Here is a 144179-nt window from a genome sequence, read left to right as displayed (position 1 = left end):
ACGCGAGCCGACACTGCTTAAAGTGATTGCATTACTACTTAAATTACAACTACTGTAGTTTAATTTTGTTACGTGTAATAATGGAATAGCAGGAATAGGGAAAACTATTATACAAAAACATCATTGACCAAACAGAGTAGGACTGATTAAGAGAGAGAAACATACACTTAAATCAGATACTAGTAGTAACCCACCGGGTTGGTCTAGTGATGAACGAATCTTCTCAAATCAGCTGATTTCGAAGTCGAGTTTTAAGGTTCAAATCCTATTAAAGGTACTTTTAAACGGATTTGAATACTAGATCGTGGATACTGGTGTTCTTTGGTGGTTGGGTTTCAATTAACCACACATCTCAGGAATGGTCGAACTGAGACTGTACAAGATTACATTTCATTTACATGCATATCATCCTCATTCATCCTCTGAAGTAATATCTTATGTGGTTTCGGAGGCTAAAGAGAAAAAGAAAGACACTAGTAGTAATAAATGAAAACATTTATCTTCCACATTAAGTTTAAATTAAAGCAGGTTTGATGAAATATTTTGGTAAAGCAACTAATCGTAATGATGTTGTATTCCTGTTGTTTTAAAGGAAACAACTTTGTTCCAAAATAAGTTATTACAAAAAGAAAGGCATATTTTTTAATCGTAAGCAAAAAAAAAAAATGAATGAATAATTATATATTTTAAGGAAGTCTGAATGAAGTAGAATTTTATACATGGAAACTGTTTCAAAATGTTTAAAAGAACTTCCTTGGAAACTATAAAGTAAATAATTATAAGGAACTTGTAAGTGAGATCCTTAAAAACTATACAGAACCTGGATCTAACGTGTTTTTCAAAATTAATTTAATATTTGTACATTCGAATTTAATTTTTTTTCACAATATTTTATATTTCCGCTACGATTATCATAAATGATTTAAGTGTTCTACCCTTCCTAGCAATATCACTAACATTCGTAGTTGACAGATTTTGGAGTATTTCCATTCTCAAAATGTGCTGAAAGTAGTTTGTGGATGGAAATAGTCCGAAACGCGTTAACTACGAATGTAGGACTAACAGTGCTAGGAAGGGCAGAAAATATCACTGAGATCAATTTGAATTTTTCTCCTACAGTCTTGTAAAAGTTGAATGACAAAACTAGATTGCTTTTGTTCAGGAAATATAGACATTCGAAAAATACACTACCATCGAAAATGGAAATCAAAAATGTTAGTTGATTACTGCTGAAATACAATGGAAGATTTATTTCAAGAAAGTTATAATAGAAAAAATAATAAATTTCAGGAAAGTAGTGCGTGTAATGTACTATTGCGATACACTTCTTTCTGGTTGCAATAAATATTGTTAATAAAAAAACCTATGCTTAATAGAAACAAATCGGTTAATGTTTTTTGAATTATTACAAAAAATTACAAATTAGTTATTACTTTCATTAATAAGATTAATTAATAAATACGAGTACAAACAAATTTGCCGACTATTTTTTTTGTAATATGTTGATAGGATCTAACTAACTTTCTTAATAGCTGATAAAACAAACATATTGTGTGGATTTTAAATCTAACACTAAAGAATTTTTCGCTATAAATTAATAACATGGTGCTGACAACGCACAGACGGCTTTATAATCTGACGATTCTTTTTGACTAAATTTTATTCTTTTTAAAATAAATATTTTCTACTGATAAAATGTTAACACCACGTCCTTTAAATAAAAATTTGCTTACCTCTATTTAATTTCTTACTTACTAATAATATTAATGCTAAATTTCTCTCAGTATTTCTTTAAAGTATGAGTACATGAAAACAGCATCTTCCCAAATGTTTAATAACGTTACAGCAACCATTTGTCCGCGTTTTATACCTAATACACAATTGTCAACATTGTAATACTTTTTTGTTTGAAAAACTTTTATATATAATTTTAAAAAACAGCTTATAAAATTCCAGTTTAATTTCCGCGAGCGCTTTCGGCTACTCTGCTATCTTCAACAGGAATATAATTATGAATAAAGTTTTAAAACTACCATAATTGAATTATATATGTAACAATTGATCGTCATTTTATTATTTAACAAAGGTTAAAGTTTAAATCTAAGTGACTACATCTGTATTGTAATAGTTTTTCAGTTGTTATCTTAGATGAATTGTTATATATATATATATATATATATATATATATATATATAATTCAATTATGGTAATTATGTAATTTTAATCATAATTATATTCCTCTTGAAAATGGCAGAATAGCCGAAAGCGGTCGAGGAAATTAAACTGGAATTTGGTAAGCTGTTTTTAAAAATCATATATAATAATTATTATACCCGAACGGTGCCATGTTCGAAAAACTAAATTGGAATGCTTTTTGCTTCAATTTTCAGTTTCCTCTCCGTTGTTTATGCTACTATGTTTGTTTCAAAGTTCACTTTTTTAATGTTATCCAGTGTCAGTACCAGACATTGGACTAAACAAAGGGATATTTTAGTCAAAAATAAATACCGATAAATCATTAATAAATAACATGTTAATAATATCCTGAAGATATTATGATCAAACTAAAATTTAATTATTAAAACTTTAACTTAAAGTAACTAAAATTAAAGTTTCACATAAAATCAAGCAAAAGCAAAATTAAATAAATAGCGTTTCAATTATATTTAGAACCTTATTTAATAAACCTTAGGTAACCAATCTGTTAAAATAGTTAGTATGTGAATACATACGTGATATAGATTCAACAAGTAATAGTTTTAAACGATGCTAGTTAAAGTATTCCACTCCAACTGGTCATCATATAGAGTAGCAGAAAAGTGAAAATTTAATGATATCGGTAAACGAAATGTTTCCAGAGTTCTGCAACAATGTGGTTTGACATCTGGTGCAATTGACGCTATATAATACGTTAGGTGAACGTTTTTATTTAAAGTAATGTTCAGAATTTAAATGAAATTGAATATCAATCAAACTTTCTTCTATTTTAGATAGATCATTAAACTTGATCAATTACATGCAATGAATATTATTTGTAAAAACTACGTTTTAAATTATAAAATCTTCTTAAAGAGGATTTTGTAGGTGTTTGAATATGTTGATTGAAACATAATCTGTTTTATTTTCTTGTCATAATATATTTAAAATTGAGAACCATAATCTCCTTCCAAAGAAGATTTCCAACATATGACAAATAGAGTAATAACTATATCAATTCACATAACTATTAAATGTTTTTATTTAATATTTTTACGACTGCCCAAAAAGAACTGTAATGTACAAATTTCTAACCGAAAACCGTCTTAAGCCGTACGAAAGCTGAAGTAATATAAAAGTTCTATGAAAAAGAGAAATACATTTCTATTGGAACAGCTGTATTTAGGGTATATGTATGTAAGCTATATATATATATATATATATATAAAAATATACAAATATTTACACGACTGCCCAAAAAGGAGTGTAAAGTATTTAAGGTGTATGTATGTATATTAGTTTCACCGTAGCATCTCAACGGCTGAACCGATTTACACTATGATGCCGCATTGGAATCATTTCGTTACCGCAGTGTCATAGACTACAAAAATATGTAAGTACATATATAAGAAATAATACATATATAAGAAATAAATAAATAAATAATAATACATATATAAGAAATAGTACATATTTAAGAAAATTATACTTTATACAAAATTATCACCCGCACACTCTTTAATTATCCTATATTAGTTATATCCTATATAGTTATATCCTGTTTTTTAACTTTTGATATTTATCTCTTGTAAATATGTTAAATATTTACAAAAAAAAAAAAACAAAAACTGCAGTCTTTTTTAAATTTTTAATTAATAATAAAATACAACATTTCTATATATAAGGAGTTTATTTTAATAAACTGGAAATTGATTAGAGGAATAATTTTTAATTCTATTTACTACGTCAGAAAAGTTTTTACAATCATACGTTTTATTTATAGATATTTACTTATGAAATAACAGTACATACTCTGTGAAATAGTATAAAATCTGCTAGAATTGTCATTATCATTTCTCTTATAATATAAAGAAAGAAAATTCAAAAAGAAAGTGAGTGAAAAAAAAAGAGGAATTTGACAAAAACAACAGCTGCCATACCCTGGTTAAAATAACGAAACTTTTCAAGCTATGTGATAACATGAGGCTGTATGAAATAAATGAACATTTTTTTCTGTAAATGTTATGTTTTCTATATACTGTTTTGTATTGTGTGTGTGTGAGTGCGCGCGCGCGGGTGCGTGTATTATGTGCTCTTCTGCATTTGTGTGTTGCATGTGTTTGCACAGTACATATTTATAAATGTGTACGAAAATGGTAGTAGCTATACTGTACAGGAGTATTGCTGTGCAGGGAGGTGGGCTAGATGGATAAGCTTGCATAACATGTATTCATACATAAATATTACATATGTCTGTCTGCTTCCACTCTAGTCGTATCCCAGAGGGAGTTGAAACGTTATTGTGACAGCAATATGTATCGCTGGTCACTATATAGACTACATTACAAGCTTAGATACGGTATTATACATCAAAATATAAATAAATAATAATAAATTACCGTATTATGTAATTTATTATTAAAATAAATAATTGGGTATTGTTGTAAAATAATCATAAATAAATTATTTCGGTAGAGTTAATTCCAATTTAAAGAGATTATAAATTTTTTAATTTCATTTGAGTTGTACAATGAAAGAGCAACTCTTTAAAATCACGATAAAATGACTGTTGCAGATATCCTGTACAGGAATTTTTTTAATATCATTATAATTTTTACATTTTATTTTAAAATCTTATTTAAATATTTTTAAGTAGAAAGGTTTTAAGTTAAGAATTTTCTGTATAAAATTTTATGCAGAAACAGAAATAATAACAGATTATATAGTAGAATACATATACCGCAGTTTGAAAATCTACTAATTTAAAAAAAATTAAATTTCAGATTAGAACTCGTTAACTTTAGTAATGCTACTTATTTTACTTTAATAAAATGGAACATTTATAACCAGCATGGCTAAGTATGAAAATAAAATATTTATAAAGGGGAAGAGGCAAAAATTATCATCAACATTTGTTTTAATAAATACATTAGTTTAGAGGCGCTTTAAAAAAAAAATAAATAAAACGTTATAACAAAAAAAAAGTGAAAAACTAAGTATAAAACCGCACCAAAACCTTCAAAATCATAAATAGGAGAAATATAAAACATAAATTAATTTAAAAAAACTCATAGTAAAATAATAAAACAAAACGAACTACAAAAGAAGGCCTAGAAGATTGAATAATTAACCTAAATAAAGCTATAAATAGTGTATTAAACACAAATTTTTATACTAAAGAATGCTTTTTCAAAAATGAAAAATAAAGGCATTATAACACCATGTTAAAACCAGAAGTTTAATATGCCTTTAAACGCTTATCTCTCCATAATAAAGTTTAATAGAAAAAATACGAAAGAAGAAACTTGGGGAAAATTTTCCCACTTACAAAAATCTAAGAAGGGTAGAAAGTATAACCCAATAAAAAACTATAAGAATGAAGTGAATAATTCTATAACTAAAAAAGACTCCAATTTTACGGCTTCTTTTGTAGATTAAAGTATAATAGATTAAACAAAATATTCGACCAGTTTCCAAAAAAAAAAAACTGATATTAAAATGGTTTGTATAAACCTATAGATTTAAAGGAAAAACAAATAACCATAGAAAATTCTAAAAGTAGTAAAAAATTATCAGAATCATGAAAGGATTTCAGAACAAATCACCAAACAAAAAAGGAGAAGCAAAATGAAAAGAAGTAAAAAGAGTAAAAATACTCAAAAATGATCAAAAGCTGAATGAAAACATTAAAAGAGAAAAAAAGATCATAAAACAATTATATGTGGTCCTTTAGCTGACCAAAATCGGAATAAAAATTAGATACCAAAACATTGTGAAGAAAATAACTTATTATTTTTCAATACGTAACCCTTTTATAGGTTTTGTATCCTAAGTTTGAATCTAGAGATAGACCAAATCAAATATCAGTTAAAGGTAATACACTAATCTGAAGCCTTAACACACAGATAAACAGATTGACATGTGTATATGTAGTGTTTCATTTTAATCTTCCCAAGCGATTTTCACGTAAACTACGCGCAATACAGAGAAAAATTACCTAAACAAAAGTTACTCAGATTAGATAGGGACACCTCATTGTGACTTTTTATTTGACCTTGAACGTGACCTTCGATTTATTTTATGGTTAAAACAATTTTTTCAAATAGAATGACCTATTTTTGACCCCAGCAATAAAAAGAGCAGAAAATTTTACATTAGAATAAGTAGTCGCACATATGACGTTGGTCCTTTTTTGAAAGTAATACAGCTAACTAAGATAGTGTTATACGATAGCGCAAAGTCATTTATATGCTCTTTCCCATAGTTTACTAAATGTCCTAGAATATAAATATTCCAGGAATATTGTATGATCTTCAAAGACGTTTTACTCGTATAAATCTATCTCCGTAAAACATTATCATCCATAAAACACTATCTCTGATGGTTAGTCGTATGACCTTCAAAAAAGGTCCAAGTCCGTATGTGTGACTGTATATTCCAAGTAATATTTTCTGCTCTTTTAATTGGTGGTGTCAAAAATAGATCATTCCCTTTTTATAAAAACGTGTTAACCTTAAAACTAGGCCAAGTTCAAGATTAAATTCAAGGTCATCAAAATGTCTCCCCCCTTCCGATCTGAGAAGCTTCTATTTATGTTATTTTTATTGTGCGCAGTTCAATTTACGACTAAAATGAAACACCCTACATAATTCTATATATTCATATAAATAGTGTGTGAAAGAGAGAGAGTGGCTTTTATTTTTCAACTCAAAGTTATAAAATATTTATTTTGATTATATGTACTTTACTATCATCGATTGAATAAGCAATCACTATCAGATTGCTGGTTCTGATCGTCTAAATTTGATATTAATAGATTGTTAAGTCAATAAATATATAAAACAAAAATTTTCTTTTGTGCGAGTAAATTGTATAGTTCTAAATTAATAATTCAGTTAAATATTTTATATTATAACATCGTGTTATTTTACATATTAATGAGTACCTATTTAAAAAGGAAGAAGAAAAATAAACAACTGTTATTAAATAAATTTACCAATTGGTAGTGGGAGTTATAGCAATGACGAAAATACAATTTTTTCGACAAGTTTCTACTTTAATAAGTACATACTATAGTCTATGACTGGCTGTACAAGAAACTTGATCGTGCGCAACCCATATTCCTGATGTAACTGTGATAATAGATAGCAAATACTATTAAAAATAGTTCCTTTTAAATTTATTTTATCATAATTATTATAACACATACTGTGTAATACTTTATTACAATATATTATTAAATGAAAATAATAAAACTAACAAATAAACTGAAGGTATAGATAATTTTACAGAAAGAATTGGTAATTATTTAGTAAGAGTATATTCTAATAAATTCTAATAACGAGTAATTATGAAAAATCTTTGAAGCAACTTATCTGTAACATTTGTAAATGATTTTGATAGGTGAAAATATTACACCTCATCTTACTGAGTATTACTAATTAGTAAATAAATATCATTAATGATAATAATTTCACTACATGAATTAAATTATTGAATGGTTATAAAATATTGCCTTACAGTTCTAATGAAGCATAGCTCTCAAACAGAGAGTAGAAAGTAGGCTACCTTATCCTAGTGACAAGGGTTGTAATTTCGAACGGAACTGTAAAGTTAATTGACACGACAACGGAACAGCAGCACTACTCTTAATTCTGTTATACTGACCGAAGTGATTCTCTCTTTTCACTATTACAACTACCTCTCCATCTTCCCCATTGTGCTCTCGCTTTCCATTTCATCTAACTCTTTATTAAAATTTTCTCCTTATAGTTACTTCTAGCAGCGCTGTTCATTCTCTTCAGATCACTTTCTACAATCACAACTTTAGATTCTATCTTTAAATATACTTATGGTCCAATTTGATTTATAATAAGAATATATATTAGTTTAGTGAAAAGAAATATTTTTTTTCAAAAAATGGACTCGTTAGGTGGTGCTGGTGTCGAGATGTTTCGAAAAATTGTATTTACGGTCCTATTTGCTCATATTCAGAATATGTGCTACTTACATGGAAATAACAGAATTTTACCCAGCAACGCTTCGCTATTCATATATTTGAGTATATATATAGATTAAATGAACACAAATGAAAATTTGATAAAAAAATAAAAGACTGAACATTACGGAACTTCATAAAATGTAACTTTTCACTTTATAAAAAATCAGAATATAATAAATCCAATTGGCAAAACAACCACACTACCTATCGGATTTAATTCAAACCACTCTCTAAACACAGTAGTCGGTGGAAAATAACTTTTTAACGAAAATAGATATGGCTGCAAAATCATCACAATTAATACTGAAAATTAAGAAACCATCAAAACATTAGGAACTTCAGAAAATTTATCCTTTCACTTTATAAAAGTCAGAATGTAAATAAACCCAGTTGTCAAAACAGCACTATCATTCAGATTTAATTCAAACTACTCTCTAAATACAATATTCGAGATGCCCCTAATGTTGTACTAATGAAATCGAGGATTTCAATAGCTTTAAACCTTCTCCGGACAACGCGGACCATTTTTCAAAAAGCCGCGCGTAGTTTTTTAGTCTACAGCAGACATATATTGGCTTTTAAATGTATAGAAGAAGAATCGGTTTGTATATTTGTTTATTTGTTTCGTAAATATCTCAACACTGTCTCCATCTAGCGGGTATAGTTTTTACAAAAATATTTCTTTTCAAGTAACTAATATATATTCTGAGTATGAGCCAAATCAGACCATAAATACAATTTTTCAAAATATCTCGACCCTAGCGCCACCTAGCAAGTCCATTTGTCGCGAAAATAATTTTTTTCATTTCACTAATATATATTCTGAATATGAGCCAAATGGGACTATAAATACAATTTTTCGAAATATCTCCACTCCAGCGCCACCTAGTTAGTTAGTTAGTCTAAACTAATTCAGAAACCTTCGCGGGTGTGTGCACAACTTGCCAAAGTTTCATCGCAATCGGATGAATTACATAGGAACGCATACGGGACACACAAACATTTATTTTTATGTATATAGAAGATGTGGCAGCGCTGTTCACTCTCTTCAGATCACTTCCTATAAACACATCCTTTTAGATTCTATCTTTCAATATACATTGTTATATCAAACATTTTTATTTATTTGAATTAGTATGATTGTTTGTTAACATGATAAACATTGCAAGAAAATTTGAAAACTATATAAAGTGAAAATTTTTTCGTTTGGTACTATGAAAACTTGATATAATATCCTGAGATATATATATATCAGAAGATTCTGGATAAAATAAAAATAAAAAACTGATAGCAAAGTTTTAATACTTTACTGGCATTGTTAGCCTTTATTTATTATTATATAGCAGAAAAATAATTAAACGAAAAAAGTTATATAAATTTATTTTCTGGGTGTGGTGAATTTTAATGAAAAGAATATCGATATACCTTTAAATAAACCTCAAAAGATTTTAAAAAAAAGTCTGTATGTTTTATTCTGTTTGCTCCCTCAATTCCAAAATCGCCATCCAGGACAATTTTTTGATTTTTTTATGTTTACTTTATTAAACTGAAGAAACTAAAAAAAATACACAAAAATGTACAACCTATATAAAATGATATAAGTCTATTTTTGGTGGTGGGAGGTGAATTATGAAGAAATTTTATTGTAATAGTATTTAGTAAAAGTTTATTTACAAGTTTAAATAAACCAAAAAAGTTTATCGATATTTAAAAATCTTATCGCCTCCCAACCTCCAGTACTGCCTCCAAAATATTTTTTTTTTGGATCATTTGCACTACTATTATGCCTAGAAAAACATTAAATAAAAACTTGGTTAAAAAATACACATTAAATAATTAAATTCATTTTTTCGATTTTTCTAAAAGCGGAAACATTTCGGTACTAATTATTTTAAAACGTGTTAAAATATAAGCATGCACACATGTTTTGAGCTTAATATAAAATGGGATTATTTTTACAAAATTTTGAGAAAATGACCTGCAATAAATGACTCCCCCCCACCAACAACTACTCTTATTGGAAATATTAACCACAAAATTTAAACGTTGCCTCAACACGTCTCTGTACAATATTTCATGAAAATCGGTTTATCCACACGCCAACGTACGTAGATACGTACGTACGAACATTACCCTCTACTATATTTCTGTTCTTTGGAGTTCCTGGGTCATGAATTGACGAAAACCGAAAAAGAAAAATCCATACCCCATTTTTTGACTGATTACCTTACTTTTCTTCTTGCTGCATGGGTCTAGAGCTATGATTCCAACAAATTAAAAAAATTAATAGCCGGGAAGTTGTATACATCAACAGTACATAAGAAGTGAAAAGCGAAATGTTGGAAATAGTTTAACTATTTATCCAACGAAGAATGGGATTTATTTTGTTATTATTAGATTATGCCCAGAAGAGAATAAATTTTTTTCCGTTTTACAGTGGTAAATGCATATGCAGAAATGTATATGATCATAGCAAGATTTTCTGTATTTGTATTTTGTAATCTAAAAAAAGGTCTTTGCAATCTACAATTTATATTTTGTTTTGAAAATATAAATAGTGTTTTTGCAATCTATCATCATCAAAAGCGTATGAAAAAACAAATTATATTTATTTACTTTTATAAAATTTAGTCTACCTATTTATATACTCGTAGTTAACAATATCACTCGATTCAGAACGAATAGTAAAATTTTTACGAATAAATTTGTTATTCGTATCTTGAAACTTTTAAAAATTAAATCAGAAAAATTTTTAATATTAAAATTTTTTGATTTTTACATTAAATCAAACATCATTAACTTAAAGCACATAGATCACAATATAAAAGCATAATGTATTAACAATTTTTTATCAATTGATACCAAATAATTTATGCTTTTCTCTTACGAATGAAATTTTTTAAACAATGCAAATTAAAAGAATGGCTTCTAACTATGTGAACTTGTTGGATGTGCTTCCATATATAAACATTAAGAAAATAATTTAAAACAAGGAAGCTCCCTTGTTCGTATTTTTTACCTCTTAATGTTGACTGACTGATTCGTATAGGGTTTGAAAAAATTTTAAATACTTGAAAAGCACCGATTTATTTTATATACAAAATTTCAAATTTCTTGTAACTATTTTAAGAATAATAACTCCAAAAATAATAAAAGAAAATAAATAAACAAACGATGAAAGAAAACGTGGAAGACAAAAAAACATCCAAAATCACAGAGCTAACTAATAAATACAATATTAAAAGTTAAATTCTAAAGACATATAAGCGCTTCCTTCGACATTAAAACAGGATTAAGAATATCTCTTCTGCTTTTCAATTTCTACCTTTATTGAAGCGATTCAACATGTAGATGATCTAAAACGGGTGGCTGAGAGAGCAGGCCTAGAGATATCCTTAAAAAATTAGAAATAATGTCCAGTATCAAAAACTACCACAAAAAAAAATTAGTAGAAAATACGTAAATATTAAAATGCCACCTGGTTTCAAATATCTAGCGGAAACAATAAAATATAAAAGTGTGGATAGAGTACCTGTATAAAAAAGAAGAAAAAAGTGATTTAATTCTCCTGGCCAAAAATATCAATAACAAAAAAGAACTTGTCATTAGGGGCCAAATTCAAACAAAATACACCACAGTGGTGTGACGAGTGTTATTATACGGAAATGAAACGTTACACCTTAACAATCTGCAAAAATTAAAGAAAATAGAGAGAAGAATTCTATGAACAATTTATGCCCCAAGAAGACAACAGACGTATACGACTGAAATCCAACCAAGAGATATTATGTTGGAATAAAGGATATCGATATATTCCTGGACCATGAATTTTTAATATCATGTCAAACTGAATAACCATTTCATAACCCCGAATTAAAAAACAGTCTCGCCGAAACACAAATGTAATCGATGTTCCAGAGACGATATCTATGTACCTGAAAACAACCAAGATAACTTCAGTTGTTAGCGGGAAAGACTTGTGCATGGAAATGTAATATAACAAGATTATTACATGTAAAAATACTAAGACATATCAGAATCTGCAACTTTTCAAATGGAAGGCGTGATGTGCTTGCAGTTCACATGGGAATCAACTGTGTTCTCTGATACGGAATTTTTACTTATTTACCACGTGTTAAATTCAATGTAAAAAAAAATCTGATGTGGACACCACATGACTTCCTTATACGCCTACAAAAAGAGTTTGCGGTTAATTCCCTAGAGATAATTCCAAGTCCTTTTTATTAACCTTGACTTAAACGATTTGAAACTCTCCTGAAAACTTAGTAATAATTTAACTTAGAATTATAATTCATAGAAATATTGAATTACAGATCATTTTAATTAGTTTTTATCATCATATTATTATTATCAGTTTTTTAAATAATTTTTCGAATAATGCATGAAATAAAATCTAACTTAGTTTTCCGAATCAAGTACACAATTACCCTACAATGTGTCATGAATTTAAAGTATATGCCACTAACAGATTTAGTATGAACATTCCTGACGCAGAAGAATATGCACATTCAAATGAGAAAGATAATTAAAAATACCTGCTTTTAATTTTATTTTAAATCTACATCCATTTCCGTTGAAATCTGAAAACCGAAATTTTTCGTAATTGCAATACTTCCTTTACTTCGTACAAGGAAGTAAAAATTAATTTGATATTCTACATGCTATAACTAATTTTTTTTTTACTTGTTAGCATTAATACATACATTATAAATAACAATATAGTAACTGACAAACATTGAATCCCAACGATATAAAGTTGTGTAAAATTCCTAATAATTATATTCAGCTACTGAATACCCATATAATACCTTTATACCAATTATTTTCTTTTCACTAATTGGCAGATGAATGAAAGATAATTTTTATAAGAGAATTATGAAATTAAAATATAATTATTTTATACCAGTATATTATCATATTATAATGTGACGATAATTAAAAAAAAAGTATCCATCAGTAATAGCGTATAAGGTATTAGAACCCAATAAAAATGGATTTAAAAATAAAATAATTAACAAAAACTGATAAAAAAGATAATAACACAAAATTGAATAATAAAAATGGTTTTGATGAATACGTATAGTTTATATTGAAACAAAACTACTATGCCTTCAGCGTCAAAATGCAGGGCGAATAGTTAACAAATGTATCAAACATGGTAATTTATGCATTGTTGCTTCCTATGCAGATTGGTCAGTATTAAACATTCAAATGTACAACATCACACAATAGCATACTGTTATAGTATTACCCTACTATGAGCTGCCGCTTCTATATTATAGGCAACCGTACCGAAACAGAAATTCGTGTTGATTGACCCGAGAAGTCTTAACGATCCCTACCTCACGTATTAACTTAATTATTTACAATAGTTTACTCGTTTTCGTAATTAATATGAATTTAAATTTTAACATTTATGAGAAATATACTACTAATAAAACAATTGATAACTAATTAATAAATTAATACTGAAATTATAATTATTATTTTAACAGTTATTTTTGTTCTTTTACTCTATTTTTAACAAATCACAAATAAATAGATAAATAAATAAAATCACAAAAAACAATTTTATTCTTTAACATGATATATTTTTGTAACCAAAATCAAATTCAAAAAGAAAGAAGTTAAACATTAAAAAAAAACTCTTGCGCAGTCCTATGGAAAATAACTGACTTTTCGTTTTCATCGCCCTAATTATTTCGCAGTTAGATTTTCAGAGTACAACGCACTACAAAGGTTCGATTGTATTAATCAACGTTTTTCAATATGTCTTACTTCAACACATTGCAATAAACTTTACCCGAATTTTAAGGAAGTAGTACTCAATCAGGATGTACCGTTATTTTTAAACCTACTTTTCACTAAATATACCGATTTCATTGAAATTAAAATTAAATGGTCATAAACAAATAAACAATCGATCGAAAAAATTAATAAACCACCAATGCGTTATGTACGAGTAAAATCTTCTCTCTTGCGTTACAACTAAACACTGGTATTTTAAGATACAAGTGGAAAAGAAGCTGGATTTAAATCACTATTTTTTTAGGAATTTTCTCTTGAAGTACCTACCCGAGTAAATGTAGCATGTTTAATGCTGGTTGGTTAATGAACCAATTAAGGGCTTATATTCCGGTTAGATACTTGCATATCTAAGCGAATATGCGTGTTCGAATGAATGAATGTGGAAAAAACCAATTTATTTCTAAAAATATAACTTCAGTTTGATAGAGCAAACTTATTTACTGGGATTAAGTTACCGAGTTTTACATTCTTGAGAGGTTGTTGATTAATGGTAATCAACTTTAAAGACGTATAAAAGCATCCCTTGGCTGCGGTTACATACTGTTTTTATTCTTTGAGAAATCTTTTTCCAGTATCTACTTATCTAAATGATTTGTTTCTAAGTTTGTATTCCATTATTGTAAATAAAGTATAAAGTAAATAAGTATGTTAGGATATGGAATCTACGTTATGTTTTTAGTATGTATGATTGGCAGAACTGACAGTTTTCTCGAGATTCTATTAGTTTGTGATGGGTCAAGTAACTTGTGTCAATATTTGCTATGATGTGACGAATAATGTATGGTGACATACTTAGGGCACTCTAGGCCAGTTTAAGCGGTCTGCATTGGTTACCCTAGACCACATTAGTGTAAAAATATTGTTGCCAATTAAGTGTCGTATTGTAATTGTTTAATATCTCATATGATAATTGTTACTGTACTTCTTTCTTGCTAATTGTATCAATATTTGTATAATGTGGATCTCAATGTACAGAGTTCTGCTTCGGCTACTCTAGACCATATTTAGTTGTAAGAGTATATTGTCAAATTAATGCTGTATTGTAGTTGTGTAATATCCAATATGATAATTGTTACTGTGCTAATTCCTGCTGATGTGGCAATATCTGTGTAATGCACAAACTAATGTATAGAGGGCTACCTGGTCACCTTAGAACATTATTAACTGCAAGGGTAAGGTTACCAAATGATTGCTGTACCATAGGCTGTGTCATATACAAACATGAATGTTAATGTATTCATCCTTGTTCATTGTGCCAATAATTTGTGAAATACAGAACTTAATGTATAGACACCTATCTGGTCCCCCTAGACCTGGTTTAGTTATAAGAATAATGTAGTCGAACCAGTTGCTGTACTGCAGTCTGTGCAATATGGAGCGAGCTACTATAAATATAAATATAGATGTATTAGTTATAGATAATTGTGTTGAAATTGTGTTACAATGGGAAATTAAATACTGTTGAGTCTATTTTAATTACTTCGGTAATCTTTAGTGGCACGATGATGGTGTATCGACTTAATTGTATCGCGCTAAGCGTTGGTTATACGAGATGGTGGCTGACGAAAGGAGTCTAAGACAGGAGTACTCAAGATACTACTGGAGCAAGCCGAGTGAAAACGCGCGGAAGGACTGTGCTGACAACAGGGGCGGGGGGGGGACGGAGTTAAATTTGCTCGCAGAAAAAAAAAAAAAAGGGTGCGAAGCATGGTCGCCGTGCAGGGCCATGGAGGCAGCCCGGATGCCTAGAAGGATGCATTGGTCCGTACACACGCAAGAGTGGACGGATCGGGGCACTTCCGATGATAGCATCCGGGACCCTCAAGGTATGAGAGGGTGGGACGCGGCGGTTCGCCGGCTGCGAGCAAGGCGTAGCCGACAACCTAGAGTAGGGCCGGGGAAAGCCTCTCAGCGGAGGGGTGTAGTGGTCGTCCAGAAGGGAGGGCTACTGCACCTCGATGAAACTGGGAGGACCCCGTCGGGAGGCCAAGGAATGGCGAGACAAGGGGGCAGTCGACTGCCACGGCACTGCGGGCTGACTGAGTTTTGCTTAACGGCGAGGACCAGTTGCCCTGGGGTGCTTAATAAAAAAAAAAGACTGAATTGGTACGAGTCTTGACCGTACTTCCTAAACCGGCTTCCTAATTAGCCTTAAAATAAGTAATCGTATAATGAAGCGTATTTATCATGTTTCACCTTTCTACTACAGCGTAAAATTTTCTTTTTATCTCCTGCGAAAAGAATACAAAATAATGAAAAGCAAAAGATCGATAACTGGATTGATTTTAATAAAATTACTGTTTGTATTTACTTACTCATTGAATTTCATTACTCAATTAAATGCATTGTTACTTAAAAATGCATTTATTTATTTCAAAATGAATGTATTAATATACATTTTAAATAATGTTTTATTCTGGAATAATTTTAGAAATACCTTATTAAATAATGTTAAATGTCTTATTAATGTTCCTATTATTTAAATTAAAGGCAATTAGGAATATTATTTTATTTCAGGGCTTGAGAAAGATGATTTTTTCTAGTATGGACACATCAGAGGAGCTCGACTTTTATATTGCTAATGATATTCGATAAAAAACCATAGACTTTAAAATATTGAATTATAAAATAAAATGTGGTGCAATACGTCAAACGCAGTCACACTCAACTTCAAGCCAATATCCTCATATTTATATAATAATTCAAAATGAATTATGAGGGAGAAAAATTTGACCTATTGACAGATATATTAAACAATAATAAATGTACTTAATGAAGAGTAATATTTAATAACAGAATATTTATAAAATATAAAAGATAATTAATTATTAAATATAAAAAATGATTAAATATTCTGTTATTACTCTTGCTGATTTGAGTCTGATTATCCTCTTGCAGTTCAGCTCTTTTATCACGAATTATTTTTCATCATTTGATATTACAGTATCCTTCAAAATGACCGCTTATGTAGTAGTAATTGACAATAACCTTAAATAAATATCTATTGATTCCTTAAGAAATATCTCAAAAGTAAATATATAGAAAATTAAAATTATTATTTTTTAATCTGTCTCCATTCTTGAATTTTTAAAATGATATGGAACTATTTCTTACTAGCGGCGTCGGGGCTATTAGTATAGAGACGGGAGGACAGTCCCAGAGGTAAGGGCTGGCAAATCCAGGTGTGCCAGTGCCAATGATCCTCTGGGGACTCCACGGGTTGGTAGGCATAGTAAAAGAGAAAAGACCCGGCGCTGTGTTTTGGGCAGATACCTCTGGACACTAAGTCAAGAAAGGGCACAATAAAGACTCCTCAAAAGCGCTGACCGGTTAGCTACCATGTCGGATATACAGCCGATTTGTGGGAAGGCTCGTTAAAGTAATCAGACACTCCTCCGAATGGAGTTATACCCATCAGTACGGACCGACCTAGAGTAGAGGAAAAAATGTTTTTATAGGGTCAACCCACCGGATTGGTCTAATGGTGAACGCGTTTTCCCAGATCAGCTGATTTGGAAGTCGAGAGTTCCATCGTTCAAGTCCTAGTAAAGGTAGTCACTTTTATACGGATTTGAATACTGGATCGGGTATACCGGTATTCTTTGGTGGTTGGTTTTAATTAACCACACATCTCAGGAATTGTCGAACTGAGACTGTTCAAGACTATACTTCATTTACATTCATACATATCATCCTCATTCATCCTCTGAAGTAATACCTGAACTGTAATTCCCGTAGGCTAAACAGGAAAAAAAGAAAGTTTTTAAAGGGTCTTCAAGTAGATTTTTAGATTTAATTAATGTTTTATTAAAAGTAAAATTTAAACACATATATCCCTTTGATTCGATTATAATTAATGATAACAACTTTGTTGATATGTCCCAGAGATTCTAGGTTTGTTACTGCCCACAAAAACTTTTAACTAAAAATTTTCATGAAATATATGTTACTCAAATATATTTTCTATTTAGATTTATACGCAATAAATACCAGATTTTAATGAGATCCACACTATATATCTAGTAAAAATAATATATTAAAGATTTTAAATTATTTTCTTCTGAATATTTACGTTATTGTAATTACATCAAATTAATTATTATATAATTTTAAATGAGAGAATAAAATTAAGTATAAAATTACGTTCATCTATTACACTGGCACATAATATGATACGTACAAACTGTCTGCTTTATGTTACATTTGTCTGTGGTTACCTTTATTTAGCTTTTTATCTGAATACAATGTAAAATTATTTTAATTCCAAAAAAATGATTTTTTTATTATACTCTACTATAAATTTAAATAATAACTTAATTGTAGTAAAATTGAAGATTCAAAATTAACATTTATTCAAAGAAATCAGGTTAAATTTTTTAATAAAATAATTATCATTTTTCATCAAGATTATTGAATATATTTATTTATGTTTACTAATAATTCATTTGAGTTCGTAAAGATTTAGCACTTAAGCTAGGTAGATTATCAGATACAGTTATTTACATAGGAAAGCAGTTACATACATATATAAATTCATTTTTTTATATACGTAAATCTATTATAATTAAATTTAACGTAGCTTCTTACCAGCTGAAAAAAGGATTATTAAAAAACATCGATGGTTAGATTTGAGAAGAAGGCTGCAAGGATGACAGCCGGAAATGTTATCAAGATCAATCAATTCTCCAGACAGAAAAACAAATTAATTGAGATATTTATTATTCCTCAAAAACTTCCCCAACACACCCACCCCCACCCTCCCACACACACACACACACACACACACACATACACACACACACTCACATATCTGATAATAAAACCAACTATTTTATAAATCCTTGTATGGACGAAATTAGTCTGCAATGGGTACGTGCCAAATATTTCTGAAATACCACGTGGAGATTGTAAAAACCTTAATCTGATAAATCCTGTGATAAAATTTGACCTTACATCAATTACGAACATTTTTACACGTTTACTCATACAGAACAAAGATTGTTTATAACTTGACTATAAGTAATGTATTTTGTAACAATATCATAGCATTTTTTTTTCTGATTCATAAGTAAAGTATAATTAGGACAGTGTTTATTTTTGTACTGATGAATTAATTCAACACAGAAACTTACAAAAAAGCTCTGTACGCTAAGAATATTGGCCTTTTAAAATAGGTTTTCTGTTATTTACTTATTTTTGAAGATTAAAAAAAGATTGGCATTTCTTTTTAATGTATTAATTCCCTTTGTAAGAAGACTATAAGATTGGAATGGACAGTATAGGTTAGATGAAACGTTTATCACAGTGTGAAGGAATTGCAATGGAGCAACTGGCCAGGACAGGTAGGTTTTCATCAGCATCAGGTCCTCTCTTGGTTTCACCTCATCATTCTCTCTTTCCCTTTATCACGCTCTCTCTTTCTCTTTATTTGTCATCCCTTTGTGCGAGAGTGATGAAGAGAACCTGAGTGGCAACAGCAAAGAGGAATACAGAGGCGTCAACACGCTCAGGACAGGTCACCGCACACCATTAGACTCTCCAATGTATCTCTTACCCTTTCTACAACCAAACTGTACCTCTCTATCTTCTTTACTCCTCTAAACCCCCTCCCCCCTTCAACCATCAACTCCTTTATAAGATTACATTGCCCACCCCAACGTCGGTCGGTTGGACTCTCTTCCGTAATCTCGTTTCGAATAATAAGTAGAGAACCGACCGACATCATATTATATGCAGTAGCGTCGCAAACGATAAAGTGGCGCCACAAGACTCAGACATTTTTACACACATACACACACGCACGCGCGCGTTAGAATTATTTCTTAAAAAAGTAAATAATACACAAAGAGGAATTTCGAAGATAAATTTTATAAACTGATAGTTGTTTATTAGTGCACTTTATTATATATTTGTATTAACTTACGTTAATACAAACTCAAATTACATTTATAATTGTATTTCTTCATACAGGAAAAAAAATTGAATTACTATCTTGTACACCATACAAAAAATATTTCTTAGATGGTCGAAAACACAATGAAACATCAACAAAAAATTGTACTATTACGTATTATTTTTTGCTTTATAGTGTAGAGACTCCACAACGGTAGTATAGAGAGTGCACAATAATGTTGCACCAGATACTCCGGAGACTTCCGGAATAAGAAAAAAAATATTATGGAGTTATTCAACAAAGCACCGTTTCAAGATTTCAGTATTTATAAAATTAAAACTTCCGATAGTATTATTTTTTGATCGATGATGTTCTATTTTCCCGGCGAATATAGCTAGAATAGCTGTATTCTAAAAAGCCCTTGTAATCCTTGTGGAGCCATTCGAAGGACTTTTAAATTCCGATTAAATGGGTGAGTATGGTGATCTTGTCAAAAATGGTGTATCGGTTTTCCTTTTGCAAATATTTACGTCTTAGGGTTCAATTCATTCATCATTTCTTTATTTTTCCTGTTTAGTCTCTGGCAATTACCGTTCAGATAATATTTCAGAGGTTAAATGAGGATGATATGTATGAGTGTAAATGAAGTGTATTCTTATACAGTCTCATTTCGACCATTCCTGAGATGTGTGGTTAATTGAAACCCAACCATCAAAGAACATCGGTATCCATGATCAAGTATTCAAATCCGTGCAAAAATAACTGACTTTACTAGAACTTGAACACTGGAATTCTCGACTTCCAAATCAGCTGATCTGGGAAGTTCATCACTACACCAATCTGGTGGGTACAAACTCGTTCATCTAGACCGAAAAAAAGAAACACATGTATGGGTATGTGCGTACGTATGTGCGTATATGTGTCACACTGCTTTTGGCTTATACTTCAGGATTTAGCGAACAAATTTTCTTCAGATTTGGCTCAAATATTGTTGTATATAAGGCAATATTGCTACATAGGAGGCATTAATCGTGTAATTTCTTTCTTATAATTCAACAAAGAGGTGGGGGATATCATGAAAAAAAAATTCTATCTTCTTCAGAGACTTTTTTAGAGAAAAATTTATTAAAGCAAATTTTTTATCTATGATGCATACATAAATAATTTATAAACTATTTTTTTTTTCAAAAAACCTACCCCCATCTCTTAAAACTGAAATATATGTTTTTTATTCGTTCACTCTATCTCCCTTAAATATCTTTAAACATTTTCTTAAAAGTTTATACTTCTTACATAACGCTATCAAAAAATGTCCCCGGACCCTAGACCAAAAATGGAGAGAAATTTTTCTGAAAATTACCTTTTTTTCTTATTTTAGATTTTATTAATGGAGGTGGTAGATTTACTTTATTTAAGCAAGTTTTTTTAAGTTTAATCAATATATGAATATTTTTAGAAAAATATTTCTTAAAATTACTTCTCCACCGCTAAAATATAAATATAATTTTTTTTTTGTTTATTGGCTCTAACTCTTTCAGTTTATATTATTAATAGCCGGGAAAGTCATTCAACATTTTGCTATCTTACTTTACAATGTTTAATTTTAGATAATAAAAGTGAATATTTTTATCTATAATAAAGTTACTTTCTGCTGGATCTAACAAATTGTAGTTCATGCAAAATTAATACTTTACGAAATATTAGTAATCAGATAAATTTAATTTTTTCTTAACAAACAATATTTTATGGTCATGAAAATAAAATACATTACGAAAAAAATATTTTTTGTATATTTGCAATCTATTTTTTGAATTACTTGATAGTAACCCAAAATTAAACTCACATATTTTTTTTTTATCATTCAAACATTGATCAAATTTTAAGATGATGAAACGACAGGAAGATTTACTGTACTAATCTGTAATCTTTATAATACTACTTTGGATGTAACTATCTCTCAATCAAATTTCTTTACTTTCTCATGCATCATATATTGTATGTAATCGCAAAGATCTGTCTAGATAAAATGAAAAACAAGTGTATAAGCTAGTATAGTGTAATATTACAGTATTTATCCAATGAATTTATTCATTCATAAATGTGGATTGTACCTAGCAGTATATATGCCTATACAACTAAATAATAAATCTTATGAATAAAAGGGGACGAAAGAAACGTATATGCAATACTTTTATTATTAAATTATTAAAATCATACATGAAGACTAATTTTAATTATTTTTAAAATATAATTTATAAACTCAAATTTTATTACTTTTTTATTGATTAAATTAGTGCTATAATAAAACAGTGCATTATATATAAATGGAATAAACTAACCTATTATATAATAAATAATAAACTATGAAAAGAATGTAAATTAAAAAAAAAAAAACATCTTTACCTTGAAACCAAAATGAAAATTTTGGTTTCCTCATTTCTTCGTGACCTTGCTATGAAGTGCAGACTACTTCTATTAAACGCAAATCATGGTACGGTTGCTACACCTAAATGCAGAATTAAAATTTTTATCTCAGTAAAATGTAAGGTTTTGGTTTATAGTCTTAGAATTTTTAATCATAAAATATTCTTCAAAATAATTAAAAAAAGATTACTATGAATGATTTGTAACTTTCACTGGATAATTTGGAATTAGATATGACACTTCTTTTAAACACCAGTTATATTACAACCACATTTGGTTTTGGTTTTTATTTTAAAACCTATCAGTTAGTTATATTTTCCAATCTGCAACAAAACAACTGGAACTTTTGGGTTATCGAAAAACTAGATTTGTGAATTACAAAAAAAAAATCATTTTGCGAGTATATTCACTACTCTATATAAATTTTTTGCAACCGATTTTGATATCTATTCCTTTGAATTGACTATTATAATCGAAATTCTACTTTTATTCGATATGAAATATCTGCAAAAAATATTTATAAAATGGCTGATAACAGGGCTAGTATCTTAAATTGACGAAAATAATCTATTTTTTTAAAGGTTATTAAGATATAAAAAGATATTTTAAGACAAACTGGTACTGGCAGTAAAATCTTGTAAAAAGATAAATTTAGTAAGATATTATACATAAGGTACCCAGGATCAATGAATTTGATTCTAGAAGGAATTATAGAGGGTAAAAAAAATAATGACCAAAAATTAGAATATACTCGTATAATGGAAATAAATGAAGGTGTAATACAAAAGTATTTTGACTTTGTCATATAATACAAAAAAATATTTTAAATAATAATAATAATGATTTTTTTTATGATCACTACACCTCCCCTTTTAGTCATCAACAATAAATTAAATTTTGAATTAAAAAAAAATAAATAAATACAAACTAATTAAATCTTTGCAAATCCTATAAAAAGTATATCTCGGATTATTTTTTCCCAATATGTTTATTTACAAATATAAAATTATATTTTATATATAATATAAAATTATACGCACTGGACGCACGGGATGCACTGGATCATGGGTGAGGAATGACAGAGAAAAGGCCGCCCTCTTTGCTTCACCCTTAGAAGTAACATTCCAATCTCATGATGACGAGGGTCGTAATGATGAAGATAGACTTTTTAGAGAGCTCAATGCCAGTACGTTTTCCGATTAGATCGATCTCAACAAAAGCATTACTGATATTAATCAACCAGGGAAGGCGACTGAAGAAAGCCCCGGGGTTCGATTTAGTGACGTACAAAATGCTTGTCATGCTAACCCTTAAAGCATCACGTACATTAAAGATCTCTTTAACGCTGTTCTGCGGACGTCTTACTTCCCAGCGGAATGGATGGTATCACAGGTGGTAATGATCTTAAAACCAGGGAAGCCTGAATGGGAGGTTTCTTCTTACAGGCCAATTAGCCTCTTACCAGTCTTATCTAAATTGTTTGAGAAGCTGTTACTTCGCAGGCTTAGGCCAGTTTTGGTGGGCAAGGGGATAATTCCGCACCACCAATTTTGGTTCAGTTGCGGCTACTCCACCATCGAACAATCCTATAGAGTCGTCAAGGTCATCAGTGGATGTCTGGAAAAAAGGAAATCCTGTTCAGCGGTGTTCTTGCACATCCAAAGGCCTTTCATAAGATATGGTTGCCTGGTTTGCTCTATAAACTGAAATTGTAACTTTCTCAACCTTACTACCTAGTCTTAGTAAATCATCTTGACGGGGTTACTCTCAGGTGAAATGATGGTGATTCTTTGAGATTAGGTCAGGTGTTTCACATGGCTCTGTACTAGGTCCTGTGTTATATTCCATATTCACTGAGGACCTTCCATCCCTGAAAGATTGCATCGGTCGCTACATTTGCCAATAACACTGCTATCCTTGTCGTTAACGAAGACCCTAGCCTAGCCTCTCGGGAGCTACAAATTGCACTAGACCTTGTCTGTGGATGGCAGAAAAAATTGAGGATTAAGGATAATCAGAATAAATCAAAGCGTGTCACATTCGCCATCCGAAAGAGCGACTGTCCCAGTGTGTACTTGGATGGTGTCTTGATCCCACAAACAGAGGGTGGGATCCTAGGTGTGCGGTACCTAGGATTTCACCTAGATCGGCATTTGACCTGGAAGTGTCACGTGAGGATGAAGAGAAAACAACTAAACGCTTTATCCAATAAAGGACTGATTTATAAGGTTATCCTTCAGCTAACCTGGATGTACGGTGGGAAAGAGCAAGTAATAGTGACAGAGAAGTCATACAACGCTTCCAAAATAAATTAACGAGGGAAATTGTAGAGGCATCATGGTTCACACGGATTGATGAAATTACGACCTTCCGACGTAAGGTTGCACTGCAGCGCAGTGCTAAATACCAGCAACGGCTTGAAAATTAAGTCAATCACTTTGCTATCAAACTGCTCGATAACAGCAGAGATGTCTGAAGGTTGAAACATCTTAATGTCCTCGACTTAGGAGCTACTGCATGACGGTTTGATATTTGACAATGCCAAATGTAGTGGTATTGGCTTTTATTTGTTTGTGTTTTTTATCATTTTTTTTATTTATTAATGTTTGGTTTTTTTTTAACAATAAATTGTTGACAGAATAGTTTTTAAAATTTAATATAGGACTTTAAGTTTACTTATAACTATTATTATGAATTGCTTATTTTGAGAGTTTCTTTTGAACCCCTTGGTTCCTGTCAAGCGTATTACTTATGGCTCCACTAAGGGAACCGATTGTAAATATACTGGTTGATGAACAAAAAAAAAAAATAATCAATAGACTTTTTTTTATAAGAATTTTCAATGATACAACTTAAGCTTATTTTTTGTATATAGCTTTAATAATATTATTAAGATTAACTAGCTGAGACGCGTCCTCTTTTGGAGAAACCCTTTGTACGAACAGAAAAATAAATAAAAGAAAGGCTTACAATTATAAGTATATAAATATTTTCCTTTGTAACTAAACTATTCATGAAATACTGTATAATATAAAATATATAAAACATATCGTTACTGATCAAAGCTTAAATAAATCTAATGCATGTCATCGAGTTAAGTTGACTATACAGTTATATTTATGAGTGCATAAAAATATAGTCCAATACATTCATAATATGATCCATGCAATGCGCCCGGGTCGGTGCAAATACACATGCACACACACACATATATATATATATATATTATTGCACATATACGGTTGGTTCCTGTTAATTTAGGTAACAAACTTTACTCGAACAAAGTATAATTCATATGTACTCTACTGGAAGGTTGAAAAATTGTAATCAATGTAAGGTCTTTTATAAATAATATTTTTATACAAAAACTTGGGAAATATATAAAGTACTAAAGTATAAGAAATAATATATTTATTTACTAGCTTTTTATTTAAATTTCATTTTGCACAATATAACAGCTATTTAAGGCTTGGTATATTGTACATTTAACACAAACAACACAAAATATTTATGTACATATAACGTTAACATATATACATAAATAACAATAATCGTAAATAACATGAATCTACGCACAATATAATAAAATTAATAATAATACCTAATTTGACTGTGGGCGGCCATCCTTAGGGGTCGGGCGGCAGGACTCCTCGGAGTCGTCGTTCGCCTATGATTCCCTGGAGACGTCGCTCTGGCTATTCTAATTCGGTAAAAAGAGCGCCCGGTTGATTGCGCAGGAACTGCGTATATACCATGTGTATTAAGTCTAGCCCCTGTGTTATTAGAGGGGAAGGTTTTTTAGCGGGTGAGAGCCCCGCACTTGCCGCCAGAGCAAGCCTGGCCGAGGCTGGAAGAACTCTTTTCTCCCCCTACGCAAAAAAAAAACATACGTTATGGGGGCTCAGTGCTCCGAGATCAGCCTCTAGTGTTCGTCGATCTGCCGCCCACTGAGTACATTTGAAAAAGAAGCGCTCGTTCCATACACCAGGACTACACGGTGCTACACGGAGATTTCCGTGTAGCATGGAGATCACCGCTGAAGTACCCGTGACTAGTTAAAAACTGGGTCACGTTTTGCTCCACCTCTCCAAGTCACTGCTATATTTTCGGTCTGACAAGAGGGATAAGCCTTGCGATCCATATTCATCTGGTCTCGTGGTTCCAGATCTTTTGCCATGCGAGAAACTTGGAATCCGTTCCTCTCGGCAATGGTCTCCCAGTCTTCCAGTGTCCGTCGCTTCCTGATGGCTGCCTGGCGCTCCCTTGCCAGAGGAGCAATGGGTATAATGCCAGCGACCACCAGTATGGCAGACTCGGAAACCGTCTGAGATAATAATAATAATAGTTCAAAAAATAACAAATATAATTTTTTCAGATTATTATATGATCTCCAAGAATAAATATTAACAATGTATTAAATAAATCTCTGACTATAATTTGAAAAAAAAGATAAAAAATGCAACCATTAGATAAGGGCATTTATTATTTTTTTTATCATTATGGAAATTGACACAAATTTAAATTATATTTTTAAAAAGTAAATAAATTAATAATAATTATAATTAGCTTTATTTTGTTTCAACTAACTGATCTAAAACTCAAAGAGAAATATTACTAACAAAAATTATTCATTAATTACTGACTGCGAAAAATTATGGAGTAATTTTGACCTCCACTTGAAAAATAAGAACACAAACAACATTATTATTAGAGACCGGATTATATGCATTTGCATATTTGCATATGTACTTGCATATTACGTCCACTCTCACCGGTTATTGCATATTTTCCTTAAAATCTAGTGATGATGCATATTTTCGCTATATTTACAATATTTTTTGGTAGGGTGCCTAGTTAATAAATGAAATCTTACGTTGTAGCCGGCCAACCTATTAGCTTTACGGCTCTTAGAGAGCACTTAGCAGCCGCGGAACAGTACCTCTGAGTGCATATGTTTACAAAAGTAATAAAATGTTAAATAATTGTTAATTATCGAATGTATAGATATGTTATTGAACTACTTACTAACTCTATGCTCATTTTAAAATTAAAAAAACTAAAAATTCCTTTTTATTCCTTTTTATTTTTAAAAGTTGCATATTTTGATACTTTTCAAGCATATTTTAAGCATTTTTCATGCATATTTTAATCTTTTCATGTTGCTTATAATCCGGTCTCTAATTATTATAATAAATATCAGTGATTACATTGTACTACTTGATTATTTAACATCAAAAGTGTAATGAATGAACTAGAAGTTAGCAAAAAATTTAATACTTTTGATGTTTTATATAAACATTTCTTAAAAAAGATTTGCGTATTAATCACTATAAATTTTTTATAATAAACAACAAAATAAATATTTATATAAATCTATTATTTCACGTGTACTTTATATGATAACAAATCTGTGTAAATTACATTTTCATCGTGACATTTTAAAGCAAGATTATTTTAGTATACTGTAATAATTCATAAAACTGTCACAACTGCAGGTATTATTTTTAACAGTTATAAGCAAGAATTTTTTTAAACAACTATTCTGTCTCAATTTTCCATATCTTTTTATAAAGATAGTTTAATAAAAGATTTTAAATTAGGTTTTTTTTTTAATTATAAAAATCATCTAAATGAGGAATAATATAACAACGAGCTAATTTCCGCATCACATCAAAAGGATCTTCTTGTACTTAAGTTCAATGAAACCAAAAAAGTCAGTTGTAATTTTGAGTTACACAATATATATAATAATAATAAGATATGTAATATATATATTATTGTACAAGATATATAAAAATAATATAAGGATATATTAAAAGCTAATTTACTTTTTCTTTTCAGAAGTTACAAAACATCAAATATTTTAATTTTTGTTTAAAATGTTAGGTAATATTTTTATAGAATAAATCGCCTAAAGGTTAATTTAACCCAACATCTTTTAAACATTTAAAATGGTTACATTAATAAATTACGCTTTTAAAATCTGAAATTACCATAAATAAATAATTTTCATAACCATTATTGGCAAAGATTAATATAATTATGAAAATAAAGTGGATTTCTTCAGTAACCTTTTTGTGCCTCACTTTTACGAAAAATAAATAGTTATATGAAAAAAAAAAAACAGCTTAGAAACAACTATCTTTAAGATTTTATTCAAATGAAAATCTCTTAGAATAGCAAAAATAAGAAGATTAAAAAATAACGGTATCACATTTTTTACTTATAGTGTAAAAAATTTCGTGATGGCTTACCCATTACATAAAAGTGTTTGTGGGTGAAAGATGGTTAACATTAAAGATGGATTATGTAATAGTTTAAATTCATTCGTATTATGTTTATTATTAGTACTAGCAGACCCGGCAATGTTTCGCTATTGCTAGATTTGAGTATATATTTTAAATGAACACAATTGAGTCTGGTAAAATATTAACAAAATGAACATTACGGAACTTTACAAAATTTAACCTTTCCCTTTTACGCCTTTCTCCCTTTTCCCCTTTCCATGTCTCTTTTTCCCTTTCCACATTTTCTTAGATACGTTTTTTTTTAGAGACTTAGAACACAGTTGTAGTCTCTTTTATTAACGACTACTATTTGGGGATTTTCAGTATCCCAAATTCGACAATTGTTTCTTTAATTTTCCCGAGTGTATGCTAACCACTAAATAACAACGTATCAAGATAATTATCATTGTTTTTGACATGGTGTACTACTTCTGCAGCAAATTGATATCGTAGACTGCGATCATTCGGTTTAATGTAATGAAGGAGTTGTAGCATGTACTCTCACAAACGGAGTCGCGTATAAACGATGTCATGTACAGTGGAATGAGGAATTTGCAGTTCGTAACTAGCCAATCTAATTGACTTTCCAGGACAGTCAGTGAGTGCGTCGCTTACAGGATCCACCATTTCGTCACTAATTGAATCTTTCGGATGATTTCCATTTTGTGAAACCAAGCTTTCAGACTCTCTTAAAGCGTATCCTATTGACTTCGTCAATGGAGGAAGATCAATATTCCATTCAGTTCATAATGCCGTTGAACAATCTGATTGAAACTCCACTAACTGAAGCACACACTGAACCATCTGTTGTGGGGTTCATATCTCGACTGACTACAACTGCATTGTGAGTCGGTTTGCGCATGCGTATTCAGCTTACTTTAGGAGTATTTCTGTTGACATAAAAAGAAAAAAAATATTGGAGATATTTCTGTTGATTGAGTCTACGTTTAAGAAATTACGATGACTGGTTTTCTAAATATAGGTCATTACTTTTGGGTTCCTTTATCCAGGACATTGTGTAATAAAAACAATAACAACTAAAATAGATGTAAACTACAGAGGAATTTTTCCTCTTTCCTCTGACGTATAAAATCCTCTTAAAAGCACGTTAAAATAAAATAGAAAGAATCGTTGACAAAGAACTGCGGTAGAATTCAGAAAAAGATGATCATGTGTAGAACAAATATGGAACCTTAAAACAGTAGTTACAGATAGAATGACAAAGCATAAAAAACATGTACTCGTCTTTGTAGATTTCAAAAATGTATACAACTTAGTTGATAGAATTTTCTTATTTAACAACTTAAAAGAATTCGGTTAAAAACGATTAAAATTACTGAACATACTCTTAGCAACACAAAATCCAAAGTAAAATTAATCGGAAAATCTCAGAAAAAATTAAAATTAAAACAGATGTACAGGAAAAGAAAACACCCAGAAGAGAAATTAATGCAAAATTCACGTTGTTCTCAGACGGCCATACTAAAAAAAAGGGTCGATTTATAAAAAATAACACAATCAATTTTCATTTTAAAAAAACAAATATAATGATATTAAAAAATAATATACATTTTTTGGATACTAAAATTAAAAGTTTAGCTTATCTACAATTAAAACCGCTTTAACACTCTACACGGATTATCTACCACGCCCTTTTCTACATATTTGTAGCATAAAAAATATATTTATCTCAAAAAGGTAATTGCGAATATTCAACTGTGAAAAAATTTAGATGAGTTAAATTTTTAGATGTTTCTTAACTAAAGCCCCTTCTTAAATTTATCGTTCCTATATCTAGAAGTTTTTCCTCAAATGGATATTAATCTTCTTAGTACGATTAAAGAAAAAAATAAATAAATAATTTAAAAGAATACTTAGTGTTGAATGAAATTTTAATGTTACTTTTCAACTTACATTTGTAATAATAATAATACTACAGTTTTAATCGGGATAAAAAATAAAATAAATGTAACTTTTTATGGACCATTAACTTTTAATGTTATGTCCATAAAATGAAAAATTAACTGTTTATTTACTGATAAAAATATACATAATTTACGGATGATTTACTTATCAGAAGTAAACTTATGAATGGAAAATATTGTTATTTCTAAATAAATTTACATAATGTTTTTTTCATTAATATATTATGATACTCACACAATAAATAAATTATTATACATATTATTTATTTTTACTAATTGCATTTAAGTTTCAAAATGAATAAACATACTCCTGCATTGTATTTTAATAAAAATAAAATAAACATTGACGTCAAAAGGAAACAAACTCAAACTGGCAATCTATCTTATATATATAAATTAATGTTTGTTTGTTTGTCCCGCATGTGTTCTTATACCATTCATCCTATTGCAATGGAACTTTGGTGAGTTATTGTGCGCACGCCCGCAAAGATTTCTCAATTAGTTTGGACCCGCCAGGTGGCGCTGGGGTATCGAAAACGTTTATTTATGGTCCGATTTGGCTCATATTCAGAATGTATATTAGTTACGTGAAAAAAAATATTTTTGCGAAAAATGGACCCGCTATTTGGCACTGGGTTTTATATATAAATATAAATATATATATATATGTGTATAGGAATACTATTTATGTACCAAGTGCCGGACTAGCTAACAGGTTCTGCAAGATGTTATTGAGTTCGTATGTGTGCCTGCGCCATACCGACTAAACGTCCACCTCTGATAGTCCTTCCCCTTTGTGGAAACTGCTGTATAGCATTACTTCAGAAGTGGGGAGCTTACTTTCGTGCACCGGCCATCAGAGTAACCGCGGGTTCACCACATCCAGGTGACTCTCACATGGCCGGGAGGCCCCCTAGACACTCGCCTGTCCATGACTGCCATGGAATACTTGGCCGCAGCAAGCCAGTTCTCTTCTTTTGCCAGCATGAAGTCCATAAGTCCTTTAGGCGGGACCGTCTTACCCAGGAGTTCAAGCATTTTGCTTCTCTTCATTGCGAAGCGGAAACACTCAAAGAAAACATTCTGCGCCGTTTCTTCCGTCCCGCAATCATGGCAGGTTTCCGCGCAGTCTAGTCCAAAAGATATAAATACGCCCTGAAGCCCCCGTGACCCGTCAGCATCGGAGTGAGGTAAACATCCAACGAGGTGGGGCTGGGATTAGATATTTAGAAAAATTTAATCACATAAAAATTGTCTGAGGAAGTCGATACTGACGTATACAAGATCGAAGCAGAAAATGACAATCCATAAAGACGATATCTTTATCCATAAAGATGATTTTAATTTTTTATGAGTTATAGCTTTTTTTTATGATTTCAATGAATACAGGAGGTCCGAGGGTGCACAGCCCCTGATTAGACAGGAAGGGCAAGTGAAGCGAGCCTTGAATGGCTGAACATCCCTGATCACGACACCCAAGTAACCATATAGCGCGGGCGAAGCCGCTACAGATCTACTAGTATTTTTATAATCTAATTTATTTTAATGTAAAATTTCTATTACTACAATAAAGACAACTTTTTCATTTAAAAAAAATAATGTAGCAAAGAACATTACAAATTCTTCAATGTTAGGAAGATGACGGATATGAAAAATTGTGAAGATATTAGAAAAAAGTCTTTATTAAATTCCATGCCATTAATACACTTAAGAAAATAGTAATGAAGAAATCTTTTAGTGCAATTCAGTTCTGACGGAATTTAAAAAAAAAATTGTGATGGAATTGCAATTTGAAATTAATTAAAGAAAAAAACGATTTACGAAAATACTAAAAAATATTGTTTTCAGCGTTTACATTATTTTTAATCGAATTCATTATTTATTAACAATTTTTTTTTATGACCAAATTAACAAAAACATATAAACCTTTCAAACTTATAAAATTTGAAACTAGAAAACGTTTTTTTAAAAATCAGACAAAATTCATCGTGTAATAAGATAGTACTAGTGTAGTGTATCATAAAATAATTAGTGTATCATGAAAAAATAGATGCACAGTTTTTAATTATACACACACAACTAGCTTTTTTTATGAAACCGTAAATCTACATTAAAACTTTACTGTCCAAAAGTTACTTCTGCCATATCCAATTTTTTTTTTTAATTGAACTTTTAATGATGTTTTAATGAATAAGTGGCAGATAAGAAAACGATAAAAGAAAGTAGTTCTACTGAAAACCAAAATAAAATTTTTACTAACAATGTAATGAGAAACGTATATTATTTTAAAACAATACGAGAACGGTCGCAGACCGTTTAGAAATGGTGACACCATTTAGAATAGCGTGGGAAGTTAGAAGAGGAGGGAAGATCAGATGTTTTATTTGCACTGCGATGTGGCTTAGTGATTTAAAACATTTCCCCCATCATACTTTCACTTTTTTTTTTAAATAGATAATCGCAAAGCCGCCATTTTTTTTATGAAATAAAAACCCTGACAAATTTGTCATTCTCTTTAAGAGCCAGAAATATTCGGAAAAATTTCTTGATTTAGAAAACATCTTTGGCCTTATATTAAAATTATAAACACAAACAGACGTATTGACAGAAAAAGTTAAAATGAAAACTCCAAAGATAAAAGGTTTATTCTGGATCTCTGGCATAAAGATACTTATTCCCATCCTGACAGTCTCATTTTGTAAAAGTAAACAATAAAAATAGAATTAAACTGAAGTTGTATAAATTGGATAAATATATAGAATATATTTTTTTTATAGCACTTTAATGAAAAAAAATCAGGTCACCAGGTTAGCGGAGTGAAATAGTTATTAGAACTCTTTTCAGAATTGTAATGGTAGCCATACCTTTTCTGACAAAACAGAAAATTATTCTCTCAACCTCAAAACCTTATGATAAAAAAAATATATATATTTCGAGGTGTTAAGTTAATGAGTTGAATATTTTAGTCAGGAAATATAATAAATCTCACATTTTTAGTAATGGGGATGTTTTTATAAACATATTCTGGACTACTGCAGTTAAACCAAAGCGTATTCCAAGTTTCTCCCATGAAACCGAAATTGTCTGCTTCCTGAAGCGCCTCTCATCTTTGAAATGTTGACATATATGTTTCGGCTATAATAAGGTACACAGCTTAAATTCATTGTAACAAAAAAGCCGGAAGACGAGGATCCAGTACTCCTTTTTAATTTGATTCGGTGCCTAATCATATCCTTGATGAATTCTTCAAATATAAGTTAAATTATAAAATTCACCTCTTAATAATTTACAGTCTATTAGAACAAATTTATGATTTTATATTAATCCGTTTCCTAAGGTACAAAGCAAAATATAGGCCAAACATATAAAAATGCATATGAAATATTACGTTACCATGAATTAAATATTTTTGAATTCAGATATCTTAAAGAATATCCAAGAACTAGTTTTTTGAGCGATAGCCATCTGTTTCTGCTTATATAAACTACGATTGTATGAAAAGCAAACCAATTGAAAATTATATCAAATAAATTCCTATATTTGAAATTTAGTTATTGGTTAGAAAATTATGAAAAAAAAAAATCCTGTGATGAATGAAATGAAGAAAATCATAAACTGATAGAAACTTTTTTTTTTCGTTAAGTTGACAATAAAGATTTCTTGGTGAGAATAAATGGCCTACATTTTCGCCTTTTTCTTATTACAATTGTCTTTGTAACTGCTAGATATAAAACTTTTAGGTCAAAATACAAAAATAACGTAATAAATTTAATACCACGTATATCTGAACATGAAAAGGACGTTTTACTGCAGTAAAAATTAAAGTAATATACTGTCAGAAAAAAGCAAATTAAAAAAAGAGCATTGAATCAAAAATATACTTTTTTCATTATTTACTTAAAAATTTGTTTAAATCTTAAAGTCAACAAAATTGATAAATTATCAAAAAATTGTACAAAGTTGTAATAGAATGGATAATTAAAAAACTAAATTCATAATCAACTACAGGTAATTATTTAATTAATGTACGGCAAAACAACGGAAATAATGAACCGCATTACACGTTGAAATTTTTCAAGGAGAATTATGGAGCAATTGGCTTTGAAAAAATTATCAAGGAGGAAATTTTAAATAATATCTTTAAGACAAATCACTTATAATTTTTTTGTAGATTAAATAAGTTTTGTTTGCAATTTTTAAGAGTTGTGTTAACTATATTAACGATACGTGGAGTTAACATGAATGGCTAAATTTTTTCAGAGCATAACCAAAAATGAACATCAATGTAGCAAGGAAACACACTTCGATCGGCATCAATGAAGAAATTTAGATGCTTTCTTGGTTTGTCATTCGAAATTTAACAAATTTAAGTTAATTCTAACCGAAAAAGTGTGTTTCACGATTATTTTTGAGTTATAAAACTTTTTTGTTGGGAAATTATTGAAGATACAGTTCTGGAACTCATACAAAGTTCAGTAATGTGTCCAAATTGTATCCGTAATCATGTCCAAAGAATTTTTGTACATCATTATTTTACTATTAGAAGAGAAATCACAGGAAATTCAAAACAAAGAATTACCAGTACATCATCATATAAACGCTTTATTATAAATAATTCCCTAGAACCCCCTCCAGAAGTGGGAGTAAAACATTTTAAACCACTCCAAACATATATATTATTTTATTTTTCTGAAATAAAATAATATATAAATCATAATACGAAATTATGATTCATTCTGTAATTTTTACTTTCCTAGGATAAAAACCATGCTGCAAGAAGGAAAGTATTAGTCAAAAATGGGATATAGGGTTTTAGCAATTCTCGACGTTTCACAACATAAAACAAAAAAAAAGTGGCGGGTAATCATTCATACATACAGTACGTATGATGAAAGTAAAAGCTTACTTGCACAAAGTAGACAGTCACTGTATTACTCTTTTCTCGTAACATTAACCTCATTCAGAAACCGAGTATTCTGTAATACAGTGTATTTAACTTTCTGTTATTATTATTTTTTTTTGTAATACAGTGTGTTTACTTTCATAAATAGCAAAACTTAATTACAAAATTATTATCTATTATCATTTTGTTTAATTTCAGATAATAATTTCTTCAAAAAAATATTTAGCGTACTTACATATATTTCTTATTCTATACGGTACAAAACGAATAATATATACTTGTATTAATATAATTTTACTTCACTCTATCCATCAATTGAGTCGTAAAATTAATGATCACTTCATACGAATAAAGTCTGATAAAATATTTCATTTGAATGCATATTTACATGCACTTCTAATGAGTATTAGTACTGATGATAATTATAGCAAAAAATATCATCAAGTAATAGACCTACACCCTAAAATTTATAATAATTTATTAATAGCTTACTCATTTTATACGTATTCATAGAAATGTAAAGTAATTTTTGGGTGGGTGGATAAGACGGAGGGTAGGTGGTATTTTTTGGGTGGTGGGTGGGTGTAAACCATGAATAAAGTTAGGATAATATTTATTTTACGCGTTGTTTATGAAGAGAATAAAAATCTCCGTAATAAGTAATAATGTATACGATTTTATGAATAATGAAGCTATAAAATTAGGAAAATTAGAAGATGACAAACATTTAACACGCATTAAAAATGTGAAAAAAGAACCGTTGCAGCTGTAGTTGCAGCGAGGTTATTCAGCACACCAAAAAAGAAAAAACAGTGTTCAAAACCAGTTATTGGATTACAGAGTTTTGATCATGGCGTTGCATGACGAACAATCAGTTATGAGTTTCACGTAAAACATAAGGAACTGCCTATATTAAATAAATTAAGTGAAGAACTTCAGATGAGTATTCAATTTACAGATTGTAGATCTAAACTATCAGCTATCCTGAAAGAGTTAGGGTTTAAATGGTGTAAAACTGACAATGATAGGAAATTTTGATGAAAAAAAGAAATCCGGGGGAAGAGAATATTTAAGAAAAATTATCAATTGAAGAAAAGATTTTAATTTCAGATATAAAAAATTAGCTGAGGAAAAAATTAATGAAATGAATAAGGATGATTAGAAACCCATATTGCAAACGTGTAAAAAAAAAGCTGAAAATGAGTATATGAAAATGAAATTGCTAATCGTTAAAATGATGGATAGATTTATCATACATCTAGACAATGATAGTGAAAGTGACTGTTTCAATGAAGACAGAGAAGATGTTGACCTTGCATACGAACTGGGCATAGAATGTAAATTTCAATTAAGTGTTAATAATACAATTAACAATGAATCAATTGTACAAAAATGAAGAATTTGAAAATTCTAAGTAATAAAAAATTATAAATATTGTAAAAAAAAAAGATTTGTTTAATAATAGTTGTACATCCAATTTATTGTGTTTACAGATACAATATACGTTCAAGCACCTATTTTTTTTCCTGCTTAGCCTCCGGAGATCACCATCAGCTATTACTTCAGAGGATGATATGTATGAGTGTAGGTGAAGTGTATTCTCGTAGTCTCAGGTCGACCATTTCTGAGATGTGTGGTTCATTTAAACCCAACCACCAAAGAACACCAGTATCCACGATGAAGTATTTAAATTCGTATAAAAGCCTTTACTAGGATTTGAACTTTGGAACTTTCAACTTCGAAATCAGCTGATATGCGGAGACGCGTTCACCAGTAGACCAACCCGGTCGGTTTTAAGCTCCAGTTCAGTTTTTTTAGTTTAAAAATACACCTAAATTAAAATTCTTGTTTCTGTAATCTTTATTTGTAGAATTATTAATGCTAATTACATAATAATGAATTATAATTGATAAAACATGAAAACTGTAATAAATTAATTATACGTCCATAAATAAAAGTACAACGATTATTATTGTTGTTCAGTTAGGTGGGTGAAAATGTTTTCACGTTCGATAGTAATGCAGTCTCGACCTTCTCCAACAAGCTTTTTATTTAATTGCATGTAATATTTGTATTTTATGCACTTTTATGCATTGAATGCACGTATTTTTGTAAATACTTGTGAGGGCGTGTTTTGAAGCTTAAACTTTTGACCATATAAAGAGATTTTGATGAAATTTTATACAGGGATTCATGTAGACGGGACAATTTTTTGGTAAAATTCTGGGATCAATATTTCCAGGTTCATTGGAGGGCGCAAGGGTGGATAGGTCCTCGGCTGAGTGCCTAGGGGGTCCCCCGTACGTGTGGGGGTTTCCAGGGTGCGATATGAGGTCGGGAACACTCTGCTCGTGCGTCTGATCTGGCTACTGGTAATTGGTGTGACTATTTACGATTTCTGTCTTGACGGCTGTGTGGGTGTGTACCGTGTGGGTGTTGTGGATGTTAGTAGCTTGTCCTGTTTTCTGCAGGTTCTTGTATGTTGTTATTGTCGTCGGTGTGTGTTTTTGACGTTGTATATGTTGCTTCCAGTAGTGTTGTTTGTGTGATGTGTGACATTGCTGGATTGTTATGACTGTCTGTGTGTGTGTGTGTGTGTGTGGGTGAGCGATTCCCCCTTCTTCTGATGAAATATTTTTATAAGCAGTCCCAGGAAGGGAGAAGCCAGGAGTGGAGGTTTAGTCGGTAGTGCGCAGGTATACATACGCCCTAGGCTACAATTGGCGGAACCTGTTAGCAAGCCCGCTGCTTAGGCGGCCGTAAATGGGGTTCCTACACCTCTTTAAAAAAAAAAAAAATAAATAAATAAAAAGATTCATTGATTTTAGGGTCAATTTTTCCAAAATTTTGCAAACATAACCCCACTTTATATTAAGCTTAATACGTGCTTATCTTACCATTTAAAAAAATTTCCCCAAAATTCCCCTTCCCTAAAAATTAAAAAAAGCTATATTTCTATTTATTGCATATTTTTTAACCGAACTAATATTTTTTATGTCTTTTTTCTGGCATAGCAGTAAAGAAAGTGACCTATAAAAGATACTTTGGGGGTAATATTGGGTAGGAGAGCCGATTAAAGTTTAAAAATATCGATTTTTTTTAATTTTTAAAACAAAGTTTTTTGATTTATTTTCATGTATCATTTTTTTCACTGTGTAGTGATAAATAATCATTGCCAGGAAAGAATTACACCTTTGTTGTTAACGTTTTTTTTCCATTAATTTTCATGTTAAAAATTCAAAAAAAGCAAATATAATCAGCGGTTTCACGAATACACTTATACACTTAGCAAGTACACTTATACACTTATACACTTAGCGAATACGAATACACTTAGCAAGTGTTTTTACAAAACCCATCACTTATTAATCCGAACTATTATTGTTTCCCGTTGCTATTATGACAGTTCTCGACTAAAAAACAATTTTAAATATGCAATAGTCCACTTGAATACATTTTAGAAAAAGAAGCAAATTTAGATTTTAAAAATTAGGTAAAACTGAAGGGTTTTAATTTTTTTATCGGATAATATATTTTTCTACCACTTTACAAAACTAATATCCTTGTCATAGTTTAGTAAGATAAAAATTTTAGGTAATATGTTATGTAGTATAAAATAAATAAAAAAAATAAAAAAAAGATAAGATATTGTTGAGATAGAATAAAATATTGATTGGAATGGTTCAAATATGTGAAGCCGTGAGAAATTGTAATTTCATCACAAGTTGCAATTGTTGAGAACTCACTCGACCTCACAGCATGGCTAACGTTTCCGGTTCCCTGCGTGAGTCGGTAATCATATAAGTTGTAGCATATGTGTAATCGTTTTTGTATTCAATTTGGTTATTATCGATTATAAAGTGAATTTTCTGAACATGTAAAACGCCGCAACAGCGCAGTTAAAGCAGCCTTTTATATGGGTGGTCGGTCGAAATTTGGCACACTGTTGGTCGTTTAATGAGAATTAGAACCCCTTTCGTCAAGCAATTACATTTTGTAATTTTATTATGAATCCATACAGAACAGGTCATAAGATTTATAACAATACACAATACTGTATTGTTATTTTTAAAAATATAATTTTTATTTCATTGACTTTTATTTTGTTTGTTATTTGAAAGAAATTCAAACAGAAAATACAAAAAAAATATAGATTACAATTATTTTATGTAATTATGGAATTTTTATAGTAATCATAGTTCCCACATTTCAAAGATTCATAATTTTAGGCCTATTTTATATACATAATGTGTTATATATAAAATAGGTCTAAATTATGAATGAAATTGTTGTAATATAACTTGAAATAAAAAAAGAAAGAAAAAATTAGGAACAAAACCGTTAAAATAATATTATGAATGTGAACAGAATTAATTATCTACGAATACAAAGCATTTACCTTAACAAGAGAGCCTTTTAAACCTCTGTCCAGGTACGGTACCGTACAACAGAGAGAAACGCCGGACTGTTTTATGCGGTGCGCCTGGACATAGCCTATTGAAACTAATGAATAGCCAGAATATATTGAACGTAGGGCAGCTATTTAAACCATTTAATTAATTTGAATGATAAGGAAATTTCGTAATAAATAGGACGTAACTTACCCCTTTCCTTACAAAATAGAGATGAAATAAATGAACAAAGGCATTTCAATTATTGTAAATTAACTCTACCGTATTGTATTGAAAATATTTTTTCAGTCAATTCTATAGGCATATAGCTGAACTGATTATACCATACATATCAGAAAAAAACAATATCAGTATTTCATGTTTGAAGTATTATTCAAAGTTGAAACAAAGGAATGAATAAAAATATATGAACAAACACATTCACACATTTTTGTTTAATTTTTAAGTTAAAATTCTAAGAATGTAACAACGAAGTAGAATGAAAAAATAAATCCCTAGTAATTTTTCTTATAATAAAAGAATATTTTATTCTATTTTATAGCAAATGATATTTTATTTTTATAATTCCTTGAGATATATGTATGTAACTATAAATTATAATATATTTATAGCTTAATTTTAATCGTATTTATTTAGGCCTGAAACATCTAAGGTTCAAATTATCGGAAGATTGCTAACTTAATTAGTTATGATCATGATGTCATGTTCACGATTTATGCAATTTATAATTTACAATTTTTTTGTAAATATAAATAAAAAATCAAAGATGTATAACATAGGATTTTTTCCTGAGACATAACTTATTTCTTAATTTAACAATTACTGTTATGAGAATCTAGGAAGTGCTTTTAGGGTCTGATAAAAGATGAAAGAAAAAATCCTGATAACTACCTCTTCTTGATAGAAAAGAGGCAATGAGTGTATATATTAACAAATGCTAGTATGTACAAGTGCCTAATGAATGAAGGGATCAAGTTACTCCCAGTAAAAGGAGCTTCCCCTTTACAAGTGCCAATGGCTTCCTCAGACGGCGCATAAGCCGTGATGGGTACAGGGAATCTTTTGAACTGGGAGAGAAAACTTCCCCCAAATGTAGAGGAACTTATTTAGTAACTCAACCATATTAGAATCAGAAGGTAACAGAAAACCACTGTATATATATATATATATGTTAGTGATAATTTCTTATATTACACTATGAGACTATCTTAAATTATCAGGAGTTAAAATAACCTCTCATTTGGATTTACGGGAGAAACAACAAAATAAATTAAAGGAAAGATTGCATATAAAAACCTGGAATATGATTACATAAAGAATGTTTTTTGCAAAGTGGAAAGTTAGTTAGAATATCTGAAGAGAGAAATGAAGATAAATAAAATGAATATATTAGGACTGAATGAAGAAAGCTGGGAAGGACAGAGTGATATCAAAATTGGATTTACCATATTCTATTCTGGATGAAAAAGGAAAAGAATGAATGTCTATAATTATGATGAATAAAGTAGCCAAACGGCTATAGAAAGTATGTTATTTAAATTATAGAACAATATTTTTAATGATTCGGATGTTACCAAAAGATTAATTACAAACATCAAATTACAAAAAGATTATTAAGGAATATGTGAGAGTATTGAAGATGTAATAAAATCAGAAAAGTACTGCAGTAAGTTACTGATGGGAGACTGGAATGTTGCAATCAGAGAAGATGAAAAAGAAAGTGTGGAAGAAGGAAAATTTGGCTTAGAGGTAAGGAATAAAAGAGGGAACAGATTAGTAGGATATTGCCAAGAGAAAAAATTATTTATAAAAAGCACTTGATACAAAATCCAGAAAAGAAGGCTACATCCTGAAAACAGAGTAACTATCAAATTGATGTTTTAGTAAATAAAAGGTATAGAAATGCTGTCAAGAAAGCCAATGGATTACAGGGTAATATCAATAGTGAATATGTGCTACTTATATTTATATATATATATATATATATATGAAACTGAATATAGTTTCAAAGAAAGCAGAGAAAGTGAAGGGAGTTAAGAAATGGACCTAACAATAGTTGAGGAAATTGAATGAAGAAACAACGGGTTTAAACAAACTAGCTAAAGTAATTAAAGGAAGCAAAACAGTAAAAAATGAGAATAGTGAGAGGATGTGGAAGAGAATAAAAATGCTATATTAAGAACAGCAAATAAAGAAGTAGGTTATTATAAGGGAAACAGAATCAATAAATCGTAGGTAACAACAGAAATACTAAAGAAAGAAGGTGGTATAAGAATAAAACAGGATAAAAAGAAAGAGTGCGAAAATTACTAATGAATTAAGGGGTAAAACATAAATAGCTAGGGAATGGTACATGAAGAAAAAAAAATACAATTACATTAAGGACCTAGAAAAGGAAGGGCAGTACAGTATGATGTGTAGGACGGTAAAGAGCACATGGGAGAAATAGAAAGAGAATGTAAACGTATGAAAAAGTGATGATAAGAATGGTAAAATTCTATATGAAGAGAAAGAAGACAAGAGAGAAACCTGAAAACCAAACATAGAAAAGGAATGGCGGATAGCTGAAGAGGATAAAGGACTATCGATATTAAAATGTGAAGAACAGAAAGCAATTAAAGAAATGAAGAAAAAAAAATTGAAGGTATTAGAGAATGTTCCAATAGGATTTTGTAAGTACTTGAAGAAGGAAGGAGTAGAAGAAATTATTGAACTGTGTAACAGGATATAGAGCATGGAACAATGGCTTTTAAGACATTACAGAAACTATAATGGCATCAATTCAAAAGAAATCTAGTACTAGAGATTTTACAGAACAATTAGTCTATTAGCCATTGCTAGTAAATATAGAGTCCTAAACTGGAGGTTCGTAAGAATAATGGAAGAGATTGTAGGAGAGGAACAGTTTGGCTTCAAGAAAAGAAAAGGGTCACTGGGCAACTGGGATACTACTGATAGCTGTGTAGAGATTTTAAGAAAGAAAACCTGAAATTGGTGTGTGTTTTACAGATTTAGAAAAGGTATTTGATAGATTCAACTGGAAGAAAATCTTTAAAAAGAGAAAAATATAATGGAAAGACAGAAGGTTAATTAAAAAATTGTCTATGAGACAAACAGCAGCAATGAAAGTAAATAAAAATGTGACTGATTGGGTGGGTCTAAGTTAAGGTGACATGGTGCAAACTCCTGTTGGAAACTGAGTTCTGGGTTCTTCTGCATAAGTGGGACTAGTTTTCTTTAGCGAATGTTAATGTATCGGTCCGATTTCATCATCACATCCACAGGTATAAGTGCTCCTGGCCCTTCATGTGTAAAACATCTTTTTGGCTGGGTGTTTGGGAGCTTGTTGAAGGTGGGCTGGCGTAGTAGTCTTCCCATCTGCTGACTTACGAATGTAGGCTACTCTCTCTCCTTGGATAAAGAAATGAGTCTCGTCTGAAAAAATAACTTTTATCCACATCTCAATAGTCCATTCATTATGTTCCTTTGTCCATTGAGGTCTTTTTGTCTTCATAACCTGTGTCAGTAACTACTTCCTTTTAGATTTCTGTAAAATCCTTCCCATTCCAAACAATCTTCTATGAACTATCATATCAGAAATATTAGTCCCACTGGCTTTCAAGTCCGTATTAAGGTCAACAGCTGACAATCGTGGATTAATTTTGTTTTTTCTTATTTGTACTTGATCCTGTGTAGGCGTAGTTTTCTTGTTTCTTGTGTATTTTCTCTTTGGAAAGACGGAACCTGTTTCCTTAAAGCTTTTCACGACTTCATTTACAGTACCTAACCCCATACTACACTCACTGGCAATCTGTTTTTGAGACCTTTGTGTATGCTGGGGCTGAGAAATAATCTTTTACCGCTTTTGTGGGGTTATATTCTTTATATTAACTTTCAAACGAATAACAAACTTATAACAGAAACACACAAGGTCATCAAAAACTAATTGACAATGAATCATAAAAGCACAAAAACCATTATTTCTGTTTGTATATAAACTAACTGCATAAGCTGAAACACCAACTGTAAGCAGTCTGCCACAGAATGAAAATTCCCTACAAGAAACAAAAATTCCCTTTGTTCAGAATTATTTGTTCGCTACTGTATTATCTGAAAACTATAATTGGATATCATCCTTTGTTTCTAGAGTAAATAATTCATTTTTATATTTATATTGCAGAGATTAAAAAATAGATGAATTAATAGATACGTGACGATTAATACGAATAAAATAGAATAGAATAGAATAGATTAATACGAATAAAAAATTTATTGCTAAGTTATAAAATTTTGTAAGAAGTCCCAAGTTATTATAATAAAACGACTAATGGATATAAATAAAATTAACCAGTGGTATCATTTTAAAGAGTAGTTGTTGAAAATTATGTAAATCAAATATTGCAATAATAAAACTTAAAAAAAAAAAAAAAACTTAAATTTTGTCGCTGTATTTATTTATTCATTGATAGAGTTATTAAAAATAATAATAAAATAGAAAATACCTCTTAAATAAACAGATATTTTAAAATATTATCGAATAAAAGACCGATTCAAAGGTTATATTGTTACAAATCAACGGATGTTGATTCCTATTTTTACAACTGAAAGTGATAGTGTGAGAAAGAATAAGGAGAGGGGGAAAGTGAAAGAGAAAGAGAGAATTATTGAAAAGAATCTAGTTTAGGGTCAGCGTTGGCAAAGAGGGGGATTTCTCAATTGTTAGCCGTATAAAGTACTAGCAGATAACCTAATCTGTTAGTTATATGTCAGTTAGCGTTATAGTACACTAAAATACGTAATTTGTTCGTTCAAAAATGTGGTTTAATAATCTGTTCTTAATATTATTTATAATTGTAGACGTTTTTCTTTGTTATACATCAACTCGTAAACATGGATTCCTACATTCCAAAAGATTTCGTTCATTATCATCATCATCACCACTAAAACAGTACAAATATCAGACAAAATATATCGAAGTACCGGTAAGTGAAATAACTTGTATTATTTTAAATTATTACTCTTCTTGTTTGAATATTTCAATGAAATATAATTAATGATTTACTTATGTAAGTTACTAATATTCAACAGATTTTATTTAATATTTTCCCTTAATAAATTAATTGATAATTTTTATACATATTAATGATAACGTATTCTTCAATAAAATAAATTAAAAAAAAATCCTCTCTCATCTCTACCGTTGGAAAGCAGCATCTCTACCCTTAATTAGGAGAGTGCCTGGTTGAATCTTGTTAAGGTTTGGCATTTTTCATTCCAGTACTTAATTCAACCAAACTAATTGTAATTGAAGGTCGGCCTGTTAGTGAATAAATAAATGAGTGCTTTCGAAATATTCAGAAACATTTAATATTTTTTTTAATTTTGATTGTGTTCCCTGTTATTCACTGTAAACAATCGAAATATTTTCTAATAACTTAAAACAATTAAATTATAATTAATTGTTATAAAAAAAAAATTCTAATTTTTTAATTTTATGAAATAAAATTTATTTATAATATGAAAATTATTATCTATATATATATGTATAATTAAAGTTCTAAATTTATTAGTAATTCAGTCAATAATTATAAGTTACATAGCCAAATTAGTTTAACTAATTAGTTTATCATTTTATTACATTATTAAATGGTGTTTGCTGATCTCCATGGTGAAAATGCACGTTCATTGTCTTTCATCTGTAAAGTTTTGAATTCTAATCCCGGTAAGGCTTGATGCTTTTCATACAATACAATCATTATTATATCATATTCCCCTATACAAGCCGCTTTTAGGAGAAATTAATCATATATATAAAAAAAACTCAAAATTTATTTAATTAATTTTGTTAATATTTTCTTGATGTTTCGTAAATTTTTAAAATTTCCTTTATATTTTCATGAATAATGCCAATAAATGTGTAATTATAAAGTACGAGGTTTGCAAAATAAAGTAATGATACTAGTTTTTTTTTTTTACAGCCAAAGTGGCAACACTAAAATTACTAGTAAACATATGATTATATAAACAGCTGATTTATATTAGGTATTAATATTTTTAGTCTATTGTTGCCACGTGAGACGTAAACAAACTTTTCGTGAGACGAGTTTTTGTTGTGCGTTCCAAAAATGAGTGATAGTAATTACGAGCAATGTTGTACAATCAAATTTTGTGTTAAACTCTTTGAGAATACTACAGAAACTTTTTAAAAATTTAAAATGGCGTATGACGATGACGCTCTGTCACGAACCCAAGTTTTTAGATGGTTTAAAGCATTTTCAGATGATTGGGAATCATTTGCGCTCTGGAAGACCGTTAAAGTCAAAAAGTGACGACAATGTTGAGCGAATCAGAGACTTTTGGAGTTTTTGTCTGCAGAACAGACTGTAAATCAATATGTTTATCGAGAAATTCTTGAAAAATTGGGGAAAAGTGTTGCCCGCATGAGACCAGCCATCAAAGACAAATGGATGATGCATCATGACAATGCAGCTTCTCACATTGAATTCTCAATTAATGAATTTTTGAAAAAGAAAAACATTCATGTAGTTCGTCAACCACCTTATTCACCTTACTTGAATCCTTGCAACTTTTTCCTGTTCCCGACTTTAAAAAAAACACCTCAAAGGATACCATTTTGGAACAGTAAAAATATTACAAAAAATGTAACCGACCATCTGAAGGATATTCCGATTTCTGAGTTCCAACACTGCTATGAAGAGTGGGAAAACCAGCGTTGCGTGGCTTCCCAAGGGAACTATTTCGAAGGTGATACGAGTCCGTGTATAATCGGATTGTAAATAAAAGGTTTTTCAGAACAAGTCTCATTACTTTATTTACAGACCTCGTATATATTGTTAATGTATTTTATTTAATCCTGTTTCTCAAAAAATCTTTCTTTTGTTACCTGTTATTATGAGTTTTAATCACATTTTGTTTTTTTTATGGCTTAGATAAAATTAACATCTACCTTACTATCATTTATGTTATTCAAATTTTCATATACCCATTATCATTTGCCTATTTGAAATAAATAATTTTATATTTATTTCATGTAAATGTCTAAAATTATAGAGGTACATACAAACCTATTCTTAATCAAACCACCTTCCTCCTTCAGAGGAAAGAAAATTTTTACTCGACCACCTCTACAGCCGTGTCGAATAAAAAATAAAATACCTTTAAAAACAGATTTTGTCGTAACATAATATGCTTGTAAGAAGAATACTGAAAAACTGTTTTTAGGTTTGATAAGAATAAGAGTTAAATCCTCATCCTTTCATAAATAATAATAAAAGTTTTAATAAATAATTATTTGACCTTAAAAACACTACTATACCTGTCAACGATAACAAAAATCACATCAAAATGAACTGTATAAAGTAAATTAAATTTTATAAAATAATGTGTTCAATTTTTTTCCGTGTAAGTTATAACTAGTTTTACAAGCTATACGATTAAGTTAAGCAATTCTTACTGGAAAAATATTTATAAAAACCTTACGGTGGTTCCGGAGGCTAAACAGTAAAAAAGTACTTAATTTTAGATTAGAAAAAAAAAACATATATTTTCTAAAACTTTCCGTCGGATTCATCTCCCTTTAATAAAGGTTTTATCCAATAACATTAGTAAAAAATGCTTGGAATAGTAATTTCTTATATTTTTTCTTATAACTATTATAAGTTTCAATCACATCATTCTCGATAAGAAAAAATATTTAATACATGTGGAAATATCCTCAAAATTGTCTAATAAACTTCAAATTTCTTTCTGTAGAATTCATTTTTGTAACATTATTAAAAACTTCGGGGTAAGAAATATTAAATATATTCATATCTAACTAAATAGTTTTTCTTTCTTATGGAATATTAATCAGATAATATAAAATCATATCCTCATTATGGATTAAATTGTTTTAAAATTACTTAGGCAATTATGTAACTGAACTTGCCAACAATGATACGTTTCAGAAATAATATAAATATTTACAAAGCTTGTTGATAGTCAAATGAATAACAAGTTTATTGACCCGTTACTAACAAAAACTGTTTATTGACATAACTATATTCTAAAACAATACAAATAGTGGTTCAAGATTTAAAACATTTTTAAGAAAACTTTTACTTCATTTATAATTAATACAAAATACAGTCCAATTAAAAATAATGTAGTTAACTTACTATAATTAATCTTATCTCTTTAAAAGTAGCAAAGTAATTTAAAAACCACCAATTTTATTAAATACTTATACATATATCATCCGCTTACGACGCTTATCGATGAGAAGAAAAGAAAATTATTTCTATAAAAATTGTGACTTTTAACCTTCGTCAGGTCAAAAAGTTTCCACTTATATGTTTGGATTCTATTCCGCCAAATTTTATACTTACTCTTAAGTTTGTTGTTGAATCTTACAACTGATAATATCGAATTATGGTGCTCTAATCAAAATAATTAATCTATATTTCCTATTTGTGAACAATAATCTCTGACACGTTCATTTGGAGGTATTTTTGCTATAAGTTTTTGAAAAATAACTTTTTCGGCAAATACTTGAATTAATATTATTTTTTATGAGCTTATACATAGTAAAATTTCATAAAAAAACGATCTACAATTTTTGTTTAAGTTTAAACATTAAAATTCGACCTTTTCAGTTAGTGAATACCTCATGTAATAAAAATTAAAGTATTACAGTACAAAGAAATAGAAAAATATTCAATCAACTGCGGTGTGTATTTGAAGAATTTTATTGAAGAAAAACTTGATAAAAAATCACTGACTAACATGAGGATAATATCCATCAATTATAGTGAAAATATCAAAGAAATTCAAAACGTATCTGAAACCTGGTTTTTATTAAATAGAAATTCACATTTTTGTTTAAAATTTGGTACTAACAATAAATTTAATCATTAAAACAATTGATTTTGATTCGAAACTCTTTTGTCAAATTTTACTGTTATTTTTTTTTTTACTACCAAAAATTGCGATTATACCTAAAACCGAATGTTATGAAAATCATTTTTTTTTGTTACTTTTAAAATTTTCTATTTCATTTTTTTTTTTAAGTAACTACGTTTTTACTGTGTTTTTATCAGGTTTTATTTTCCACTTCAGACATATAAATCATTTAGAATAACAAGTAGCGTGTTTTTTTTAGTTCCAACATCGTAACAATTTATTTTATTGCTAATCTTATCAACCTACAACAATTATTTTTTTTAAACAACTGCACTTTTATTTTTAATTAGAATCAGTAAATATTCATGTGTTACAACAAGTATACAAACCAGATAATGAGTGTATTAAATTGTTTCCTTATTGTTTTATATAAATTTTTATCTTGAATATTATTATTTTATACTAATATTTTCACTTGAATCGGGTGACACCCACGAAAGTATTTATTATCTGCAAAAATTAGCTGAAATGAACTAAAAATAATTTTTTTTAGAACTTAGTAATTTTTTAACATTAAGGTATCATAAAGGTTTTGATATTTAATTTTGTGATTATTATATTTATATTGGTAAATATGAACAATTTCTTGATGGACTTTAATTCATAAGTGTGCGCACGAAACGATCTAACATTACATTTTGTTAAAAAAATATTTATTTAAATCGCCATACAGAGAAGTAAAATACGTGTTAACTATATATCTGGAGGTTATATTCTGCTTATCACATATTCAATGTGACCACCATCACGTCTAGAAAATTCTTCAACACTAACTCCTATGTTGTTAATCACTGGACGACGCATGTCCTCGGTTATTTAGTTGCACGCCTCAATGATCAGTACTTGTAGTTCTATCACTGTTCGGGATGTTTAGGCAGAATTTTTTATTTTAGAAATCCCCAAAGAAAATACTCACATGGAATGAAATCAGGACTGTTCGGGGGCCAATTCTGTTCACACGCAAAACGATTAGGAAATCGGGTTGAAATGACATTTTCGTTTAAAGTTTCATGTAGAAAGTCTAAAAAAACATTAGCTGTGTGTGGTCCTCCTGCATGAACCACTCGTTTTCTACTCGTTCTACTCATTTTCGCTTGTTTGGAAGAAGCTGAGGAACAAAATTATTACGCAGCACATTTAGAAAACGTTTACTGTTCACTTTCTGTTAAAAAAAAATGGCCCTATTACCCCGTGATTTGAGATAGTGGCCCATACCGTAATTCGTAGAGCGTAATGCACCTAATCATGATGAACTTGTGGATTTTTGGAAGTCCAAAAACGTACATTTTGTTTATTAACAACCCCATCTAGTTGAAAATGTGCGTCATATGAAAACCAAGCATTGATCAACAATACGTCTTGGTTCACAGCCCATTCAGCGAATGACATTGTTCGATGTTTGTTGTTAACCGGTAATTTAGGCAACACTGTTATTTTTTACGGATAAAAATGTAAATCAGGTTTTAAAATTCACTGTACAGATTGCCTAGAAATCCCAAGTTGTGCTGCTGCTTTTCCTATTCATTTTTCTGGACTCCTCAGCAACACTGCTCTGACAGCTTTGACATTCTATGGAGAACGATTAGTGGCACGCTGTTCGCGATTATTCTCAAATACTGAGCCATCACTATTAACTTATTCGTAAAGTCTACGTATTGTTTTAAATTAGGGCGATAATCGAGTTTGAATATGTGTACGAAACCGTCTTTGTGTAAGCACCATACGTTTCGTTTCACTAAAAAACAACATAGTCTTTACGCGCTGTTCAACAGTGACATCCTTTGCCAGCCATCTTAGAACGATACACAAACAGCGAACACAGAAAGAGAAGGAAGAAAACTAATATTCATGAACTTACTCCGAAGGGGAAGAACCCTCTATGGCGGTTGCGGTCGCCACACCACCCTCTCCAAACCTAGCCTACCGGAGGTCTTCTTTAACACTTCAGTAACAATATCTTTAGTCTCAGTTGCCTCAATCAGGATGCTACCAATGCGAATACCACAAATGACATTCCCATCGGTGTACTACCTATGGTTGTACACCGATAGTACTAATATCCAAAAACGGTAAAGAGGTGAGTCCATCACACAACACCGATCGAGATTTAATAGAAACAAACCCTAACTAAAAACAAAACACAAAGCAAAAAAAAAAACTATTAACACTAAGATTCTACATTTAACAAACCAAAATCACAGAACAAAAATAAAAATATACATACACCTAAACATAAACAAAACTAAACAAAAACCAAAAACATTAAAAAAAACTGTGAGAAAAAACTAAAACACAAAGAGAAACATTCACATTAAACTATAAAACACCGTAAACAAACAAACAAACACTTAAACCGACAATACCAATCGAACGTCAACCAAAAAAAAAAAAAAAAACTAAAACTATCATAAAGAAAACAAAAATTACTAACTATAAATTTCCATAATCTATAAGGAATAAACCAAAACATAAACGCAAAGATAAAAGTATACATAAACACTAAATCGAAACAATACTAGACCAGAATACATAAACACAAATTGTAAATAAACCCATAAACCGCAAAAAGTTTTAAATAAACTCGAACACAAATATATACATAAAACATTAAACAACTTCAAAGAAAACTAAAACAAAACTCGAAAAACACTACAAATACAATCAAATACCTAAAAAACAATCAAATACCTAAACTACCCAAAGTGAAATAAGAAGTTATGCATCTATCCGGTGACAAAGAATGCCCTGCGCACGCTTGTAAGTAAGATACTAACCAGATCGGCAGTCGTGCCCCGCTGATTTCCCGACAAGGGAACGATTAGGACAACTGCTATCACTTCTGCCAAAGTAAAACACACACATTAATAATTATTAACCTAAATAATTATATCCAAAACAAATGGTGGTTCATTTCGTATGTCACTCTTTCCTTTAATATGCCATGGTAGATATGCTTAGGATTTGGAAAATAAAGGATCTAAATGCCGGAATGTTGGTTTAGACAATGGGTGGGTGACCCGTGCAAGGTGAAAGTCATCGCTACATTATTATTACTCTAGTTAATTAATTAAGTTTTGTGAGTTTCGAGACCTGTTCAGGTGATTATCCGTTCTGTGGAAAATGGTTAGGGTTAAGGTTACAGTTTGAGTTAAGGTTAACGTTTTGTGGAGAGAAGAATAAACCATAAACTAATTTTAATAGTAGTATTAGTTATTTTTAATCTTTAGGAAAAAGTATTAAAAACAAAAAAAAGTATTTAAAGTAATTTATTAATGACAAGAATGTTTATAGTTATCAGAAAAAAATCAATATTTTATTATTTTGAGTGCTAGAATTTTAATAAAATATTAATTTCTTAACATAAAAAAACCACCGATTTCAAGATTATATTTCTCAATTTCGATCTCCGTATTTGAGTGGTGGAATCCCGGCCTATCATCTGGAGGTCCTTGGTTCGAATCCCGGCATGGCATTTTTACACGTTACAAAATTCTTTTCTCATCTAGTATCTAGTAACTGTAAGAGGGCGTAACGGTTGGACATGTGACATGGTGGGTGTCTTTCTTTCGGGGTCAAAATGTAAGAGGGCGTAAACCTGTTGTTACTAGATAAAGAAATATGATTAAAATTTTAAAGTTACATTTCTCAGTAACGTAACTTCAGTTTCTTTCCGAATTTTGCTCCATTTTTAAAATTATATTATTCAAATTTCGATAATTATTTTTCTCTACTTTAAATTTTTCATTAATTTCTCCTTTTGAAAAATATATTAATTTTTCTACCTCAAATATGTTGTTAATAACTTAGTGATATTTAATGAATTATTTGTCTTGCGGGTCGAATAACGACGAAGATACAGATTTTCTTTCGTATTATTCTTGTGAAATTATCGCTGAAGTATATTTATACTTTCGTTTTTCTTTAGTTGCTATGAAACCCTTTACACTCCCGCCTTGATTACTTTTAATATACGTGTTTTACATTAACAATTGCTTTTTATATTGTTGCTTATTTATTTAAATAATGTGTTAATTAATTAAAACAAGAATAACTTTTTTTTATTATCTTAATGTAGTCTAATAATAAAAGAAAATTTTAGTTGGTTCACGAAATTATTATTATTATTATTTTAAGATAGAGCCGATTCTGTTCTTTATGTATTTTTACATTACTGTTGATACATTGCAACTATGAATTTTGAGGAAAGTTTCTATACTGAATAGTAACCTTCCAATAAATTTTTAACTTTTAAGAAACTTGCCAAAGAGAGGAAGAAAACAAGAGATACAATAGCATAAATAAAATTTTATAAAAATACTATTCTTTCATTGTTAGTTGTGGTACGATAGGAACTTTAGAATAAACGAATAATCAAAAAGTTATATTGCAGAATTTAGATCATGTACAAGTTTTACAGAACAACAAAATTAATTTTGTTGTTTGTTGTGAGGTTAAACTCTATCCGTTTATCAGAGCTTGTAAGGATGTAGAGTATCAAACCATTGGAAGTTCTGTTAAACTGCCGAAATAAAGTCCAGTGCAGCATCATTAAAGAAAGCTGACAGGACGAGGAAAATACAGTCCTGGTCGATTTCATTTCCTTTGGCTAAAATTGCAATTCCTCCTGGCAATTTCCTTTGTCCTGGCAATTCCTTTGCTAAAATTGCAACTTTGTTTTATCATCTAAATTGCTTTGTTTTGATGTTCATAGAAAAATCTAATGAATTTTTTCAATACGTTTTAATGAACTTTCAAATAATAAATAAAGAAAGATGGTAACCTAACATAATTTATTAGTTAAAATATGTGTATGGACCAGTTATTATGTCATTATTAATTTGAATATCTTGATCTAAAATCAAAATAACTATAAAGATTCTGGAAAGACTCTAATCTATACAAATAAAAATGTAAATGTTCGTTTGTTCAAAATATTAAATCTTTGGAACCGATTGCTTTGAAATTTTGTCACAACGTTGCATTCGAATACGCGGGTATTTTTATATACCTACTATTTATATAACTAGAATGTCACACTTGTGACAGGTAAAAATACGTTTTGTTTTAAAAACAGCGTAATCTGTTGAACGTAAAAGCAACACACGCTATACTAAATATTTTACAATTCCATTTCAATGTTTCCGATATGTGTATCCGCTATAGACTAAAAAAACTACTAGACCGACTTACGCGCGGGGAAAAAGAGAGAAAGAGAAAAATCAGGAAAGGGAAAGAGGGAAAAATCGGAAAATGGAAAAATCTAAAAAGAGAAGAAGGGGAAACTGGAAAAAATAAAAAAGGGGAAAGAGATAAGATAAATGGAAGATGGAAAGGGGAGGAAAGGGTGAAATTATGGAAAGGAAGGGAATATGGTAAAATGAAAATGATAAAGGGAAAATGGGAAAGGGGAAAATGAAAATAGGGAAAGGGTAAGGGAAAAAGGGAAGGGTTAAATTTTGTGAAGTTCCGTAATGTTCATTTTATTAATGTTTTATCAAGCTTTCTATTGTGTTCATTTAATCTACATATATATATATATATATATATATATACTCAAATCTAGCAATAGCAAAGCATTGCCGGGTCTGCTAGTTATATAATATTTTATTAAACGTATTCTTACGTAACTTACTTTTACACATAAAGAATTAATTTACTTTAATTACTTAGTAAAAGAAAAGACAGAGCTTGTAAAAAAATACGGGGTTTATAGGTGGTTTCATGTAATCTCAGTTAGATGATAAACGTAGTTGATTGGATATATAGACATGGAATTGCCCAATAAAATAAATTGAAGGCGTGTTTTGCCAGCATCCTCGAATGAGCACTAAGTAGTACCAGTGTATGAGTAAAAGTCATTACACGAACGGTGCACTCTACCTTAGATTATTACATTTTATAATAGATAAATTACGCACCATTTACCTGAGTTGAGTAGGCAATATTTCAATAACACGAAAACGTAAATTTCGTAAACGATCATTAAATTAGAAGTAAATTTTCCAACATCTACTTTTTCCTCGTTCACTTTTTTCAAAAACTGACTCATGAGATCAATTTACACATAACTTACAGTTCTACAAGTTGATGAAAAATATTAATGAAAATAAAAATACTAAAAGTCTAGATAAGTGTTGAATTCCATAATAAAAGTAATATTCATTAAAAATATAAATTATTTGAATTTAATAATAATGGGTTAATGGGTAATAGATTTGGTGCTCTTTTCGTGTTGTTCTCTACAGATATATCCACCGGGAGGTGAAAAGGGATTAATCTAGTGTGAAGTTCGTGAAAGCCCGTTTTGTTTTTCATAAAAACTACTGGTATCAACTATCCCAGCTGCTTAGATACCAGTTATCAGGATTTTTCTCTACCTGTGTCAAATATTCTGATTTGAAAACTTATCCATTCCTTGTGTAACTTTTACTTTTAAGATTGCTTTGTAATAAGAGACTACCCTCTCCTAGTAAATTTATTATTTTTTGACTAATTAGATTACTAGTTAAATTATTATTTTGGTATATTGGTTGACAAGATAAGGGTGTTATTTATTACGCGCCCTGCATTCCTTTTTTTTATGAATTCTTCGTTATATTTTTTCACTTGTTTGCTAAATATGGAGCCTACAACCATCCAAACAACACTAGCATTTTTCCAATCAGGCACTGTGAGTTTACTGTAAAGCAAGATGACTTTTAGCTCATACAGTGCCACCTATAACATCACATCTAAACAAAGGTTTCACAGTTACTGCAACATGTCAACTAACGAAATATCACCTTCACTTCCCATAGAAACATACAATTGTAGAATATTATCAAAATGTAAACTTTCACTTAACTTCCACGTAATTAAGAGATCATCCTTAAAGCAGACTTGCGGTATAGAGATAAAAGTAACCAATGAAATATATTTAAAAGCTATGCCACACACTTTAACTCATAAATTTGACATAATCTACACACTTAACTAACCAAAAATAATGAAAAAAATACTTGGAATAATGGAATATTATTCTGTAGGCAAATCAACATTTATGAACAGAGCAATTTGAGAATACCAGATTGCTTCTTATTTATAAGCCGTACAGGCCAACACAGGTAACAATTTCACAAAATTTATTTACGATATTATTTAATCGTTTCGTGTAATGAGATAAATGATATTACATCATTATTTTATATAAATCCACCAAAAATAACAAAAAAACAAAGTGCGGAGTGAATAACAGAAAGTTTTGTGGTATAACCTCAAAATTGTTCGCAAATTCTTAAAGTATAATTACTGCAATGAGATTTTCGTAAAAAATTGATAACTAATATACATTTTTTAAATATATACAATTAAACAAAAAAGGCAAGACGGTTAAACGTAGAACAGGGATACTTTACCGCTGCTTATTGAAGTCCATTTCATATTTTTGCGTTTTACTTAATATCTTTCGTGAATTGATATTCTAATAAAAAAAAACCTTACTTAAACAAGTAGCCTAAAAACATTTAAATAGTATTTTATTATATATATATATATATATATATATATATATATATATATACTCCTACTAATTATCCTACGCGTATATTTGGGATGGTGTAAAAGGGTATGTACATATTATCTTTATGTATCACCCTCCTAAAAAAAGAACAAGGAGGAGTATAAATTAAGAAAATCATAATTTTAAATAATAAAAATAAGAACTTGATTTTTACACAATTCCCCGTGAAGTGTAATGCATTTAGCGTGTATGTTTGTATGTTCCACCGTAGCAGCACAACGGTTGAACTGATTTACATGTATGATCCCGCGGTTGAATACTTTTGTTACCGGTAGTGTCATCGACTATATATATATATATATATATATATATGTATCTGCATACGTATAGGCTATACTTATATTTATAAATATCTATACTATTATAAAAAAGAAGAACAAAGAACAGGGTATTTGGTTGTTCGGGATTAACAAAATAACTACTCGATCAATCGCAACCAAATTTTTCCCCATGTTTCTTGGTATGACTGAGAAGGATATTTGCCCGGATGAAGCAAAAAATTTAATGAATTGAGTTAATAAACTGTGAGCTTTGAGTCTCTATCGCTGTGAGAGCTGGGTTTCAATTGAATAATTCAAATCAATCGAATGAATAATATTACTAAAGTAATAAAATTAAATTTACATTAAATAAAATAATATTAAAAATTTCTCTTTAAAAATATTGAGCTTCCCGTGGTGACTGCGTGTGAGGCTAGATTGGTGAGGTATGCGAGCACCTCTTAGGAGGTTAAACCAATTATCACCATTAATAGATAACAAACGGGTTGCCCCTGAGGCGTTATTTTAGGAGGTGCAATGGGATGGTGCTCTTATATCTCTGCAAACAATTGTCCGCTTTTCAAAATTCAAACGGTGTATTTGTTAGTAGTTTAAAGGCTAATTTTTGCATGTATCAGGTACACTTTATATCTAACAGATCGCGGTTATTCGGAAATGCTGTTATATCTTCCCGCAACCAATCTTCCGATTTTCAAAATTGAAATGGGGTATTTGCTAGTATTATACAAAATCACGATGGAAACAAACGAAAAGCAAAAGAGAAATGTATTTTTGGCAGTCGTGTTTTTTAATTTTTAATATTTTTTTCTTGTTCTTACAGGTAGATCACTTTAATTTTGCGAATCAAGATGTATTTAAACTACGATATCTGATCAATGATGACTACTGGGTACCAGAGTCAGGTACTCCTATTTTCTTTTATGCCGGAAACGAGGGTGATATTACATTGTTTGCGGAAAATACGGTAATGTATTGTATATTTTGTTATTATTATTTACCTAAATTAAATTTACCTATAGCAGTACGATTTTATTATATGTCTCTTGAACTAAGTTTGTTCAAACTCTCTCATTAGATTCCTTAAGATTATTTTCTTGAAGAACTTGATCATATGAAGCACTGAATTTGTAACATATTTTGGACCAATTTTTTTGCGATTATATTTCAATCAACCCGCCGGATTGATTGGTCTGGTAGAAAAAATCGTAATCCCTAATCAAAACTCAGCTGTTTAGCAGCCGATTTTTAAAATCGAAGGTTTGAGATTCAAGTTCTATTAAAGATAAATTACTTTACATGGTTTAAATTCTAGAAAATAAATATCGATGTACATGGCTGGTTGGGGTTGACTTAACCACACATCTCAGGATTGGTCGCCCTAAAGTATGTACAAAATTACATCTCATTTACGTGACACTGATATCTTTCTCATCTCATTAGGCCTTGGGGTTAATTGAAATGGTCGATTTTATTTTGTCCATGCATTATCACTGAACAGTATAATACTGAACGTTTTCTTATTTAGTTATAGAATAATATTGTTATTCTTTATTCTTACTATTCGATAAACCTCCCTAAATGTAGTATGTAGAATTAATTTTTCTCCTTAAATCATATTTTATTTTCCACGATGGAACTGCCGTTAATTCACGAGGATGCTTCAAATAATATCACATAATACACGAATATGCGATGTTCTTTTACGAAAATTGATAAAGTTTTTTTTTTTTTTTTTTTTAATTTAGAGGAACACAATTTTGTTGTAGCATTTACTGGCTATTACCGACTAGCTATTTTAACCGGTCATACAAAAGCAGTAGGATTGATAAATATTGCTCGGAATACGTGGTGAATTCTGATTTGGAGTTGGATATACTGGTGAATGAGTAGCACTAAATTTATTTTACATTGCTAGTCGAGACATGTAATTAATTGAAGGAATACTATGGCCTAGGAAGACAAAAATCTTTGCAAACCTCAGATCTTGTACCTTATAGGAGATGCAGGTTGCATCGAATGGTAGACAGGCAATTTTCAAAATACAATCATGGTTTAGATGGTAACAATATATTATATTTTCAGTAGCTCTTTGAACACAATCCTGTGTGAATGCGAATAGGTTGGCCTTCTTTATTTTAATATGTTCATATAAATTCATATTTAAAATTTTAATTATGTGAGGTTAATTATACAATAGTACTTAATCAGAAAAACTTCTGAAATTATTTTTATCATAACTTGCAATATAAAAAGATATTTACTTCATAAATGTTGTATGAAACTTTCTTTTACTCTTTGTATGATTTTCTTGGTTATTATACTAGACATTGCAATTTTTTATTATGTTGAATAAAATAAAATCTTGTGCATATAATGGTAGAAATATGCTTTTAAACATCATTGCTGAATTATGAAGTTATTCTAAGTCTGTCACATCATTTTGAACAAATACATTGCACAAGCCTAACGACTATTTTAATTACACCTTTATAATTAAGTTTGCACTTTTGTTAGGTAAGGAAAAACAACCTAATGCAATAGGCTTTACATCATTATTTCTTTTTGGAAAATTCGCGGTTGACATTATAAGCCAAAATAATTTAACAATTAGGAAATCGTTAGATTTATAGAAATTAGTTAAATATATAAAACACCGTTAATTTTGTAATATAATTCGGAAATATATAAAAGATATTGTAGATAAAAAGAGTAATTAATTTATTTAAATTGATTTGTTTTGAAAAGGAGGATAAGAGTAGGTAACTTAGATATTTTTCAGCAATAAGTAAATTATAGAATCTCAAAATCCATTTGCAGTTAATAGAATCATAAAAATACGTTTTGATATAATCACATGGAAAATTTAAAGGTTTTAAGTCCGTTAATTATTTTATTGTTCATAATTAAATAATTTTAAACCAGATGATATTAAATTTTTACCCATAGGATAGTTTAATAATAAAACTATTAGTTCCTTGTATTGAGCATAGATATTTAAAAAAGTTATAAGGTATTGAAAAACAATATGCTTTTATAAATTATTGTCTGTTACTATTAAGGAATAAATCAATTATTCAATTTTAATAATAGTACTATTACATTTAGATATAGTAGAGTTAAGTAAAATTCAATATAAGTTTGCTGGTTCAGTAGCAAAACACAAACAGAATACAGTGATTAGATTATTGTATATTTTCTAAAATTAAGACTGTTTTATTTATAAAAGAGGGTAGATATAAGTATTCCGTTTGTATTAATGTATGAAAGTAGGTCATGTGGAAATGCCCGATCGCTATGTGCATCGACTACTTTCAATTGAGTAAATGTTACTTGAAACACAGTTCTTCAGGTAGAATAAGTACAATTTTAATATATTTTTTTTAAAACCAGAATTAGGTTTTTTTTATGAATTCTTTACTACAACATGAATTTAAGTAGCTGCACTGAATTTGAATGTCACATTAAATACAGCAGATAACATTCAACTATTATTAAACTACATCCTGCAATTTAACATACAGCATCATTTAAATTATAAATCCCTCCAATGATTTTCAACCTAGTGGGGCCATATCATCTTGGGAATTATATATAATAATGACAATCTTCATTAATAAGATCCAAAAAGACGTCTTATAATCAAAATCTTCAATAGCAATAAAAATTGTTTATACTCGTAGTTTTTAATTTAACGTAACAACAAATATCCCTGGATACGCTATTAAAAATGGCCGATCAGTCCGAAAAAACAACATATGTGACTGTAAAAACTCTGTTTTAGTTAAAAGAAAATGATATTATCTATTAAAAATTTCTAAAACTATATCTTTTATTACACAAGCAAATTAAATATTTTCTTTCTAAATACAGTTACCATACGCCCATTCAAAATTAAGGTACAGGTGAAAATTGATCCTTTTACTATAATAATAAGGTCAACAATAATTAAAATCTATTTTTGACCCAAAAATATCATTTTTTGAGACTAGTATTTATAACCACTAACTCCATAAAATTATAAATTAATGAAAATCAATTTTGAGATCTTTAATATAATAACAAAAAGGAGATGCACATCAAACGAAAACAATAGCAATACTTTCTAAATTCCATATTTGAATTGTTTATTTTAAAACTCCGTTATTTGCAATGACATTCATGTGAAATGTATCAGATTTCTGAAATAAACGATTCATTTAGGACAAACAAAGACGAATAATATCAAAGAAAACAGAGTAATGGTGTTCTATTTACGAGATTCTAACGCTATGGAAATATTGAAAATATAAATTTTCAACCTTTAATTGATGAAATATAAATTTAAATCCTCAATGCAACTTTAGACAAGCTGAATCAATTTTATATCACTTTAGGGTTCTTTAACATCCTAAATTTGTAGAATTACCTTCGTTTTTTTATTAATACAAAAACTTCATAACGTCCTTTCTTAATATGAACAGCTATGTTTGAAAGGCATAGTTTTATTTAAAGCAGAAATTTATCTAGCACAAATATTTTATCTATACGTTTGAAAATTGCTGGAGAAAGTTTTTCAAAACGATTACTTTTTGTTTCTAATTGTCTGATTAATTTGATTTTTTTTTCATTTCATCAATTGTTTATTAGGTAATTAATTCCGATATTTTTATTTCATCCTACATCATCAATTATTTTGTATATTATAATTTTTGTCTCCTTTGCAGTTTATTTCTATCCATTATTAAAAATTAAATAAGCTAATGTCCTTTAATATGTAATTGACAATTTCTTTCTTCAGTGATTCGTCTTTGAGCTATTAAGTAATATTTATAAAATATTTATAAAAATAAATCTTTTAACATTCAAGTTGTAATTAAATTAATAAATAAAAATAATCATTATTTAAATAAAATTAAATAATGATTATTTTTGTTAATAATGTACATCAACTTGTTAATTAATTTAATCCATAATGCAAATACATTTTGTAATTCCTTAAAAAATAAAAAATAAAAACATATCAGTTGCCTTAGCAATAATATATATGGTGTTTAAAGAATGATAAGTAATTTTTCTTGTGATTTCCGAGGATGTCGGTAATCAGATTAATGAAAACAAGTATGTATTTTCTACGATGATCGTACTTCTAGATATTGACAGTGAACATTATTGAGTTTGTATACCAAACATAAAGATTTGAATGAAGACTTAAAACGTGGTTTTACAGAAGTTGTATATCAATGATAAGGATCATAAAGTTTCAGTTGGACAACTCTTAAATTCATAGTGATGTAATGTTTTGTAAAACAAAACCAGTATTTTTTATTTATTTTTAAAGTAAATTAATGTTAGTTCATTCATATTTTAATCAAATATTAATATGAAGTAACTTACCTAACATTTAGATGCATTTTATCTCAAACTACATTATTGACTTACAAATAAGGCGATCGAGCGTATCCCGTCGTAATCCAAACTTCAAATTATAAAATTACAACTTAGGAAAAAACTAAATTTCTTAATACACTTTGTATAAATATAAAACTGTCTTAGTTAAATGTACAATAATCCAGACACTATGATTTTAGTTTTTATTTTCAGCCGTAAATATTATTCCATTTTTACTTAACCAACCACTTATAAGTTAATAGTATTACTTTTAAAAATTATTTAACTAATGCACTACTTACAACTGGCAATATTTAAAACTAAATAAATTTTCAGTAAAAATCATTCAAAAATATCTTAACAGTAGTACATAATCCATTAATTATAGTAGTCTCACTGTAAAAGTTTGTTATAATTTTTTTATTTTACATACATTTATGTTTGAAAAATAATGCAATGAGCACACACAAAACCGTTAAAAATTTTCTAGTATAATAAAATTTGGTTTGTTGTGTTTTAATAAAATATTTTTATTATACCACAATAAATGAATTTTAAAAGTACACGATTAACTCAAAACAAAAGAGGTTTTATTAAAACGCCTTCGGTTTGGCTATTCCTTTCAAAAAATGTATTTATGAAAGACTTATCCTTTTAAAAATAATTTTTAATATTTTCCTTTTTTTGTGGATTACCGGTGCTTTCATATCGTTGATTAATTTATCATAATTCTGCCTTAGTTTAAACTATTAAATAATAAATACATAATGTTTTAGTTAACAGATCTTGATGCTGGCACGATAAAATTAAAAATTAAAATATTACTAACCCAAGATAAATATACAAAAAATATCTTTAGGGTTAATAATAATATAAATTTGCTAACGATAAAAAAGGTTTTTTAATTAAATAGCCTTCAGATGTATTTGGTATATACGTTTAGTTGATGGTAAATAAAAACATTTTTTTATTCTATAATGAGGTTTCCGTTTTTAATTAAAATCACACTGATTTGTGTATTTTTCTGTTTTATAATTCGTTGATCTTGTTTCATGTTTTACTAAAAATACATAATTTTCATAAAAAAAAACACTAAAATGACTAATTACTCCAGTGCCCTTAATGATTAAAAAGAGATTTAACTTAGATTATAAACAGCCATCAAAAATAGCGTTTTAATTAATTATGATTTCCCTGCATATAACCAAATGTTAATGTAATGGTAAGCATTATCCAGATAATAAATCTCATAACGTTATATTTAAAATCTTTAGATGACAAAAAGGACTTACGCAAACCAACTGTATTTTTAAGTATTTAAAGCAGCAAAAACTAGTTACAAGAGTATCTCCTTACTTGTGACCGTATTATCTTCTTATAGCTTCGGTGTCTGCTGTTTGTAAAGTGGCATATAAAAGTATTTAAAACGATTTTTCGATAATTATAATTCCCATCAAAATACTCAGTAAGATTAAACTATTCTCAAAAACAATTCTTTTGTTGGATTTACAACTACCCAAGCCTAGAAATTATGGATATACAAAATACCTTTTTACACGTTTAACGTTGATAACTACCAGTGAGATCCGAATATCCGAATAACAAGTTAGATATCTAAAAAATTCCGGAATATCATGAACTAACAAAAATTGAATATATGAGTTTTGATTACGGTAACTAATCATTCATTATATAACGGGCGATTACATTATATATAACAGGAAATACAGATTATCATCATGTTTGAAATAGTTTCGGTTTTCAATTCCTTGTACGAAGTAAAGGAAGTATTGTAATCGCGAAAAATTTAGGCTTTCAGATTTCAACGGAAATATCCAGTCGACCATCCCTGAATCCATTTTGACTAGTTTCGGAGTGACGTCTGTACGTACGTATGTGTATGTGTGTACGTACATACGTATCTCAAATAACTCAAAAACGATTAGCCGTAGAATGTTGAAATTTTGAATTTAGGACTATTGTAACATCTAGTTTTGCACTTCCACTTTAGACTGCAATCGACTTGACCAAAAATGTCCAAAAAAGCCCAAAATACAATTTTTTTTTGGATTTTGGATTTTTTCTTAACTGCAGTAATAAGCCCTCGTTGAGAGCTTTTAAACAATATATCATAAGTGGTACTTATTTTCATTAGTTACAGAGTTATAACCAAATTAAGTTTTAATTAATGAAATATTTGGATCTTACAAGGGAAAAGTATATCGGTTTGAATCCGATTTCATATAAGTAGATTTTTTAAATTTAAATATATTGATTTATTAATAAATATTAACCTCTTATTGTAAAAAAAATTGCAGTAAATAATAATTCAATAATAACAATACAAAGAAAAATCAGAAAAAAAAATTAGAAGTTAGCGAGATAAAATTTTACGTACTTTTCATTTTAATTCAACAATTTTTACAATCAGAGGTTAATAATATTAATAAATCAGTACCTTTAAATTAAAAAAAAAAAAAATGTGTTTATAAAGTCGGATTCGAACCGTTGTGTGCATGGTTGCAGATCGGACACGTTCTCACTTAAACCACATTTCAGCTTGAGCGACGTGTAACAAAATTAATAAATAAACTAATATAAAACGCTAATACGGTTACCAAAAAAAATGTGATGCATGTGGTGTCCACCACATGGGAATTGTTACTATTTTTTTTTTAAATTGAAGGATCGTATCTCACTTTCAAATGAAATAGTTTAAATGAAGTGGAGGAAGAAATGTGTATATGTGATTTAATAGGCGTACAAGGAAGTCATGTGGTATCCACATCAAATTTTTTCTTTAAATAATTAAAAATAACGATATCCGACTAAAACAGATACAACTAGAAAAATACCTGCTAATCAAAAAATGAGATTCAAAATACCCAAACTATCTGAAAGTAATGTAAACGATTAATAAATAAGAAAAGCATCAGTTGATAATAAAAGATTACGTTACTAGGTGAATACAGTATTTTATTAGGTTGATAAATAACAATTTTTTTCCATATTTAATGATGAAATAAATTTGAGATTGTTAAAAAATAGCCAAAAAAATATTCTTTATTTTATTTTAAAGAGGGTGGAAATTATATTCCAAAATTTGGTATTTAGGAAACAGAATTGAAACACATAAGATTTTGACGTCATTATAGAGCAGTTTATTAACCTTTGGCCTTATGAACAAATGTATAAAATTGCTAGTGTAGAAATAAATGTAGTGATATTGGCATGGTGGAATTGGTAAAGATTCAAGATTAATCGAGAAGAAGTAATGAAAAGAGAAAATGAAAATAAATACTTAATCAGAAGACTTCAGAATAGAAGTGATTACGTTGTCGGACGTCTGAGAAGGAAGGAAAAATTGATAAAAACAGCGCTAGACGTAGCAGTAGAAGATGCAAAGGATAGAAAAAATTAAAAATTTTTGACGATTTAAAAGGAAATAAGAAAGCTTAAAAGCTTAGCAGGAACTTAAAAACTTAGTAGATAAAGGAAGAGAAAAGAAAAATAAACGAAACAGATACGGTGATTACAGAAATTCAATGTAAGGGATAAAGAATTTTTATTTTATACAATTTACTGATACATTGCCGAAATAAAAACTAAAAAAAAAAAAAAAAAAAAAAAAAAAAAAAATAAATAAAAATAAATTTAAATATAAAGTAAAATAAATGACCCAAGAGGTAATAATGACCTAACATCACTGTAAATGGCTCAATTGTAAAGATAATATAATTATAATGTATTCAAATGTATCTGACAAAGTCAGTAGAACTTCAAGGTCTTTTACATCAATAAAGCTTTACATATAATAATAGTAATAAATTAACTTCTCTTACCAATTACAAGTAACCTTTGCTCATAAACTAAACGGATACAATGGAATAAATATATTTAGTTTTAATAAAGAAGAAATATGGCGGGTAAAATTTTCTAAAAGTAAAATTTAAATATTTTTTTAAGTTAATAAATACTAGCCGCTAGGATTTGCTTCGCTCGCCCTTCTCATCTAATAGTTCCCTCGTTTTGTTCGTTATTCTTGCAGTTGCAAGAATAATACTTAATTGATAAATAACAATTAAAGTCTGAAAAGCTGTATTTCCTCCAACGTTTCCCTCTTTCTTGGCGTAGAAGCTCTGATAGCTCCTGCTGTAGATATAGCTACAGCTGTAGCTGGGCGTAACACACTCCGTCAGCAGCTAACCGAGAATGACGTATTTCAGCTGTATCAGATTACTGAGATATTCTCATTCTTTTAGGAGACTGACTAATAAGAAAGGTTATTTGAATTTCTTGAAGGCATATTTTTTTTAACTTTCAACAATCTAATACTGGCTGCCAAAATAATAATGGGAAGAAACGTGAACGATTCGTTATTTCGATTCGATTCTTTCTACTGAACGAAAGAATCGAGAATCGGTTTGCGGAAGAAACCGATTCTGTTTACGATACTGTTTATTATTAATTGGGTAGACGTTAGGAAACCAAATATTTCTCACTTACGATTCGATTCGATTCATAGCAATCTTTCTTAAGGAGTCGAGTAAGATTTGAAAAAAGAAGAATTGAAGACATTTAGCAGGTATGCATCAGATAAGTCGAAACAGGAATATAAAGAGGGTTAACCCGCTAAACATGTGTGAAGAAGAGAAAGAGAGCATGCGCACTAGAGTTTACAGTATGTGAGTGGGGGGCAAGGAAAATAATCGTTGAATTGAACGAAAGATTCTTTTTTACGAATCCTTCCTGAGAATAGAATCGAAAGAATACTGCTGAAAAAGAATCGTTTAAGACTACACTACGCCAAAATAAACAACCTAAACCCAAAAAATTTCGCTAAAAATAAAAATAATAATAAAATATTTAAAATTTACAAATTAGTTAGATGATTAGTAGATCTGAACTCAGAGATCGTTTTCTGTTACATGGTTACAGAAATATATTGAAGTATAAGCGTTTTTCTTTAACGTGGATCTTTAATGTCGATCTTAATCCACATTAGAAATATCGTAATAGATCTAAACAGAGATAATGACCAAGCCTCTAAGGTATAAATCTGCAAAGTTTTATTGAAATCTGTCCCGTAATTTTTGCCCCCTCAGGGACAACACACTCTTTTTCTGTTTAACCTCTGGAAGCATCGTAAGGTACTACTTGAGAGGATGATATGTATGAATGTAAATGAAGTGTAGTCTTGTGCAGTCTCAGGTCGACCATTCCTGAGATGTTTAGTTAATTGAAACCCAACCACCACAGATCACCGGTATCCACGATCTAGAATCGAAATGCGTATAAAAGTAACTGCCATAACTAGGATTTGAACCTTAGAAACTCTCGACTTTAAGTGATCTGCGAAGACGATTTAACCACTAGACTAGCCCGGTGGGCTACAGGGACGACACTAGTTATCATTTTATTATATGTATAGATAACTACTTCGCAATATATTTTTGTTTGTATAACATATTACAGTAAAATTGTTTTCGTTATTAATGAGTGTTTATCAATAAGAAAAACGTATACAAAAGCAGTTATTAATCATTGCTCAAAGTATTTCAGTTATTATTATCCAATACAGTAATGTAAAAAATGAGAAAGTAAACAAAAAAATTCTAGGTTTGTTTTGACAGTAAATTACAGGCTATATTTTGCATCAATGATTCTAAATTTGAAATTTTAGAATTGAATTTTTGTTTAAACATGTACACCAAATAATATAATATTTTTCCATTAAATGAGCAATGTAATTCATTAACCACAACACATACGCAACATTATATCAACTACATTGCTTTTTATTTTTCCTGTTTAGCCTCTGGGAAGTATCGCTCAGGTATTAATTCAGAGGATGAATGAGGATGATATGTATGAGTTTAAATGAAGTGTATAGTCTTTTACTGACTCAGTTCAACCATTCTTGAGATGTGTTGTTAATTGAAACCCAACCACCAAAAAACATCTGTATCCACAATCTAGTATTCAAATCCGTATAAAAGTAAATGCCTTTACCAGGACTTGAACGTTGGAACTCTCGACCTACAAATCAGTTAAAAAAAAAAGGTTCTGATACATCATGTCATCATGTAATAAAATGGTCAACTATAAATATAGTTTTTCTATTTTTTATACAAAAACTATATTTATATAAATGCCGAATAGCACAAACGAAACGAGCCTTCAGTAAGAAATATAATTTGTTTACATCAAAAATTAATTTAAATGTCAGGAAAAGATTTTTGAAAGTGTATGTTTGGAGTGTCGCTTTATATGGAAGTGAAACTTGGACAATCGGAGTATCTGAGAAGAAAAGGTTAGAAGCTTTTGAAATGTGGTGCTATAGGAGAATGTTAAAAATCAGATGGGTGGATAAAGTGACAAATGAAGAGGTATTGCGGCAAATAGATGAAGAAAGAAGCATTTGGAAAAATATAGTTAAAAGAAGAGACAGACTTATAAGCCACATACTAAGGCATCCTGGAATAGTCGCTTTAATATTGGAAGGACAGGTAGAAGGAAAAAATTGTGTAGGCAGGCCACGTTTGGAATATGTAAAACAAATTGTTAGGGATGTAGGATGTAGAGGGTATTCTGAAATGAAACGACTTGGACTGGATAGGGAATCTTCGAGAGCTGAATCAAACCAGTCAAATGACTGAAGACAAAAAAAAAAAAAAAATTTTTTTTATAAACTTTAATTTTTTCAAGTTCGCTTCAGGTTAGTAATACACAGCTATTAAGAACCCATTTCTTTAAAATTTTGTCCCAACTTAAGAAGTCGAAAATTATCGAATTTAAAAAAATATAATTTCTTTACTTTTTTATGTGTTCCTTTCAAGGTAATTTTATTACCTTCGTTAAATAACATTATAAAACGTGACTGAATTTAAAAGGTAATATGTAACAAACTACAATAAACTGTAATGGGTCGGTGGCGTTCGTCTTAAAAAAAAAAAATAATTTAAAAGGAAGCTAATAGAGCACATGGAGAAAAACATTTCAGTATTTTAAACAGTTATTAATAGCAATTAATAATTTTTAAAAAAAGGTGTATTTAGAATTTATTTAATTATAATTTTTTTATTTACCTATTTTTTTCCTTAAAAAAGATCTAATATAAAAAATAATATTGCATTTAAGAACTGTAATAGGCTAGAAACTTGAATCCTGACAAAAATAATAGAAACAGTGGTGAGATATGAAGTAAAGAAACAATTACAAAACCTAAATCCTATTTTTCAGCAAGATTTATAAATTCCAAATTACCTGGAAACAAGAGGGGCGAAAAGTTTTTACTAGATTCAGAAAACGAACGGTTATTAAACGATATCGCCGTTAACTTTCTCTTGACCTTTGTTTAATAAACAACATATTACTGCGTGTGTTTGTAAAACAATGTTTGTCTTAATTGATCACAACATGGAATTGCTAACTGTTAAAGGTAAGTAAATAAAGCAGCAAGAAAAGAAATTGCTTTCAAACTATACGTAGTGGTTCAGGACGCCAAAAGCTTCTTTTTTTTATGAAGACCCATTTAAACCTTTCGTTTAAAGTGAATCTTTTCCCTTTTTTTTCTATAATTTTCCATATAAATTCCCTGTAAGAATTTACTTGAGAACTACAATAGGAACTTTTTATACAAAGTTAAAAAAATTATCGAAAAGAGTGTATTTTTTATAAATACTTTAAAAACAAATAAAAGCAAATACGTTCAGGGGATATTAAATACAATTACACAGTATTTTCGATTGTTTTTATATCAAGGAATTTAAATATTCTGTTCATAGATATATCTCTATTTACATAAAAGTATTATTTTACATACAATTATTTATTTTTTGTGTAATATTTTTTTTTTTCTTGTTTTAGGGTTTCATGTGGGAAATAGCACAAGAATTTAAAGCACTTGTAGTATTTGCAGAACATCGTTATTACGGTGAAACATTGCCATACGGAAACAAATCATATTCAGTAAGTTTAATTTAATCTATCAAATTTTATTTTAAAAAAAATCTATTATGTTATTTAGAAACATGAGATAACAACATATACCTAAACACAAACATATTTCATTCAAACAAAGGAATAAATCAACAACTTATTATTGTTTGCATAACAATAATAAGATCATCAGATGATAATTTCGTAATCAATGTTTTTCAACTGGTAATAGAGTCACTATTTTGTTAAAATAAATTAACGTAGAATCACATTAAAGTAGAGTTCGTTTTTTTTAAAAATGACCAGTTTAACAAGGTTTAAATTTTTAAAATAAAACTCCCTACTGCAAACAACTGCAGTATTTCTCTATCTTTATACTTTACAGTATGTTTTGAGTAACAGAAGTAAATGTTCTGATGTCAACATGGGTTTCTCCCTGCTTTTTCAAGGAATTGAAAAAGTATACTTATTAAATTTTCATTTCAAATTAATTAAACAAATTTAATTAATTTTTAAATTCGGTTCAACAATTCTGACATTACTTTACAGGTTGTAGTTTAATTCTAAATGTGTTTAGAAGCTGTTACAGTATGTAACAGCTTCTAACTGTTAACACAGCTTCTAACAGCTTCTAACACAGACACAGCTAGAACAGCTTTTAGAAGCTGTTCTAGCTGTGTCTGTGAGTCTGTTGCTCTTTCACTTAAAAACCTTTTGAACCGATTGAGCTGAAATTTTGCATAAACATAACTTTTATTTCTAAGAAGAACACAGGATTATTGGTTTTACGAAATGTTTCACTGTTTCAAGATGGTGGCCATTTTAATGGGTTGCGGTAATGACTGGATTTTGTTCCTTTTTTTTCTTCCGCTCCCCCGAATCGGATTCCACAGTGAAGCATAACACAATCCGGGGGAAGTGTCCTTTTATAAGCCGGCTGGACTCTTAATGCCTGCCTCTAACTCCAGTGTAGGTTACCAGGCCCGATTATGTTGTTCCCCCACCCTAGGAGCCGGGACTCAGTCTTTATACCTTGTTTGCTTCAAACGAGAACACCCAAAAGAACATTCTCGCCGGGACTACAGTCTTTTCTACAAGATGACGAGAGAGTCCCTGTGCCTCATCACTGCTATCCATCTGTGCATGGACAAACGAATAGCAGCTCAGCAGCGAGCTGTCCCTCATTCCCTCGTTGCCGCAGTCAGCTCTATCCTTCTGTTAAAGGACCCGTGTGATAAAATCAGATATATCACGGAATTGCGCGCGCTCGAGTGTGAAAGGAACAGATTTTTCGTACCTCATTTGCCAACATACGGCCCACGATTTTGTACCTTGCCGATATTCAACTTTACTAAGATCCGGAATCGGTGAGCCGACCTGCTATGCCAGACGTATTGACGGTAGGCGGGGTGGCTCATTAGAGTCGCAAGGACACTCCCCTGGGTTGAGTAATACTTGATTGCTGAGCCAGCCCAGGGGAGCAGGAGAACAAACACAAACACTTTACTATGGCCAAACCATTGTTCAAATCGAATTCAGAGAGAGTTTTGCGTATTTAAAATTAATATGCTTGGATTATTTAAATATTTTCCACGAAAAAATTGTTTTTCTTTTTCAATATCTCTATTGGTTATCGAAAAAAGTGGCTTTAACTTTCCGGTGGTGTACGGCTCGTCGGCTCTACCAATATAGCCACTGCCACTATTACTGTACATGTAACGCGACTCGCCTCTACTGGTTTACTCACCTGCCTCAGTTGCTTAACTAAAAATCATAAAATATAAAAGATATTAAAAGAAAACAGAAGAAAATGAAACCGTGAAAAACGTTTTCCCGTACGAAGAACGTGTGGTTACCCGTTCTTCGTGACGGGAAAACGAAGCAACGCGAAAACGTTGCTTCGTACGTTCTACGGGAATAGTTGTTGTAATAACTATTTTTAAAATAGATACCGACTATTATGAAACCCGTACACTTCAGATCACTCAGTGTTTGAGTCCTGTCCGACCAAAACTTTGTTCTGAAGAGATTACAATACAGTGATAATTTTTATATATTGATCAGCCTTTACTTGATATTTATCAGTATTATTCTCACAAGCGTGAGTATAATGAATACTGTGGGGTTGAGGAGCGTAACGCCCTCTTTGACCGGCTGGTATTCAATATTTCTATAAGTAACGGTATTAATTATGATGAATACTTGTTACTTATATTGCAGTTGAACGAAATACATACGCAATTACATTAGTCTATACTTGTTTTCATTGAATGATGTCGGTAAAGTTCTTCACAGAAGATAAAGTAAATACTTTTATTTTTATTAACAAAAATTAAAATTTTGTATTTTTTTTTTTTCATTACTAAAAATAAGATAAATAATATTGCTTTTTTCTACAATAAAAATACGGAAAACTTTCATTTTTTATATATTTGATTTTTTAAAATATCCTGTTATAAATTCATATCTGCTCTGTAGAACATAAAATATTTGCTTATATATACATACATATATGAACAGTATTTTTAGAGTAATTTAATTTTAACTTTTAGTTAGTTAATGTTGGTTTTTATATTTATTTTTGAATCAATATTTTTTCCACATTTATTTTGTATTGTATTAATTAAAAATCAAAATTTGTTGAACTCTTATTTTTTTCTATCGCTTTCTTTAAAAAAAAAAAATAATAACATAATTAAAGTAACTACAAATTTTTATAAAGTTAATTTACACCTAATCTAAAAACAAGTTTGTGTTCTATTTCAGGTTTTTTGAGGGCATTAAAATGATTTTCTTAAAAGCATCAAATTTAAACGTTGTGGAACTCATTTGGGTATTTTAATACCTCAGATTCAATATAATAAAAGTAAATACATTAATTTAATACCATAAGTTTTGCTGCAAGAATTTAAACAGCATCATTCTATTTTTGGAACAAAAAATAAAAGTTTTAAATGAAACTTTCGATTCAAATTACTTTCAATATTACGCTATAGAAGAGGCAATGACATTTTATGAATCATACTATTTATTATAAATTTATATAATCTATATATACATATACATTTTTATTAAAAATTTGATAATTGGAAAGAATAGTTTTCTGTAAAATTTAATGAATTTTTTTGAATTAATATAAATATTTTTAACTTAAGTTTCACTTTAACCTGAATAACGATAGACATTGTAATGAAAATATAATTAACCAAATCCATCAGAGATTTCCTTCTGTATCGTTAGCGATTTTCTGAGGAAGACGTGTCTGATTTTTTTTTATAATACTAATGGAAAGTTTTCAGCATAACGGTTTAACTTTAATATAAAGAGAAAAAACATTATTAAGTTTTTGTGTAAGCTTAATTTTTATAATCATAATATACTGTTTATGACTATAATAAAATTTCGTCATGATATTAATATTGGGTTATAAAATTAATTTAATTTTAAATCACAGTTTTCTATCAGAGCCTAGTTTTACACTATACATTTATTTAAAGTGTATAATGTATTATTTTATTATTACTACAAAATGTTTTCAGTTATAATACAGTCGTTCAAGATTTTATGCGCAAAAAATACTTATTCCGCATAATATTTACAATTTTTCTCCGGTACGAGTGTGTTTAAGAGCTCTGAAATATTCCATTAAAACTTATTCGAATATTTGGGTTTAATAGACACTTCTGTTTCTGAGAGAAAATGAAAGAGGTACACGAAGTAAGAGAAAACAGGATTTTTGTATTTTAAATGGGAGAACGCTGAATTTCATACTTATTTTCTCATACAGTGTTTGTTGTTACATAAATGGAAACACAGAAGGTTCACTTTTCGTACGACTGTTTGCTTAAGCATAATAATTATCTTAAATAGAACGTTACTTTTAGCTTAATTTTCTATTAATTTAGGCATTAAAGTTAAAATAAAGGTCTTTCATAAGTAATATAAAATGAACACTCGTAACGTAAATAAGAATTTAATTGAAAGAAATTAATTTCATATTACTAAAAATTACTCATTAAAATAATGTGCTATCATGTATTATTTCACTCTACAACAAATATATAAAAATTTAAAGAAAAAAAATTGTTCTACGAACCTTTTTTTGGAATATTTAATATTTTACAAGAATATAATTTTTTTCGGTTTATATTTTACAATCAAATATTAGTTGTAATTAAAAAAAAAAGAAAATAGTTCGTGGCAGTTATACTGAAACAATTCCAAGGTTTATTCTTTTCTTCAAGGATCTATTTAAGTAAAACTGATCAAACCTCTACATAAAGAACTGTTATATAGTGGATATATCAAGTTTTATATACGAAATCGACCCGAAGTACCCAACGGAAACACAAGATCAACTGAACTACTTTTTTACCGATTTTTTGAAGAAAAGTACATTATTATTTTCGGTCGCTTGGTGGGAGTTGAGGGGGAGGGACTGAAAATAAATTTTCATCACGTTTAGAGGTATGAGAAGTACGAAAATACCATTCATGTACCAAAAATCTCCAAAACTGCATAATCAATTTTATTGAAATTTACATATGCTCTAGTAGTGTATCTGAAGTTGGCAAGTGGAGATTTTTTGAAGATTAATTGACTCATTCATAATTACGCTAAATTTAAGGTCGAAAAAAATTCAGGATATGTTGGCTTTGAAGTGGTGTATTTCTCATACGCGCTTATGCAGTGTGTTACAGTGATGAGTAGGTTAAAACTTGATGCTTGTATGTAGGGTCAACTATTTTATTGGAGCTATGTAGTAGGTTGAATTCTGAAAATCAGTGCGTTTCTGACTGCGAAATAGTTAGGGCTCGAAAATGAAAATTCGGCCTTCATGCGCATAACTGCATGAGAATTTTCTTGACAACATTTTAATTTTCATTTTGAAAAGTTCAATTTTCATATCCCTGTTCTTATAAGGTACATTTTACCTGCATTATGCCGAACTCATTAGCAGAGCTCTCCCTTTTTTCCTGTTTAGTATCCGTGAATTACTTCACAGGATGAATGAGAATGATATGTATGAGTATACGTGAAGTGTAGTCTTGGTCAGTCTCAGGTCGACCATTTCTGAAATGTGTGGTCAATTGAAAAACAAACACCAAAGAACACCGGAATCCACGATCTAGTATTCAAATCTGTGTATATATAACTAACTGCCTTTACTAGGACTTGAACGCTGGAGCTCACGACTTCCAAATCAGTTGATTTGGGAAGAAGCGTTCACCGCTAGACCAACGCGGTGGTTTCGTTAGCAGAGCTGTAGCATGTCAGCCTTACATTCGGAAGTTCTGGATTCGAGAGCAAGCCTTGCATTTTTCGCACGCTACAAAATTAATTATGTACATTGGCAGCTGTTGAAGAACGTCAACCGGTTGAAGAATTAGAATTGTAATTAGGTTGTAGAATAAAATAATTTTTATAGTTATGCTTAAAATGTATTTTTAAAAGCAGTGTATATAAATGTTTTTATATAAACACACATCCGTGGTTGTTTTAAGTTCATAACTCTTTTTTTTTATTAAATAATAAATATTAAAAATAAATAAAACAACAATGGTAAGGCAGTAAATCATATTTAAATTCCCATAATATTTTAAAATCGTTTTTATTATTTTTATGCCATAACATTTTACTTGCCTACGACGTCATATTTTCTAATAAATTTTTTTTTAATTTTATTTTTTTAAATTAGCTAATAACAAAAAATGGCTATGATAACAATTGACATGAAGGAAAAAATTATTAGGCTATATTTATGTAATTAAAAGACAAAACTGCTTAAAAAAAAAACAAAGAAAAAGCAATACATTAATTTTTTTTTAAATATATGCAAACTCGTGAATTTTTTTTTCTAAATAAAATTTAACAAAATTACCATACATTAAAGGTAACTTGTGTCCTTAATGCAGTCAAATTAATAAATAAAATTTAACTAAAGAAGAGTTCTATCTCAAATCCCTAATTTAGACTCATTTCAGTTATCTCTAATTTACATATTAAAAGTGTTATTTTTCTTTTAATATTAAGAAACTTATACATATTTTTACAAAAAAAATTGATTAATTACAATTCAGACAGTTTATAAAAGTATATCTATTAATTTTTACTTTCCCCTGTAGATAGCACTATACGAAGAGCTGTAGCTCTAGAAGGATGATTTATTATTGTAATCGGTACAATTTCGGTTTATGGGGTTTTCACCGGATATTGACGTTTTGACACCTAAAGAACCCCAAAAACGTGAAATTTTCTGGATGTTAATGTTTGTTTGTACGTGTGTGTATTCGGTGTTAGCCTCTAAATCAACTTATATCTCCGGAAATTTTGGATCCATTTTGACCAAACTTGGTTACTTCTATATATGGAGCATTGATGGCATTAAATTTTCAACCTAAAATGTCAAGGTGAGGTTGTTGAGCAGGGTAACCCTCAGTATCTCGAGATTTCGCCTAATTAAGCTCATATTTTTCTAACGCACATTTATTAACAATTAAAAAATAACAATATTTGAAAGAAAAATTTTTTTTTGTAAAATCGCACCTCCATCCCCCCCCCCCCCAAAAAAAGCTGTTGTAGTCGTCTGTTATGTTGTGATATCATAGGTGAGCGGTAGAATTAAATAAATTAATAATATTTAAAGTGTAAAAAAAAAACTTCATTTCGCCGGGTCTCGAACTCGATCGCGGTACCTGATTAGTTAAGACTCGCGGCTACACCAGTCTGTCGACCGTACAAGGGAAATTTGTTCTACGTAAGTTAGAAAATACATTAGTTTAATTAGTGTCGACCGTCGCCGGTAGTATCGCCACATCCGCGCGAATTAAATACGGTATGCGCGCGCTTTAGTTAGAGTGACTGAATTAAATAAACCAAAAAAATATTATAGTTAAATAAAATTATAAATATTTTAAATTAAGTTGTATGTGAAAGCCGTGCATTAGAAACAAGTGTTGTGTCTTTTATTTTCTTAATATAACGTAACTTTTCGTTAGTTATTTAGGTCATAAACTGCTCGTAAATGAGAGCATTTTTTTTTTTTTTTTTTAGCAGGCTTGGTGTATAACAAAGGAATATTTATCATCTGTACTCCGACTTTAAAATAGTTTCATTTAAATAATAAATAATTAAATCAATAAAACTTTAGTTATGAATCACATTGTCTACAATGTAACTATTATATAATTTTATATCCGTTTTATACACACACCGTTTTAAATTATACTTTATACTTCCGTTTATAATATGTACATTATTACCATTTTACATATATAACCTGAATTATGATTTTTAACCTATATTTCCCTCATCGGTAATACTCGTAATTCAGCACGATACTCACAGTTAAGTTATTACGGAGTATTGTTCTTAATCAACTATTGTTAACTATATTTTAATTTCTTATCTATTCTTTAAATATCTCTACGTACAACAAAAGCATACAAGAATGATTAGTGAAATGTACAGAAAATCTTTACGTGATTGACGTAAGGAAGTAACTTATACTAGTTAGTGTCTTCTTAATAAAAGTAGAGAATATATTTTTTTAAAGTAGATTGCTAATTTAAAAAAAAATTTAGTTAACCTATAATTTTAGTAAAATATATTAATTAAAGTAACAAATCCACCCTTCCACAGGGAATATTATTATCTCAACCTTTCATTCGAATTATTCCGAATTCGAATCTCAGACAAGATTAATATTTGTTAATAAAAAATAAATTCATATTACTTTGATCTTGGTAATAAGGTGAATTGATTAGAAAAATATCCCTGTTCCAATAACCTTTACGAACGGCTATTGGACAACTGTAATTCCCTGAACAAGAAGTTTTACGTGTTCCTAATTTACAATGAAATATTTAATAAAAATAGAAAGTTAATTCAGTTCATTATATCTCTAAATCGTAAGAAATAGTTTCATTTCATATGAACTATCATGTTATCATAATTCTTCGGTTTTTGAATTGAAGTGATTGGTGGTTAACAGTTTTTGGTATAAAATACTCTTTGCCATATCTGATATTAGTATACGCAGGTCGGTTGCAGAATATGTTTGAACATTGTCAATTGTCTACTAATAATAAAAAAAGTTTTGTTTTCTGTTGTAATGTTTGTAGTTTGTTCATTACATAATACAAAATAATCTCAACAAAAAAAAAAAAAGTGGCGAAACCTTAATATTTTTATATTTTCAATACAATAATGTTTTTTTTTTGTTTTTTATTTTGAAGGACCCTGAACACTACGGTTATTTAACTGCTGAACAAGCACTAGCAGATTATGTTGATTTAATTACGTATCTCAGAAGTCATCAAGATGGTGTTCAAAGAAAAATAAGTCCTGTAATTGTGTTTGGTGGATCTTATGGGGGAATGTTGGCTGCCTGGTTCAGAATTAAATATCCAGCTGTTGTTGCTGGGTAAGTAACATTTATTTTAAAATTTTTGTAATATAAATACACACACACACACACACACACACACACACACACACACACACACACATATTTATTTATATAAGAGTAGTAATGAAAGTCATTCATGGTCAAATCATACTTAAAATTTCAGAAATTACAGCAACGAAGAATTCAAAAATAATTTTACTCCATATAATTTTATTTCATCCAACTGTAGTCTCATAGTGTTATTATTTTTACCATGGAAAATTCTGCAAAGTTTTTTTTGTTTTCAACTTTTTATTCTCTAATTCTGTCAGAAATTATAATAAAATAATTTTTGTAAATTTATTAAGCCTCCTTTTGTTTTTTATTTCAGACAATAATACTTTTTCCAATTTTTTGTTCGGAAAATAAAAATCAACTTGAATATCTACCCTTGGAAACACATATTACATAAACATGCCACACAATTCCGGAGAATTTCGTATATATTCTTTTAAAATACCTGAATCAATACTAAAAAAGGCCTTTGATTTTATTGAGGAAATGCCCTGGAATCAGGCAGAAAGCCAAATACAACCCTTCTAAAATGCAATGCAAGGAATATTTGAATAGAGTATTTTTTTGCGATTAGTTTGTCAAAAAATATTACTTGTAACCTGTACAAAATAAGAGAAGGGTTGCCCTAGGTTATCCAATTGCCTGAGAAAATCTAGTGATTGAAATACATAATTTCTCAAACAAAGGGATAAAATAATTTGTTGGTTGCACGCTCTGTCCCAGTTTTATTGTGGCTTTAATGTAAAACACCTGGAGCACGAGTGCTACTAATCAACGATGCTGTCTCAGATAATAATGGTGTTTAGTATCAAGTACTCATACAGTGAATACAGTGAGTGTGTGTCATTTGTAAATCTGTATACTCTTACATTTCGGCTTAATATGTCTGTATGAATAAATATATTCGGTTCAAGAACGCTACGTAAAACTAACTAATTCTCCACTTTCCATAAATGTATGCCACCCAGCATCTTATTTTTTAATTAAAAACATATATAAGATATCGTACATTGCTTTTAGTTGAAAAAAAGAAAAAAAAATGTTACAAATAAAATATAAAACAAAATGTTTACGTCAAGTAGATACGTCTCTCATTATATACCCAAATCAAAACTTTAATAATCTTGTCATGACCACAAATGTGGTCGTGACATGAAATAATAAACGATTAATACACCTATTTTAACAAAAAAATATTAAGCTACAAATTTTTAAGTGTGGTATGTCTGTATAAAAGATGAAGAATAGGAAGAGGGCTGATGATCCTATTACCATTATTGCGGCGACCTCGATACCCTAGAACACGTGGTGTTCTGGTGCCCGTAATGGGATGATTACCGCCTAGCTTACTCGGCGATTACCAGACCGCTCAGCGTGGTGAACATCATCGCCACATGTTGCGGAGCCCTAAGACTTTAGATAGCATTACAGGGTTTGTGGCGAGATTTCTTCAGAAGAATCGGGTGGCTCGGAGATGAGGGACAGCCCTCTGCGGAGCTACCGTTCGGACATGCTTACACGAGTGGGAGGTAGCGATGAAGCACGGGGACTCTCGCACCTCCGAGCGAAAAAGACCGAGTCCCGGCGGAGATGCCCCACTCGGGTTATCTCCGTTAGAGACATTGGCATAAAGACCGAGTCCCGGTTCCCGGAGTGGGGATCCAGGCACTGCATAGCTGGGCATGGTGGATCCTACTCTGGGGGTTTGAGGCGAGCGCAAAGTGAGATCCGACCGGCGGATCGAGATGTGGAGGCCTATTATAGTAAAGGTTACTCCCCTGGGCTGTGTAATACTAAACTGTAGGATCCGGCCCGGGGGAGAAGAATAAATAAATAATAAAAAAAAATAAAGAATAGTAATAAAATAAAATTTTAAAATTAATCATAAATGTATAACAAAACAAATGTCTTGAAAGTATTTTTTTTTTTAGCTTAAACATGATTTATACACATAAAATTTTAAACAATTCAACAGTTTGAAACTTTGATAACGGAGAAAATATACATTGATTGGTGACATAATTAACAGAGGATATTTTTGTTATTATATTTATAAAGTATTTATCATTACTGCTTGAATTTTAAATAGCTATTTATCCTGATAATAATCAGGGGTTTTGAATTAAATTCAAAAAAGTATAATTATTCTTAAGAGGGGTAATTGTTTAATATTGACAAATAAGGAATATACTTATAATTTAACATCTTGAAATATTAAGAATTAATGAGAACTCTTTAGTTCTCATAGTCTTCGGTGATAAAAGAATTGTAGTTATCCAACAGATTCAAAAAAACATTTATAATTTAATCTAAAAATAATAACTTATTATATACTCGTACTTAAAATATCTGTCTTTATTTAATAGAAAACATATTGAGCTTTAATATACATTTTTAAAATATACGTTCTTAAAAATAATTTTAAATACAATATTTTTAAATAAATGTTCTTTGCTGAACTGCTTCTTTAAGAAAAAATCTAATTTAATATTTACTTTAATTATAACTCAATGATTTATATATACATAGATAGTTGCTGGTTACTGTTTACCTTAGCTATCCTCAAACACATTCGTGATATTACATAAAAAAAAATTAAAATCAAATAATTTATTACGTCATCAAACAAAAATTATAATTTTAATTCTCATTTCAGGGCTTTAGCAGCATCAGCTCCAATTTGGCAATTTACTGGTTTAACCAAATGCGAAGCATTCAATCAAGTAACTACATCTGCTTATGAAAAAGCGGCTAAAAACTGTCCACAAAATATTAGACAGACTTGGAAAGAAATAAACAATTTAGCAAAAACTGGTTGGTAAATTCATTCACTCACTCTTGTATAGATATTATCAATAATATTTTTCTAAAATTTCCAGTTCAAAGCAGATACTCAATATGAGGAGGTCAAGTGATTAATACCACCGTATGTTACATTTTAAGTAATAATACCATTATACTCCTTGACATCAAAGAGTTATTCAAACAAGACGTATTAACTGATTTCATTCCTTTTAGAAAAAAATAAAAAGAGGAATAGAAATACTCGAAATATTTTATTTACGTATTCGTAAATTTTATTCGATCCATTTCTTTTACTTAAATTCCTACCTATCTTTACCCAAGGGTTTCTAGAGCTTGTCCCTGGCCGCTGTATGAGCTCGACGCATCTTTGGAAAGTTTACCAGTAAAATCCGTAATTATAATTAATAATGGAATTCTTCAGCTTGACTCATTTTAATTTTCTTGGTTGAAGGAGATAAAGGAGTTTTAATACCTGCAAATTTCTAGCTATTTTTGGATTAATTCAGTGGATTCTAAGTATAAAAAATAGAAAAGATCTGCAGATGAAGTTTTATAGTGAAGGCAAAATCCATGAAGGTGTAGAGAAGCAAACTCTGAATGAGAGGAAAAGAAAACAGAGTAGAGTTTAGGCTGCCGAGGTGAAATTTTACGCGTAGTTAGAAAAAAACAGGGTGTATAATAAAATCTTTATAAATGAATTAAATGATAGGACTGTATAATGTACAAATAAACATTGAGAAAACAGTGGAAACAACACTTTGAGAGAATACCACGATTAATCTCCGAAAATCGCCATATTTTAAAATCATGCAGATCGTAAAAGTGTGAGTCAACCTCGGTAACGAGGTTAACTTTATATGTTATACAGTTTCCTAGAAACGGAACAGTCAAGTCATCTTAACTGTGAATGAAGCTGATGAAAAACAAGTGATAATTATTCATAACTGAAACACAATTAGTCCAGTGGAAAGAAATAATTTTTTTTTTATAACCTCCTTTATTCTTCTCTAATAACCGTTCCTAACCACAATTGACCTAGGATTAGATAGCATACTGACCAAAAAAAAAAGAAAAGAAATTAAGAACTATCGTACAGTTTAAAAGCCACGTTACGTTTTAATACTCCCAGAATTGGGAAAGGATTCATGAAAAAATAGGGTTAAAAACAAACAATAGCTACATTAATTTACATAAAATTTTACAAGTCAGTAGAGGGAAACATAAATAAAATGATCAATCATCTGGATGGATGTACATCAAAATGAAAACAGGATATAATCATTTCTCATTCGAGTGGACCATCGCGAGGATTTCCTTCCTTTTCCCTTTTTATCCTCCAAGAATTACCATCAGGTATTACTTCAGAGGATAAAAGAGGATGATATATATGAGTCTAAGTAAAGTGCAGTCTTTTACAGTCACATATCGACCATTTGTGAGATGTGTGGTTAAATGAAACCCAACCACCAAAGAACACTGGTATTCACGATCTAGTACTCAAATCCGTATAAAAGTAACTGCCTTCACTAGGACTTGAACGCTGGAACTCTCAACTTCTAAATCAGCTGACTTGCAAAGAAGCGTTTGCCACTAGACCAACGCGGTGGGTTGGGAGGATATCCTTCTTTTCTTTCATTCTTTTTTCTGTTTAGCCTCCGGTAATTACCGTTCAGATAATACTTCGTTCATAACTATCGTTCAGATTAATACCTGACGGTGATTCCCGAAGGCTAGCAGAACAGGAAAAAAAAGTTGGATGACTGTGAATAAAATTCAGGGGATGGTATGTGTCTCGAACGGGTTATACTAGGTTAATTATGATGATAATATATTTTGCGGCTTACTACTATGATTATATGTTACTTACATTCAGGATTCTATGATTTATGATTTGTTTATTATTCTGATTGTTATTTTGTTGTTATTTAACTATTTCGTTTATGTATTGATTATTTCTGGGCTTTACAATTATTTTGTTTTTCAATTCTAATTATTCGTGATATATGGACATTATTATGTCCATAATTAATTGTATAATAAATAATAATATAAAAAAATTGGGCCTATTTGATCGATATTATTAACTTATTTATGCTATGGTAAATACAATATATACATATTACAAAAACTATAAGGGTGTTTCATAATGTTCTTCGGAGTTTCGAAAATTCATTAACAAAAACATTATTTCAGTCATAAGAATAAACATGTACTGTTCGAAAGAGTACTTCAAATAGTTTTTTTCCACATATACCAGGCAGTTATTATACCATTTGCTCGCTAGACGTCGACAGTAGAGAAAATGGCTGCCACGGGAAGCGAGAAGTCGTTTTGTGTGTTAGAATTTCACTTGTCAAAGTTAGTAACTTCTGTGCAACGTGCGTTTCGGTTGAAATTTCATAAGGAGCCACCAAGTGACAATTCAATTCGTACATGGTATAAACAATTCAGTGAAACTGGTTGCTTGTGCAAGCGAAAATCAACTGGTCGTCCATCAACCTCAAAAGTCAATGTCAAACGTGTGCGTGCAAGTTTATTCGCAGCCCGTCAAAATGGACTGCAGCTGCAGGCAGAGAATTAGGAATTCCGAAAACAAAAGTATGGAGAGTTCTCCGTAAAGGTTTATTATACAAACCGTACCATCTTCAATTAATCCAGCGTCTTTCTGATGGAGATAAAACACGTAGGCTCGATTTTTGTTTACAGTTACAGGAAAAGATGTTGTTAGATTAAGGTTTTCTAAACAAGAATTTTCAGCGATGAAGCTACTATCCATATTAGCGGTAAAATAAACCGTCATAACGTGCGTGTTTGGGGAACTGAAAACCCACACGCTTATGTGGAACACATTTTGGATTCTCCGAAAGTAAACGTTTTTTTGTGCGATCTCTCTTGAGGCAGTGTACGGGTCGTTCTTTTTTATGGAAACGACAGTAACCGACATGATATACCTGGATATGTTACAATTATGGCTTATTCCTCAGCTACTCAGCTTCATTTTCCAGCAAGATGGTTGTTCTGCCCATTTTCATAACGAGGTTCGACAGTACCTAAACACAACATTACCTCGGTGCTGGATAGGACATGCGTCTGAAGAAGACCAATACATTATACTGTGACCACAAAGATCACCAGACCTCACGCCAAGTGATTTCTTTCTCTGGGTTTACGTGAAAGATACGGTGTTTATCCACCGATGCCGCACGATATCACTGAGCTAAAAGATCGCATAATCAATGCAATCAACTCTATCGAAAATGACATGTTAGAAAGAGTTTGGCAAGAGCCAGACTTTCGGGTTAATGTGTGCCGTGTCACCAGAGGAGCACATATTGAACATTTATAGATTTTAACAACTGTTTGAGTCCCTACATCAACTCGTACAACTTTCATTTAGGTAAGTGAAATACTTTTTTTTTACTGAATTTTTGTAACTCCTAAGAACATTATGAAACGCCCTGTATTTTTCTGATAATTTATATATTTTTATTTTAATAAAATAATTTTTTTCAAAGATGAAGGTAGATCATGGTTATCGAAAAATTGGACTCTGTGTCAACCAGTAAAAAATGAAACCGATGTCAGCAATCTTAAAATGTGGTTAGTTGAAACCATGATAGATGTAGCAATGGCAAATTATCCCTATCCAGCGAACTTTCTAGGAGAACTTCCTGGATATCCAGTAAAGGTATTTATAATAAAATTATTATTTACTATTTAAAAATAATTGTTTTTTTCCATCGGAAAATTATAATAATTTAATTTTTTTAATAATAATAATATGACTATTAAGAATCCGATGAATTTACATAATCCACATCAGAAGATCACTTAGAATAACATACTGTTCTGAATATCCGTTGAAATCACTACATTATTTTTTTTTTTAATTTTTCATTATGAGCAGATAATACAGTTTTCGATAATTGAAATCATAATGTAATACAGAAGTCAGAATATTCAGTCAGAATTAAAATAAACATTTCTTTTCAATCTTTACAATAGTAAAGATTTCTCTTTAACTTATATATATTATTAACTTATTATATGAATTAAACTTATGATAATATAAATTGAAATGATCGACATATTAAAATAAATTTAATTTTTCGGTTGGTAAGTTATTTTTATCAGAACTTTTTCATTAAAATTCCCTGGAAAGTTTCAATAATAAAAAACTGGAAAAACTGTTCTAATTCTCTTGAGTTTTTTATTTATGTAAATTAAATCTTTGTTATTACAAATTGTTTTTCTGTACTGGTTTCAAGTGCAAAACCACTTCAACCTCTGACTTTAAGTGCTAAACTATATAAAAGGTGATATTAAATTATGAAAACGGCAGATCTACATACTTAAAAATCTGACGTAGACACCATGTTATTTCCTGTGTGCCTATTAAATATATACATTTTTTTTTTTTTAATGAAAAGTACAAAAAAATTTATTTCATTAATAACTTATGTTACTTTTCATTTTTAAAATTTTTTTATTGTTGTTATTGAATTATTCTTTATGGTAGAATTTTTTTTTTATAATCAGAGGTTAATATTTATTAATAAATCAATACATTTAAATTAAAAAAAAGTTAAAAAAAGGAGATGAAGTCGGATTCGAACCGATATGTCATTCCCTTGTAAGATCCAATATTTCATTAATTAAAATTGCATTTGGTTATAACTCTGGAACCAATGAAAATAAGTACCACTTATGACACTCATTGAATAGCTTTCAATGAGAGATTATTACTGCAGTTAACAAAATTTCCAAAATCCAATTTTTTTTTTGGATTTTAGGCTTGGGCACTTTTGGTCCAGTCGATTGCCATCAAAATGGAAGGTGCAGATCTAGATAAATAAAAGAACAATCCTAAATCCAAAATTTCAACATCCTACGGCTAATCGTATTTGAGTTATGCGAGAGATACGTACAGACGTCACGCCGAAACTAGTTAAAATGGATTCAGGGATAGTCAAAATGGATATTTCCGTTGAAATCTGAAAACCGAAATTTTTGATGGTTTTCAACTTTTGTTGATGGTTACATCATAATAATTTTAAAAAAAAAAACATAGTATTCGATAGATATAAGACTTACAGAGTAATATTTAAAGAGTAATAAAGGGACTTTTATTTTATTCTATTTCAGAATAATAACTGATTGTATAAATATTTGATTAATAATAACTAATATTTTATTTGCTAATATTTTAGCAATTGTGTAATTGTCCAACTTATTAAAGAATTGGAGAATCATATCACGATTTCAAATGAAATAAGTTTAAATGAAGTGCAGAAAAAAAATGGGTATATGCAATTTAATAGGCGTACAAGGAAATCATGTAGTGTCCACTTCAAATTTTTTTATTTATATGATTGTTTTTATTCATAAAATAATGAACTATAACCAAAAATTAGGCACCGGAATGTACCGATCGCTAGTGGAAAATCCCGAATCATTCGTTAGTATCAATCTGTAGATTTAAATTTCTAGTTTAACTTTCGTTATATCAATTTTCATCATTAAAAAAAAAAAAAAAATACACAAGAGGTAATCAGTTTTGGACAATTAATAATCCCATTCCGAATCACCGCCCGCCAGGGCAACCCGCCCGGAGGCCTAGCTGCGGAGGCGTGCCGTAGGCACGACCTGCAGCCAGTATTTATATTATTCTTTAAAAAAATAACGATTATTATTACAAATTTTTACTCTTTTCTGAAATTTCTCATTAGTTATTTTGTCTTTAAAATCCTTCTATAGGAAGTATTATATTCCAAAGGACTCATGTCTTTCTATTGTTCTCTTTTTTCCTATTAGCCTTGTTTCGCTTACGTACATATCTAAACTCTAGATGTAAATGTTTAATAATTTATTTCTCAAGTTTCCTGCGAGATTATGTTAATTGTAAACAAGCATTTTTCTTGTGGAAGAATATTTGTTTTACCTGATTTATTTTATAATTTTTTTTTTTTTTGCTTTCTTTGACTATAAATTTTTCAAATAAGTAATTCATCTATACAAGGAAAAATAAATAAAGTCATGTAATTGCAAAGAAAAATCATATCAATAAATTGAATTCAAATAAAATTGTTAATATATTGTAGACTTCTGGTACTATTAGTAATATAACATTTACTATTTTTGGGTAAAAAAAAAAAAAAAAATAAGGAAATTAAATTCAACTGATAGAAGAAATACAACTATAATTTTGTTTATAAATATTTCAAATTGTAAACACTTTGAAATTTTTGAACGTTTTTTAGTTGGTTTGGATTCTGGTTTAAATTTATAACAAATAGTTTTTTTTTTGATGTGATTTATATTAGTTTTTCTAGAAATGGTGAAAAATAACTATTTTCTCTATTTCAGTGATTTATATATTTAAAAAAAAAAAATTAATATAACTATATATTTCTTCGTTGAGAAGAATTTAAATAATTCATTTGAAAATATACTGCGTTGGTTCACCGTTAAAATGAAAAGGAAAAAGTCACAGATCGGGTAAACTTAAAAAGAAAGATATTAAAAACTGTGTTTATATAAACTTTTTCAATTATGATCAAAGGAATTTGCTTATAAAATATTACAGGAACAAAATTTTTATTTGTTGTCAACGTGACAATTAAAAGTAATTTTCTAACATGTTTGTCGAAAAATTTACATTTATTTCTATTAATGTTAATTTATTTTGCAAAAAAAAAAAATTACATCGGTCAATAAAATAATTACAAGATACGTAGTTTTATTTTTTTGGAAAAACTTTTAAGACATATGTTAAAGTAAAAAAAAAATTAATTATTTAAGGTGGAAATTAACTATTTTTAGTGTACGATATTTCAATTAAATTGTCATCTTGTAATCATTATTTTCTGTATGTTATAAAAAAAAATTTTATTCTATTAAATAATCTACTTTAAAATTTAATATTACGTTTAGTTTTAGAGGAAAATTTCTAGATGAAAAATAATTTACTTTTGAATTTATTTATATTTTATTCCTTAGCAAGTATAAAATGAAAAAATAAAATTCTATTAAAAGAAATGATTAAACTTTTCATCAACGATAACACTGTATGTATAATTTATCGTTTTAAACGATATTTTTACTTATAATTTCCTTAATTATCAAAAATGTTATATGTAAAGTTATTTTCATATGATAAAAAATTCCTGTATTTAAAATTTATAACTAGAATTGTATAACCGGATTTTGTTTTTACACGGCCTTTTTTAATACGATTTTGAAAAAAAACACGATGAAAAAATTTGGAGACCCGAAATTTTCGTTTTTCCGTGCTCAGACAACATTTCAACATTGCGTAACGGTAACATTCGTGTTTGGAATTTCCTACATCCTCCTACACATACAAACATACTGCTCAGTATGCGTTGAAAGATATTTTGGTCGAGGGTTTGTTAAAGTGGTGCGGGGAGCGATGCGAGTCTGCAAAATGCAGTGCAATCAGTTTGGATTTGATACGACATTAAAGACATTAAGCGTGATCTTTGTGACGGTGTGCTTTATCGATAAATATTCTTTGATATAAATTAACTCTAAAATATTTGGTAACGCAAATACGAAAAATAAAAGAAAAGCAATTTCATGGTAGGCCAGGATACATATTTTGAACCGTCTTAAAAATGAACAAGGTTCAACGTCTATGGCTAAAGAGTTTGGTTTGAATAATTTAAAAAAAAAAACGTGAAATTACTATAAGACAATCTGTGTCTTCTGGGACAATAGTGGATGCTAAATCATCCTCATAAACAAGAAATGTTAATAAAGAGAAATGGAAAATTTACTAGTATACATTGGTAAAAGATTACGGGAAAAAAGAATACCCATAGAAGACAATATTATCAAGCAGATGGCCTAACAAGTTTATAAGCAGACTAAAAAACGGGAGTCAAATGATATTGTGATCACTTCATCTGTTCAAAAAAAAAAAAGGTTGAATTTCTGGGAGTTCGGGATGGCTATCCGAATTTCTCAAATGGCACACAATGCATAACATGGCAATCAAAGGCGAAGTCGGATCCACAGATGAGACAGTTGCTAAAGCGTTTCTTTCGAACTTAGTGAAAGTAATTGAAGAAGGATGTGCGTCAGACCAAGTATTCATCGCTGATGAAAGAGGTATATTTTGGAAGAAAATGCCGAGCAGAATTTATTTGACGAAAAGAGAAAAAAGATGCTAAAAATTCTATTACTTTTTTAATATGCAGTGCAGGTTCCGGACATTGTTTAATGAGGTCTACTCATTAACAGAGCACGTCGCCTCCATGTAATGAAAGATGAAGACTTCGATAATCTGCTAGTGCATTGGAGGGCTAACAAAATAACATGGATCTCTGCAAGAATATTGACTGACTGTTTCAGTAATCTTTTTATCCCTGAAGTACGGAAGAACATGAAGGTATTCCATTTAAAATTCGTTTACTTGTAGATAATGCACCTGGACATCTTATATTGGAACAACCAAATGTGAAAGTTTTATTTCTGCCTCGTAATATAAAAATCTTTTTCTTCAACCGCTAGATCAGGGAATTACAACGATATCTAAGTCTTATTACATCAAAAGAACGTTCCAATATATCCTGGATAAACTCTATAAAAGACACAACAATTGCAAATCATAGATGCATGGAAAAAAGTATCAATTATGGACCGAGTGAAATTTGTTGGGGAAGCGTTTTCGTTATTAAAACTATTAACTCATAATGCATGTCGGAGACGAATTTGGTTAGAGTGTGTTAAAATACCATATCAGAACAAGTACAACCGAATTGCAATCGGATATTATAACTGTGGTGCATACAATTGTCCGAAGAAGTTTTTTGAAGAGCTTACGTTTGAAATTATCGCTTAATTAACTGCTGACGAAGCCCTTAATAAGGAGGAAATTCTCGACGTTATCTTAGAGGACCGTGTTACTCCCAAGGAAAATAGTGATGAAGAAGAAGGAGGTCCAATGACAACGAATACAATTCTGTAAGGCCTGAATTTGTCTAATAAACTTCGAAATAATTTTATAATAAACTAGAAGACCCGGCAATGCTTTACCATTGCTAGATTTGAGTATATATGTAGATTAAATAAACATAATTGAAAGTCTGATGAAACATTAATAAAATGAACATTGCTGAACTTCCCGAAATTTAATATTTCCCTTTTATTTTTCCCATTTTCATTTTAACATACTCCCTATCCCTTTCCTCCATTCTTCCCTTTTCTTCCCCCTTTTCCCTCTTCCTTCCCTTTTCCTATTCTTCCCCTATTACTCTCACTTATTTCCCTTTCACTCTTCGCGCTTGCTGTTTTTTCCTTTCCCCGTTTTACTTTTACTGTTTTCCCCTTTTTTCCATTTTCCCTTTTCCGATTTTTTCCTTTCTCCCTTTTTCCCCGCGCAACAATCAGTCACCTATAGCGGACACACATATCGGAAACGTTAAAATGGAATCGTAAAATATTTAGTATAGCGTGTGTTGCTTTTACGTCCAACTGATAGCGCTGTTTTTAAAAAAAATATGTTTTTACCTGTCACGGGTGTGACATCTATGGTATATAAATAGTAGGTATATAAAAACACGCGCGTATTCAAATGAAACGTGTCAAAATTTCAAAGCAATCGGTGAAGAACTTTCGGAGATTTAAAATTTTGAACAAACGAATTTTTACATTTTTATTTATATAGATGATCATAACGTACAACGAGCTATGGAATTTCAAGGATATCTGACCACTTGCACAGCTCATTACCAAGAGTCATATAAAGGATTCAGGAAAAAAAAAATCACCGTGATCAATAGCTGAATTTATGTTTAAAAGAGTGAACATGTTAATTTGATCCGAAACAGTACACCACTTCTGAATATCTCAAGTTCTGAAATCGGGTGCAATAATCGCACGCGTTTACAATTTTTAAACTTTTGTTATCATTTTAAATTAAATTTTGATACAATAAACAATAATTCATTTTATTTTTGATATCCGGGATTGAGTTTTATAAATGAACCTATCTCCCATTTTTTTCCCTCATTTTTTTTATGAAGTTTTTTTAATACACGTGTTCTGTTGAACGTATCCACCGGGTAAAAACAAAATCCGGTGTATATAATATTTTTCAGCAATTAAATTAATTTTTTTTCCATTTAATAAATAAACTTTTACATTATATGAATGTTTTATCAAAATGTGAAAAATATTTCTACTTCCCTTGTAAAATTTAAAAGTATAAACAATATAATACCAATAGCAAATTAGCTCTTACAGGGATATCTTTTCTGATAAAAAAAGACTTAAAATGAAATATCTTTTAATATAAGTTATAAAACTTCTATATTACTATAAAAGATTAACCTACGATGACTGTAATATATTAAATACTGTAGAAAGTAAAAAATATTTGATATAATATTCATAGTAGTATTTATTATTACATGTTTTTTTTTTTTTAAATGGTTCAACCGTGTTCTCAAATCTTGCATGCTAATTAAACTCCTTTCTTGACGCCATTCAATGGTGAAATTTTACACAGCGACACAAGTGGGTGAAAATCTAATATCTTATTGTTAATTTCATATATTTTAATTCGAATATGTCTACGTATCGATAAGATATTCTTTTCTATCAGATTGCTATTAACTGTCAATTCAGTATGAATAGATCAGATGGCTATTGAAGCGGATTTTAATATAACTAGCTTAATTTTTTTTTTTTGCCGCAATGTTTAATTTACAATCGGTTCCAATTTACGAACCACAAGTAAATTTGAATACAAAAAATGACTTGCAGAGAGGTGTTTCCAATAAAATCTCTCAAAGAAAAATATATGTACTCGTCGTACATATGTATGAATACATATATAGTATACATAAAAATATAATAAGCATTAATAAGTATATACAAACATGAGTCCAAGAAACATTAATAAAGTTCAGGTTATAAAAAAGTCTTATTAATCACACAAAGAATAATTAATCTGGCATAGAAACAATGAAACAAATCAAAAAACGAACAGAGTGGGTGGTGAAACGAAATGAACAATTTTGATAACACAAAAACCACACAGGTTTGTGTGTTAATTCACCTTCGATCTCGGAGAATTTACAGATCTAATATATGCAGTTGTTTTAGGCGCCTAATATCCTTGCTTTTATCCAGAAGATTAACCACGAGACACTTCACATGTCCCTTCTCTTGAACTTCACGAGACACTTCTCTTGAACCCAGATAAGCCCAGGTGATCGTGAATTTCAATGTTTTTCACAAATCATTATTAATCATAATCGCATCTGTTATATTTCTCAATTGTTTCTTTTGGAATCGCTGTACAACTTCGACTCTCACTTGTCATTCCCCCAATTGAATTCCGGAAGTCCAAATCGGTTTCAGGACCACTGAGTACTGCGACTGCTTAAGTAATGATAGTTGTGAGCCCAGGAACCATGCAACGTTTTCAATTGTGGAAACGTCTGATGGTGGTGGTCTACTGAAGTTTTCGTGAACTTCCTTAGTGAGTAATCCTCCTTTTGCAAAAGAAAGAGATTCTCAAGTAAGTTTTTAAACGTCTCGCTTTTAATAAACCTATATAGCCTTTTTTAACTACCAGCTCTGTTCGAAGATGTTCTATTCTCATCCATTTGTAATATTACCATCTCCTTCTAAGTTTCTTTTGGTGAAAATAAGATCTATAACCTCGCTCGGATAGGTCGTGCCTCCCTGTTCTTCATGTCTAACCTTTAGTTTTGACCATAAACTACTTCCTACAGGATTGCGGTCTAATAATTCGTCGCATTATCTATGTCAGCTTTACTTTTCAAACGAATAGACACACGTACCTTGTCCTCAATCCACCTCTGATAGGAGCCCCAATCGGTCCTGTTATTCTACAGGACAGGCGATTTGCTCTTTTTACCACTACCGTTTTAATGGTAGGACGTGCGGCTGAATGATCAGACGTCCAATCAAAGCCATTCGTAACTTCAGTGTACATCGGCGAAATATTTGAGACGACAAAAAAGACTAATAAGTCTGGTACCTTCGTCGGATCCGACGGCCAGAAGTCGCTTCCCAGGGGTAGGTGGGTCGCTTCCCAGAAATGACATTCAGACTTACGTTGGTAATGAAATTCCTTAAATATCTCTTCCGAGTAGTGATGAGCCTAGAGCTCCAGAGAGGATGCTTTGCATTTCAATCCCCTCATGCTTTGAACCCAATGTGCATGGATAATGTCGAACAAGAGATAACAAGTCATCCCTGATCACATGGCGGGGAGGACAGCAGACTGCGAATAATCTTAAAGGTTCAATCCAGTCAAGCATCTCAACTAAGGTTACCTCTATGTGATCGGTCCTGTGGTACTGACCACATAGACCCATCATCTATTAGATGATGGTTTATAACAAGATGATAAGTAGTAGATGATGCTTTATAACATTTTTAACGAGTATTGCAGTAACCCAATGGACTATACCATCCAGATGGTTAGTCGTGTGAACCGGGTATCCTGAGAGACGGAAATAATTACGTTTAGTGAACTAATCAAATGATTCAGTAAACACCAATGTTTCTAGTTCCTGACGTCGACAAGCCATGTTCCAGGCACCAGTTTCATGTTCCAGGCACAAGTTCTGAGGAATCTAGCCATCAACGGGTTTTGGCAATCACTGGAGCGAGTAGGCTTAACAGGTTACCAATTTTCTGTACAATGAACTCTATATTAGATGATAGCTTCACCAGCGTGTCCTCAGCAGAACTTCAGATATTGCGCTCATTAGCCACAGGCGTTTGTTCTTGGAATTATTTTAGAATTGTTGTTCAGATTACTATTTGTTTCTTGACCTAACACAGGAAAGTTGGCGTTGCTCAATTCTACCGTGGCTCTTTTCTTTCGATCCTGTAGTGAATTACCTTTCCTCGTAACATGATTTGTTCTTTCCTCGTGCTTCTTCTCCAAGATTTCTTTATACAAGGTGCACTTTTTGTAGTTAGCAGAGTTCCAATTGACAGAGCGTACACGTTACTTGGGTATTTTTGTCCTGTCTAGGACAATTCGCTGCTCCATAGCTCTTTGCACACTCAAAACAGCGATAAGACCTCAAGAAATTGTTTTTTCGTGTATCCATACTGCTGGCATCTCATAGACTGGTCCAAACCGGGAGGTTTCCTTGGTGTTTCGAATTTAATCCCACAGTTGGTAATACATTTTAAATTAAATATTTCTTTGTTATTTCCATTCGGTTCCATATTGACAAGAAACGTCAAATATCTAGCTTTACTTTCTAAAATTTATATACGCTAATCATATGATTTAGTTATAAATAACTGATATCATTTATAATAACGAAAACTAATTAACCAGGTTATAATAGAAAAAAAAAAACTATATATAAGTACCTTTTTGTTTGGTAAAGAATAAAAAAAGTAAAATTAAAAATTTGCTTGTTGGTTTAGATTAGGCGTGAACAACAGTTTTTGCCACCGGTCCGAATTGGAAAGAAAACTTTTTTCACGGGCCGAAAGAAATATTAAAACTAAAAAATGTTAAATACAAAAACGATTCATTTAATTAAACAATATTTTATTATGGAATTTGTTGTACTTTTATGTAGATTCACTAAAGAAAACGTTTGTTCACAAATATAAGTTCAGCTGAAGATTACTAAATATTTTTTGGCAAGTCTTTTTTTTTAAATTTCCGTATTTTCCATTATTCAATTGCTTATAAAAAGAGCTAATATTGAACATTTTTTCGTGGACCGCATAAATTTATTACGCGGGCCGCGTTCGGCCTGCGGGTCTTATGTTGGTCAAGCGTGTTTTAGATACTTATACTATAAAAAAAAAAAGTATTAAAGTAAATAATTTTGGAAAAAATTTTATTAATTAAGAGAAATTAATTTATTCATATTCGATGGAAATATATATTTATATATATACATCATATATGAATAAATTATATATAATTATGTAAATATATATAAATTATATATATATATAATTAATATAAAAATTTCATTAAATTATGAGTAAAAAGTAAAAAAATTACAAAATCATGCTTTTCTTAAAAAAAAAATTAAATAAATGAGAGAAACAAAAACATTCGTACGAAAAAGTAAAAAATAATTTTGTTTTCAGGAAATTAATTTAAAACTTTTCTCTTTATGTATGATTATTGTCATGCATAAATAAAAACAAATTTAAAGTGATCTTCTTGAAAATAAAATTATTTTTAACATTTTAGTATGAATCGTTTTGTTGGTTTTTGTTATTTATTTGCTTTTTTGGAAGAAAAGCATACATGCTTTTAAAAATAAAAAAAATAAACATATTTTAAGTTTTTTTACTATTTTTTTTTTGTTGATATTTCAATCAATAAAGGTGCAGTAGTTTGTCACATTATACAAGAACATCCACTATTAGGTATTCGTTTATATAGATATATGTATATTTAATTTAAGAATTTTTTTTTATTCTTAGTTAATATACTTTGAAATTGAAGGAACTTTGATAAGTAAAAAATTCAAAGAAGAATAATTAAATATAAAAGAAAAAAGTTCAGAACAACAATTAATAAGTGTGTAAGTAATGAATAGAAATATATATAATGATAATGATAAAAATGTTCAGTAATTTTACAATTGTATTTTTTTTAATATTTCTTTATTTATAGTGCATCAACAGTTGAAGTCATTAGCTACTGGAAGGTATTTGTAAATGTATTAGTAAAAATGTAGTCTTGAACAGACCAGGCAGACCATTCCTGAGACGTATGTTTAATTGAACCCCAACAACCCCAACAAGTAGTAAGTAACTCACCGTGTTAATGCTAAAACTCGTCATCGTAAATCAGCTGATTTTGAAGTTGAAAGTGCTTAAGTTCGAGTTCTAGTAGAAGTAGTTGCTTTTATTCGGTTTTGAATACTAGATCGTGGATACCCGTGTTCATTGGTTGTTGGGGTTCAATTAAACATACGTCTCAGGAATGGTCTGCCTGGTCTGTTCAAGACTACATGTTTACTAATACATTTACAATTACCTTCCAGTAGCTAATGACTTCAATTGTTGATCCACTATAAATAAAGAAATATTAAAAAAAATACAATTCTAAAATTACTGAACATTTTTATCATTATAACAATGCTATCAGTAAATATAACGAAATAATTAAAATCAAATATATGCACATAAAAAAATATTAAAAGGTAATTTTTAAAATAATTAAAAAATATTCTGTTAACGATACATTATTATTTTTTAAATAAATTAATCTATTTGTAGTGTTAATACACTATTTATATTGAATTAAAAGAATTGTAATAATAACAAATAGCAATAAGAGAAAATCTAAAAGAAAAAAAATACTGCTTACATAAAACACTACCAAAATAATTCAGGGCCTTATTTGGAAAGCGAACACATACTTGAATTTTCATTTTCTGACTTACAAATATAATTATGTAAATTATCTACGGATTAAGTAGTAATATACAATATTAAATTGGTAGTTTATCTGTCCGTTATTGTAATAATTATTTTTCAATTTGTCTTATTTTATTGTGGTTATATCGCTGACTAGTTGGTGCAGTCAATTATTTCAATCCTGTTTTCCTGTCTTGTCACTATTCGTTATTTCCATTTCACATGGATTTGATTGACTAATCAGTGAGGTGCCAAATAAACATCATGATGATCATTTTTTACAAGCAAAAAGGGATTTTATATAATCCCTAGGTTTTGCGTTCAGGGTCATGAAATATTTCTTTCATAAACGGGTGTGAAGATAAATGGCGTAGTGCTAAGGCAAGTTGTCATAATTATGCTCGTTTATGAAGCTCTACGTGGCTGCAATCCAGCTAACTGAAATTGGAAATTGTTTAGGGAATGTACTAGTTTTAAGCTTTGTAATGAAGAATTTGGTTTGGTTAATGACGTTATAACTGATTGGAAACATTTTCAATGAGAAGTGTGCGGGGACATACATATAACTTTATAACCCAGTAATAATAGGTAGAATGGCCTGAACGTGGAAAAAAGAAACGAATATCTGTTTTTCAAGACAAAAATACAATTTGAAACGGGTTAGCCTTAACAGTGGATGTTTAAGGAAATTTTCAGACAAAAATATTTTTTTATATATTCTGTCCCAAATCAAACTAAAGATACAATACTGAGTGTATTAGACCTGGGACGAACATAATTTTTAATTCTTGGCGGAACGATGATATACATAATTTATAAGATAAGAATTTCACAAATCAAATTGTTAATCAATCGGGACTTAACTTTGAGATCCAATTACCGGGGCACATACATATACAGTGGAGAGTTTTTGGACAGCAGCCAAGTGGCGGAATCACAAGGAGTATAGTATTTCGAGATATACTTTATACTCTTATTTATGTGAATTCATTTGACACCAATGTAATATCGACAGAGATCTGTTCATACAAATTTTTCAGGATATAGCGTTGTTTTGGACTTTACAACAGTGAATATAAGTAAGACTTCTTTTTACTATTACAATAGCAATTTAGAAAATGCGTTTATTTTGAAATAAGACCATAGATGTAAATATTAGAAAATAAAAATCAATTGTTAACCAACAATATTATTTAGTGCGATATGTTTAAGGAAAGCTAAATAAAAAATAAAGGGTCGGGTTAACATTATATCTTTTTTTTAGCTTTAAAATTCATCATTTGCACTAGTCACTATACCTTGTAGACCAAATATCGGTAGGACAAGATAAAACCTTATCTCAAGAATGACAGATTATTGAAACATATTCTGTAGTTTTTTTTATTAAATTTATACAAAAAAAGACTTAGATTAAAACAGAAAGGGAACTAAAAGCCAATTGAAGATCTGAATAAATAATACATATTGGTTTAAAATATATGGTCTTCATAGAATGAAACTCAACCCAGTGGTAAGGAATAATACCGAAAAGTGTTTACAAAAAAAAAAAAATTGATGCTTTCTCTTTTGTAATAAAGAACTAGTTTTGATCAGAAGGAACATTTAAATTGTATTTTCCAGTTCTCTCAGTTAAAACAATAACTTACTACTAATTTATCGTATAACTGTACAAATATCTAATACGAAAATATATAATACCGGAAAATCTAATTAATTTATTTTTAATTTTTTCAGGAATTTTGCCAACATATAAAAACTGCAAATCTCAAAGGTAAAGAATTATTGGGATCTGTTTCAAACGGATTGAAAATCTGGTACAACTATACCGGTGAAGCAAAGTGTCTGGACTGGAGTACAGAAGAAACAACTTCTTTGGGATACCAAGGCTGGGATTTCCAGGTATGTTGAATATAGTTATTATTATTCAAATAAATTAATATGAGTAAATAATAAAGAAATTTTTTTTTTCATTTAACCAAAAAATGATGTTAAAATATCCTATTTTTATATATAAAATAAAATATTTAAACTATTTAATAAACTATTTAACAAACGGAGAATTGACCTTATTTCATTGTTATTATTAGATTATGCTCAAAAGAAGCAATCTTTTGCTTTCATAGAAAAATTTCATACCACTCTGGTTTAACACAAAATATGGTGTGCCGAAAAGATAAACTCCATTTAACCAAGTTTTGTTTAAAACTTTTATGTGTTTTAACAAAGTTATTTTACACCAAACATAAAATAGTGTGTTTTTCGACTTCCTTTTGTACACCATAATTGTTGAAAATTACATAAAATACAGTTTTTAGATCTATTTTTTATTTTTTCAGTTTTCTAGGTCATATTTCATGTAGAACTATTAAATTTACCTCTTAATATGGGTACCGAAAATTGCAATCTGGCTTAATTTTACCGAAGTGCAAAAATCAGTGCGTAATCTTTCGCCATCAAACACTCGCTAACGAAGGAGTACTTCTGAACCTGTGTTTATATGAACAATATTTTTTTTTTATTTTCAGAAATATAATATGTTCTGAAAGTTTTCTACATTCTTCATGAATCGCTTTATATAATACATATTAATTACAAAAAAAGGAGCGTAAATGAAAACTATATTCCACTTACAATAATATGAAAAGATATAATATAAATCTTATAAATGTAGTTAATTTTTACGCCTTTATCTTTGATTCATATTGATTTAAATAAAAAGCGAGCTTCTTAAATGTTCCCTGAAAGAAAATATGGATCATAAAACACTTTTTTTGCGAGATTGGACTGTACGTTTAATTATATGTATAATTATGAATGTTTACATCTAGAAATAAATAATTTTTTAACAGGTCAGATTGATGTTCCATGAATTAACAAGCATGAGTAATATATCTGGAAATAATATTATTTCATTTTTACTTCAATATATCATCTTTCTTTTACAGGCATGTTCACAAATGATAATGCCTATGTGTTCAAATGGAGTAAACGATATGTTCGAATTAGATAAATGGAATCTTACTGAGTATGTAACGAACTGTGAAGAAGATTATAAAATTAAACCAAAGCCGTACTTTATAATTAAACAATATGGCGGTAAACATCTAGAAGCATCTAGTAATATTATATTCAGGTTTGTAGCTTTGTTTTTTTTTATCTGTTTTCAGTAAATATATATATATATATATATATTAATTTTGACAGTGATTGATTTTAATTAACAGCACAATTTTTTTAAAAACTAATCATGGGTTGAATTTAGATTTTACATAACGAAATATTTGAAAATAGATAACGTCATAATGCCTATTTGAAACCAAACCAAAAAAATAATCCATCATTACTGATGGTTTTTTATTTTCTTATTTTTTTTTATTTAAAAAAAAAAAAAAAATACAATTGTCAAATATTCTAAACTTTTCTCTTGTTTATAAATCATTCTTTTACTCATGTAGTAGATATATATGACTTGATCTATAACATTTATAAAGCAAGTTTTTACTCGTAGTATTTTCGGAATACATCTGAACAAATAAATTATATCATACATTATCACACATGAAACATTTTTATGGATCTAGTCGGTTTAACAGTTTTTGCATAAATTTAACATTTAATTGTTAGTTTTATTAAGTCTTAAAATTATTACCATTGAAACCTATCATTTTCTGCAAGAAAAATAAATAGTAACCTTAAAATAATTGAAAAAAATAATTATTCATGCATTTCTTGTTTAAAATTCTGTGATTGTTATTTTCATGTAAATAGTTTGATAAAAATGTTCATACAATTTTTAAAAAATATTTTTGTTTTATTATGAATTATTGAAATCCATTTATTTTGATCTGTTTTTTTTTTAAATTGATTAACTATACAATTACAGTTGTCTGGGTTGATATATATATATATATATATATATATATATATATATATATATATATATATATATATATATACATATATACACACACCCACACAGTGTCTCAAAAACTATATATACTTAATTTAAAAAATTATATTTTATTAAAGAAAACAATTAGAAACATGATACTTGTGTTGTTTTTTAAATTAAATTTATAAATATTCAAAATGACTACTGTGAACATCAGTACTCCTGTGGTAACGCTTTAATACGCAGTGATATGCTAATTGTATTAGTTAAAGGTATTATGTTAACTGCATTTTCGATTTGCTAACACAGCTGCTGCAGTGTCCTTACTTATGTAGTATACACAGTGTCTATTAAAACACCCAAATATTAGAAGTCCATGGACATTGAATGTGGAGATCAAACTGGAAACTCCAAAGCACTTCCGCTCTCTCTTACCCATCATTCAGGAAAGCTGTTTTCAAGAAATTCCATCATATCACGAAGATAGTGGGGTATTCTCCATCTTATTGAAAGTAGTGTAATTCTTCATTAAGGAAAAGGTTATATAGAGCAGAAATAATGTTGATTTATTACATTTGTAAGCTAGAGATACCGATGAGAATAATCTCAGAAAAAATGGTCCAAAAACAACCTTTTAGAAGAAGTTAAATCGCACCATACAGTCAGGCTTGGAAAAATTTACGGATATATGTTCAATTATGTATGGATTTGTATTACTTCAATACACACTGTTATACGTAATAATCGTTCCATTAAGCTTAAAAGTCCCTACATTCGACTAACCAATTAAATTTTTAACCCTTCATTTGTCTCACACTTGTCCCAATACCAATGACAAAATTGGACTTGCTGGGATCATCTTTTCATTTAAGGCATGCAAACGTTTTGGGATATATAATCTCCAGTTATTTGCTCATACAACCTAGAACACTGTTTTTTATATCATTTTCACGAAAATAATGCTTGAAAAATTTCTTTGGGATCTTGAGTAGTTTGTATTACTGAAGTGATATATTCATTTCTCGTAAAGGTTTTCTTCGCTCAGATCAAAACCTTGTTTACACATTCTTCTGTTCCATAAGCTTCAAACTTTTATCATGAATTCTTATAATTGTTATTATCTGGTTAGTTACTCTCCTCGCCCAATAATTATGAACCTCTTTAACGTTCTCAGTTTTCCAATAACACTTTAAAAGCCACAAAAATTTTGGAACAAAGGTAACTGAATTTCAGTCGTATTTTACGGAATAAATAACGAAGAACCTAGCAAGGATTGAAAACAATAAAAGTAAAATTCTGAACTATCAGTTGATATGGTTTTGTCATTTCTATCCGTAAATTCAAATAACTGAATTTCTTTATATTATTTTTCACCGTATCACTAATTCACGGATATCAATTAAATATACAAATAGTCATATTTCGTATACATTTTTTATTAACCTTTATATGTAAAAATGTTATTGTGAATGTGATGTGTGTCGTTTGATATAAGGAAATACTAATTTTAATAACGCATATTAACATATAACAAACAGCTGGTAACCGTGTCAGTAACAAAATAACAAGTTTGATTACATTTATACAAAGAAACATCTTGATATTACAAATAAAGAGGAAACGAAGTCGAGATTGACCACTATCTCTGTTAAATTTCTCGCTACAATCATTCAAAGAATATATACATTTATTTAAGACACTCCGTACATAAAAACAAGCATATCCTGGTTATGATATTCCGTAGCAGTAAAGTACAGCCCAGTTCATGTTCTATTTGGCAAGCACTTCTTTTAGTTTGGCCAAGACTTTCTACCGTAATTGTTAATGTTAAATGTTAAATTTGTATTCAAGTAACTGAACATTCATATATTTAACATCGAATTTTTTCTTTTCAATTACAACGTAATTTTTTTTTTTGGCTCGATGATTTCACCAAACAAACTTGAATGAATTGTTTGCGTGGGAAATGGAAATCGAATTTTTTAGTGAATGAAAAATTGCCAGCCTGACCGGTTCCGAACCCGGGACCACCGCATAAAAGACCGATATGTTACCACTCCGCCATGGAGTTCAGCGAATTTAATTTCAGATATAGAAGCTGTGTGTAGCTTCTACACCTTTATTATACAGAAAATGTTTTTTTCAGATAATCGAGATAAAATAATATCATTTAAAACAGCTTTACTATTTTACTATCATTTTCGTATTTTTAAGTTAATTTTTGTATGTTAAAAATAAATTTTATAAAACATTTTGTACAATTTCTAAATATTTATATTCATTTAGATATAAATCGAAGGAAGATAATGCTTTTAAAAGTGTTATAATAATAATTATATGAAAAAAAATGATGAAAATAATTTTTTTTTCATATGTACAGGAACCAAACAGCAACAGTAACAATTGAAGAACATAAGAAAGAAGCCGTAATAAGAAACGGAGTCCGACAAGGATGTTCCCTATCTTCGTTACTTTTTAATCTTTACATGGAACTAGCAGTTAATGATGTTAAAGAACAATTTAGATTCGGAGTAACAGTACAAGGTGAAAAGATAAAGATGCTACGATTTGCTGATGATATAGTAATTCTAGCCGAGAGCAAAAAGGATTTAGAAGAAACAATGAACGGCATAGATGAAGTCCTACGCAAGAACTATCGCATGAAAATAAACAAGAACAAAACAAAAGTAATGAAATGTAGTAGAAATAACAAAGATGGACCACTGAAGGTGAAAATAGGAGGAGAAAAGATTATGGAGGTAGAAGAATTTTGTTATTTGGGAAGTAGAATTACTAAAGATGGACGAAGCAGGAGCGATATAAAATGCCGAATAGCACAAGCTAAACGAGCCTTCAGTAAGAAATATAATTTGTTTACATCAAAAATTAATTTAAATGTCAGAAAAAGATTTTTGAAAGTATATGTTTGGAGTGTCGCTTTATATGGAAGTGAAACTTCGATGATCGGAGTATCTGAGAAGAAAAGATTAGAAGCTTTTGAAATGTGGTGCTATAGGAGAATGTTAAAAATCAGTTGGGTGGATAAAGTGACAAATGAAGAGGTATTGCGGCAAATAGATGAAGAAAGAAGCATTTGGAAAAATATAGTTAAAAGAAGAGATAGACTTATAGGCCACATACTAAGGCATCCTGGAATAGTCGCTTTAATATTGGAAGGTCAGGTAGAAGGAAAAAATTGTGTAGGCAGGCCACGTTTGGAATATGTAAAATAAATTGTTAGGGATGTAGGATGTATACTGAAATGAAACGACTAGCACTAGATAGGGAATCATGGAGAGCTGCATCAAACCAGTCAAATGACTGAAGACAAAAAAAAAAAAAAAAAAAAAACTTTTACGGTGATTTATTTCAACACTTGTAATCAATTGTTTTCTACAAGAGAAAATTTTAGCTGCTAAAATGTAATGTAATATTGTAATATTTTATGTATGTAATGTAATATTTTTATGTTTCATAAATTCTTTCTTGTATAAAATACTTTTGATAAAAGAAATAACAACATACAGCACAGTAAAATATTTTTATTTATTTTTTTTCAGCAACGGCCTTCTTGACCCATGGAGCTCGGGTGGTGTTTTGAGAAATGTTTCAAAGACATCAGTAGCCGTAATAATACCTGAAGGAGCACATCATCTGGATTTAAGAGAATCAAATAAATTAGACCCTCCTAGTGTACAGGTTGCAAGGAAATATTACAAACAAGTCTTCCGCCAATGGATTACCGAATTCAGAGAAACTCATTAATTACATGTTTTTTTTTGTTTTTCTTTTTTTAATTTAAATTGATTATAATTCATAAGCATTCTGTTCTTCAATTAAAAATAAAATATTTCTTGTAGAAATATCTTTAAACTATTACAAAAAATCAATTATTCAACAAATATAGTTAAAATACGCATTTTTAAAAGAAAAAATAAGGATAAAATACGGTATTGCTAAAAAAAAAATAAAATATATAATATTAAATGAACACAGGTGATAGAAAAATCTTTCTATCAGACAACCCTAAACTGCTCTTAAAAAAAATCTAAAAATTGTTACTAATAGATAAGATAACTATTGTTTCAAGATTCGAAAAAAATTAAAATAACACATAAAAATTACACAGCGAGATATAGTAAGTCAATATCTCAATTACGTTTATTACATATTATTGAAGCTTGAAATTGATGCAAACCTTAGCTAGTAAGCTATATTTTGACCTGAGTGATATAATTTGTGATGGATTAGAAGTTAATAATTTAAAAAATTTAACAACTTTGGATAAAATCATTTCGACAATTTTCAAGAAATTATATTTTATTTTAAAATTTATTTAAGAATCTTCGTAAACAGGCGTATAGAAAGGTTCTCAAAACACACACACACCCAACATATTTTTTAGTTAAGAAGGCAATTTATGGCGTGAATTATGATTTATAAATATAAATCCTAAATAAATTCGACAAATTTGTAGAATAAAAAACACTGATTAATTAACCTTAGGAAATTAAAAGACAAAACAAAATATGTACCTTTTTAATCCTTTAATATCTGAAATTTAATAATATTTGTAACTAAACAATGTATTTTTTATCTAAAAATTAAAGAATCCAAAACGGATTTCTGAGAAAATTCATTTACTACCACTAATTAATTAGAGAATATATCAGCTGTGAAGCCAAACTAAATGTATGATTTAATCAGGAAAACAAATATAGCTTATTTAAATTCTTAAACTTAGAGTTAAATTAGTCCACCGAGCCAGTGTAGTGGTAAAATCGTTTTTGTAAATCATTTGTTAAACAGTTGATTTTAGAAATTAAAGGTTCCGAGGTTTAAATCGTAGTAAAAGTTAGTTAATTTTATACGGATGTGAATATTAGACAGTGAATAATTTGGTGGTTAGGGTTGAATTAACCACACGTCTCAGGTATGGTCAACCTGAGACTACACTTCGTTTACATGTCATCCTCATCTCATTGGGCCGTGGGAAAGCGTTGCTTATTGTTCACTAGTTGAACAGATTGCAAGGTATACATTAAGAAAAAATAATCTTGTAGTAATTTTAATTAATTTTTAATAAATTAATAAAACTGAATTAATTTTTTGTTTCTATTTAAATTAGCAAATGATTTATCTGATGTTAATTAATTAGCTGAAATATCAACAATTACATATTTTATCATTCAACAAATCAATGAATACTTTCTAATGCTTTAATAAATCACAGAAAATTGTTAAAAAAGTTTGTTAATTTTTGAGATAATAATAAATAAAGACAGAAAATCTATGTATATAAATTGCACATATAAATACATACACAATGTTTTTTTTGTTTTTTTTCAATTTTAAGCAACCACACTACACTGACTTTAGTATTTTTAGATGTCTCAATAATTGATAGATTAATTTATGGCCGATCTCCGCGGTGAGTGTGGTAGCGTCTCGTGCTTTCATTTGGAGGTCCCGGATTCCAATTCCGGTCAATCATTACATGTTTTATACGCTACAAATTTTAATCGGATTAAATTACTATAGATTTAATACCCATAACCCATAATAAAAGGTAAATTTATAGTTAATCTAAAATGGAGTCAGGAAAATAATGATGTCGGTCATATAAATTTGAAAAATTTAATTAACTTCAACATATGGCGGAAAATTTTTCATAAATGACTTCATCAATGGAAATTAAAGTTTATTTAAATATTATCGATTTCTTCAACAAAAGTTTTAAGCTATTTGTTGCATTAAAGAAAAATATTTTAAATGATGTACTACTAATATTAAAAATTCTGAAAGATCGAAAGAAAAACTAGTTGAAAAATTACAATCATAAATTCCGAATCAGAATCAAACAAAATAAAACAAACAAACATGAGAATAACGAAATTTTATTTTTTTCTGAAAAATATCTTAGTAGTAGTATCTTTGAAAATACTGCACCAAAATATACTTACCAGTAAATTATGCATTTATTGGATATATATATAAACCAAAATTACTCAGATTGGAGAGGGACACTTACGGTGACCTTGGATTTGACCATGACCTTGTTTCAAAGTAACATGATTTCTTCAAATGGAATGATCTATTTTTAACCTCATCAATGACAAGAGCAGAAAATTTTACATTGATATGTGTGCTCACACATATGACTATGAATCTTTTTTGAAGGACCTACGGCTAACTATCAAAAATAGTGTTATACGATAGTGTAGTCATTTTTATGCCTTTCCCCATAATTTACGAGATAAATGGCGAGAATATAAATATTTCAGGAATATTGTATGACCTTCAAAAACGTGTAACTTGTATATAACACTATCTCTGATGGGTAGCCATATGACCTTCAAAAAAATATCAAGATTACATGTGTGAGCAATATTCCAATGCAAACTTTTATGCTCTTTTTATTAGTGGTCAAAAATAGGTCGTATTTGAAAAAAAACATTTTAAGGTCAAATCCAAGGTCATAATGAACTATTCCTCTTAAAACTGAGTAATTTTTGTGTAGGTAAATTTTTTTTGTATTTTGCGTACTTTACGAGAAAATCGCCAGGCGGCAACTGCAGCGCACGCGCACACACAGACACACACATATATATAATTGTATATATAGCTCCTCTATTTACCATTGGAAAGAAAACGGACTTTTTTTATCCTTACATTGAAATAAAGGTTTTGTCACAAATTTGGCCTTCATTTTAATATTATTCCAGCAAGTCCAGTCATGCAACATTTAAAATAAGAAAAAAAACTGTCCTCCAGTCCAGCTGGATTACGTTTTTATTTCCCATACTGATAGCATGCAATGTCTAGATTTACAAGTTGATCAACAATTGACGTGGAAACATCATTCAAAAAAAAAAAAAAAAGGAGGAACCAGCTGAACATTAATTTAAAGCAAATGTATTGGTTATTAGGAAGAGGGTCTCAGTTATCGGTATTGAACAAGCTGTTATTGTACCGGTAATTCTGAAACCAATATAGATATGGTATCCAGTTCTGGGGGTTGACATACAAGGTTGGAATTATCCAGCGGTTTCAGAATCAAATATTTAGGAGCAAAGCAGAAGCATCATTATTTGTTAGAAACAGTGAGATCCATAATATCTTGGTTTGCCTTACATTCATGAAGAAATTCAACGTTTTAATTCGAGATGTAAGTTATAGTTTAACTACCACGAAAACTATCTTGTTGTGAATTTGCTGGATAATAATGAGGTTATTAGACGCTTGAAACGTCTAATATTGAAGGCATTAATACGTATATTAGCCGCTTGATCCTAGACGTTCCCACATCTTGGATCTAGGGGTCATTGTATAATGTCAATTGTAATAATTTTTTCGCAAACTATTAATGGCCATCTTTCGTTTTTATGTTTTCAGATTTGTTCGTTCTTCGGTTTTTTTTTTTTTATAAACTATTATTTTTAATTTTTTTTCTCATTGTATGATATATTTTTCATGCACGTAACATATATCTTTAGGTGCGTAGATTTATTTTTGTGAAGTTTCACAGGAAACTATTTCGATCAAAGCCATTTTATTTTCATCTAATTTTTTATACTTTTTCTGTTATGTACAAGAAACTGATTTAAATAAAACTTTATATCAAAAATTTCAAAATAATTTATAAAGTACAGATATCATCTAAATTTTTTTGGAAGAAACTTATATAATAAACAAAAATAAACCTACGTTTATGTAGTAATTCGAGTTTGGAATTACATTTTTTAGTGCGCCAGATGTTTAATGTGAAATTTAAATTCATAATTTAGGAGGAATTTTACATCAGAAAATTTGTTAAAATCTTAAGTATACTGAAAGAATTTTCAATGAATTTTTATGTAAACTATAAATTTAGAAATGATATTAGTAGTTGTTAAAATATTTTAAGTATTATAATAAAATAGATGAAAGGGTAAGGATTACGTTTTTTCCTTCTTCTCGTTTTTGTATGTTGGGGTGTGTGTATGTGTGTGTTACATGGATTTACGTTTACTTATATTGATAGAATCTCACACAGGAAAACCCCCAACCACTATTACTTGCTGCCTAGATAGAGCTAGGATAGTGTGTAGTAAGATGGGTTCGTGGTTTTCTATCAAACATATAACGCTATAACCGCATACTAAGCCATGCCTAATCGTACATAAAAGCTTAACAATTTAAGCCCTCTTCTTAAGCTCCGGCTTTACGAGCATTATTACAAACAGTAACTTCAATTCATAAGAATAATATTATATATCTTAAAATACCTAGTATCTTGTAAATATTTATAGTAATATAAATAAATTGAATACATAATCATATACTGCATTACCATAAAGTATGATAATTCTTGACTTTTTTCTATTATACAAAGAAAACAAGCAGTTCAATTCAATTTTCTTTAATAGATTCTAGTTATTTTCTTTCTTTACGTGATCAATAATTGATTTTTATTATAAAAAATGAAAAATGGGCTTTATTTTAGTACTCCTATACATAATATTAAGATAAACAGTTTACTTTTTCATAACAGTTATACAAAGTATGATAAAAAGCAATTAGTCTATAAAATAAAACAAAGATTTTTCTGTATAATTTTATAAAGTTAAATTTTAACTTTAATATATTTTTAGAAAAACTACATCAATTTAATTAATAGCATTGACTTATTGTTGAAAAGTAGTAATTTAAAATAAAATCTACATTTACTCGAACGACCGGTTAGTAATAGAATGGAAGATTTTAGAGATCTAGATACTATTTAAAGGAATGCATTATTCGTTTACATCAGGACTATTAATTATCAGAAAATAACTCAAATTACATAAGAAAGTAGCATATTTATATATCGTGAAAGAAATCTACACAAATAACTGGCTTCATTTCTGACTAGCAAAATGGGTTACAATGAGCTGGTTTAAAATCATCTTTAATGTGATACGTTAAACGATAAATACGGAAATAAAATAAAATGGAATTCATTATATTAAAATAAAGCAGTTTTGTTTGGTTTGGAAAAAAGTTTATTTTCAGTGAATTATGTATGTAAGCATATCTAAATGAAAGAGGTTTGTTAAAAAAATAACCAAACTTTTTTAATTACACGCCAACGGAGATATTTAGTGACGTATGGTTAACAGCACTGTGTTCCGCATAATCTCCTCTGTAACCACATTTTCTTGGATTATTGATATCTCGTTTAGTTTTCGTGTTATTGTTTAGAGTGCAACGTGTTTAAATGTTAGTAGCGATATTTGTAATGTGCGATTTTTTTAGAATTGAACTTTCGTCTCAGTGTCGTAGTAGTAAACCCAGATTTCGTCTCCCGCTACAATGCTTTGCATAAATGTTTCATCGTCATCGACTTATTCAAAGAGTTGCCGGCAATTGTCAATTCGATGGTCTTTCTGCTGTTCGGTCATCAAATAAGGAACAAAACTATGCTGCAACTCGATGCATGTTCAATTTTTTCAATTAAAATGTCACGCGTGATCTAATCGTGATGCTAACCTCTTCTGAAAGTTCTCTGACAGTCAATCGGTGATTTGCATGCACCAGTTCGTTGATTTTCTGAACGTTGGTATCATCAGTTTTTTGAAGTCGAAGTCCTTCCTGGTCGAGGGTCATTTTCGATTGACTGATGACCACTTTTAAATCGTTCGTAACACTGCCCACGAATCAGAGGGTCATCTCCAAAAAAAAATTTTTTAAAGTTGAAACGTTTTCGTGAAAGTTTTCCTCAGTTTAACGCAAAATTTTACGTTGTATTGTTGCTTCCGAAAATCACACATTACAAATATCGTTACTAACACTTAAACACGTTGCACTTAAATAAAATAACACGAAAACTATATAAGAAATTAACATTTCAAGAAACATGTAGTTACAGAGGTTATGCAAACATAGTGATTCCAACCGCACATCACTAGATATCTCCGTTGGCACGTAATTAAGAAAGTTCGATTTCTTTTGAACAAACCTCGTATTCTGAATTCAGCCCATAAGCTTTTTACGTGCCTTTAGTTTTGATAGCCCTTAGTTTAACTCTGTATAAAAAAATCCTAATTTAAAACTGCGTGTGCAGTTAGATTGTTTTGTATTTAAATTAATAATTAAAAACGGTAACAAAGATTAAGTAATTTTTTTATTTTTTAAGAAAGAATTTAGCAGCTCTTTAATCTGTGAAAACAGTTTTTGAGACAGTGTATCATTACGTAAAGATTTGCTTATTGTAGTAGATATTCTTTCATATGTTAAACAAAAAAAAAAAAACTTCCTTTGTTTTGAATATATGTCTCAAATAAATTGCATACAATTACAATCAAATAAATCGGTTCATCATTATATACATTAACGATGAGAAATAAATTCTATAAGAATACACAGAACAATTTTAAAGAGTGTAGAGCTATAATATTGGTATTTCATAGAAAGAGGGTTATAAATTTTACTGGAAGGAGAATATCTGCTTGTAATACCCTACTTACGTACGTATATTATAACACTATTTCATCTGATGATTTAATACAAAATAATTTTCTAACCAATAATATATTATAAAAACAAATAAAACGGAAAAATTATACATATATAAATAAACCAATGTCCGAGGCTAGTAATAGATAGAGTCTCGGCCTTTTATTCTGGAATCCCGGTACAGAATCCCAGTTATAGGATTTTTCATATGCTAAAAAATTCCATTAACATATTTCCAGGTTCAAGCAAATATAGATATACAGGTTTATAACGAAGTTCTCCCGGAACTTTCATAACCTAATCTTCTCATAGAAATAATGGAAAAAGTTCATATAAATATATGTCCTAGAATGCTTCGTTTACGAGTTACAGCTAATGAAAGATTTCGCTAGGAATTCAGCTAACTCAGTTAAATGATGTCATTCTGAAGTTTTTAGGATGTTAACTAAGGCTCAGAATTAATGATTTCATATGGGTTTTAAACATCTTGTAAAATGTAGAAAGAAAAATCCTCAAAGCTGAACTATATTCGCAATTTTCAAAAATGTCAGTAAGCAATCGTTTCTTTAAAAAATACTTTTCTAAAACAAGTACCATTTTAAAACATAAAAAAATTGGAATTAAAAGAAAATTATTACAAAATTTAAAGTGTCATAAAATGCTTTTATTGAATTAAAAATGTACTGCCGTATTTGTTTCATTCTTATTATATAGTTAATACTTTAAAAAAAAGAATAAATACAGAACAGATTCATTATATTAAATCTAATTTTCATATTTAAAAAAATAAAAATTATTGGTCATTATAATGTAACATTGAAACTATACGAAAACATCTCGTTGTATTTGAATTTAGATTTTTTTTTGCAGTTGGCAATATAGGTTATATATGTTTCTGTATGAGTTAGTATTTTTGAATGCTCGTTTTTATTACTTGACAGTTTTACTTTTTAAGAACAAAAGATTTTAAACCATCTGTTAATAAAAGCAATCAAATTAATTTTAAAGAGGTTTTAGCGCATTTACTGTTAAAAAATATTTCAAAATTTAATAATAATACGTAAAAATAAACAGTGTAAAATATTAAGATTATTCGAGAGAACGAGAAAGAGAGTGAGAGAGACAGAGAGAGAGAGAGAAAACGCGAAATATGTCATAAAAAAGCCGTGTTCAAAAAAAGAAGAAAGGAATTTATGGGAAGTTTACTTTAAAATTAAGAATTAACAATGTAAATTTAAATCAAGAAAAAGGGGAAAAATAATAATTTACTTAAAAATCTTTGTAAAAAAGTAATACCAACATAAAAAGTTTTTTAATACATTGTCGATCAAATTTTTTATAATTTTATTTTACTGTACATTTCATTATTTTCAATTATAAAGAAAGTATTCCAAAAAGTTTTTAAATTTTTACAAAAAAAAAAAACCAAACAGGCTTGGACGAAAAACTTTTTTCTTTCATTTCTCCTTCACCATTTTACTAAAGGAAATTATTTTTAGTAATGATTTCAAAAGAAAATATTATAAACCTTAATTTTACATCTTTGATATGAATGTATTTTTAAAGTCAAAACTTTTTTTATATGACACTTATTATTTTATTTAAAATAAAATATTTATTGTTATTTCGTTTAATTTTCCAATATTTCTATATATTCTACATCTATTCATTATTTATTTTACCAAACGATCTCATTAATTAGTGGTAAAATTAATTAACTCTATAAAAACATTTTCTTATTACATATCGAATATGGAAAACACAAATTAGAAAAAAATATAACAACATAAGGAAATATTTTAAAATAAGCAAACCTGCAATTTAATAGTATTTAATTTTATTCTAACAGATTACAAAAAATAAATTGATCAGTAAGTAAACTGATCAAAGTAAATAACTCTTCTTCTTTATATAAATAATAAAGGCTGAAGACAGGAACTAAAAACTATCGCTATGTAACATGCTATTTTTGTATATTGTTTTTATGACAATTTATTGGATTTCACCCTATATTTCTCAAAAACTTGAACAGATACGGTTCTGGGACCGATATTATTCGATTTTGAAGGTCAAAACTCATAATAAATCACTAGTTATTTTTACTCCTTAATTAACGTCCTAAAAATTTCAGTACGGCCTCATTTCACCGGGGTAGCTGAAATCCAACCTACGTCATTTCACTAGCCATAACTCGCAAACGAAGAATTTTAGAACATATGTTGATATGAACTTTTTCATACAAAAAAGTTATTTTTCGTGTCATTTTCACGAGCTCGGCTTTTGACAAGGTTTGGCTTGTGGGGTTTCTCTATAAACTGAAAAAGGTTTACCTCATCTTTTCTTTCTGGCACTAAAATCTTACCTAGAATAAAGGTGCTTTCAAGAAGAGGTTTTGACGGATTTGTTCCTTATGTAATCAGAGGTATCTCAAGGAAGCGTTCTAAGATCCATCTTGTACGTTTTTCTTTTTACGGCTGACTTGCCAATTACGGCAGATACCACAGTTGCAATGTGTTCTGCGATACTGCAATTCTTGCTGTCCACGAAAATCCGACTACTGCGTTTCGTTTTATTCAAGATTATATCACTCTCCACGAATCGTGGTTTACAATAAACCACGTAATAATATGTATAAATGTGTAATAATACATAATCTGTATCGTAATAATAGGTAAATATGTATAAAAAGATGTAATAAAAATGAAACAAAAGCACAAGTTCACCCTTCGTAAGAAACACTGTCCTGTTTTTATTGTCAAGTCGCGATTCCGAGATCTCAAGACTGTAAATATTTGGGTTTTCACCTTGATCGAAGACTTACTTAGGCGAAACATATCACATCTAAGCGGAGAGAGTTAGATCTCAAGTTTAAACAAATGTACTGACTGATAAGACATAGATCTCGGCTTTCAGCAGAAAGTAAGTTATTGATTTATATCGTTTTGAAGCCTGTTTGGACTTACGGGATTGAATTGTGGGATACGGCATGCAATTCCACTATTGACGTACTTGAACGCTACCAGACAAAAACACTGCGGAAAATACTCAACATACCCTGGTGCATAAGTAATAGCCTCATGTATAACGATCTTAAGTTGCCAACCGTTCGGCAGGAAATCTATCTGGTCAGCCTACGGTATCAAAAGCGTTTGGATCGACACCCGAATTATTTGGCAGTCAATATATTGGATGACACGATCAGTGAGTTTTCAAGATTGCTGAGGAACAATATTCTTGGTTTGCTTTATCGTTTCAATTAGGTAACTTTATGGTCTGGCCGTACGAAGTGCTCTTCTATTTCATTATTAAGTCACAAGCCGCTGGGTCTGTGGCTACTTAATGTTACTACAAATAGATCTTATTTATTTATTGTTCAATAATCTTGCTGAACACATTGTAAAGTTGCTATGTCGTTATAATGATAATAAAAAAAAAAACATAGAATACGTTATGAAAGTCCTGGGGAATTCCGTGATACGGCCTGTATGTATTTATATATATATATATACATATATATAAACAGTGATATTTAAGTATAGAAACAGAGAAACAGATTTATACTGCTTATCTGAGAGGAATTTGGCAGAAAGAAATTGGGTTTCTTTCTTTCATAGTTTAAAAAAATCTGCATAATGTTGGGTTTGACATATGATTTCGATTTAAAATTTTTGCAGGAAAAACAACGGTGCAACCCCTTTTTCTGTTAAAGACTTCGTTATCGAATTATAAGTATTCAAAGTTGCAATGACGGAAAAATCGTGTTAACAATCAAACGAGCTGCACGAACAATTTTATTGGATTTTACATTCATAATGTATACAATAACGAACTTTAAGCAGTACTATAATATTGATGGTAGTAAGCAATAACTAATAATTACCAACACAACAATAACAAATTAAACGGCCATATCAACTGATATTATTTACTTTAAATATTAGCTCAATATTTATTTTTATATTTAAATCAAAATTTTCGATCGCAAATTATTAATGAAATAAATTTTGAAAGCATACCATTCTACAATAAATTTTCAAAATTCGTCCCCTCTACAGCTTGGCAGTGTACTAACCTCAAGTAACATAAGTTTTAAAATTATTATTTTACCATTAGTAAATTACAATCTGAAACTGTACCACGAAATTCTCTGTCTCACTTGGTTTTAAAAACACGAACAGTTTTCGTCGGAAAATACACTTTTTTATAATTGGAAGAAAGTAACTTTGTTAATTTATCAAAAAACAAACACAAATTTATAGTTATCTTTGTAGAGAATTTAATTCTGAGAAAATTAATGTGAGTGTAGTCTTTCAATGAGAAGTTCAACTTTTATTAGAAACAAAATACAGAAACTGGATCGGAAAAGTGATACGATCTTAAATAGAAAAACTTTCGTCAATGTTTAATTAACATAATGCAAATGAAAAAAAGTGAAAAACTTATCATCAGTAACAGAATTAATTGAATAAAAATTAAATTTAAAAAAATACAAGTCACATAATTATTTTTTCTTCTAAAAATTATTAAATATCAAAATGGCTACGTGATAAAGCTGCAATATTTTTTCAAAGCATTTGCTAAATGGGACCCTCATTCTGTACATTGCATAGTTCAGCTTGACGAATCCTGCTAGCTTTTATAAGGCATAATAGAAAATTCATTGCTATATATAATGATTTATTTAAACCTTTTTCCCATACCATGCAAACGAATTCTTGAACTAAGCTTCCTTTATTAATACAAAGAGATTTTCAAATATTCTACAACAAAAAAAAAAATTATTTCAAAACTACTGTTAACAGAGTTACAAGTATTAAAACGATTTTAGCTTCCTTTGTATTAATTAAAACTTAATTTACTTAAGAAAATTTGTAAAGTTTAACGTATATATCAATATTTTTAGAAAAATTTTCCTTAAAATTTAAATCCCATCCCTAAATTTTTATTTTTAATTATCTTTTTTTATTTTTTGGTTCTAACTCTTTTAAGTTTTATATTAATAGTAAAAAAAAATCATGTAATACTTTGCCAGCTTTTATCAAATGATAACAAAGAATGAACAAAAATTAAAAAGCAGAAACTTTGAGTAATAATAAAATGGTACAAATTTTCTTCTATTAAGAAGAGTTATAAACGTTTTTTAATAACACGAAAGGAAGTAATTATAATCAAACAAAGAAGTGCGACGAAAATTTAGTTCTGCAAGGAGTTAGATTTTCTGATAGTTATATTTATATATTGCTTTACGTTTTAAAATTATTTTATATTTATTTATTATTCTTACGATAAAATGAGAGCAGATATACGGTTCTATAAATTTATGAGTTACTGGAAATTTTTATTTTAAACATCAATTTCATTGCTGATTCTAAAATATTATTTTAATTAATTAAATTCTGTTAACGTTCAAAGTGAAATTTCATTAAAAAAATCAATTAACTGACATACTAATTACCGGCTGATAATTAATAACAATTTTTTTTTTCACAGTGAGGGTTAATGAATGATTTTAGGAGTGTACGTGGTGAAAATGATTTAATATACATTTCGACGGCAGTCTACATTTTATTTTTTGCTTTTTATTTAGTAATTATTATAAAATTCTTTATTATTTACAAAATTTTTATTTCTTCCGTGTATAAAAAAAAAGTTTTCTCGAAATTATGGAATCATCTATGAGTAGAAACCAAAATCTATGTAAATTTAACAAAATAATAAGTAGAAATAACGTCAACATAAATTTAGTTGCTATCTTACAAGCATAAACATACATGGAGTAGTTTGCCATGTATTAACGAGTATATGTGATCTGATACAAAATTAAGTCGCTCAGCACTGCATCTTTTTAGCAGAAGAAGCAGAATTGCAAAATCTTATAAATAAAGCGAATGGTGATGTAATTTGCCGTTGCATTCTTCATAGAGAATACAGTTTCATGCCTGACAACTAAGCCCTGCGAAAGGCAGTGGAATGCTTAATCCTCCAATCTACATCCGATTTGTTCACCTTACGTACTCTGTGTAATGAAAGGCATTACTCATACAGAAACCAAATTTGATAATTGTCTTTTCTGTTGGGTACTGTTTACTTTTCTTATCTTCATTCTTTTCTGAATTACACTCTATTATTAATTAAAAAATAAATAAATAATAATGAAGAAACGATTCAAGAAGAAATAAAGAAATTTCTCCATAACAATAAATATACGATGGAAAAGAGGAGTAACAATTAATTTTTTGGACGTAACAATAAAAAGAATTATAATCTAGATTTTGAAACATAAAGAAAAGAGACTTACACATATAACAGCATAGCTTACGATTTTAATCATTCAATGGAGCATAAATTAGCGGTTTTTAAGTACATAATAGACTACATAAATTACCTTTAAAAAAAACAGCATATAAAAAAGAATTAAACTCTATTTTTCATGTAACAGAAAATAACGTGTATAAAAAGAAATGATTAGAAAAATGAATAAACATAGAAATAATTAAATTAAAACAAAAAACAATAAAGAAACCTTTAAATGGAGTAAATTAACATTTACGGTAAAATAAATTTACTCAATTAACCAATTCTTTAGTAAATATAATATAAAAATGGCTATAAATACAAATTATACGCTAAAATTTTTTTTTAATTGTAATATAGAAGAAAAACATATTTATAACAGTAATGGTACATAGAAAATAATGTAAATGCAATCCAACATATATTGGACAAACGGGAAGAAAATTAAAATTAAGATTTAGGGAACACGCGAAATCTTTTAAAAATCAAATCAACATTCTAATTACACAACGCATTTAATAAAAGAAGGACGTACCACAATGAAAATGGAAGACTCAATGAAATTAATTCACTATTATATTAGAAGAAGAAGAATGAAGATTTTTGAAAATTTAGAAATCTTCAAATTAAAAAGTAAATGAACAGATCAACAACCAAGTCGATGTCCTTTTCAATAACCTCAATTTACTGAAAACAAGAAATAGATAAATAAAAGTAAAAAAGTATAACTGTTAATTACAAATATACAAGAAGTCCAGATAAGGCACGAGGTTAATCAAAGGAAGGGGCGCTGACTAAACGTTATATAAAAAACAGAAATTTAAAAGTACCAGTACAAGAAGTTTTGACAGTGGAATAATTCCGAAACGTGTCAACATATAACAAAAGGATAAAGCTAAGAAACGTAAACAGTATTCAATACAGAAATCATAGTGTTCTTAGCAGAAAATATAATAATACATATTATCTAACAACTGATAATTGTCATTTGTAATTGAAGGGCTTAAAATATAAATTTATTATTGTACGAGTACTAAGTACCTGATATTTAATTAAATATTTTCATGTACTAGTATATTTGATATTAAAGTACATCCTTCATTAGATATTATTTTCTATATGAATAAATTAGTATGAATTAATGAAAAAAAATGCTTTACTATTAATTACTTAGCGTTAAATACATGCTATCAACAATTTTAAAAACAGCAATTGTAATAAAAAAAAATTCATTACATTAAAAAAAAACAATTTTTAATTTTTTTGTTAGTAATCTGTTCAATTTTAGTTTAAAAGTAAATAATTTTAAATTGTCTACATAGATTATGCTTGTTGAATTTAAATACTTTTTTTACTTCATTAATTTGGCTCTTCGATAATATTGAATATAAAAAAATTTTACAAATTCATACTTTTATCCTTAATCATCCTTCATTCTTAAATAAATCATTAAAATTGAATTCAGATACTTATGAAGAGATAAATAGGGTTGATTAGTATATATTAAGACGTCCGTGCTTAGTTGAATTGATAATAGAAGGACATTTAGAAAGTAAAATCGGTTGATGAAGAAAAGGTTTGAAATTTAAGATACTGGTAGTTCTGAGGACGAAGGACTACGTTGAGGGTCAAATATTAGTTAAAGAATCGAATCTAATTTCTCTTCAAACCAGTGAAACGAGCGAAAATTAAATAAAAATATCGTTTTTTCAGTGAATACAATTTTAAAAGATTTCTAAACGTTCATCTCTTTGAAATTAGTTTCTTTACTAAATAAAAAGGTCACTTAAGAACTGTATATATATATATATATATATATATATATAGTGTGAGTGTGTGTCTATTAGAAAGCAATTTGAAAATTCTCATATAAGCAGTTACTACATAACTATTATCCTATTCTAAGAGCTAAAGAATTATTGCTATTCTAAGTACAAGAATACATTATCAAAAAATAAATAAAATATGCACGCACACGCACACGCACACACACACACACACACACACACACACACACCCACACAATAATGAAATAAATGTAAACTTAAAACCGATACATTCTAAGTAATACATATTTAGTGTAAGGGCATGTAATATATTCCCGTATTTCATATTTGAAACGTCAAGCTTTAGCTTTCAAAATTTTCGAAACCAATTATTGAAATTGTATTATTGCTGTCATATGAAATATTAATTTATTAATAACAGTAATTAATTTTACAGCTATTGTTAAATTAAATTATTCTATCATTTATCACTTTTCTGTTATTACTGTACTTCAAAATAATTATTTAAAAAAATAAAACAAAAGCTTAGTTTTAATGGATTAATGCCATATTTTCCCTTATACAGTGATTTTTGTTTGGGTGATCTTTCCATTTATATACATAATAAATTTATAATAAAAATGAATAATTTAATTATTAAGTTTATTCATAGACATTTAATATAATCCATTGCTAGTGAAAATTAAAAAAAAAAACTTTTCCCTTACATCCTTAGCACGAATTAAATTCTTATATTTCATTTATTTTCTTATGACAAAATATAATAAAATGTTCTAAACCTCGTTTATTAGCTTAGGATGTACCATCCTATGTTTTTATAAATGTAATACAAAAAAATAAATCATACAATAATATTTGGATAAAAAAATTCCGTTAAAAACTGCTTTCGTTCATGACATAATAAAACTTGAGGGTTGATTAAACCTCATTAAAGAAAAAAATTTCCTCTTAAGCTCATAACTTGTTCCAGGAGGAGAAATAATCAACTAATATATATATATATGTGTGTGTGTGTGTGTGTGTGTGTGTTTGAGAGAGAGAGAGAGAGAGAGAGAGGAGAGAGCGCATATGTGTGTGTATTTTATGTAAGTTTGTAACAATTAATTTAGCTACTTTTTGTTTATAATTTGTAACTTTCATCAATTGTACTAACTGTTATCCGTTTGATGTAAATGAATTATCTATTAAAAGTCTGTGCCCAATCTGAAGTTAAAGTCGGACAATAATTAATAAAAAATATTATCCTTTCCCTGTAATGTTCAAGTAAAATGTGAAATTTTCCTTAAATGTATTATTTTTTGTTTATCTTTGAAATTATTCCTGTATATTTCAGTAAACGCTAGATTTTTGAGAGGGAATCTAACTTCCTCTTAATCATGAGCTGTAGTCATAGAAACAAGCCACTTTAATGGACCAAATCGTTTCTCTTTCCTACCACTCATCTCTAAAAAGTACAGATATTTATATCTCCATAACTTTCTGTTGCCCAAAAAATTGTTTTCAGTTTATATACTATAAATTTAACCTCAATGAATAAAATACTTGGTAACATAACTCTTAAAATCAATTAAAATTATATACTTAAATGATTATAATGCAGTAATATAGAATAGATTTCATAAGAACAATTTTTTTGAGACGACACGATTTTTCCTAAATGGTAGAAGCTAAAATAAAAAAGTGATAATATAAAATAGGAAATTCCAAACTATGAAAGATAATTATTTAATAATGAATGATAACTTTACAAAAACACTTCATGCAACACATGCTTTCTTTTTATATTTTAAGGAACTGATATGACATGTACGTAGTTAGTACATTCATTAAACAAAAAGAGGGCTAATTCATTGGTAGACCTTCCCGTTCACATCAAAGATTAATAAATGATGAGGTAATGTCTACAAGATCCTGTTTCCAGTGAACCGTTCAAACTATAAAGCACGTATTGGATTCTTTAAGACTTCATCCGTAGAATCCGAATAAGGCAAGATAAAGGAAAATGAGTTAATGATGAAAAATGAAGTTCTATCCACAGACATTCTGTGACCCTAGTTAAGGAATTCTACAAAAATAATCCAACTATATATCTCACGTATAGGGAAAATTCACCGCTATTTCTTGGTCAGTATATCACTACCTTGCTTAAACTAGTTCTTATATTCTTAACACAATACCTTTTACTTTAATATACATTTCTTTATTCCTGGGCTCTAAAACTATTACTTAGCTTTCATACCTTTCGATCTTTCAGTCCCCCTTCACCTGACTCCTACCTATTATTTTAAGATTTTATTAATCCGATAAATAAAATTAAAAAACTCTTCAACTCGTATCCTACTTGAAAGAAGGTACAAAGAATATTACACTAATATATATAGTTAATCATATAATAAAAGCTGACAACACAGTAGTAGGAATTTCCCGTCAGTTGTAGGAAAATCCTACAACACGCAAGGCATACACACAAACAACTTATTAAAAATAATTATTATTTCGTTTAAAAATAAGATCTATTCGTTTATATAATTCAATGATTATGAATAAAGAGGGCGCTCATACCGTATTTAATTCTTGCGGTGCTAGGGCGACGTTCGGCCCTCACTAAACTAATGTACTTTCACAACTTACAAAGAACAAATTTCGCTTGTACGATCGGCAGACTGGTGTAGCCGCGAGGATTAACGTACCAAGTACAAAATCAATCAGGCGACTGATTTCGTGACCCAACCAGACCGGGTTACTTTTTTACCCGTTATTAAGTGTTCAATATTATTCTATTATTATAAATAAATGCTATAGTAAATATTATACATTTATTTAATTCTACCGCTCACTTGTGACGTCACAACATCGTGGATGACTACAACAGCTGTACGTCAGTGGTAACAACCTTTGAAAAACTGGACTACCAAAAACGAATTCTGATTCATCGGTAGACCACTTCGATTACATCAAGAATTAATAAATGATAAATCTTGTAGGCATACAAGATCCTGTTTTAAGTGAACCATTCAAATTATAAGGCACATACTGGATTTTTTTTCAAATGACCAACCTTTAAAAAAAATATTATACGTTACGTTTGATATGTTTATAAATAAAATAAATAATTAATATTTAAAATGTAAAAAAATAATTTGGTTGTGCAACCCTGTGGAATTTCAAATTTCCCGGTACTAGCGGACGAGGGATAAGGCAATTTCTCGCAGGGAAAAATGGGAATTTCAAGATAGCGGACTGCGACACTAGCGCTCCTTGGGTTGTCAGGGGGTACTATTGACGCAGTACGTCCACGTAGCCACTAGATTAGAGCATTTTTTAAGGAGGGCGTGCAAAAATGTTTTTTTCAAAAATTGTTATTTTTTAATTGTTAACAATGTGCCTAAGAAAAATAAGATCTCAATTAGGCGAAATCTCAAGATTCTGTGAGTGACCTTACTCTACAGCCTCATCCCCTTGACTTGAATATTTAATGGCATCAATGCCTCATATACTGAAGTAATCTGACCAAATTTGGTCAAAATCGGTCAACTAGTTCTGGAACTATAAGGTGTTTTAGAGACCTACACCGAACATACACACGTACATACGAAAATTCCGGAAAATTTCCATCCGGTTTTTCGGGTTCCTTAGGTGTCAAAACGTAAAGATTCGGTGAAAACCGCAAATGTTCAAATTGAACCGATTACAATCCTCTCTCTTCTAGAGCAACAGATCTGCTACAGAGCTATCTAGACAGAAATGTAATAGGTTTATTTTATTTAGGCGTTCATGAGAAACGATCTAAAACTCATGCTAAACAAAGATTTATATAATAAAGTAATTGTATAAACAGTTAATAAATTAATAGAAATAGCAACAATACAAAAAAAATTAAATTAAAATAAAAATTATTCAAGGTTTGTATAAGTAATAATTTAATTGTCTTACGTGTTAATTATCAATTATTTTCCTTTTTTAATAAATTTCGGTGATAAGCTACGAAACATTAATAGCTATATAAAACATTCATGTTCTCATAAAGTCTACTTAAAAAGAAAATATTATATGTATGATGTGTTTATTTGTGCTGATAAATGTTGTGCTACGTCATATTTGGGGTCATAATATGGTTTTCGATAGACAGGTTACAGTCATAAATGGTTAAGTTAGAATGAAGAGGCTTGAGAAAGAGTCACTGTTAGTTTAGTACACTAGACTGGTTGATGGGGTTGATGTGGGAGAGGGTTAGATGAAATTTTAGAGAAAGAGAGAAAGATGAGTAGAATAGAACGATAGTGTTGGTGAAGAGAAGAATGGATGAGCGAGGTAGAGGAGGTTTAGTGTTCAGTTCAGTATGTCAGTGAATATGGGCTTGTAAATCTTAATAAGCGAGAGAGTGTGAGTTGTAGGGAACCCGGGCCCATATATCAGGGGCACAATGGAATGCCTCCCTGGAAATTACCCCCTTCCCACTTCAAACGCCCGTTCTTTAACAGCCCCACCCTAATTTATTTTTACAAATAGTGCTGCCCGAAGCTGCCGGCGGCTGGTTTGTTATATCCTGCTACTTACTTATTAACTTCTACTTTAATCTATTTCTAATAAAATGATAGAACACACCTAAATTATATTTAAGTATATGAAATATCACGTGCAAACTCCCATTATTCATTCGATAAATATATAGAAACATAATCATTAATTTACATAATGGATAACTACATAATCTCCCAGAAATTTAAATAAAACCATAATTTTTATTTATAAAAGTAAGAAATTATGGTGAAATCGTAAATCATTCTAGTTTATTATAAACCAATTTTTTTATAAAAATAAAAAAGAAAACGTTAAGTTGATAAACTGTAGCAGAGAAACAACTTCTTACTAGAAGTATCATACAAAACTAATAATGATACTCTCATAATAAAAAAAAATCTATTGTGGACACCACATGACTTCCTTGTACGCCTATTAAATTCCACATACATTTTTTTAAAATGAAAAGTACGTAAAATTTTATTTCATTAACTTCTGATAATTTTTATTTTATTTTTTTGTTATTGTATTATTATTCATCGTAATTTTTTTTTACAATGAGAGGTTAATAATTATTAATAAATTAATTATTTAACTTAAAAAAAAAAAGTTCAAAATAATGAAAGGAGATGAAGTCTGATTCTATCCGATGTGCCTTTCCTTCATAAGACCCAAACAGTTCATTAATTAAAATTCCATTTGGGTATTACTCTGGAAACAACGAAAATACGTACCACTTACGATATATCACTGAAAAGCATTTAATGAAGGCTTATTACTGCAATTAAGAAAAAGTCCAAAACCAATTTTTTTTTTTTTGGATTTTGGGCTTTTATGGATACTTTTGGTTCAGTCGATTGCAATCAAAAAGGGAGATGCACAACTAGATGATACAACTGTCTAAATCCAAAATTTCAACATCCTACGGCTGATCGGTTTTGAATTATGCGAGATACATACGTACGTACAGACGTCAAGCCGAAACTATTCAAACTGGATTTAGGGATGGTCAGAATGGATATTTTTGTTAAGATCTGGAAATTGAATTTTTTCACAATATTTCTTTCACTTTGAACAAGGAAGTAAAAACTTTAAATTGTAGAAAAACGTTAATTCAATATTGCAATCTGTAAATTTTTTTATTTTAAATTCACCGGTTATTTCTTTGTTTTGTTTTTTAAACAGCATCAGGTTATAGTGAACTAGCGTCGCTAAATTGGGTAACCAGTAGGGACTTACTCACAGAATGCCAATGGTTTATTTCAAATCTTTAATTTCTTGGCGTCTACTGGTTGAGGTATACAAGTTTTTGTGGTTATTGCAATTTACTGTTATGCATGGCATCTTTCATCCATTTATTATAATAATTAGTGCCGGCCTCCGTGGCGCGAGTGATAGCGTCTCTACCTTTCATACGGAGGTCCCGGGTTCCAATCCCGGTCAGTCATGGCATTTTCACACACGCTACAAAGCATTCATCTCATCCTCTGAAGCATTCCTAACGATGGACCCGGTGGTAAAAAAAAAGTAATATGTTTAATAATTAGTGAAAAGGGTATTTCCATGGATCTATTCTTAACAAAAGATTAAATTGTTTTTCATTAAACATCTCATAAATAAATTTTATTTCTATTGTTTTGAATTTGAGTTATATACTTCTCCCAATCTTTATTCTTTTGATTCTCTTTCTCAATTCTCTTCCTCCAACTACTTCAAAATATTTGATTGCCCAAAAAATTGTTCGATATATTGGCCAAATACGATTTAATTCCAAATCTGGAACTTTCATTTTTTTTTATATTTATTTATGTTAATAGTTTCAGTCAAACCAGAAAAAAGTATTTTCGCAATAAACAAAATGATAAATCGCCCTACAAATAAACTACCTTGTTATATTGTTTTTTTTTTTCTTTAGTGGAACTGTCTATTAACAGGTATCAAGAAATAACATTCTCTTAGATGGTCTGTTCGGAGCGTTTTCTTTTAAATTATAATAACCTTGTCTTCCTTTCAAATCATCCAACATTCCTACCTTCCTTTTCCTCTTTTCCTCTTTCCCTCATACCCGCAATCTTTCCTTTAATTATTATTTTTTGAATACAGTCATGTCTTAGGATGTGTCCTATTCAGTTACCTATTCTTCATCGTATGATTAAAGGTATTGCTTTAATCATACTTCTACTCTCATTGATAATTGTCAAGACCTAATCATTAGTTATTCTTTCTCACCAGTTGATACCTTAAATTTTCCTCCATGGTCACATTTCAAAACTTTCCAAGTATTGAGTTTTATATTTTTATTAACCATGTTTCTACACTATATAATAAATACCACAATCCAAAGAAAACTTCTTGCAAATCGTAGATCAGTAGAAGTACTGTAAATATGACGTCTACAGTATTTATAATAAATTTTAAACGATAATGTTGAAACATCTGAATCTTACTAATTTATTTGAAATTAAATGAAATATATCTTAAAAGAGATAATATTTCAAAATCAAAATAATCAAATAAAGTTTTAATTTCCAGATTGTTTGATTACGTTCATCAATCGATAAAGTTCATTATTAATTAATACTTTTATTTTGTTCGATAGCGATTTTATTTGTATTATCATTTATATGTGTTAACATGTAATATTCTTTTCTATTCATTAATTATGTGTTTAATGTTACTGCTTAGATTTTTTTTGAGACACAAAGTGTTTCCTTTAGTTCTTCTTGGTAAATAATCGACCATTTTCTTTTCGTTATCAGGAATATCATACAACCATTTCTCTAGTGATTTATATAATGTAATAGACATGTAATAATCTCAGAAATGTATTTCTTTATCTGACACCTAAATATACGATTTTCAGCTTATGCTTTTTTACTGTCATCCGTTTTTATAAATTGTTTATAAAGGAATTCTATGATGGTTACTTTAAATTTTAAATAAACCAATTTTCAAAAGATTTTATAAATTAAATGGATTTACTTACAAAAGATGATTATTAGAACTTAATAACGATTATTAGAATAATTATTAAAATTATAGAACTAGTGAAAATGTATTCTACCGTAGAGAATGCCACTGAACTAATGGGAAAACTACAGAGATACTCTAGGGTATCTTTTAGAACGACTTTGACAGTAACACGTGAGTTAGTAATCTGTAAATCCCAAACTGTCAGCCAATTAGCAGTGATGATTTTGTAAACATTCCCAATGCAACATGACAATTTTGATTATAATAGAAGTATGTATCTTCAATCAGTTTTAAATCAATTTGTACAGTTCAATTAATAATGTGATCTTATTTCGTGACCCCTTCTGGTTATTATAATTATATCAGAAACAATAAATAATGTTTACCATTAATTTGAATTAGCTTAATTAATTAGCTTAATGATTATCTGTTATTTTAACTTATTAGGCTTTGAAATTTTTTATACTACAGAAATTCATCTCAGATCATTAACGGTAACTGCAATTGGGGTTATATTTATAGACATTTAAGTAAATAAATAAAAATATATTTAAAAAAAAATATTTGATTTGTTTTTATTGAATATTTCTCATATCTTGAAATATGTTGCAAAGTATTTAGAAATATTAAAATGCGTTGTAATAACTAGTCTTTAAACCAGTTAAAATTTATTATTAAAGGACAAAATAAATTAACTTCCACTTAGGTCTGGGAAAATTAATCTGTAAATATACTTTTTTATGATTTAATTATGTTTAAATGTCACAAATTTTATTGGAATTTAAAACCTGGTAGGTTATTTGTTTTTTGTAGTCATCACCTGGTATATTTTGAAGTGATTGTGACAATCAGTAAATTACACTTCTCATTCCATTATCATTCGAAAAATTTGTTACGTTAAAAATATTACTAAAATTCGAAACTGTTTACGTACATTAAAAAATTACTACTCTGATAAAAAAGATAATAACACAATAAAATTTTTTGATTGCAGTAGTTAATCAGCAAAAACAATTCAGTCTAGTAGGTGTTATAAGGATCAAATTTGTCACTTTAAATACGTTTCCAATAAATTTAAATTTTATTTATTTTTTATTCTGGATACTTTTAAACATGTATTCAAGGCAATTATAAAAACAAAACAAAAACAACATTAAATAAATGAAGAAAATTTACGAATTACATTTTTTTATTAATTTTTGTATTTACGTATTATAGTTTAATTTCATTATTTTTTTTTCTTTTTAAATAAATATATCAAATAAAGAAATAAAGAAACAGTTTTACCAAGAAAGAGAGAAGATACTCCTTCTCCCTTTTAAACCGTTTCTTTGATAAATCACAAAATGTTTTTTCATAATTTATTGGTAGTATTTTCTAGTGTATCCTTCTTATTAAGCAATATTAGAAAACTATTTTTTGATAGGGAGAATTTTTGAAAAATATTTAAAATAAAAACCTAAGCTTTTAAGGTTTTTTTAGTAGTTTTGTCTGTTTTTTTTTATAACTGGAGTGATAATTTCAAGGATAATAACTTCACATTTTTCTTTAAATCAGCCATATAGATCTATTAAGCATAAAAATTATAGTAACAAAATTTACTGATCTATTTTTCAAAAATCAAAGAATATTTGATTTTTTAAAGAAAAATTGAATTGTTTATTTAACAACATTCACAATAATTTTAAAAGCGGTTTAATGAGGAATTTTCAAAATTTAAATCGAATCCATACCAAAATGGAAATGAAAGAGAGAACAATCTTTTAATAAAATTTTTTATACCAAAATAACGACAGTAACTTTACTCATGATTAAAAACGAGATGCTGTTATTATCCTAATAACATCTTTTTAATAAATTCATAGCTCATTAGCTGTCTTAGTACGAATGCAATAATAACCTAATGAGTTTCTTAAGACGGTAACGTTATAAATTATGCATAGAAGAGGAAGATATGGTATTTTAAAGACAATGTTTTGTTAGCTTCTAGCTAACTAGTTAACTGCAGTAGTGTAGCTCCTTTCTTACACTGTTGATGAGAGGAAGGTTGAAGCTCGTGAGGAAGTGTTTGCTATTAAAAGTTAAAAGTTTCTTACAAGAAGTAAGATTGCATATATTAATATCATTTACTTAAATCATTTACTTAAAAAAGAGAGTTGGGGTGAGAAACATTTTCTGTGACATCACGTCAGGGACTACTATACATATTACAGGGTACATTAAGCAACCGACAGTTACATTAGAATTAACATGCTAATGAATGCGTAGATATTAGATAAAAATTTACAATATTATTTTGTAATTTTTATTTCTCCTTTAATACCCATAACTAATACAAGAAAAAAAACTAAATTTAAAATATTTTTAAACTAACTGTATTAAACAGTATCCTTTTATCCCACCGGTTTGGTCTTGCGGTAAAACTCGTCATCATAAATCTGCTGATATCGGAATCGAGAGTTCTAAAGTTCAAATCCTAATAACGGTATTCTCTTTTATTCGGATTTGAATTCTAGATCTTGGATACCGGTGTTTTTTGGTGATTGGGTTTCAATTAACCACATGTCTTAGGAGTGGTCAGCTTGAATATGTTCAAAAAGCTTTGTAATTTCTGTTACAAAACATTTTAAAATAATACTTATACAACACTTACGTTAAAAGATTCTTACATAATATAAACGTAAAATTCAGTTTAGCTAATTGAACCTTTATTTTAATTTTTTATAAATATCACAACTAAACTTGGAGGAAAATTTCTCCCTCGTTCATTAAACATTAATAATTATAATTATTAAAAAAATAGAAATAATATTTAACAAAAAATATAAAAAATCTCTTGCGCCGATTTTTTGTTTCCGACCCCCTCATTATTTCGTAGTCACAAACGCACTGATTTTCAGAGTAAAACGCACTACATAATTCAATTAACTAATAGACCCTACACAATATCATCAAGATGGAACTTACTACTGTGATTCACCGCATGTGTTTGAAGAAAACACCAATACAAATCAAAATAACCTCAAATAGAGATTACCTGTTGTCAACTTTAACTTGAGCGTAATTCAAGAACGACTGACTAGATCTTCGTAAAGTTTTCACCTGCACAAATTAAGATACGCTACAACAGCATATCTAAATTTCAATGAAACTGATTTACTATCTTTATTATCTGGAGATTTTTGAGCTACAAATTTTATACACAGGGCTATATAATTATATATAAAGGGGATTACATTTTAAGTAAATGGTATTTTCTTACTCATTCGTCAAAACATGAAAAAAAAATTTCACCCCTTCTCAATACAATCGTTCCAGCGAATGTAATACCGCATTTTTCATTGAAAATCGGTAAAACAAAAAAAAAATGAAAATTCCCGTACAAGAAATCTGTAAACAAAATTAGGTTATCTGATCCTAGTTTTTCTCCTTTAAAAAATTAACCGTTTAAGATTATTTACCACCACTATATTTACCACTATTAAAAAAAATTAATTTATGGGTTGAATATAAAAGATCATTAAATTAAACAAGATTAAGGTAACGGTAATAACATTTAAGGTAAAGAAAGAAAATCTGAAAGAAAAGGACCTAACGATATGAAAGGTGTTTCATGTCAGAGCGATGTTAAAATTTCTGATTTCGGCCGATCTAGTGTAGGGGAGGGGGTGTTGTTTGGATTAAAGAGATCAAGTAGGTTTAAGGAAAATGTTAGGTTAGTTAACATAAGTAATAGATCAGCAGTTGTAATTAAATTAAATGATTCAAATTATATTAGGTTATTGTAGAGCATTGATTCCCAAAGTGGTCCAGGTGGACCCCCAGGGGTCCACGGGAGACTCGATGGGGGTCTACGTTGCGTGACAAAAAATGGGGGTTCACAATTCGTAAGCGGGGGTTCACGAAAATTCACCTGGTTTCGATAGTGAAGAACTAAAATGTTGGCTTGACTTTGCGTATCAATCTAGGCAGATAATGTTTTGAGAAGCTCAGCGACTGTTACTTGTAAAAACTTGCATATTCAGTACAACGAACGTGTCAAGACTTGCAAAGCACCGCCACTTCCGCCGCCGCCGTCAGCAACGCTTGTTCAGACGTTCAAAGGGACGAAATACGACTTGTGTGGGTTGAGTGCTAGCAATCTTGCATGAACTTGTTTGATTCTTCACTAATATAAATACGATTGCCAAGGATAAACGTTACTCATTTGTTTCCGGAATTTCGAAAAGAAAAGTAAAGTGAATAGATGTTAGCGTTTGCCAGTGTCGGGAAAAGTAGTAAGTACTTACCTGCAGGGGGTCCACCGGAACCAGCAAAATTTTGAAAGTGGTCTATGAGAAAAATAAGTTTGGGAACCCCTGTTGTAGAGTCTACCTTAAAGGTAACAACTGAGACTGGAATTATATTTTTTATTTTTTTATGATTTTCAATTGCAAAATTGATCTTATAGTAATGGGAGACCACATTGCTTGTTCCTCAAATCCAGTATGTTGTGTCACATGGAGTGATTCATTGGATCGAGATTTTCTGATGGAGACTGTATTAAACGAGGTAAAAAATAATAAGGCCACTAGGGTAGATCGTATCCCATATGAATTCTGCAAGAATTCTTCCGATATCTTATGGAAAATCTTTTGCATTTTTTAATAATTCTTTGAGATTAGGAAGAGTTCCAGATAGTTTAGAATTTTTGATTGTTTTTCACTTCATAAAAAAGAGGCGTTAGATACAGGGCGAATTTACAGAGGTATCTTCTTTATTCATACAATTAAAATTTTTACAGTCTTATTGTTAATTGACTGAAGGAAACAGTGTTTCAGATGAACTCTAGGCTGGCTTCTAGAAGGGGTATTATACCACTGACAATATTTTTGTTTTGTCATCAAACGTTGAATTAACTCTCAAAAAATAAATGCAACTTCTTAGTTTTTTTTACGCCACAATCGATATTTCTTTTTTGAAACCTATCGTTTTTAGGAAAGTCAACTAAAATTATAAATATTTTTCAAAGTTTGAATGATGAGACGACAATCTCTGTTTGGTATAAAGATGGGCTATCTAAGAGATTTACCAGAGGAATGAGCTACTTCAGGATTGCTTATTCAGTTCACTACTATTTTCTCTTTTTCTAATTAGATTTACACGGACATATTGAAAGGAGTTTTAATAGAAAAGAAATATGAAAGATATTTATAGAAGAGATCTGATTTTGGATTAAAGGGTTTCGTTGTATCATACACATTATAAATTTCTGAATTTCAATCCGGGGGGTAATAGTTATATTTCTGAGGTATATAAATTCTCGTTTATTAAATATATTATGAAAGTAGTGTGTGGGCTACTTTATCTTAATTTTAAGCCTTGGTTCAGGGATAAAATTTCGCGCTGTTCCTTATGCAATACAAAAGAGTAAGAAGATATTTTTCATTTTGTTGCACGATACCTTGTCGTCGCCGAGGGAGGCGTCGCTGGCTAGGGTGAATCGAGTTTTCAGGTGATTTATTTATACACTTTTTAAGTGGAAAGAACTGGGATAAGCTGGTAACATACTGCAGAGATACGTGACATTATAAATGGCAATAATTCGGAAGTTAAATTATTAACTGCTTAGGGCTTCAACAGAAAATTATTGTTATGTTATGTGTGGTGGTGTAACAATAGATGGTGGTTTTCACCTTTTCAGTTTCAATATCGATGAATATTTTACATTACTTTCTGCTTCAGTTTCGGTTGTTTTAGGTTGAAGTGGCTGAATTTTTTGAAGGTATTAAATTTTGAATAATTAAAAAATAAACGCAATTTTTAAATTATAGATAAAAAGGAAAAAATACAAATATATATTTGATTATATATAAAAAATTATTTTTTAAAAAGCTTTTATTTAACTAATATTAATATTAACATTAATAAAAAGAGGAAAAAAATTAGAAAAACCCTCTAAAAAGTAAAAAAATAACAATTAAATCAAATTGAGAATTTTAAACACAAAAATATAATATATTAAATATAAAAATGCACTGAAAAGTAAAGAAAATAGATTATATAAACATCTAATAAATAACCAATAAATAAATGTAATTATTATTACATTTTAAAATTAAAAGTAATGAAAATATTTAGTTAAATAAAAGCGTGGAGCAGTTTCTATAAGAATCTTTTCGAATAAGTATTTATAGACATTTGCTGTATTTTAAAATATATTTTTTGTTTAATGAGGTTGTTTAGTATATGTATATACTTTATTTATCTGTAATAAAAACTCAAGTTTTAATTCTTTGATGGTTCAAATTTGCACTGAGATGACGTTTAAGGGTTAATAAGATTAAAAATGAAATTGATTTTAGAAATCTTGCACAAAGTTATTACATTTTGACGGTAATCTGAAAGATGATTAATTATTACCATTATTATAATTGTAATCGTAATCATGAATTCATTAAATATAAATTCATAATTAAATAAAATGAAACTTTTAGCGGAAAGAGCACGTTCAATTTGTCTTAGATTACAAGCAGAATTCGAAGATGAACTTCAACTATGTGAGAACACGTACAAAGAAAGCGAGTGGGTGCATTTTCCCAGATTGTTACTTGTAGCTAGTCAGTCTCAACTGTAGAGGTTCCAGCAGACCTTTCCGCCTCCTCGCGTCGTTATTGAAAATGAAAATGAAGATTACTTGTTGTAAAAATAAATGCTGTGTTGTTTTAAATAAATTATGAAAACTGCGCTACGCTTTTATTTAACTATATAACTTCATTACTTTTAATTTTAAAAATTAATAATTATTTCATTTATTTATTAGTTATTTGTTAGATATTTATATAATTTATTTTTTATTTTTTAGAGTTTTTTCTAATTTTTCCCCTTTTTTTTATTAATGTTAATATTAATATTAAGTTAAATAAAAGCTTTTTAAAAAATAAATTTTTATATGTAATGAAATATATTTTTGTAATTTTTTTTTAGACTAAAAATAAAAGCTTTTAAATAAGTAAAAATATTTATTTTTACACATCGAAGTTACATACGTGTACCAAATTTCAATCATTTTCATACGATACTTAATGAGATATGAAAATTTTCAAATAAATGCATGAATTTAGCGTAGGGGTAGCGCGTGGTGGCGTGGGGGTGGATCATATCAAATTCCGATACCGGTGCTGTATTGTCATCGAAGTTACATTTATACGTGTATAATCAATTCCATTGATTTTCATACCATAGATCAAAAGATATAGCAGTTGCAAGATTTGATTATTCCTAAAGCGAGTTAAATAAAAGCTTTTAATAAACGTAATCTCTTAATTGCTTGTAGTACTCACTTCAAAGTTATGTTGTAGTAATGAATTATTATATTAAACATAAATACTTGCTAAGTAAATTTAGTTTTACAACATATGCAACTTTCTGAAACTTATTTTAATTTTGTTTACTTATATTTTTTAAATTGCATTGCGTTATTTATAATAAATATGATCCTATTGCGTATTAAAGGGGATTGTTTCTTCTTACGAAGATTATTATAGGATGACAATATTAGATGTAATAACAGTATTAATTATGTGTTTTGTAATATTTTACCTCTCTGCTTATTACTGTAACAAGATTTATTATTAAATACTGTTCTTGTTTCATTGATAATATTTTATTTGATATTAATACTCTACTTTCCAGCTGATAGTTTTTAAAGCTACATCTGTCCTATACGTAGTAAATAAAGTATGAGTGTTTTAAAACAAAATACTGAGAATAAATTATTATTTTAATTATAATTATACATTAGGCTAATTCTAAATCTCTCGTCTATATATATTAAATTTTATATTCTTTAATATTTTTAACCAATCACATTTTCATAATAATTTTTCCCTGCCGTTCCCTAGTTTTGGAATAATTTAATATTTCAGGGATTTTATTTTTTTTTTATTCTGGATGATTTTCTTTTAATAAATTTCATACAATTTTACTGTTCTTATTTAAGATTCCTAGAATTGCTTAACCGTGCTTTCAAAAGCGATTTGGTTATTTGCACTCACACACACGGTCCTTAGGAGTAATTTAATATAATTTCCCATTTCTGTGGACAAAATAGTATTAATAAAAAGGCAATTTTTTACTCATAAAAAAAATAATACAAGAACTTGTGAACAATCAAAATGATTTAATTAAACATCAATACCCGCATCCTGATGATGATGAATTAATGATATGAATATAAAGAAATAAATAGTATAATTACAAGTAACGCCATTATGCAGTGGTGGATATATATATATATATATATATATATATATTTATATACACTGCTCTGTAATAAAAATAGTGGGATTGAACAAAATATAAAATGGGCGGGAATTGGATGATAGCGTTAGTAGTGAATAATACCAACTACAATGTTGGCATCCATGATTTGGCGGGCGTTGTGATTATAAAGAGAGATTTATGTCAGGGATCAACCGAATCAAAAGAGATTTACATATTTCAGTACAAATTAGCACGCCGCGACCGGGGCCTGTTACTTGGCAACTGAGACCCATTCGTCACCATAATGGACTTACCAAGTCCCCCGTACAGCCTGACATAAACTTCCCACTCTACTATTTTCCAACCGACATTCTGTCACCCTTAGCTCTCACATATTACCTCATTGTTTTATTTTCAGCTGTTTGTTTGTCATTTTAAATAAATAAAAAAAAAATACAATAAAATAAAACGGCAAAAATAACATATCGCTTTTAAAAAGAATTATTATATTATCCTAAGTATAAATTCGTTAATTAAATAAAAGAGAATTTTGTTCAATCTCTCAAGTTAAAATAAAGTTTGGTGGTAACAGATTAATTTTAACTTCCGTAGATGTCATGAAAAAAATCTAGCTTATAGACTACAAGAAATTTATTCAATTTCAGGTAGAATTTTTAGGATTTACAAAGAAAAATTACAGTTTAATTAAAAAAAAAAAGAAGTATAAAGTTTAAACGTAACGTAACTTTTAACGTTAACGTAAAAAGCATATAACGTTTTCAAAAGACGTCCATCATTAGAAAATCTAATAGGTTTTAAAAACACAGGACTTATGAAAAAAAAAAAAACTTATAATAGATTCAGAAGAACAATCCCGACATCAATATTGTAATTTATTACCAGAAATACGACTTCGCCAGACGTTTGGAAGAAAGTAAAGACCATCTATGGGCGTATAAATTTTACCCCCAAATCATACCCTCAGTCTGAAGACAACCTAATAGATTTGCCAAACTAAGTTACTGAATTATTAGCCAATGAATACGAGAGCGCAAGTAAAACGTCTAATTATGATGATTGTTTCAGGACTTGGAATAAAGAATTTGAGGGTCACTTATTTTTGGAACACAAATAAATCTTTCATGCAATGTACTTTATAAAATAGAACTTCTGATAGCGTTGGAGAAAACGGGAAATACAGCAACTGATTCTGACAAAATACATTACATCATGATTAGGAATCTAAACGACCCTGTAAAATTTAGGATTACTCGAACATCTAAGTAAGAACAAGGATACCCTATGTGAAGGCCCTTTACACCAGAGCAGAGGATTTCACAGAATATTCTATATCGTTTAGAGAATTGTGTATTTTATTTAAATGTGTTTAATGTTACGTTTAATTTAATGTTTTATGTAAATGTCAGGGCCCTTTACATTCTGTATATGTTTTTAATTTTTTATTGTTATGTTTATTTTTATATTTTGATTAAATTTAGGTCCTATATACCCTTAAATCTGATGATCCCATTGCTGATTTCAATTATCTATAAATAACGAGACGAGGACTAATGAACTTAGATGTAGATTCCCATAACCTTTTAAAAAATAAAATAATAAAATAATATTAAAATAGCGATATTCGATAAGAATAAAATGATTACAAATATTATACTACCCGAAAAACAAAATATAAGGCTAGCGGCAAAATTATATTTTTATTATCAAAACTTTTGGAATTGCAAATATTTCTCCTGCTTTAAACTGGCCTTTGTCAATGGGATTAATTCACACTCGGATTATCTCATATACATAAGCACCTGAATTAAACAAAAATGAAATAATAGCTGCTACAAATGTACTTAACACAAAAAAAAAAAAACAAAGTGATGCAAAATAAAAAAAAATAATTGGATCAATAAAGTTCTTCTAAAAATAGAAGTATAAAAATTAGTAAAAATTCTTAAAGCATGATTCTTTCGTACGTTCCAAATTTATAATAATAACCCTATCACTAAATCAAATATAACGGCAACAACGCTCGCTATATTCTAAAGTAACGAAAGTTCCTTCTAGAACAAAAAGGATTTTGGGATCGAATTTAGTTAAATATTCTATCCCACCGATTTTGGGGGTTATTTTTTATAGTTTGATTTTGGTTATTGTAAACAAAATCCAAATAACTTAAACGATAGAGGATTTTGTATCAATATTAAGAGTTCCTTTTAATAATAAATTATTTAAAAATACATGTATTTATTTTGTGATTATCAGAATCTCTAATTATTTATATTAAATTTTTATTAAAACGCACCAAATTTTGGACTGTAACAAATATAAATGTGTTTTTAGTTAATATTTTATTTAAAACTCTCGATTCAGAAGTAATAAATACGAAAGGATAGTAACTGTATTAAGTATAATGTTTGGTTATATATTTATTACGGTTAATATTTTTATATTAACTTAGCCCACCTGGGCTGGTGTAGTGGTTCACAAATCATCGCAAATTAATTGTTGAACAGCTGATTTTCGAATGTTCTAGGTTCAAATCCTAGTAAAATTAATTGTGGTATATATTATACATATCATCCTCATCTCACTGGGCCATGAGGGGTTGCTTATTGTTCACTAGTTGAACAGACTCCAACGTACACACTAGGAAAATAAAATATTAACTTTAGCATTTTACTTCATCTACAGTACGTTTTATAAAATATCCTTTAGATTTCTTGAATACGGGTACATTAATACGAAAATTCACCCTCACAAACTTTTTCACTTGGACTCATTCAAAGTTTTTTCTAGCAACTTAAAAAAAAAAACAATTTTTCAATTAAAAACTTTTATAATAGTTAAAAATTGAAGTTTCTGAATTATTTTAATAAAAATTAACGAAAAAATATATAACGTTCATTAATTTTATTAATTTTTTATATCAATTTATACCGTATATTTAATTTTATAATAATTTTTATTAATAAGTTTTCAGAAAAAAAAGTTAATAATAATTTATTAATCTACATTTAATAAATTATACATTTGACGTTAAAAAAATGACTGATTTTAAAATGAAAAATAAATAAAAAGTAAATTAAAAATAAGAAATTTTCATGAAAGATAATACGTAACGGTTTTTTAATTTTTATAAAGATAAAAATTAATTATTTATTAATGAGAAATATTATACAGCAATTTGTTTCGCTCGTTCTTTTTACTAATAACTTCAATTATTTTGATGAAAAAACTTATTAATAACATTTTAAAAGCTTTTTAATTTGACTTTTTTCTTTTACTTATTGCTTTAATTTTTCTCAGAAAAAATTCTCATCTAACATTGTTACGAAGATTAAATATTGACTAACGTTTATGTAAAATGATTTCAGCTCTGACAGATAATGAAGTAATAATAATAATAAAATAATCAAGATAGTTAATAAAAATTTGCTTAATTGAAAACTTTTAAAATTTATTTTAAAATATAACCATTACTAATTAGTGATGTTATTACATAATTCTAATTAAAATTTAACATGTACTGGATTCCAGTAAAATTTATTTCCTCTCAGATTACTACCGTTTCATTTCTTAAAATTACATTCTTCTAAACGATCCATACCGGAAAGTTAACTAGTTATTAGTTAACTAGGTTAACTAGGTTATTAGTTAACTAAGTTAAGCTACTTAACTAGGAAAATTACCTAGTTCTAGTTATTATTAGTTTTTTAAATTTAATCAGAAGAACCATAATCAATTACTCTGATAATTTATGTTAATAAATATTAAAAAATAAAAAAACATTGCTTTTTAATACAGGATAATTAAAGAGCGTACAGGTGTCAATTTTATATAGTAAAATTTTGTTATCAAATTTTTTACATGTATTTAAACATATATATATTTTAAGGATTCCAACACGGAGTCATAATATAAATCGGTTCAGCCCTTGAGCTACTACGGTGGAAAAAATGCATACATACACCCTAAATACATTACACTACTGTTTGGGCAGTAGCGTAAAAAAGATTTTTCCTATAACAATGAAAAGATGAAATAATGTTTTCTAATGTAAAGTGGTAATTTTATCGAATACTAGGACCACTGAATATTTGTTTAAATACCCAATTTATTTCTTTTTAACAATATTGGAATGTTATTTGATTAAACGCCTCAAACGAAAAGGATAAGAAAAGTGTAAATTTCCTTATCAAAATGACGAATTCAACTCTGTATCTAATATATTACAGCCGTTTATGTAAAGGTTAATCGTGAATGCAGTTTAATTTCGTTGCCGTCGTTTATTTAATAACTTTTTTGGAATTTACCGACTAACGAACAGAATGCCGTTGAGTTCCTGCAACTAGATAGCATTTTTAGAGGAGACAGGCCATGTCACAACATGATGTGCGTTTTTAATAAACTGATGTTGTTTTACGGCCATGGAACAAACAAACTTGCCGGTTGAAAGCCAACATATCTGTCGGTGTGTGTCTCAAAAATTCGAATTTCAGCTTTATCATTATAGGTTTTTCATATAATTGTATTTATCAAAATTTGGGGAAAAGATATAGTCGTTGAAACTGATGAGATGATGTTATAGAGGTGAGTGCTGGTTTCGTCTAACCACAACAATGGGTGTTTGGTGGCATTTAAAAAAAAAATGGTGAGTATTTCTTCATGAAAGTTGCTAGCAGAACGATTCATACCCTTCTGAATGTCTCTACATTAATGACTGGAGTACACTTCACTCGGATTACAAGCGTGAGAAGAAATTCATTGAAAACAAAAGGGTTTCGTTATTATATTGTGAGTCATCGGTACCGTCTCGTTGATCATCACAGCAGCGTTCATACTCAAACCATTGAACGATTTTGGGAGTTACTGAAATGACAGAATAAAAAGAAATTACAGGAGACGAGAGCCCGCTCCAGAAAATACTCGATACAATTAGTCATCTAGTTACCGGAATTCGCCAAATAGAAATAAGTAAGTAAATATTTTCCGTGATGATAAAAGTTGAAATAATGAAGCATTAATGAATAAAGAAAGTTTTTTCAAAAAATCCACCCACTTGAAGGGAACATGTAGTGATACTGGTATTCGATTAAAGGAGGTAAGGCTGCAAGTACTGAAGAGGAAAGACTAAGTTTTGACTCAACAAAGCTATCTTGCCGAACAGTAACTGGTGACAGAGATATCAACCGGTAAACAAGTTCAACAACAAATCGGAACAAACAAATCAATGCTTTTTACATACTTGTACGAAATAAAGGAAGTATTGTGATCGCGAAAAATTTCCGTTTTCAGATTTCAACAGAAATATCAATTTTGTCCATCCATGAATCCATTTTGACTAGTTTCGGCGTGACGTGTATACGTATATATCTCGCATAACTCAAAAACTATTAGTCGTAGAATGTTTAAAATTTGAATTTAGAACCTCCCCTTTTGATTGCAATCGACTGGACCAAAAGTGTCCAAAAATAGTTCAAAATCCACATTGTTTTGGATTTTGGACTTTTTCTTAAATGTAATAATAAGCCCTCATTGAGAGCACTTCAACGATGTATCATAAATGCACTTATTTTCTTTGGTACCACAGTTATAACCAAAAAAAAAATTTAATTAATGAAATATTTGGATCTTACAAGGGGAATGCACATCGGTTCAAATCTGACTTCTTCTTTTTTTTAACTTTTTTTTTAATTTAAATATATTGATTTATTAATAATTATTAATCATAATAATTCAATAAGAACAATATTAAAAAAAAAATATGAAAAAACACCAGAAGTTATTAATTAAATAAAATTTTTAGTAACTTTAAAAACGTGTATATGTAATTTAATTGGCGTACAAGGAAGTCATCAGATTTTTTATTATTATAAAACTAGTTACGATAATAATACATATTTTATACTTACCTAGTTTTATAAAAGAAAGTTGAAAGTTTTTTTTTTTTTTAACCTCCGGATCCACCGTTAGGCATTCTTCAGAGATTGAGGATGAATGTTTTGTAGCGTGTGTGAAAATGTCATACCTGACCGGGATTCGAACCCGGGACCTCCTGATGAAAGGCCGAGATGCTACCACTCCCACCACGGAGGCCGGCTACATGCAAGAAAGTTGAATTTGGGTTACTTGACGGAACTACCTGTAAATAAAGGAATTAAAAAAAGAAATTAAAGCAAATCAAAGCTTTTATATCGTTTTTTTCAATAATTTATATATAGTAATAGCTAAAATTTTACAATAATAACACATATTGCACATTTAGTTATAATAATTATACAACATAAACAACAATTATGAATATACAACATAAAATAACAATATTTTTTATATTTATTTTATTAATCTAAAATAGGAACAAAGTAAAATATTTCTTTTTGACAACATTAAAAAATAAAATAACTAATTTTAATAGGCTTTGCATGTAGCGCATTTTATTTTAAGTATATAAGTGATATATTCTCAAATATTAAATTTTATTACAAACTTTCTCACGTAGGGATGCGTACTTATACTTTCTAATAACGTACTGTTTTTAAAAAAAATAAGTAATTGTATTAAAATGCAAGTTTTATCTACGTATTTAAAATAATGTTAAAAAAATTTCAAGAACTTTTATATACATATACTCTTATATAAACTTTATATACTTATATATTTAATTATATAACAAGTAAAACTTTATACAGTCAGTTTTTAACAATGAGTGTAAAAGAAAATTTTAAAAATGTTATTAATATTAGTGAATTTTATTCGAAAAGTAGGGAAAATAAGATACTTATCACAATTTTGTAGCAAAAAAAAAAATTATTAGAGTAAACGTAAGTGCAAATAAATCAGTTAAAAAGTTAAAAATATGACGGGTCTTACTTCGAAAGCGGACACAACCTTGATTTTCATTTTTCAAATTACTAATATTGTTGTGAAAATTATTTATGAATGAAACAATAATATGCAATACTAAATTGCTAATGTTTGTCTTATCTGTCGTTTATCTAATTTATATTTAAGTCTTATGTTATTGTAGTTGTGTCGCTGGCTGTTTACTAATCGGTGCAGCCAATTATTTCGATTATATTCTCCATATATTTGCTATGCGTGTCTTTATTCATTATTTTTCATTCGACATGGATTTCATTGTCTGAATTAGTGAAATGACAGATAAACATGCTGTTCATCTTTTATAAGCTAAAGAGAATTTACATAATCCTAGGTTTTACGTACAGAAACATGAAATGTCTCTTTCGTTAAGCGACAGGAAAGATAAATGGCGTTGTATAAAGAGAAGTTGTCGCAATTCTGTTCGTTTAAGGAGCGGTACGTGGCTGCAATCAAGCAAAATGAAATTGGAAATTGTTGTTTATATCCTGTACGCAAGGGGTACTGAATATATCAGTTTTAAGTTTTATAACGAAGAACTCGGAATTAGTAGTGCCGCTGTAACTGATGAAAACATTTTGTAAGGAAAGAGCGTGGGAACATGTTACTCTGTAACCCAATAATAATACACGAGAATGGTCTGAACCTGGAAATAGACAAATCTCTATTATTCAAGGCGAAAGTACAACGTGGGATGTTTAACCTCAGTAGTGAGTTTAAACAAAGCGGCACGCAGATTAAAAGGATTGCTCAAGTCCATTAGAAATGAAACATTCTAGGAATAACTTGAGGATCTTTCCCACTTGGGAATGATTCTTGGGAAAGAGTATAAGAGGTGGCAGGTACTTTTTATGGAAAGCTACCAAGCATCTCCGGCGAGCTCCACCTACATCACCTCCATTGAAATCTTCGAATAGGACATGAGTTAGGAGAGACTCCAAAATGGTCGACTTATTTGTTTCTGACCTGAGCAAGGTCTATTCATTGCGAAACATACAGGATTCTGATAAAAATGAAATATGGGAATTTCAATAGAACCCGATTCCTCTATGTCCAATTGTTAATCTTTTCAAACATAGGAGGTGCTAGGAGTAATCAATGAAGTATAGACATTAAAAAAAGGCCTCAGGCTTTGATTTCATCACTAGTAAGATGTTACAAAGGTTTCAAAACAACTTTTTTAGCTTCTGTTAAATTTATAAAAATCAAGATAAAATAAAATTAAACTACACAGAAGAGATAATATTAATTTTCTTCTCCTTGAAGAAATTTATTTTTTACTATGGGATGTTAAGACATTTAAAAGATTCAAGACTTTTCCGTTCTATTAATAGAATGCGGTAATTTTAACAAACATAACCAGGAGTATTTAAACAAAAAATACTTTGGCGCAGAAGGAAAGATTTAATAAAAAATTATAAAAAAACTCCTACTTGTTTCAGAATACTTGTCTTAACTTCGAGAAGGGATATAATACCTTCTGGTACTATATTATAATTAAATTTTGTTTTATTTTATCATTAAGACTATACTTTTAGTAAAATTAAATAATCTTTATTAGGGTAGTTACGTTAACCTAGCTAACCTATCATTGACCACTGTGGAAGCTGTTATGGATCAGCTGTCAGCTAATTTATCTAAAATGAACGATACGTTGTTAAATTCAAGTTCGAGTGTTCAAACAAACAGAAAAGAGAACCTTTGATATGTTGCAACAGGAATCCTAAAATATCTTTACGGCGAAAGCTTTATAAGAGAATACATTATAAACCGGTTATTTTCAAACTTTTTAGCTTCACAACTCCCAAAAATTAAAATATATATAATTAATATTTCGTGATCCCGATCCGAACCCAATAAAACCTAGTTAAAACTAATTAGCTGCGTTGATAGCGCTGAGTTTGAATAATCATGTAATAAGTATACAAAGATGAACAATATACAGGTTCCAACATGATATGTACGAACCCTTGTAATGTGGTTTGCTTGCATAATATTCGATGTGAGAGCGACATGTTCAAACATGCATGTGATAAATTTCAACAATTTATGCTCTCAGTACAGTATAACAGTATAATAAAAGTATATAACCAGTAACAGTATAAAAGAGGCGTAAGGGATTTCAGAACGTCAGTTTAGTTTCAAATGAGAAACGTGCGTCTGGTGCCTCTATTTAAGTTTTTATTAGCGTAGTTTCATTGAAAATAATAATAATAATTGAAGTTTCTGTTTTTTAGTGTGCGGTCAAAAGTGGCAACTTTTTTTTTTCAATTAGATTTTTCTGCAAAATGGATAATTTAGTGAAAAAATGAAGTGAGCAATCTACATGTAATCCATTATCGATTGGAAAAAATTAGATTGTACAGTGACAGTTATTTAAATTAAGGTTTTGCCTCATTGGATGGAAAGCAACAGTGCGTTGTTTGTTGGTAGT

General features: G+C 29.2%; 1 protein-coding gene across 1 annotated transcript; it reads left to right on the top strand.

The window, feature by feature from the left end:
- The first annotated feature begins 44570 nt into the window (after positions 1–44570).
- On the top strand, positions 44571–105660 carry LOC142327304 (lysosomal Pro-X carboxypeptidase). Its single transcript, XM_075370222.1, has 9 exons — positions 44571–44852; positions 57491–57634; positions 69907–70008; positions 78216–78403; positions 81099–81256; positions 84763–84935; positions 98402–98566; positions 99613–99800; positions 104120–105660. The coding sequence occupies exons 1-9, from the start codon at positions 44685–44687 to the stop codon at positions 104322–104324; spliced, it is 1491 nt and encodes a 496-aa protein (XP_075226337.1). The 5' UTR covers positions 44571–44684; the 3' UTR covers positions 104325–105660.
- The last annotated feature ends 38519 nt before the right edge of the window (positions 105661–144179 follow it).

The sequence above is a fragment of the Lycorma delicatula genome, chromosome 7 (assembly GCF_047948215.1).
Source record: "Lycorma delicatula isolate Av1 chromosome 7, ASM4794821v1, whole genome shotgun sequence".
NCBI classification, from domain to species: domain Eukaryota; kingdom Metazoa; phylum Arthropoda; class Insecta; order Hemiptera; family Fulgoridae; genus Lycorma; species Lycorma delicatula.
This window is presented reverse-complemented; position numbering and strand designations above follow the sequence as displayed.

What these genes read in the sequence shown, in the direction of transcription:
- LOC142327304 (XM_075370222.1), top strand. Translation starts at nt 44,685, where the DNA reads ATGTGGTTTAATAATCTGTTCTTAATATTATTTATAATTGTAGACGTT. An exon ending in CATTGTTTGCGGAAAATACG is followed by an intron (nt 57,635 to 69,906) that starts GTAATGTATTGT and finishes TTCTTGTTTTAG; the next exon opens with GGTTTCATGTGGGAAATAGC. An exon ending in TTCCTGGATATCCAGTAAAG is followed by an intron (nt 84,936 to 98,401) that starts GTATTTATAATA and finishes TAATTTTTTCAG; the next exon opens with GAATTTTGCCAACATATAAA.